Source organism: Muscardinus avellanarius (genome assembly GCF_963383645.1).
Source record: "Muscardinus avellanarius genome assembly, chromosome: 1".
In the NCBI taxonomy this organism is placed as follows: Eukaryota; Metazoa; Chordata; class Mammalia; order Rodentia; family Gliridae; genus Muscardinus; species Muscardinus avellanarius.
The window spans coordinates 81,720,758-81,864,936 of record NC_137786.1 but is presented as its reverse complement, the minus strand read 5'-3'; the positions used below and the strand labels follow the sequence as shown (position 1 = coordinate 81,864,936).

At 41.8% G+C, this 144,179-nt stretch overlaps 2 protein-coding genes across 2 annotated transcripts; one reads left to right on the top strand and one right to left on the bottom strand.

Annotated features, from left to right (window-relative positions):
• Positions 1-10,411: 10,411 nt before the first annotated feature.
• GLRX (glutaredoxin) lies at positions 10,412-18,231 on the top strand (the record flags this gene model as incomplete). Its single annotated transcript, XM_080703994.1, has 2 exons — positions 10,412-10,618; positions 18,118-18,231. The coding sequence occupies 2 exons, from the start codon at positions 10,412-10,414 to the stop codon at positions 18,229-18,231; spliced, it is 321 nt and encodes a 106-aa protein (XP_080560120.1).
• A 39,178-nt stretch (positions 18,232-57,409) lies between these two features.
• On the bottom strand, positions 57,410-127,177 carry RHOBTB3 (Rho related BTB domain containing 3; the record flags this gene model as incomplete). The annotated part of the gene is made up of 12 exons (XM_080707445.1): positions 57,410-57,525; positions 64,432-64,528; positions 75,081-75,247; positions 78,375-78,548; positions 87,555-87,675; positions 91,515-91,627; positions 101,960-102,325; positions 103,768-103,879; positions 107,524-107,678; positions 119,832-120,018; positions 126,809-127,034; positions 127,164-127,177. The coding sequence occupies 12 exons, from the start codon at positions 127,175-127,177 to the stop codon at positions 57,410-57,412; spliced, it is 1,848 nt and encodes a 615-aa protein (XP_080563571.1).
• Between the last annotated feature and the right edge of the window lie 17,002 nt (positions 127,178-144,179).

Genomic DNA, 144,179 nt, shown 5'->3' with positions numbered 1-144,179 from the left:
TTCACATATATGCAAATATATTTAAGTTATATATATTTATAATATGTGTGATATTTGTAAACTTTATATAGTGGCTTCTGTTGCTTAGCCACCTGAACCACACAGCTGTGATTAGTGTAGAAAAGCCTGAGGGCAGCTCAGGGCATGGGCATTTCTCCACCTGCTGAGCTGACCCTCTGCACCACCTCAAGCCTCCTGGGAGCCAGCACTGGCCCCAGGCTGAGCTCAGAGGGGACCCTCTAAGGTTTACATGCCCCAAAGTTTTCATCCCTCCTTACAGCCCTGGTGTGTGTAATCCAACTTCATTTAGCAACTAATTGTGTTAATTGGGAGATGTGACAGTCATTAGTAGGTCAAGCATTTAACTGAAAATTTATCCAGGCTCACTCACCCCCCACCGTGTGTGTGTGTGTGTGTGTGTGTGTGTGTGTGTGTGTGTGTGTGTGTGTGTGTGTGTTTTACTACAGGCTGAATCTAAAGGCATTCTATTTGAGCTACACTCTCAGCCCTTTTTATTATTTTGTTGTTGTTTTGAAACAGGATCTTGCTAGGTTGCTGAGAGTCTTGCTACATTATTGAGAATGGCCTCAACCCTGTGCTCCTCCTGTCTCAGCCTCCCAAGCACCAGAATTGCAGGTGTGTGCCACCATGCCTGGCTTCTTCAGGGTTTAAATATGCCTATTAACGCTGGGCGTGGTGGCGCACGCTTCTCATCCACGCGCTTGGGAGGTGGAGACAGGAGGATAGTGCAGGTTCGAAGCCAGCCGTGCTGGCTTAAGAGATCCTGTTTCCAAATTTAAAAAAAGTATAAAATAGGTCTGGGAGTGTAGCCCAAAAGTAGAAGGGTTTCCAGGAACCCCAGTACCACCAAAATAAATAAATATGCCTATTAGAGCTGATTAACCAATACAGCAAAATAGCGAGGCACAAAATCAACTTAAAAAAATTAGTAGTGTTTCTATTTGCCAACCATGAACCCATAGAGAAAGAAATACAGAAAATAATCCCATTCACAATAACTCAAAACCAATAAAATACCTAGGAATAAACCTCATCAAAGAGGTAAAAGACCTCTATAATGAAAATTATAAAACATTAAAGAAAGACATTGAAGATCTTGGAAGATGGAAAGATCTCTCTTTCTCTTGAATAGGCAGAATAAATATCATCAAAATGGCCATTCTACCAAAAGTGATCTACAGAATCCCTATCACTGCAATCCCTATCAAAATCTCAATGTCATTCTTCATAGATCTGGAAAAATCAGTCATACACTTCATATGGAGAAACAAAAGACCCAGAATAGCCAAAGCAATTTTCAGTAACAAGAACCGTGCAAGAGACATCACAATTTCTGACTTCAAATTATACTACAGAGTTATAGTAATTAAAACAACATGGTATTGGTACAAAAACAGGCACACAGACCACTGGAACATATTAATATATAGAGAAACTAGCCCATACACTTATAGTCAACTGATCTTTGAAAAAGGGGCCAAATACATACGCTGGAGAAAAGACAGCCTTTTCAATAAATGATGCTGGAAAAACTGGCTATCCACTGATAGAAAAATAGAAATAAATCCTTACCTCTCAGCCTGCATAGATTTAAAGACCTGGAAATTAGATCAGAGTCTGTGAAGCTGTTAGAGGAGGACATAGGTTCAACACTCCAACATATAGGCACAGGTAGAAACTTTCTCAACAAGACCTCCAAAGCTCAGAAAATTAAAACAAGAATTAATAAGTGGGGTGGCATCAAACTAAAAAGTTTCTGCTCATCAAAGGAAATCATCAAGCATCTAAAGAGAAAGCCTACAGATGGGAGAGAGATCTTTACCAGCCTTCCCTCTGACAAAGTTCTAATATCTAGAATATACAAAAACTTAAAAAAAACTTTATGCTAGAAAAACAAATAGCCGAATCAAGAAATGGGCAACTGAATTGAATAGACATTTCACAAAAAAGGAGATACAAATGGCCGATACATGAAAAAACGTTCAACATCATTAGCCATCAGGGAGATGCAAATCAAAACCACACTGATATTCCATCTAACCCAATCAGAATGGCAATCATAAAGAAGTTAAATAACAATAAATGTTGGTGAGGCTGTGGGGAAATAGGCACTCTTCTACATTGCTGGTGAAATTGCAAACTAGTCCAGCCACTATGGAGATCAGTGTGGAGAGTCCTCAGAAAACTGAGAATGGATCCACCATATAATTCAGCCAATCCACTACTGGGTATCTTTCAAAAGGGTGTGAAACCAGAAAACTATAGTAATAAATGCATACCCATGTTCATAGCAGCACAATTCACAATAGCCAAATTATGAAAAACTAAATGTCTGCCAGGCATGGTGGCGCACGCTTGTAATCCCAGCATTCGGGAGGCTGAGACAGGAGGATCACAGTTCACGGACAGCCACAGCTACTTAGTGAGGCCCTCTGCAACTCAGTGAGACCCTGTTTCAAAATAAAGAATAAAAAATAGGGCTAAGGGTGTTGCTCAGAGGTAGACTGCCCCTGGGTTCCATCCCCAGAACTGAAAAGAGAGAGAGAGAGAGAGAGAGAGAGAGAGAGAGAGAGAAAGAAAGAAAGAAAGAAAGAAAGAAAGAAAGAAAAGAAAAACTAGGTGTCCATTAACAGATGAATGGATTACAAAATTATGGAAAATACACACAATGGAATTCTACTCAGCTATAAAGAAAAATGAAATTATATCATTTACAAGAAAATGACAGGACCTGGAGAACATTATGTTAAATGAGATTAGCCAACACAGAGAGTGAGGGGTCATATGTTTTCTTTAATATGTACAGGATAGGGAGTAATAGGGGTTATAAGAGAAACTTCAGATAATGAGGAGAAGCTTCAGGGAAACCAGAGAGAAGATATAAGGATAGGGGTGGAGAAAGACATAGGTTCATTAATGGAAATACGCCATAGACTATGCGTATCCATGTGAATATATACCAGTGTCAATCTGGGTGCTCTGTATTGGGAGGGAGGGAAATGGGAGGGGGAACAAGAGTGTGTGCGTGTATGTCATCATCAACATGATTAACATGATGATGTGAGACTATAATGCACCAATAAAAGCACACAAAAAATAAAAAATAAAATAATGTGAACAAAATATAAATAGATAAATGTCTATTATTACTCAAAATTTAATCACTCTCTCCTTTGTTACAGGCTCTTTCCCTCACCCCTGCAGGTAGATTCACTACTTCCTTTTCTGCCCATACATATATATGTCCATTACACTACCCAGAATACTTGGCAACACTTGTGCCCATTTTCTAGGTCAGTATCCACTATACTATACATTCCTAAGGACTGGAACTATATATGAGGATTATGTGTCTAGCCTAGAGCACTTGATTCATAAATGTTTCTTAGAGCCAGATGTGTTGGTGAACACTAGTAACCCTAACACTTGGGAGACTGAGGCAGGAAGATCACAGGTTCAAGGTTGTGGTAGCTTTGGGAGATCCTGTTTCAAAATAAAAAATAAAATAAAATAGGACTGGAGTTTAGCTCAGAGGTAGAATGCCCCTGGTTCCATCCCCAATAAAACGCGCGCACACACACACACACACACACACAGATTTTAAGTTTCTTAGGTAAGGATCAGTGTGTATCTGCTCATCAGGCTCTGCTAACACAGGGATGAAAGCTTTCTTCCTATCCTCAATGAATTTACTACAGAAGACAGAAAATTAATGAAAAGAGTGATGACATTTGCTGAGTCAGAACATGGTGTGTTACACTAAAGCCGGGTGTGGTAGTACATGCCTATAATGTCAGTATTTGAGAAGCTAAGACAAGGAAGTTCAAGGTCAGCTTCAGCAACTTAGTGAGACTCTTCAACAATGTAGCAAGACCCTGTTTCAACATAAAAACAATTTTAAAAGGGCTGGGGCCAGGTGTGGTGGTGCTTGTTTGTAATCCCAGCATTAGGGAGGCTGAGACCTGAGGTTCCTGGACAGCCTCAGCTCCTTAGTGAGGCCCTCCGCAACTCAATGAGACCCTGTTTCAAAAAAAAGAATAAAAAATTGGGTAGGGGGTGTAGCTCGAAGGTCAAATGCCCCTGGGTTCCATCCCCAGATCAAAAAAAGGGGGGGGGGGCTGGGAAAGTGTCTGAATAAAAAATCAATCTTAAAAAATCAAAAGCTTTCTGTATGCCAACCATAAATCCACTGAAAAAGAAATCTAGAAAACACTTCCACTCAGGATATCCTACCAAAAAATATACTTAGGAATATACCTAACCAAGGAGGTAAAAGGCCTATACAAAGAAAATTATGAAACACTGAGAAAAAAAAAATCAAAGAAGACCTTAGGGGATGGAAAGATCGTCATGTTCTTAGATAAACAGAATAAATATTATCAAAATGTCCATTCTTCCAAAAGTGATCTACTGATTCAATGCAATACCCATTAAATTACCAAGGTCATTCCTCACAGACATAGAAAAATCAGAATCCTTAAATTCATTTGGAACAACGAAAAACCCAGAATAGCCAAAGTAGTTCTCAGCAACAAAAAACATGCAGAAGGCATCACAGCACCTCACTTTAAACTATACAACAGAGCCATAGTCATAAAAACAGCATGGCACTGGCACAAAAATATAGACTAATGGGGCAGAACAGAAGATTCAGAAACAAATCCACACACTTACAGTTAATTAATTTTTGACAAAGGGCTAAAAACATACAGTGGGAAAAAGATAGCCTCTTCAACAAATGATGTTAGCAAAACTGATTAACCATATGCAGAAAAATGGAAATAAATCCCCATTTCTCACCCTGCACAAGTGTCAATTCAAGATGGACCAAAGACTTGGAAATCAGACCAGAGACCTTGTAGCCCCTTGAAGAGGGTGTAGGTCCAACACCACAACACATAGGCACAGATAAAAGCTTTCTCCACAAGACCCCAAAGGCACAACAAACTAAAAGGCAAATCAATACGTGGGATTGCATGAAACTGAGGAGCTTCTGTTCAGCAAAGGAAACTATCAAGAACCTCAACTAAAAGCCAACAGAATGGGAGGAAATTTTTGCCAACTATTCCTCTGATAGAAGACTAATATCTAGAATATACAGAGAACTCAAGAAACTCAGCACTAAGAAAACAAATAACCCAATTAAAAAAAATTGGCAAGTGAACTAAACAGACACTTCACAAAAGAAGAATTTTCTTCTTCTCCTTTTTTTTTTTTTCCTTGTGGGTCTGGGGGTAGAACCCAGGGGCATTTAACCTCCGAGCTACACCCCCTGCCCTACTTTTATTCTTTAGTTTTTGAAACAGGGTCTCACTGAGTTGCGGAGGGCCTCACTAATTAGCTGAGGCTGTCCACGAACCACAATCCTCTGGTCTCAGCCTCCCAAACGCTGGGATTGCAAGTGTATGCCACCACGCCCAGCTACAAAAGAAGAAATTTAAATGGCCAATAAATGTATAAAAGAAGTTCAAGATCATTAGCAATCAGAGAGCTGCAAATCAACTACCCTGAGATTTCATCTAATTCCAATTAGAATGGCAATCACTAAAACCAAACAACAACAACAAATGCTGCTGAGGATGTGGAGAATTGGGAACTCTAATACATTGTTGCTGGGATTGCAAAATAGTGCAACCACTTTAATGTTGTTGTTGTTGTTGTTGTTGTTGTTGTTGTTGTTTGGTACTAGGGGTGGAACCCAGGGACCTTCTACCTCCAAGCTATACCCCAGACCTATTTTATATTTTATTTGGAAACAGGGTCTCACTAAGTTGCTGAGAGCCTCACTAAGCTGCTGAGGCTGGCTATGAACCTCCGTGATCCTCCTGTCTCAGCCTCCCAAGTACTGGGATTACAAGCATGCGCCACCAGCTAGTGCAACCACTTAAAAAAAAAAAAAAAAACAGTATGGAGGATCCTCCAAAGAATGAGAATGAACCTACCATATGATCCAGCAATACAACTTCTGGTAATACCCAATACTGATACCCAATATACAAAAGAATGGAAACCAAATTATCAGACTAAAGTATGTGTATCTATGTTCATAACTGTGCAATTCACAATTGCCAAATTATGGATCCAGCCAAGATGTCCATTGACAGATAAATGGATTACAAACTATAGGATATGTACACAATGAAATTTTACTCAGCCATAAAAAAGGACAAAATTACATCGTTTTCAGGGAAATAGACAGAACTGGAGAACATTATGCTAAGTGAGATTAGTCAGTCACAAAAAGTAAAAAATTGAACATTTTTCCTAATATGTGGAAGCTTGGGAGAAAATAGGTCATAGGAGAAACTCTAGACAAAGAAATAGAAACCACAGATGAATAAATAAGGCAACATAATTGAGGGGGATGGGAAGGGAGAAGAGGGAAATTCCCCAATGTACATGATGTACATTCACAAACATATCAATGTCAATCACTAAGCCAAACATGAGTAGGAGGGAGGGGGAGGGAATGGGGTGGGAATTGGGAAGGGCTAAATGAGTCATGTGTGTATTTATGCCTCTACTATCATGTATCCCATTAAGATGTATGACTATAGTGCACCAATATAAAAATATAAAAAATAAAATGGGATACAAAAGAAAAATAATAATAAAATAAAAAGGGCTGAGGTTCTAGCTTGGAGGTAGAATGCCCAAGTTGAACCCATCAACTCCCAGTATCAAAGGGAAAAAAGAAAATGTGAGCATCGAGTGTGGTGGGGCACGCTTGTAATCCCCGCACTTGGGAGACCGAGACAGGATAGCGCAGATTCGGAGCCAGCCTTGCTGGCTTAAGAGACCCTGTTTCCAAATAAAAAATATATAAAATAGGTCTGGGAGTGTAGCCCGGAGGTAGAAGGGCTTCCAGGAACCCCAATACTACGAAGGAGAAGGAGGAGGAGGAGGAGGAGGAGGAGGAGGAGGAGGAGGAGGAGGAGGAGGAGGAGGAGAGACGGAGACGGAGACGGAGGCGAAGAAAATGTGAGCTCAGCTGGGGGACATGGGATTGAGTGGGGAAAGAGGTGCGGGCTCCAGAGGGGCTGACCCACAACCCATATGTGGGTTCCATTGTCAGCAGAGTTCCTCCATCGAATGGAAGGGAAGGGCACAGGGACAGCAGATCCCTCCCAGCCAAGGTGTGGGTGGCTGAAAAATGGCCACGCTCAGAGTCCACACAGCTCTGGGAAAGGAGAAATGTCTAGGACAAACTTGGAAGTCTCTTAAGGAGAAGCGAGAACAGGAGAGCATTTGCATTTTGAAAGATCACCCAGCTGGGGCTCAGGCTTGGAAGAACCAGAGGGCAGCCAGGACCAGGCAGGCCTTCAGACAGGGAGAGACGGACTAGGGAGGCAAACCTGCCAGCACCTGGCCACTTCACAAAGGAGGAGAAACCCCAGTGGAGGTGGAGGGGGTCAGGGGAGGTAGGGGAGAGGGAAAATGAATGGAGGAAACACTTCCATTCATGTCATGTACATATGTGAAATTACCAGTGCCAATCTCAAGATCCTGTATGGGGAAGAGGAGGGAGTAGGAAGGGAGCTGGGGGAAGCTCACCAAGTGCTGTGTGCATGTATCACTAGCACTTTAAACTACAATATAATAAGAGACTACAGTGTACCAATAAGAGTATATATATATTTTTTAAAAGCCTCCAGGATTCTACCCTGGCCAATGGGTCAATGATGGCACTTGTGGTATCAGAAGTATGAGCAGGTGTGGGAGACTGGAGGAGGGTAGCTTCATTTTGGTCCCTGTGAGCTGAGGGGCCCGGGGAAACTCCAAGTGGGGGTTCTCAGCAAGCCATGCATTCCGAGGCTTGGGAGAGAGGTCCAGACAAGAAAAGTGAATATGATATCATCAGAAAAATGGAGACAGATAGCTGGAACCACATGTGGAGGTAGGATCTTTCAAGGTGGGTACATATACTATGAGAAAAGAGCAAATCCAGGGTGGGCCAAGTGTAACTGACAACCTTGGAAAGAGGCTGGGACAGAATAACCAGATAGACAGGAAGAATAAAAGATCCTGCTGCTACTGGCATTGGGAAAGAGGGGCTTCCAGAAGGGGACATTGATAGAGTCAAATTCTGCAAAGTAACCAAGTAAAGAAAAAGCTTGCAGCCTTCATCAGCCTGTGGGTAAAAATGAGATCATGTTAGTAGTAATAGCACATTATTCCCATAGACCACTAATTTGCTGCCAAACATCTGCACAGCAAACTGCCTCTCCTATAAAAACTGCCCTCATTTTCCACTAAGTGTTTCTGGAAGGGCCTGAGGGTGTCTCGGATGAGCCTCCAAGGAAGACCACAAAGCTCCTCCATACGGCCTGTCTTTTTGCCCACAGCTCCTGAGGATGGGCCTCCCTGAAGCCCCCACTGTGATCCCCACAGATGCCCTTGAGATTTCTGCAGACATCCTGTGCACCAAAGCCACAAGCCATCATGCCAGTACCACAAGGGATTCTGTGCTCCAGTTTTTCACCAAACTGAAGTCACAGTATTTTCTGAGACATGGAAAGGACACCCTGTCTTTGCCATTTCATCTGCTGTCTACTGTCTCATAAAGTATCTCAAGAAAAACACTTTCTTCAGCTTGTGTCTAAAGTCACCTGCCCTACTGCTTCAGACACCTGTCCCTGGGGCTGAGCTGTGGGACAAGGGATAAAGTCCCTCTGTGTCCAGCTTCCCCCTGGGACCCCAGCCCCCAGCTGTCTCTGTGCAGACAAGTCCTTCAGGAGGTCACTCCACCAGGTCCCAGAAAGCTCCACGCCCAGACTTCTGGGTTAGGCTCCGTCAGGATATCTTGCCACAAGGTGATTTAGCAACACTGAGTGGTTTCGACAGATAAGCCAGGTCAAACCGTAATGAAATGAGGAAAGAGGAGGAGGTACTCTGAGTAGGTTTAGAGGGCAAATGTTATGTTATGTTCCATGAAAGGGCAGAGGCAGGAAGTGGAAGGTGTTGGTGGTGGTTTCTATCAAGGGAGAGACCTGAACATCTAACATTCGGAGGAGTAAGACCCATGACAGACACTGAAGGAGAAAGGCAGAATGACGAGCCAGCGGCACTGTGAACGCGAGGCAGCCCTGGGGCCTCCAAAAAGCTAGGCAGGGCGGGGGACTGGCTGCCCGTGTATCTGCGAAAAAGCAAAAGAAGAGGTGAGATGCAGCCCTGTGGCTGAGTTCATTGCAGGGGGAGGTGAATATGGTCTCTGGAAGTCTTGGCCCTACTACCTATTGTAGACACTTTTAGCTCCCTCACTGTGGCCCGGAATCTCATTTTGCCATTAAAATTTTAGTAACAATTAGAGCCCCAGTAGAACGCTACTCCAGGGAGTCAATTTTCTTCCCTTCTTTCTGAGGCAGTGTGCTTGGTAGTTCATCAACAGGGAAATGATGGCTTCCAGCTCCTGCCCTGGCCTCCTTAAAGATCCACTGCTTTCCTCCTAAAACTTTCTGTAGGAAAAAAGTGATTCCATTTTAAAGGAGATGGTTCTGTTTGATTTGTTTATCTAACCTACCCCGTGCTGGAGAGGGTCTGAACAAGATCTGAAAACAGAGGACTTTATTCTGCCTGGTGGGTAGGAAGAAGGGGCGTCCAGAGAAACAATGAATGATTTTCCAGTCCTGCAGCCCCTTAACTTACCACACTTGAGGGGGATGTGATAGCTCAGTTCTGGCACCACCTCCACTCACAGACGGTGATAACAGAGGGTCACAGAGCAAGACAGAAAAAGATCCTCATGCAACCTGGAGTTTGAGGTCAGGGGTTGTAAGGGAATCTGCTTCCTTGCTGAACTGTAGTTCAGGGCTCACACCGGAGCCTAGTAGATTATGTGGAATCACCAGGTTTTTAAATTCAGAGAACTGAATCCTTAATTACAACAACAAACACCCAAGGTTCAGACCAAGCAAAACACCTGGGAGCAACACGCACACAGAGCAGTGTGTACCATCCCATTTCCTAAAAGATCCTGGAATTTGCATTTTAAAAGCCACTGCCTCTCCGCTGGAGCAAACAAAGAATTATCTCTGAGAGGTCGCTGAGTCCCCCTGCCACCTTGCTGAGGCTGGTCTGTGCTTTTTATACTCCTCATGGAGGATGACTTAACTCTAACCCCTGCCAAAAGGCAGGCACTCCAAGACACCCTGGCCACAGATACGAGTGATTAAGCCACAAGCGTGCATTCATGAGCTCTCGAACTAGTGAATCACACCCAACTGCGTGACTCTGAGGCTGTCCCTTTAAAACTCGAGCTCACTAGCCAGCAAACTCCTCCTCCAGGGAGGTTCCTTATTAAATGGGAGGCATCTGGCTGGGCCGCCGGCGCTAACACCCCTAGTAATACCTGAATTGAGGATTCCTCCCGGGGACACTGCAACCTGTCATCATGGCTCAACAGTTTGTGAACAGCAAGATCTGTCCTGGGAAGGTGGTCGTGTTCATCAAGCCCACCTGCCCCTACTGCAGAAAGACCCAGGAGATCCTCAGACAACTGCCCTTCAAGGAGGGGCTTCTGGAATTCGTCGACATCACAGCCTGCGGTAACACAGATGAGATTCAAGATTACTTGCAGCAGCTCACGGGCGCCAGGACGGTGAGCGCGGGTGTACTTGTTAACGGCTAGGAAAGGCCCTTGGGTTGCTCTTTCTTGGCTGAGCCGTCCCTTTTCTAGGACCCCATCCGTGAGGGCTCCGTCCTTCAAGACATCCGGAGGACATAGGAGAGGGAGTCCCTGGGAAGACACCACCAGTCACTTGCAGGGGAAGCCGAGGTTCCTCTCAGAACACAAAAGGCGCCCAGCCCAGTGTGCTCTCGGTCCACGGGCTAGCAGCTGGGCCGGAGTCGCCCAGGACTTGGCGAGAGGCTTTGTTTTAAGGGCTGTGGTTGGCTGTCAGCTTTCTGCCGGTGGCTGGGCTGGAGGTGGGGGGAGAGGTGGTGTGGTCTGTGTAAGCAGAGGTGATGTGATGTCTCTTATCCAGCTTAGATTTGGGGCTTGCTTCTTTCTGTTTCCACGTGGCAAGTGAGGTTTGCCATCCTTCAATCTTCTCCCTAGGCTGCCTTTAACCCTACTCACCTCATTTGTTCTTTCTTCCTTATCTAACTCCTCCCCTAGAAGAATCAAGTGTTCCATTATTTGCCCCTGGATCTAAGGTAGTTCTGGGATATTTCTAGGCCGGGCTCTCACAATGCCTTGCTTTGTGGCCCTTGGCAAGTCACCACTTCTGAGGTCCTGAAGGACCCTTGCTGCAAGACTGGATGGGGGACTTCCAAATCCCCTTTGCTGCAAATATACCATGGAGCCTCAGAGAATTGCCCACCCCCATCTTAAAGGCTTCTCCTCTCTCCCTCCCTCCGCTCTCTGGGCGTGGCCAGGTTTGGGGCTGGAAGGGGTGAAAAGTCCCATGGGCTAGCTGAGCACCCTCTGGGAGGCACTGGCCGGAACAGTGTTGTTGCAGAAACTCAGATCCTATTTTCAGTTTTAGTTTGACTTACAGGGTTTGCTCTGGGTTCTGAGTATAAAGTGCTGAAGGTTGTCTCTCCCCCTTATCCAATCAGAATCGAGCTCTGTAGCACAGAAAAAGGCTAAATGTGTTAATTTCCTGCTCTGAGCTGAGATCTGGGAGCAGAGACACCATGACAGACAGTGGCTTGTGGCTTAGCTGCACGGGGCCCGGCCCTGAGAAGGAGGCAGTGCAAACCAGCCATGGACCCCTGCCCTGCTCAGCCCCGGGTTCCAGAACTAACCGTGCTGGCCAAAAGAGTCACCTGGGAAGACTTGAAAACAATCCTTTATGCCCAACTCAAACCCCAGAGTTTCTACAGCACATTGCTGGAGGTGGGAGCAGGCATCAGTAGAGGTCTTTTTGTTTGTTTGTTTGTTTGTTTGTTAGTTTGTTTGGGTTTTTGTTATTTTTAGTACTGGAGGTTAAACCCAGGGGTATCCTACAAACTATACCTCCAGCTCGTTTTTATTTTTATTTTTATTTTTATTTTTTGCAGTACAGGGGCATTGTACCTCTGAGATACTCTCAGCCCTATTTTTTTTTTAGTTTTTAATTTTGAAACAGGGTCTTATTGAGTTGCGAAGGGCCTCGCTAAGTAGCTGAGTCTGTCTGCAAACCTTGATCCTCTGGTCTCAGCCTCCTGAATGCTGGGATTACAAGGTGCGCCATCACGCCTGGCTCCAGCCCTTTTTAGAAAAAAAAAAAACTATTATTATTATTAGTAGTAGTAGTAGTAGTAGCAGTAATATTTGTGTGGGTGTGTAGTACTAGGAATTTAACCCAGGGGCATTCTACCTCAAAGCTACACTCTCAGTCCTTTTTATTATTTTTGTTTTGTTTTGAAACAGAATCTCCGTAGGTTGCTGAAAGTCTTGCTACATTGCTGAGGCTATCCTCAAACCTATGATCCTCCTGTCTCAGCCTCCCTACTACTGAAATTATAGGAGTGTACCACCATGCATACCTTTTTTTTTTTTTTTTAAATAAGATCTTGCTAAATTGCCAAGGGGCTCTTGCTAACTTGCTGGGGCTGGCCTCAAACTTCTGACCCTCCTGTCTCAACCCCCTAATTACTGGGATTACAGGTGTGCGCCAGTGTGCCAGGCAAAGCATCAGCAGTTAAAAGATCCTTAGGTGATTCCAATTTTGAAAAGTTTGGAATCTACTGTTCTTAGTCTGGCAGCACTTTTCTAGCAAAAAGAGCAAATTTCTTCATGTATTCATTTAGCAATTATTAAATTTCCTTGTAAGGCAATAATTATTTAGTAATCATGTTTTGAGTTTAATTTTTTAAATTTTCCACGGGTTCTTCAGTCTTGAATGCATTTATTTATTTAGTGTACTGAGGGTTGAACTTGGGGCATTCTACCTCTGAGCTACACCCCAGCCCTATTTTATTTTTATTTTGAACAGGGTCTCATTAGGCTGATGAGAATCTTAATACTTGCTGAAGCTGTCCTCAAACTTGTGATCCTCCCGTCTTAGCCTTCCAAGTACTGGGATTACAGGAGTGCACCACCACAACCAGCTAGCTAGAGAATATTCCATTAAGGAGAAAAACAAGTCCTTCAAAGTCTGGTTCCCAGTAGTGAATTGTTTCTGTTCTGGGACCTTGAGAACTTGAGTGTAGTTGCTGTCTTCCTCATCCTACAATGGCCTCCGCTTTTGTGTGTATAGGAGTATAGGAGGAGTTCGGCAGGACTTGACTGGTTGCAGAAGCTTATACTCACCCAGGCTGGGTCCTTGGAGAAGCCTGTTGTGGTCTCAGCATGGCCACGCTACTGGATTCGTGCCTGGTCCATTCCTTCTTTGGCGTTCCTCCTTTCTTCACAAGAACTGAGTTTCTGGTCCATATAATTTCCCTTCTCCCCAAAGAACTTCTTGAGTACTTTTTTCCAGGCTGGTCTACGGGCAACAAATTCCCTCAGTTTTTTTGTCTGAGAAAGCTTATTTTTTCATTTACGTTTGAAGGATGAGAGAGCACTGGGTGTTGAACCCAGGGGCATTCTACATCTAAACTACACCTCTAACCCTATTTATGCTTTGAAACATGGTCTCACTGGGCTGCGGAGGGTCTTGCTAAGTTGCTGATATTGGTCTTGAACCTGTAGTCCTCCTGTCTCAGCCTCCAAAGTTCAAGGATGATAGAATGAATCTACTATGTATCAGGTACTTTTCTGGACATTAAAAATACAGCCCTGGGAAACAAAACAGAAACGTCTTTTTGAACTTGCATTCCAGGAGGGCAATAAAAAACACAATAAAGTAGTCTGTTGGGAGTTAAGTGACAGGGCTCTGAAGATAAATGAAGTAGGAAGAGGTCGGTGGTGGGCAGCATGGTAGTTTTAAGTACAGCCATCAGGATCTCACTAGGACAAGAACATTGGAGTCGATCTAAACAGAATGTGAAGAGAAAGGTATCCGGGAACTTAGGGGTAGAGCTGGCCAGGCTAAGTGGGAACAGCAAGTGCAAAGGCCCTTGGTGGAAGAGCGCCTGGCAGGTTCATGGAATGACAAGATCACTATGAGTTAAAGGATGATATGACATTGTGGCAGATGGTTAAGAAGGCCTTTCAAGCTGTGCCATACAAACTGGCCTGGACTAGCTTGAGCTGAGAGGCTCCTGCTGAGGGGCCACTCCCCTCTCAGGGGCTGCTCACACTTGTGGGTAGGAGAGTCTGAAGGAGGGCTAGGGTGGGGCTGGAAACTGGGCGCTATTCATAGGCTGCAGCAGTAATTCAGTGGGAAATGTCAGACGCTTGTGTCAGGGAAGTGCGGTAGAGCTATGCCAGCAGAGGAGGCACTGCATGTGTGCTTTCAGTGCAACAGTTTCTTTCCTCCCCTGGTCAGGAACAGACTCAGGTTCCTCCGAGCCAAGCCAGGGGGTTAGCCAGAGAGGAGGCAGCAGGAATATTCGTCTTCTTTCCTGGTAGAGTCAACAAACCTCTGTTTCCTGTTTCACCAAGCTGGGCCCCCATGCTGTCTGGTGTAGTCAGGGGTTCCTCGCCCCATAGGAGTACTGTTAGTGGTGTTGATTGAAGCTGGTGTTGCTGTTGTCCAGGCCAGGATGGTGGCACGAGGGGCCCTTCTGCCTTCTAGCCAACCAGATGGTGTGCACAGGACTCTGCTGGGACAGCCTGGCTGCATTTCAGGGCCTGTCTGGGTGTTTAGAGGCAGCGACTGCAGAGCTGTGGATTTTCAAAGCCTGTTACCCTGGGAATAAATGGCTACTCAGTGTAAACCAAAGACTCCCAAATGTAACCCTGGAGTAGCAGCAGCTGCTGCAGCATCATCAGGATGTTTGTTAGAAATGCATGTTCTTGCCGGGCATGGTGGCGCATGCTTGTAATCTCCGCGCTTGGAAGGCTGAGACAGGAGGATCACAAAGGTTTGAAGCCAGTCTCAGCTACTTAGTGAGGCTCTCAGCAACTTACTGAGACTCTGTTTCCAAATAAAATATTAAAAAATAGGTCTGAGAGTATAGCCCGGAGGTTGAAAGCCTCTGGGTTCCACCACCAGTACCACCAAAAAAAAAAAAAAAGCATGTTCTTAGCCAGGCGTGGTGGTGCATGCTTGTAATCCTAGCATTCAGGAGCCTGAGACAGGAGGACCGTGGTTAGCAGACAGCCTCAGCTACGTAGTGAGGCCTATGCAACGTAGTGAGATCTTGTTTCAAAATAAAGAATAAAAAATAGAAATATAGGGTAGGGGGGTGTAGCTCAAAGGTTGAATGCCCCTGGGTTACACCCCAGACCCGCAAAAAAAAAAAAAAAAAAAAAAAAAAGTAAGAAATGCATGTTCTTTGGGTCCCAGCATAGATTCTCTGACTCAGAAATGGGGTTGGGGTGAGAATAGAAATCTCCATTTTAACAAGCCTTTTTAGGTTGGTGCTGCGGGATCTAGTAGGAGAGCCAGTGCCAGCCAAAGGCCTTTCCCCGTCTGCCTTCACTTCAACCCAGGCCTACACCTGGTCAAAGGTGGCCCTGTGCAAGCCGCGGGAGTGGTGTAGGGATTGCTCAATTCCTTTTGAAACTACAGAAGTTCAGGAATGAATAAAGGCTTCCTTGTTTAAAGCACAGATGATTTTTATTTAAATCAGAAGAAGGAGCTATGCAGTAGAATTATATGATGGTTATATTAAGATTCTGTTATGTTTATTGGTCCAATTGACCACAGCCAAATGTTTCTGGGAAGATAGAAGCTGAAAAGGCCCCGAAAAAATGTGAGCAGGGGAGCTTTGATTTCTCCAAGAAAGTGGCCCGAATTTAAGGGGAATTCTAGGTTTCTCACCTCACCTTTCTGCAACTCTTCTGCTTTCAGTTAATGGTGACAGTGCTGTGTCAGCCCCTTGCCATGGCGCACACCTGGAATTTCAGTACTCCTGAGACAGGAAGAGTACAGGTTCGAGGCCGGGCCTCAGCAACTTAGCAAGACCCTGTTTCAAAATAAAAAATTTTAAAAATTTAAAAATTTTTATAGTTCAGAATTAGAATGCCAGTGAAAAATAGAAAGAGCAGGAAGAATAAAAATAAGAAAGAGAAGCCAGGTGTGGTGACGCACGCTTGTAATCCCAGCATTCCAGAGGCTGAGACCAGAGGATCACGGTTTGCAGACAGCCTCAGCTACTTATCCAGGCCCTTTGCAACTCAGTGAGATCCTGTTTCAAAAAATAAAAAAGTCTAAAAAAAATAGGGCTGAGAGTGTAGCTTGGAGGTACAATGCCCCTGGGTTTCACCCCTAGTACCACACACACACACACAAAAAAAAAAAAAGAATAAGAAAGAGAGAGAAAGAAAAGGGAAGAAAGGAAAAGAAAGGAAGAAATAAAAAGAAAGAAAAGGAAGGAAGGAAAGTAGGAAGGAAGGAAGGAAGGAAGGAAGGAAGGAAGGAAGGAAGGAAGGAAGGAAGTTGTGTTGCCAGTGCTTCCCATTTGTGATGTCTCCCCGCAGGGATCTGCTGAGACTGGTGGACATGACTGACAGCCACAGGAGTCCTGCTAGGTCTTCTCACTCTCAGGGCACACAAAGTAGCTGTGGAGGGTGGTATAGAATGACACACACTGTAATCCTAGTACTTGGAAAGCTAACTCCGGAGGATCGTACATTTGAGGCCAGCCTCAGCAATTTACTGAGACCCTACTTCAAAATTAAAATAAAATAGGCATGGGGGTATATCAGAAGTAGAATGCCCTGGGCTGGATTCAATTCCCAGTACCAATTATTTTTAGTTTTTAGCCTTTAATTTTAAGGCCTACTTCCATCCATCCTTAATAAAAATACAAGAGCTTATCCACAATAATTCAGCCCTTTTTCTCATCTTCCTCGATTTTTTTTTTTTCTTTTGCTATCCTGGGGGATGGAACCTAGAGGCATTCTACCTCTAAACTACACCCCTAGCCCTATTTTTTATTCTTTCTTTAGAAACAGGGTCTCACTGCAAAGGGCCTCACAAAGTAGATGAGGCTGTCCGAGAACCGAAATCCTCCTGTCTCAGCCTCCCAAATGCTGGGATTACAAGCGTGCACCGCCATGCCCAGCCTATCCTCCTTGATTTTTAAGACAATCACGTGAACTATGCTGAGGAAGATGGAAGCTTTGGGAGCATCCTCTGCTCTCGGCCTTACCCCTCCTATCTTTCTGGCAGGCCCCTCTTATTCCAGGGAGGGCCTGCTTCTCTCAGCACTTGGTACTGGTGCTTGGTTCTCCCACCCCTCTTGCTCCAGGGAGGGCCCGCCTTCTCCCAGCACTTGGGCAGCCTGTGAGGTGCTGGTGCTTGCTTCTTCCCCAGCAGCAACAGTCAGCCTTTGTGTGACACTCTTGACAGGGCATGGCCTGGTGCAGTGAGGGGACTTTCTCACTTCTCAGGATCTTAAAAGCTGCCTGGAGTGGTACCTCACAGCTAGGACGGAGTGTGTTGTGACTACACAGGAAAGAGGTCAGCAAGCACAATGTCTAGCTCTCCTTGGGCCATCACCCACACAAAGTGTGAAGCCAAGGCTGATGAATGTCCAGTCCCAGAGCTGCAGTGCTGAACATCTCAGGATGGGCCAGGGATTAAAGAAAGAGGCTCAGACCATTACACAGTGCCCTGGTTGAGGACAGAACTCATCTGTCCTGATGACTATAGAGTTATGTAATAAACTGTGGACCTAAGACTCAGAGACAGAGACCAAATGCAAATACTTTCCAGCTGTGTTTAGAAACCAAGACCTTCTACCCAGCCAAAGGTTCCAGGTGTGGTCCAGGAAGCAGGGAACCAAAATGCAGTCAGGGTGGTCCAGCTGCAGCCCGTTGAAACTCTTTCCCTGAAACTTGTTTCTGCGGTGAAAACTTTAAATCCCTTTCACAGGCTGGATGATCACGCACATAGCACACTCAGCTTGAAAATTATTCTGGCTCAAAAACGTTAAGGAACAATTTTATTCTTATAATAGTGAGAACATTCTGCCCTAAAAGAAGATTCAGGAGGGGGCTGTAAGGTAATTTGAAAAGTGTTGGATCGTGGGAAGTATTTGGAAGAAGGATGAAATAGAATTTTCTCTAATTAGTAATTAAGTTCCTTAATTGCCTTGGATCGTTTGCTTTTCCAGGTACCTCGGGTCTTTATTGGTAAAGAGTGTATTGGTGGATGCAGTGATTTAATAGCTTTGCAAGAGAAGGGGGAGCTGCAGTCCCGGCTCAAGCAGATCGGAGCCCTGCAGTAATTACAGGTAAGATGCTGGGCCAGGCACCGTAGGAGATTAGACGGTTACTGCCATGCTTTATTGTGTGATAGGAGGGCATGCTGGCCAGGGAAGATGATTTGAGGAGCTGCGACATCATTTATTTCATGAAGGAATGACTTGTATCAATGGGAGAAATCATTTCACTCAAACCACTTAACATTTGGAGGAGGGTATACTTGGGATTGAACCCAAGATAATTCTACATCCAAACTACACTCCCAGTCCTTTTTATTTTTTGTTTGGGAACAGGGTCTCACTGTTTCCATGGCTGGGCCTTGAACCTGCCACCCTCCTGTCTCAGCCTCCCAAATCCTGGGATTATAGGCATGTGACGCCACGCCCAGCTCTTTAACATTTAGTGAGTTCTTGCCACTTGCTAGACACCACTAAATTCAGATACACGAAAAAATAATATGGAACTTGTAAGTCAATCATTTCTGAAACAAAGAAGATAGTATGACAGGACAGGAGAGCAGGGGAGCAAACTGAGCTCTTCTCAGGAGGGCGGGCCCACAGGAAGCAGACCGCCCTGGAGAAGCCAAGTGGTCCAGGAGGGGAAGCGCCCAGGCTCTGAGCAGGAAACAGTGAGGGTGAAAGGGAAGCAGCTGGGCGGCTGAGAAGAGGGTGGTGAGGGGAGGCCCAGAGCCAGAGCGAGCAGGCGCACAGGCGTGGACGTGCTTTGGACCCGCTCTCAGCGCAGCGTGGAGTGAAGAGGGAAGGTAATCTCTGCTTTACCTCTGTTCCCATTGGCTTCTCAAGCAGCAGAACAAGACTTTCTAAAATCAGTAGCCTAGAGGAGATCTTTGGCTCAGTAGGAAACTATGGGGTAATAAGCTGTTTAGGAAGAGCCAAGGCTGCTGCTGAGGTCTGGGGGACAGCTCCCTCCCCAGCGCTCCAGCAGGGCAAGTGGTAGAACTACAGGGCCAGGTTCCCAATCATACACATGAAGACTCAGCGGTTTCCCACATCATAGGAGAAATGAGTGGTTCTTTAACCAAAATGTTCTTTGAGGGGGTCTATTGCCTACCAATTAGTAACATTGCTCTGGCAATGAATTTAAATAATGTGTGACCGTTGTACAAAATTACAACAGAAGTACATAAAAAGTCTGAAAAAATACAACTGAATAAAATAGTCAATATAATAAGCCTTTAAATCACAATCTACACTTTTTTTGGGGGGTGGAGCCCAGGGGCTTTCAACCTTAGGGTTATACCCCCCAGCCCTATTTTATTTTTATTTGGAAAGAGTGTCTTGTTAAATTGTTGTTGCTGATGCTGACTTCCAACCTGTGATCCTCCTGCTCAGCCTCCCAAGTACTGGGATTACAGGCATGCGCCACTGCATCCAGCTCCAATCTATACAATTTGAATGCTGTGTTTGTTTGGTTTGGCTCTCTAATCTCATACCAGGTTCTAAAGCACTAAGAATCCAATTAGTAGTTTCAAATGTTTCCTATTCGGGAACATGTTTAGCAGTTAAGGCTTAGAATAAGAATGGGAGAAGAACAGAAATACCATTTCCCCAACCCTCTCTTATGGTATGGGCATTGAAAACCTTCGCATACGGAAAGTCTCTTTCTTGGTAATATCATTTGTCAGCATCCTATGCTGTCTTTGTTTTCCATCCCAAGACCATTTATAATAGTGTGCTTAGCTGGGCGTGGTGGCGCATGCTTGTAATCCCAGCATTTGGGAGGCTGAGACGGAAGGATCGCGGTTCATGGACAGCCTCAGCTACTTAGGCCATCTGCAACTCAGTGAGGCCTTGTTTCAAAATAAAGAATGAAAAATAGGGCAGAGGCTATATAACTCAGAGGTCAAATGCCCCTGGGTTCCATCCCCAGACCCACAAAAAAAAAAAAAAAAAAAAAAATAGTGTGCTTAGCTGGGTACAGTGGTGCATATCTGTAATCTCAGTACTTGGGAGATTGGAGACAGGAGGATTGTAGGTTTGTGGCCAGCCTCAGCAACTTAGCAAGGCCTTCAGCAATTTAGTGAGACCCTGTTTCAAAATAAAAAAAAAATTAAAATAGGGCTGGGGGGTTAGCTCAGAGGTAGAACACCCCTAAGTTCAATCCCCAGTAACACAAAAATAAATAAATAAATAAAAATAAAATAAAAAAGGCTAAGGGTATAGTTTGGAGCTAGAAAGCCCCTGTGTTCAATCTCCAGTGCTCCCCCAAATAAAGAATAAATAAAAATTTAAAAATGCAACAGTATGTTTAAATGGCAAGAGTAAGTAAGTATTCTGATGTTGAGAGGGGAAAATGAGGTAATTTACCTTCCAAGAAGATCTAATTCTTCGTATCGTTTTTAGGGAAAGAGACCCTATGCTGATGTCCCCTTGAAAGCTGGATGGCCGCACAAGAGATGACATTTCCTGGTGGATGGGATTTTGAGCAAAAATGGCTTCCTTCTTTTGCCTCAGTATTAAAAAGTAGACCAACTTGCCCCTAACCTCGGGGCCAAGAAGGTTGATGGACCATCTTGGTATTCTTCTGGATTGGCCCTTTGGGTTCCAGAAAACCATGTGAAGTTCTGATTTAGTATTCGCTCACTGATCAAAAAGGTGTCCTTTCTGTTTATCATGTGCCAGCATGCCACTACCTCTAAGCCAGTGTTTCTCAATCATGTTTATTCAGACACCCAGGGATGAATCTGCTCTTGGTTTTCTGCTACTGTCCATCAGCGGAAGTTATTTTGTTGAGCATGGCTTTGTACAGTTTGTTTTAGGAAAGTGGTGGATACTTAAAATGTGTTTTTCAAACTGCATACATGCATCGCCCTACCCTACCCCAAACAAATTTGTGAAGGGTGCAAGGACTCAGTTTGAGAACATGGAAGCAAAAGGGCCACTGGGCAGAGAGGAAAGCATGCAGCCAGAGAGTCCTGAACGCTGTGTAGCAATTTGATAACTATCACCAGCAAAATTAAAACGTGACATGTAAAACATTATCATAGAAAACTGCATCCCAAGCTTATCCCAAGAAATCCCAAGAGTATGTCTATGAAAGGAGCCACATTTAAGAAACACTGTCCTAAATAATCCCTCCCCAAACACACATACTTGGAAATTTTAAGAATCCTTTACTGTCGCCAGGCATGGTGGCGCACGCTTGTGATCCCTGCTCTTGGGAGGCTGAGACAGGAGGATCACACAGGTTCGAAGCCAGCCTCAGCTACTTAGTGAGGCTCTCAGCTACTTAGTGAGACCCTGTTTCCAAATAAAATATAAAATGGATCTGGGAGTATAGCCCGGAGGTAGAAAGCCTCTGGGTTCCACCTCCAGTACCACCAAAAAATCCTTTACTGTCAAGTTTAATTCTCTGTTAAAGAATCGCAAGATTAATTTCTCTTTCTGGTATCTCGTGAGAATGATTTGTTTCTTTTCTAATAAAGAAGTACCTGTAGCTGACCCATGATTTATATCTGGTTCTGCTCCATGTTCTCAGGGTTTTAAGGGATTTTTCATATTAATGTGAAATAGTCCGTTTTTTAGTCATGTTCCACCCTGCCACCATAAAGACGTGTGTTGCTGTCACTCAGTAAGTACAAATGGTTGCTCTGATTTATAAATGTCATATTGAAGTGACAAATAATTTAAATATAATGCCACCACTAGCCTACTAAAATAGTTTGGGGTTCAATAATCTCTTTAATGTCATATGACATTTCCCCATTTCCCACCCAATACTCTTCCTGGGCTTTTGTTTTTCCCGTATGAGCCCTAGTCACTCCCTTCAGCCAGGATTGCCATGGATGACTGTGCAGGTTCCACACTGCACAACCCTGACTGCCGCCCCGCCGAGGTGAGCCAAACCTCTCCTGGACGGCCGCCTGGGCTTTCCCTCAAACCCGTGTCCTCGCTCCTTGTGTTTCCTTGTCTGAGGTCCCTTTTCTTCTTCTTTGTTCTATATACCCATTCAAGGCCTGAATTACAGACTCTCCCCTCAACCCTAACCCCTCATCTCCTTTCCCTACCTTCTGATTTAAAACAGCCATTGCTTCCTCTTCTGTAACCTAGAAACACCAGCAGTTAGGTACTTTACAGCTCTTATCAGGCTAGATGGCAGTTAATCATCTGTGTTGGTCTCTTGCCAGGTTCAAAAATACCTGAAGGCCAGAAGCTGGACTTAGCCACGGTTGTAAAATCAGTTTAGTTTTTAGCATGAAGTTCTGTTTTATCACGACGATGATACATGCTCGTGGTTTAAAAAGCTAAATGGCAGCCGGGCGTGGTGGGGCATGCCTGTAATCCTCGCGCTTGGGAGGCAGAGACAGGAGGATCGCGCAGGTTCGAAGCCAGCCGTGTGCGCTGGCTTAGGAGACCCTGTTTCCAAATAAAAATATAAAAAATAGATCTTGAGTGCAGCCCAGAGATAGAAGGGTTTCCAGGAACCCCAGTACCACAAAAAAAAAAAAAAAAAAAAAAAAAAGCTAAATGGCACAAAAATCTTTCCTGGCATAATTCTTGGGAACCTCAGTCCTAGTCATATGTTTTTCAATTTAAAGCTATTTTTAAATATTGTAAAATGAGCCAGGTGCGATGGTGCATTCCTATACTCCCAGTGACTTAAACTGGAGGATCACAAGTTCAAGGCCAGCCTGGGCAACTTACTGAGATTCTGTCTCAAAATAAAAAATAAAAATGGCTAGGGATGTACTTTAGAGGCAAAATGCTTATGGGTTCAATTCCTAATACCAAAATAAATAAAATATAAAAGACATATGGAAGAGTGAATAGAATGTACCGTTCTATTTAGTGCCTATATATCTACTTCCTAGGTTAAGAAATGCACCTATGAGCCGGGCTCATGCTTGTAATCCCAGAATTTGGGAGGCTGAGACAGGAGGATCGTGGTTCAAGGACAGCCTCAGCTACTTAGGCCCTTTGCAACTCAGTGAGACTGTCAAAATAAAGAAGAAAAAATAGGGCTGGGGGTGTAGCTCAGAAGTAGAATACCCCCAGGTTCCATCTCCAGTACCACAAAAAAAAGAAGAAGAAAAGAAAAAGAAAGAAAGAAATGTACCTATGTAGGGAGTGTTTCTAAGGCCCTGATAAAAGTACCTTTGAGGCCACGTGTCCCTCTCAGAGTACCCCTCCCTCACTCTACAGAAGAAACCACTGGTTTATTTTTGCGGCAATTATTCTGCTTGTCTTTATAAAACTATAATATCCCTAAGCAATACAGTTTTACTTTTGTAAAATATCAGCAGCCCCACCCTGCGATGTAAAAAAAGGCGCACTCTTACCCAACCTCAATGAACAATCCCAAGAGAAGATAATCATGCACTGCCAAGCCTTGCTGGGAGCTCACCAGGACTGACAGAGGGAAGCCAGAGAGGCCCTGAGCAAGTTCTTGGACACAGGGCACCCGTGGTCAGCAGGCTATTGTGTGAGCTGGGTACCGGGCATCTGAGGAAGCTGGTCGATGGGAGTGTGGTGCGCTGCACTTTCTGCCTTTAAGCTCAGCAAGGCCCACCTCTGGTACTCAGAAGCAAGTCAAAGCACCACCACATCGCACTGGCTGGGTCAGGGAATGGGGAACAGAAATGCCTTCAATACAAGGCCTGGCGGCACACACCTATAATCCCAGTACCTGGGAGGCTGAGACAGGAAGATCGAAGGTTTGAGGCCAGCCTCAGCAACTTAGTGAGAACTTGTTTCAAAATAAGAAATAAAATAAGGTTGGGAATGTAGCTGGGAGGTAGAATGCTCCTGGGATGATCTATCCCTAGTACTAAAAATAGTCATATATACAAATTTAATAAATATATATATATATATATATATATATATATATATATTTTGTTTTTTGTTTTTTGTTTTTTTTTTAGTAGAGTCCCCCACATGGAGAATCACACTGCTCCAACTTGGTCAGGTTGTTTTCCATGCCTGGGTCCATCACCCTTCACTGTCACCTGCTGGAGCCAGCCAGCAAAAGTAAGGGTTCTGAAGAGAGGAGTGAGGATGAGAGAAATTCTAAGAATTTGATTCAAAGAATTTTAATTTACTTTTCTTGAAGCACAGGAGGGTCACCAATCTCTATTGGGCTGACCCCGGGTTTATTTCTCTTGAAGTATTTATACAGCTTCAGGTCAATCAATATCCTCGTGCTATCACCACCTGATCTTTTCTCAAACCTTTTACTTTGCACTTTCCATGACCCCAAACCTTGTTGACTCTGGGCAAAGGACAATCAGCTGAGTCAGAAATATTCCTTTAAGAGAAAACCTTAATGGCTCCCCACAGTCACCCCTTGTGTCTCTCCTGTGTTGGGCCTCCTGCTTCCTATGACCCACATATATTAGTTAAGGTATAGGTGAAGCTGCTATAACAAACACCTATAACAAAAACATGATAGAAGCTTGTTTTTCCCAGGACCATCCAGAGGCAGGCAAGTAGCATTTGCTCCATGAGGTCATCAGGGACTGAGGAATTGAAAGCACCACCTCTGCTCCTGTCTCATTGCCCAGAACTGTCTGGTGGCCACACTCAGCTGCGAGAGAGGCTGGGCAGAAGTGTCCTTGACTGAGAAGCCCCTTTCCTCTAAAGCTCAGGGAGATCCACACCAAAAGAAAGAAGAGCTAGTGGGTGTGGAAAAAGAACTAGCATATTGGGTTTTCTCTCTTTTTTTTTTTAATCTATTTTCTGTTTTTGTTTTATACCTGAAAGCCTACTTAAAATGTCTGGGGATCTGGCTACCATAAATATTTAGGAATGAGGTACTAAGCCCAGTGAGGAGGTAGATGACTATAGCCCCAGCTACTGGGGAAGCTGTAGCAAGAGGATCACTTGAGCCCCAGAGTTCACAGCCAGCCTTGACAATATAGCAAGACATCATCTCAGAAAATAAAAAGGGAAGGGACACTAAAAAACTGGTTGGGACATTTGCGTACCTGGTTGGGCTTGTCAACGAATGTGGTCTACCATACGTAGTCTTTGTTCAAGTGTCACCTTCTTAGCCAGGGTGGCCATATCATCCCATCCAACATGGAGCCAAACCTTTGTCGAAGATGTGTGTCTGTTGTATTCGTTGCCTGGAGAAGACTGCCTGGCAGACCAAAGGCACTTGATAAAGATCTGCTGAGTGTGTGAACAAATGAAGAATGAGTGGCCAGGCATGAATCTGTGCGATCACTCAACTCTTAATGCCTGGATTTTTTTTTCTTATCTTTTAGCTACTCAGTTTCTCCGGCATCACAGTTGGGGGTTAGACCTCCTTGCCAAGGTTCTGTCTGCCAAGCCGGGGAAAGGAACTTGGCAGCTCCCTAGGCAGTGTGTGGACTCTCATGCCTTGCCCTGCTTTCTGCTGACTGAGTCTGTGAAATCCCCAAAGAGAGCAAGGACTGTCATCCAACGCACAAAGGAAAGCTGGTGCAAGGGCAGGCAGAGGCAAGGTGACAAGAATGGCCAAGGAAAGCAATGCCAAAGCTCTCTTCTTTTTGTTTACTAAAGAAAGCAAGTGATTCCATTTCCCACGAGCTCTCATTCCAACAGCCGCTTTCGGCCGCCTCCGCCTGGCTCCTGGCGTTGGACTCCTGACAGCCACTCTCCCCAGTCCAAGGCTGGCCGAAAATAGCCATCGTGGAAAAAAAAAGCTGAGAGTGATAGATGGGTCTGTGTGGCCCAGACCACGCTCTTTAATTCTCCCGCGAGTATTATTAGGCCATTATCTTGACATTTGATTGCGAAAGAAAGCTACGCTTCCTTATTTAATTCTCCCAAATAATTACCAGTCCTGGGAAGTATTTTCAACTAGACTCCTAAGCTATTTTTACTTAAAATTTCCTATTTTAGCTTAATTTCAGTTTTATTAGGTACACGGAACTTTTGAAGGAGCAGAATGTAATTCTGGCCTGCTTCCTTTAAGCCCAGGTGATATTTAAACGTGGGCCTATATTGATGATCTGTTATACATTTCCTGTTTCTGTTTTTTTTTTTTTTTTTTTTTTTGGTGGTGGTGGTGGTGGTACTGGAGTTCCTGGAAGCCCTTCTACCTCCGGGCTACACTCCCAGACCTATTTTTTTATTTTTGGAAACAGGGTCTCTTAAGCCAGTGCAGCTGGCTTTGAACCTGCGCGATCCTCCTGTCTCTGCCTCCCAAGGGCGGGGATTACAAGCGTGCGCCACCACGCCCGCTCCGGCTTTTTTTTTTTTTTTTTTTTTTGGTGAGCTGTGCAGAGGTGAAGTAGTGGGGAAGAAAGGGGAGCGCTCATGAAATACAGCTCTCAGACCTTCCCTCACTCCTCCCCTCTGGTCGGCTGGGAAGAGGCCTCTGGGCAGCTCAGCTGAGCCTTCTCAGACGAGCAGAGCAACTGCTTTCTGACTCCTCTCCCGTGCACCTGTAGGACTTGGAATGCTTCCTACTTAAACTTCCAAGCTGAGTCTAAGGCAGGGACTTTGCGCCGCCTCTTGCTATTACTCGTCCAAGTCACCCTAGAGAACTGGTAGCAGTGGTTTTTAATGCCATTTGTCTCAAGTTCTAGCCAGAGGTGTCAAATGAGGACCAAATGATCCACTCCAAGGATGGAGGACCAGCAACTCCCAGCAGTTCAGCTGGAAGCCATGGCCACAGGGGCTGTGCCCTGTCTAGAATGGCTCTATGTGGCAAGAGCAGGTGTGCAAAGCTGACTCCGGGATCCTGGCCTGGTTCCTGCATGGAAGAGCTCAGCTAGCCTCACAAGGCCATCACTGTGTGACGTGTCTGGAAATTGCCAAGAGAAGAGTGGGCCACAGACTCCAGAAAGGGGAGACCCTGGGAACGCCCAGACAGGTCAGGAAAGCAAAGGAGCCTGGTTCTCCTCCCCACCCAGGCAGCTCTTGTCCTGGCAGGGTGTAGATACTGGCTGAAAAGAATTTCCAAGACAAAGCTACAGACAGGTTTATTTAGATATTTAGAGAAAGAAGCAACACACTTTCAAGGGGGGAGTATGGACCATATCCAGAGATTGGCTCATCTGGGGGATGGGAGGACACTGCTGCTCTTTTTTTTCTTTAGTTTTGTAGTATCAGGGATTGAACCCAAAGGCATTCTATTTCTGAACTACACCATGAGCCCTATTTTATTTTTTTGTTTTGGAACAGGGTCTTGCCGGGTTGCTGAGAGTCTTACTATGTTGCTGAGGCTGGTCTTGAACCTGTGATGCTCCTGTCTCAGTCTCCCAAGTAATAGGATTACAAGTGCACGGCACCATGCCCAGCTATTGCTCTTCTTTTCTAGAGAACACTGTGCATGATGCACAAGTGCGCTGAGTGAGCTTGAATCCTTTGGCCACAGAGCACGGAGCCGGCTACAGTAGTCTGGTTTCTCTCAGAATCCTTAGGCTGACATTACCGAGTTGATGGATAGCACTTAGAACCTTCAGGGTGACATTATCTAATTGATGGGTCAGTCTACACGTGCATTTGGTACACTAAGAGTATATATACACCAATTAACTGGATTGACTGTGTTCCAAGATTTACTGCACCTTTTAAGAAGTCAGGCTTGGAGAAAAACAGGCCTTTTGATGGAAAGGGAGTGGAGGTAAGGGTGTTCACGGAGTGTTTGGATTTAAAGCTATAACCTCTCTTTCCTTTTTTTTTTTTTTTTTTTTGGTGGTACTGAGGTTCCTGGAAACCTTTCTACTTCCAGGCTATACTCCCAGATCTATTTTTATACTTTTTTTTTTTTTTAATTTGGAAACAGGGTCTCTTCTGTGTGATCCTCCTGTCTCTGCCTCCCAAATGCGGGGATTACAAGCGTGCGCCACCACACCTGGCTCTCTTTCCTTTTTTTCGGTCTCCTTTCTACTCATTTCTTCTATCCTACCTTACCCCCTCCATTTTGATACTTGGCATACAGTACCCCTTTTCTCCACCTAGGCAAGGCACCACAGCTCTTAGCAGACAGCTCCAGATGAAACAGACCCCCTTTCAAATTAAAAGCACCAACATTTTTCTTTTCTTTCTCTCTCTCTCTTTTTTTTTTTTTTTTTTTTTTTGGTAGTACTGAGAATTGAACCTAGAGGCACTCTACCTCTTAGATATCACCACCCCAGACCTATTTTATTTTATTTTTTAAATTTTAAAACAGTATCTCACTAAGGTGCTGAAGCTGTCCTCAAACTTGTGACCCTCCTGTCTCAGCCTTTTGTCAAGTACTGGGATCACAGGCATGCACCACTGCTCTGACTCACCAACTTGTCTTAACTTCTAAGCTTCCTCATAGTGAGAATAAAAATGTTCCTGCTGAGGATGCACACCACAGAAGCAGACTGACAGGACCTCTGGTGACTAATCCAGCATCTGTGTCTCCTCTTCTACAGAAGCTTTCCTCACCCCTGAGCCCCTGCAGATGGGGACTAGACAGAAAGGTCTCTATCTTCTGCAAAGTTGGCTTTGAATAAACCTATTTTCCCCACCAACCCCATTCTCAGATTTTTGTGGAGCAACACGATTGGTATAAAGTCTTTCCTCTTGCCCTGCGGTAACACAGGGAGGAGATGGGGTAGCTTTATGCCACCTGGAGGCTGTGTGCCCCACCTCTTGTGTTAAGGTGTGAGCCAATAACAGAATCTCCCTCCTCTGCCTTCTCCAAATGAGGAAAGAAGTGAAGGATATAGTGGCTTCGAACCTGTGCAATCCTCCTGTTTCACCTCCCAAGTGCAGGGATTACAAGCGTGCGCCACCACGCCTGGCAGCTCTTTTTTATTTTGAAACAGGATCAAAATTCCTATTTGCCAAGGCTGTCCTTGAACTTGCAACCTTCCTGTGTCAGTATAATCTTCAATAGGAAGATTTTTTTTCTTCCCATTATTCTTTTTTTCTTTTTCTTTTTCTTTTTTTTTCTTTCTTTCTTTCTTTCTTTTTTTTTTTTTTTTTTTTTTTTTTTTTGGTGCTACTGAGGTTCCTGGCTACACTCCCAGACCTATTTTATATTTTTATTTGGAAACAGGGTCTCTTGTACTTTTTTTTTTTTTTTTTTTTTGAAACAGGGTCTTTTAAGGCAGCGTGGCTGGCTTCAAACCTACGCGATCCTCCTGTCTCCACCTCCCAAGCGTGGGGATTACAAGGTGCGCCACCACGCCCGGCTTCTTCCCATTATTCTTTGACTATGGGAGATTGAAGCCCTGTGAGCTGCAGAACCCTGGTGCAGGGGCTACTGAGAGGGTCAGAGAACATACATATATATTCCTATTTTTCACAATTACCTATAAATAGGTGCCATTCTGTATTACTTTATTTTGTGTGTGGTACTGGGGGTGGAACCCAGAGACTTTCTACCTCCGGGCTATACTCCCAGACCTATTTTTGGAAACAGGGTCTCACTAAGTTACTGAGAGCCTCACTAAGTAGCTGAGGCTGGCTTCGAACCTGTGCCATCCTCCTGTCTCAGCCTCCCAAGTGCGGGGATTACAAGCGTGCGCCACCACGCCCGGCTTCTGTATTACTTTTGACTGAATATATTTTCCACTATTTTAATAAAAGCGAGCAATTGATTTAGGCAACTAGAAGTTCTTCTTGGATAATTTTTTATATGAGCAGCAGCAAGGAATAAAATACAAACTCATTTAAGAAATCACTGCCACATCCATATAATTACCTATCTATAATATTTTCTTCTCTTTCTCTTTTCTTGGTACTAGGGACTTGAAACCAGGAGTGTTCTACCTCTAAGCGACACCCTCAGCCATTTAAAATTTTTATTTTGAAACAGCGTCTCACTAAGTTGAAAACAGTCTCGCTAAGTTGAAGGTTGGCTTGAGTCTGCAGTCCCCCTGTCTCAGCCTCTCGAGTACCAGGATTATAGCATGCACTGCCACACCCAGCAAATATTATTCACTTTTTTAAAAGGCCTTCACTGGAGGTGGGTGTGGTGGGGCACACTTGTAATCCAGTACTTGGGAGGCTGAGACAGGAGGATCGCGCAGGTTCCAAGCCAGCCTCAGCTATTTTAGTGAGGCTCTCAGCAACTTAGTGAGACCCTGTTTCCAAATAAAATATACTTTAAAAAATAGGTCTGGGAGTGTAGCCCAGAGGTAGAAACACCCTGGGTTCCATCTCTGACTATTAGAAATAAATTTTAGGGAAACCAAAACAAAAACAAAAAAGAAAGAAAAAGAAAAGAACCTCATGAAACCCAAAGTAACCCAGCAAGGCAATTTACTTCCGCGTAGAAGGGTACATGCACGCTGGGCAGCCAGTCGTCGTTCAGCCTTTTGTCTTTTAACAAGAATGCCATACATTGTTCCCCAATGGCTGGAATACAGCTTTACAATCAAATCTGGTTGGCTAGTTTTTACTGGGCAGATTTTTACAAAAGGAGAAACATGAAACCAGTACGCAGGGAGAGGACATAGAGACATATGTACAAAAGTTACAGAATGCAAACCTAAGCTGCAGTTATGAAAGGGAAGCCTGCCGGTTTCTATGTGATCTTGTAACTTCCATAGAAAAGATTGTTTCTTTATTTATTTGGTTTTGCATAATTGACCACTGCTATTTCCTCAGCACAGCAGTGCTAAATAGCTAAAGTACAGCCCTTATACAAAGAGAGGTGTGCTCCACCCCGTGTGTGTGTGTGTGTGTGTGTGTGTGTGTGTGTGTGTGTGTGTGTAGTACTAGGGATTGAACCCAGGGGCATTCTACCACCAAGCTACATCCCCAGCCCCATTTTTCCTATTCTTTATTTTGAAACAGGGGGTCACTAAGTTTCAGACTGCCTCACTACGTAGCTGAGGCTGGCCACGAACCTACCATCCTCCTGTCTCAGCCTCTCCAGTACTGGGATTACAAGTGTGCGACACCACGCCCGGCTTTCACCCCAACTTAATGCTGGAAACTACTCCAGTGAACCAAAGAGCTTGCTAAAGATACAGGTTCTCAGATTTCCTTCTTATGCAGATCAGATTCCAGCAAACAACAAGCCGGGGGCATAGTGGCGCAAGTTTGTAATCCCAGCATTTGGGAGGCTGAGACTGGAGGATCCTGGTTCGCAGACAGCCTCAGCTATTTAGTGAGGCCCTTTGCAACTCAGTGAGACCCGGTTTCAAAATAAAGAATAAAAAATAGGGCAGGGGGTATAGCTCAGAAGTCAAATGCCCCTGGGTTCCATCCCCAGACCCGAAAAAAAAAAAAAAGAATCCAGCAAACAAGACTCGAGTGAGGTAGTTTCAAAGAATAATTTACTCTTACCAAAGTCAAAGTCAATGAGTTTTCCAAAGCCTTTTAAGGGGACTATTTAATTTCCCCACCGATTGAAATTCAACAAATGTCCATGTGTGTTAGTGTTGGTGAACACTTAGACCCAGCTGTCCAAGCACTGGGTGCCAAGCACATTCTTAGTTTTATACATGTTTTCATGCGATTTCAGAGCAGTGCTACAAGCCAAGTACTGCTATCATTTCCACTTTACAAATGGGGACACTGAGACACTGAGAAGCTAAATAAGTTGCCCAAAGTCTCTCTGCAGAGCCTAGATTTGAGCCCAGGAGGCTTCCAGGAGCATGGACTCCTCACACTCCGCCTTTCACTCAGCCGCTCACTCTCACGGGTGTGTGTTTCTGGCCCAGTGGGGCAGTTGACAGGCCCGTAGGCCCCTGGGCACTGACCCGCACCTCTAAATGATCCATTAGACATTCCTCGCGAGCACACTGACTCTTGGCTCAGTGTTTCTTACAGTAGTGAAACAGATTGTCTTCTCTTACTGTGTTCTTGGTTTCCTGAAGATGAATGAATAAAGTTGGGCATGGTGGCGCTGGGTGTGGTGGCCCACACTTGTAATCCCTGCACTTGGGAGGCGGAGGCAGGAGGATCGCGCAGGTTTGAAGCCAGCCTTGCTGCCTTAAGAGACCCTGTTTCCAAACAAAAATATAAAAATAGGTGTCTGGGAGTGTAGCCTGGAGATAGAAGGGTTTCCAGGAACCCCAGTACCAACAACAACAACAACAAAAAGTTGGGCACGGTGGCATACACCTATAATCCCAGTACTTGGGAGGCTGAGAGGGGAGGATCACAGGTTCATGACCAGCCTCAGCAATTTAGCAAGACCTTCAGCAACCTAGCAAGACTGTTTCAAAATAAAAGTTAAAAATAAAAAAGGGGTGTGGTTTGGAGGTAGAATGCCCCTGGGTTCAACCCCTAGTACCCTCCCCCAAAAAAGAGAGAGTAAACAATAAAGTTCACACACAAAAGCAGGAGGGAAATAGAGCTATGAAAGTTTATTTTAAAGTAAGGAAAATAGGAGAGAGGCAAAAAAGTTCCATGATGTAAGCAGGATGGGCCCCCGAAAGAGAGTTAATTATTAAAGTTCTCAAGAGAGGAGCTTTTATCCAACCTTGTGACTCCCCAACTTGTTCCCTTATGATTGGTCTGATTTGGATCTTGAGACCCAGTGTCCCTGGTGCAGTTTCAGAACCTAATTTGAATCTATTTAGCAGGTTGGTGGGCGCATCTAGTTTCCTGGCTCTTGTCATGTCTGCTCCCTCTCACTTCTCCCTCTTGGGATTTCTGTACACTGGCTGTCCTCTATATCTGATTAACCTTCCCTGTTTCTGTTCTTTTTACAGCTAGTTCCCTTTAACCCTTTCTATTTTTAGGTCCTCTGCCCTAGGACCCGATTGTTCCTGTTCCTCAATGGGTTCCGTGAATACTGGTTTCATGGCACATTAAAATGTTAGATGGAGCCGGGCATGGTGGCGCACGCTTGTAATCCCCGCACTTGGGAGGCGGAGACAGGAGGATCCCGTAGGTTCGAAGCCAGCCTCTCTGGCTTAAGAGACCCTGTTTCCAAATAAAATATAAAAATAGGTCTGGGAGTGTAGCCTGGAGGTAGAAGGGTTCCATCCCCAGTACCACAAAAAAATGCTTTTCCTAAAAGCACTGACTCTTCATTTGGGTCTGCAGATGCCCAAGGAGTAATTAAAAGCAAGATAAAGATTGGCATCTCTGCCTTCAGATTCCTGCTAAGCTCTGGTATGCAGGCATGTTAATCATTTACGGAATGCTCATCTAAAAACTGGTAATACAAGGTTATCTCTAAATATACCTACCTCGGTCTCTCTTCAAAACCGAGGACACCAAAATAAGAATAAGTTGTTTTCAAGAATTGCGAGAGCTGGGCGAGGTAGCGCACGCTTGTAATCTCTGTGCTTGGGAGGCTGAGACAGGAGGATCACGCAGGTTCGAAGCCAGCCACAGCTACTTAGTGAGGTCTCAGCAACTTAGTGAGACCCTGTTTCCAAACAAAATATAAAAATAGGTCTGGGAATATAGCCCGGAGGTAGAAAGCCTCTAGATTCCATCCCCAGTACCACACACACACACACACACACACACACACACACACACGAATTCCGGGGATATTTCAACATCCTGTCCTAGACCCTTGGAATGACCCTGGGAGTCCTCAGTCATTGACATCACCTCCCAGGAACAGAGGAGCCTTGCAGGCAGATAGATCATGGACTCCCCCCGCCCCTGCCTAGCAGAAGTAATCATCTCATGGAACCCAATTGCTGCTTTCTATTAAGACCACAGGTCTAATAGAAAAACATCCACAGAAGCAAATGGAGATCTGTCCCCAAGTGATAAGAACTTCTCTGGGGCCAGCCTGCAGAACCAGAACTGAGATAATGATAAGCCAGCCCCCATTTGACCCAGACTGTTCAGTTATGCATACCACCCCTTCCTCTGCTCCAGTTCTTCCTCTCTTTAAACCTATGGCTCCTGTTGGTGCCCCAGAGACAGGGCTGGGCCACTTGACCTTGCTTTGCCTGCCCAATATGGCCATATAGACTAAGATTCCTTTCCTGCTTGACCACTACTTTCTCAGTTTGGTTTTTGGGGTGAGTGGCCAGACCTGATCTGTTGAGACACTCCTCAGAGTTGGGCCCCTGGCCAAGGGCTCCAGTAACAACAACTCATTCTAGCATCAGCTGAAAGATCGCAAGTTCAAAGTCTCATCTAAATTAGATAAGGGTGAGAGTCAAGGCATGATTCATCCTGAGGCAAGTTACCTCCAACTAGGAGCCTGTGAAATCCAAATGACTTATCTACCCCCAAAATATAATAGAGGGGTGACTAGAGGATAGAGATTCTTTTCCAGAAGGGTAATTGATCTCATATAAACCCCAAATCCAACAGGGAAAACATGAAATCTTAAATCACCAGAAGAGTCTTCCTTGTCTCACCAAGTCCTACATATTAGGAACACTGGGTTGGGGTTGGGCTCCCAAGGCCTCAGGAAGCCCCACCCATGGCCTTCCTGGCACAGGCCATCCCACAAATGCCATGCACCAGAGTCCTGTGCCTGAAACCCTGCCAGGCTGCAGTTGCATGCTGTTATTATTTTATTATATATAAAATATTTTTATTATATATGTTAAAATTTTTCTTTTGTGTATATATATACATATATATATATATATATATATATATATATATAATTTTTTGATACTGGGGATTGAACTCAGAGGCATTCTACTTCGAAGCCATATCCTCAGCCCTTTATTTTTTATATACTGAAACAGGGTCTCACCAAGTTACTGAGTGTCTCACTAAATTGCTGAGGTTGACTTCAAACCTGCAGTCCTCCTGTCTCAGCCTCCTAAGTACTAGGATGACAGGCATGCGCCACCATGCCCGCCCAGTTGCATGTGTTTAGGCTGCAGTTCTGTGGATCGGCCTCGGTCCCATTGTTCTGTTGGACATTGCACGAGTGGGCCTCTCTGTGGTGGCTCCAACCCAATGTGGGACAAGTCTCTTCCTGGGCCCCCAGGCTGCCCAGTACATCCTCTGAAGTCTGGGTGGATCCACGATGACCCCCAGCTTGTGCATGCTTCGTGGAGGCAGAGTTAGCACCAAGTGGGCACCACCAGGGCTCACCACTTGAATTCCCTGGAGCAATGGCCAAAGCCACATCTGGGCTCACCTGAGCCCAGGAAAGTTAGTTGATGGACACTGTGCCAGAATGTGGGGAGCAGAGATTGGGATGGTGAGGGCAGTAGATGCTGAGGTCCTAGCTTATCTCCAGGATCTCTGAAATGCCATGAGGTCATTCTCCCATTGTCTTGATGAACAGAGCCTGGCTTTTTTCTGTCATATTAATCAATTTAGCAAAGGTCACCTGACTACATCTCCGGAAGCCTTTTCCGGACATGCTTTATTTTTTACATAGCCAGGCTAATATATTTCCAGATCTTTCAGTTATGCTTCCCTTTAATTATAAATACCACCTTTACATCATTCCTCTCTTCTCTGGCTTCACTATGAGCTACCAAAAAAAAAAAAAAGCCATACAGCTCTTAAACACTTTGCTGCTTTGATATTTCTTCTGCCGCATAGCCCCATTCATTGCTCTTTTTTAAAATTTTTTATTGGTGCACTGTATTTATACATCATGATGAAGCAAAAAAACTTGTATAGACATAAATGCACACATCACCCAGCCAGCCCCCACCCAGTCCCCACCCCACTCCCTCCCTCTCACGTTTGGCTTAGTGGTTGACTATGATATGAATTAGTACATTGTGCACTTTAAAGAGTTTACTTCTCCTCCCCTCACATCCCCATAGTTATATTGTCGTATTTGCTCCTCTATAGGATCTTCTTTTTCACCTGGAGTTCCTCCTATGATCCCTTTCACCTTAGCTTTCACATATTAGAGAAAGCATCTGATTCTTTACTTTCTGTAACTGACTAATCTCACTTAGCACAATGTCCTCCAGTTCCATCCATTTCCCTGTAAATGCTGCAATTGTGTGTTTTTTTAGTGGCTGAGTAAAATTCCATTGTGTACATATCCCACAGTTTTGTAATCCATTCATCTGTTGATGGACATCTTGGCTGGTTCCATAGTTTGGCTATGGTGAATTGTGCAGCTATGAACATAGATACACATGCATTAGTCTGGTAGTTTGTTTCCTTCCTTTTGGATAGATACCCAGAAGTGGTATTGCTGGATCGAATGGTAGATTTGTTCTCATTCTTCTGCGGATTCTCCATACTGTTTTTCAAAGTAGTTGCACTAATTTTCAATCCCACCAACAATGTTTCAGAATTCCCACTTCTCCACATCCTCGCCAGCAATTTGTTGTTGTTTGTGTGCCAGAGCCAGCTGACAAAAGTACGGGTTCTGAAGAGAGGCATGAGGATGAAGAATTCAACTCTAAGATTTTGATTCAAAGAATTTTTTTAAAATTCTAACATCGAGGGGGCGCCAGCCTACTATCTCTACTGGCTGACCCCTGCTCTTGGCTCAATATCTCTACTGGTCGACCCCTACTCCTGGGTCAGTATTCTCTATTGGGCTGACAATGGGTTTATTTCTCTAGAGGTATTTATACAGTTTCAGGTCAATTAACATCCCCATGCTATCACCATCGGAATACAATAGAGACCAATCCAAAGCACATACATTACAGGTAGGTTAATCAGTACCCTCATGCCATCACCACCTGATCTTCTCTCAGACCTTTTACTTTGAACTTTCCATTACCCCAAACCTGGTTGACTCTGGGTGAAGGACAGTCAGCTGAGTCAGAAATATTATTTTAGGGGAAAACCTTAATGGCTTTCCACAATTCCCCCTTTCTTATTATATTCAAAGAAGACTGTGCCTGTCTTAGGTTGTTTCCTTTAGGTATCAAGGATTACCCCTCTTTGGATAATACAGAGCTAAGCTGTATATCCTGTCTTAGGTTTCCTTGTTCCAAGGAAATCTTACCCGTCATTGACTACCAGCCTCTTAAATGGGAGTACCCTTCAAACATAAATTGTGCACTTCTGCTGAAAAAATGTTCTTAAGACCACACTTTGTCCCAAGTCTCTAATAAACAAAGTATTGGGAATATTATGTAAAACAGGTATTTCAGTAAGACATTTCATCCAATTAACACTATGATTTTTATATGTTGCATCAGTTTTACAGAGTAAACAAGTTATTAGTGGGCTAACATTTTTATCTTCTTTACCTGTATAATCAGGGCCCCACAAGACCAAACCTTTAATAGCACAGTTACTACTTGTCTGTAATAATACCACGAGTGTCAACTGCAGACATCCCATCTTCTTCACATCCCTAGAAAAACATAAGAGTGTACCAGTTCTTTGTCCAAAATAACCAAAAGTACCAATTCTTTGTCCAAAATACAGTTACTATCAGTCTTTATACTATCAATTCTCCATCCAAAATAATCTTGACATTTTTACCAGTTTTTTGTCCAGTCCCATCTTTTTGACATTTTTACCAGTTCTTTGTCCAGTATAACCAAAAGTTTCCGCAATGGGTGTAAAATTCAAAGCAAGAAGTCCCAGCAATCGTGAATTGTTACTGAAGATAGTGATCTCCCATTTCTCCCAAACAGCTGGATGAAGTATGGGATGATCTGGAATGTAAGCCCGTGTTTCAGTCATCAGCATCAATCTGAGAGTCTTCTATCTTTCAGTCGTCAGCATTAATCCAAGAGTCTTCTATTTTTCTTTGATCCATATGTTGCACCAGCCACTCAGGTATCTACCATGCATTATCTTCATCCTGTGAAAAAACACAAACATGCCCTCTTCCCCCTATTAGTACAGGGTCGGGACCTTTCCAAATTCCTGTGCACAGATCTTTCCATTTTACTAGAGCAAAATTGTTTTTGGAGGATGGATGCCAATATCTATCTGCTGCTGTGCGACCAGTTTTGTCAGCATTCAAGAAATTAAGAATAAAAAGAGCATGATTTAAAGAGTTCTGTGGTGAATGGGGATATAACTCCCCCTTTTTATTTATTTTCAAAAGGGTTGTCTTCAGAGAATTATGGGCTCATTCTACAATGCCCTGTCCTTGAGGATTATAGGGTATACCTGTAATATGTTGAGTACTATATGAATTGCAAAATCATTTAAAAGCCATACTAGTATATCCTGAACCATTATCAGTTTTAATGCAGGCAGGAAGACCTGAGAAAGAAAAACATTTCAAACAATGGGAAATCACATCATGTTTAGCAGCCTCCCCAGTTTGGGCTGTAGCCATAATAAAACCTGAAAAAGTGTTAATAGACACATGAACATACTTTTGCTTACCAAAAGCATAAATGTGTGTAACATCCATTTGCCATAGATTTTTGGGAACCAATCCCCGTGGATTTCCACCTAAATGAGGAAGAGGTAAATACTCTGGACTTATAGGACATTGTTTAACAATTTGTTGTGTTGCTTCTCGAATAATTTGAAACTGTTTACGCAGACCAGCACTATTTTGATGATGTAAAGAATGTGATTGTTGAGCTTGTTCCAACTGAGAGGGGTGGACAAATTTTGTAGCATCATCAGCAATTTGATTACCTTTTGCCAAAAGACCAGGTAAAGCAGAATGTGCTCTTATGTGCCCAATAAAGCAAGGATGTTGGCGTGATAAGATCTGAGTTTGAATTTGAAAAAATACCTATCAATTTATTATGTGTATCAATATATGGTACAGTTTCCAATGCTTGAAGGGCATTAGCTATATATATAAACTATTAGTCTATAAATTAAAAGGCGTATCAGATAGATGTTGAAAAACAGCTGCTACTGCATGCAATTCTACAACTTGAGCAGACGTAAAAGATGTTTGAATTATAGTACTATGTGTATTAATTACATAAGATGCCTTACCATTTGAGGAGCCATCAGTAAATACCAAGACCGTCTGAGATATGGGAGTGGCATGAATTATTTTAGGAAATATAAGAGCATGTTTATTAACAAACTGTAATAGTCTATCATGAGGTAAATGATTGTCAATTTCTCCAATAAAGGACGCAAAAAGAATAGCCCATGAATCAGCATTTTGAAAAAGCCATTGTACTTGTTGTTTAGTAAAAGGAACACTAATAAGTGAAGGCTCTTTTCCAAAATATTTTATAGATTCTGATCTAACAGAACACATCAAGCAGGCAACTAATTCCCAGTACGGCATTAAAACTCTGCTTGGAGTAGTGGGTAAATGTATCCACATTAATGGTCGTCCATCCTGCCACAAAACAGCAGTGGGTGTATGTGCCGATGTTAATATATAAGCAGCCCATTCTTTAGTATAATCAATGTACTGTTTTCTTTGACATTCAATAGCCAATTCAACTTTTTAAGAGCAGCATGTCCTTCCTCTGTTAAGATCCGAGAGGAAGTTGGGTCTGAGTCACCTTTCAAGATATCAAATAAAGGTTTTAATTCTCCAGTAGTAATATTTAAAGATGGTCTTAGCCAATTAATATCTCCTAAAAGGTTTTGGAAATCATTTAAGGTTTTTAAATGATCTTTACGTAATTGAATTTTTTGTGGCTTAATAGTCTTGGGATAAAGAATGTTTCCCAAGTAAGTATATGGTGGTTCTCTTCATACTTTTTCTGGAGCTATAATCAAACCATTATTTTGTAATGCAGTTTGAAGGTAGCATAAGCTGATAACAAAATTCCTTCATCCATATGTGCTAATAAAATATCATCCATATAATGTATCATATATACAGATTTATAGGATCTTCTGATAGTAGTTATAGCCTTTGCAACAAATTTTTGACACAGAGTTGGGCTATTGGCCATTCCCTGAGGTAGCACTTTCCACTGATACCTTTGCATAGGAGCTCTATAATGTGTAGATGGAACACTAAAGGAAAATCTCTTACAATCTAGTTGTGCTAAAGGTATCATATGAAAGTTCTTTAAATCTAAAATTATTTTATAAGTGTCTTTGGGGATAGCTGATGGATTGGGTAGTCCAGGCTGTAAAGCTCCCATTAATCCCATAGTTTTATTAACTTGCCTTAAATCCTGTAACAGTTTCCACTTACCAGATTTTTTCTTAATGACAAACATGGGTGAATTCCAAGGGGAGTTAGAACTTTCTATATGGCCGTAGTCAAGCTGTTCCTGTACTAACTGCTCCGCGGCTTTTATTTTTTCTAAGGTTAGGGGCCAAACTGGTTCCTGGTTTTTCCGAGTAATAGGATCGGCATGGAGTACAGGCTGATCAACAGCCCCTTCTAAAAATACCCTAGACCTGCTCGAGGGGGTTGTAAATGAAGCTTTTAAGGTTCTATAATACCCTGATTATTTATCCCTAGACCTTCCTCCGGTAAAAGTCCTTGATCTAACATTTGCTGTGTCACTATATGGCTGGGGCTATAAAGATATACACCCATGTTCTGCATAACATCTCAGTCCCATAAGTTGACAGGAAGTCCTGGAACAATATAGGGCTGAAAAACTCCAGTATGGCTTTTCTCATCTCTCCAAGTAAGCCAATCACTGCTTTGTTTGGGGTTTTGCATCTGTTCTATGTCTTTAAGGTGAGTGAGGGAAGAATGCTTAGACCATTTGTTAGGCCATAGATCAGCTCTTATGACAGAAACATCTGCTCCTGTGTCTAATAACCCTGAAAATTATTTCCCATTAATAATAACAATTTTAATTCTGGTCTTTGCGTTCCAATCGCTTGGACCCAAAAAGCATCTGATGAGCCAAATCCTCTTTTACCTCCTTTAGGTCTCTGAGCACTATTATTAGTTTGCACCTGAGGTAGCAATACTAATTGTGCCAGTCGTTGACCTGCATTAATAACAGCTATACCTTGAGGAGAATGTATCATAATTTATATTTCTCCTTCATAGTCAGAATCAACTACTCCAGGGGCTACTATAATTCCCCTCATGGTGACACTACTTCATCCTAACAACAATCCTATCATCCCTTTAGGTAACAGACCATAAACACCAGTAGGGAGGCTTGCATTCCCATTTCGGGAGTTAATACTGTATAGATGGAGGCACAGAGGTCCAATCCTGTGCTGCCTGGGGTTGCTCTGAATAAGTCCTGAATAGATTGTTTTGTTGAGAGTTGTCCTGCTGTGGTACAGCTGTCTGAAGTGCCCCCATAACATTGCTGCTGTGGGGCCTGCGGTGGGCCCCTCCTCCCATTTCTCGACAGGAGCTGATTCCCTTGCGCATCAGTTCTTGACTTACATTCCTTAGCCCAATGCTTCCCTCTTCTATATGGAGGGCATAAGCCTTCCATAAGGTCTTCCATCGATGCCTTCCATAAGGCCCTAGGTCCTGGACACAATCTCACCAAGTCCTCTGCCACTTTAGAACAAGGATGGCCTTTGCTCCCTTTTCTGATGCCCTGTTCCTCATTTCCACTGAAACCTCTTCAGAATAGTCTATACTGTTTGTCTTCACCAACATTCTGGTCACAACCATTTAAGTCATCTCCGAGCACGTCAGACTACCCCTGAAGCTCTCTTCCTCTTCAAAGTCCTCAGCAGAATCACCCATAATACTCCCTTCTTGGCAACACAAGGTTTTTTGTTTGTTTGTTTGTTTGTTTTGTTTGTTTTTGTGGGTCTGGGGATGGAACCCAGGGGCATTTGACCTCCGAGCTATACCCCCTGCTTTATTTTTTTTATTCTTTATTTTGAAACCGGGTCTCACTGAGTTGCAGAGGGCCTCACTAAGTAGCTGAGGCTGTCGACAACCCACGATCCTCCGGTCTCAGCCTCCTGAATGCTGGGATTACATGCGTGTGCCACCATGCCAGGCTAGGCAACACTTTAAAATCATGTCAGGCTCTAGCCATTACCCAGTTTCAAAGCTTCCTCCACATTTTTATGTATTTGTTATAGCAACAACCCCATTTCTCTGACCAATTCATACTGGTATACAGTCAGCCCTCTGTACATCTACGAGGTCTGTAACCGTGAATTTGACCAACCACAGGTAAAAAATATTCCTCCCCAAATTACATCTGTACTGAGCAGGGCGCAGTGGCATACACCTATATTGGAAGGTTGAGACAGGAGCATTGCAGGTTCCAAGCCAGCATATGGTAACTTAGTGAGAACCTGTTTTAAAAAAAAGTAACATAAAAGCCAGGTGTGGTGGCACACACCTGTAATCTTAGTACTTGGGAGGCTGACATGGGAGGATTGCAGGTTTGAGTATAGCCTCAGCAAGTAGGGAGACTCTCATTAACTTAGCAAGTCCTTGTTTTCAAATAAGAAATAAAATCAGGCTGGGGTCGTAGCTCAAAGGTAGAATGCCACTGGATTCAATCCCAAGTGCCACAGATACACAAAAGAAGTAACACAGAGATGATTTAAAGTGCATGGAGGGTCGTGTAGCTATATGCAAACACTACATAAGGGGCTTGAGCGCCTGTGGATTTTGGTATCCTGGGAGTTGGCAGTCCTGGAACCAATCTCGGCATACAGAGACAACTATTTGCTATTTTTTCTCATTATCCATTTTTTAGTTACTTCAAATAGCCACATGTGTGGTGTGTTGACCAGTCATAACATTTGAAGAACGACCAGATTTTGGAATAGTTTGGGAGGCAGGTGAAATGCCAGTGGGGGAGGGGAATGACCTTGATGACTCTCTGACCTTGGAGTCAGCGTGAACTCAGAGTGTGCCTCCCAGTAACCTGCTCTGTCTCCATCTGCCGTCCTCGCACTGTGGGCAGAGAGCAGCGCACCACTGAAGGAGAGTGTTGAGCTCAGTATTAGCCGAGGGAGTGCACATTTTTCTTAGACTGCCATAGAGCTGTTTGCTAGTTGGCAAGGGATGTGGGCTTTGGAGTCAGGTCTGAGTTCTTCCCTCTCTGCAACTTATCACCTGTGTGGCTGTGTTAGTCGGCTTTCCTTCACTGTGACAGAATGCTTGGCGTGGACATCTTAAAAGGTGGAAAAATAGAAATTTGGCTCACAGTTTCAGAGGTGTCAGCTAGCTCCATTGCTTCAATTTTTAAAATTTTTAAAATTTTGGTGGTTGTTGTTGGTGGTGGTGGTTTTTTTTTTTTTTTTTTTTTTGGTACTGGGATTCCTGGAAACCCTTCTACCTCTGGGCTACACTCCCAGACCTATTTTTTATATTTTTTTATTTGGAAACAGGGTCTCCTAAGCCAGCATGGCTGGCTCTGAACCTGCACAATCCTCCTGTCTCCGCCTCCCAAGCGCGGGGATTACAAGCGTGCGCCACCACGCCCGGCTGCTCCATTGCTTTTAGATCTGAAGGCAGAGCCCTCATAGCATAAGGGAGAGGCAGAGGAAAGCTGTGTGGCCTATGGCAGCCAGGAAGCAGACAGAGCAGGGAGGGGACCGCTCCGGTGACCCACTTCCTCCAACTGGACTCTACCACCTAGAGTTCCCAGCACCTCCCACCAGTGCGCTCAGCTACAAAACCATCAATGGCCCCTGTGATCCAGCCACTCCCCAAGACCTCACCTCTCAATACTGGGGACCAAGCCTTCAACACCCTCGCCCTGGGGAAACATCCCAGACCCAGATGAGAACAGTGGCCTGAGGTGGCCACTCACCATTCTCATTTTAGAATGGTGATGCTGACAGTCTCTGGCCCAGGGTACTGCTGGGAAGATATAATAATAATAATGATAGTGACAGAACAATACAGAGACCCAAGGCTGCACAAGGCAGATTTAGCCCCTTTATATATATGCATGACTTTCCACTACAGTCCTCCCAATGACAGAACAAGTAAGGTATGCTTATTAGCCCCCTCACCGTGTTTGTGTGTGTGTGTGTGTGTGTGTGTGTTACTGGTGATTAAACCCAGAGGTATTCTACCTCTGAGCTACACTCCCAAGTTCTTTTTAGTTTTGCTTTGAAATAGGGGTCCCAAGAGGTTGCTGGGAGTCTTGCTAAGTTGCTGAGGCTATCTTGGAACCTACCATCCTCCTGTCTCACTCTCCCAAACAGTGGGATTACAGGCATGTGCCACCATGCCTGGCTTATTAGCCTCATTTCATGAACAAGCAAGGTCCAGAGATCGTTCACACAGGAAGAGAGACATCTGGCTTCATCACCACAGGATCAACCACCCACAGCCTACTTCCTGGAGCTACATATTTATATATATATATATATATATATATATATATATATATATATATATATATATATATATATTTATTTTTTTTTTTTTTAAAGCAGGGTCTCTTAAACCAGCGGGGCAGGCTTCGAACCTGTGCGATCCTCCTGTCTCCGCCTCCCAAGCGTGGGGATTATAAGTGTGCGCCACCACGCCCGTTTCTACATTTTCTCTTCTAAATAACAAAAAATGACATTTGTAAATTGTCTGACAGAGCACAACACAGGGTTAGGCTGAAATGATGACTAGTCCAAGCACATCCGCGGCCCATTCACCAGCCTATGGAGGTCATACAGATCCCTCCGCCTGCAGGACATTCTCCCTAAATGACTCCCGGCATGGCTCGTATGGCTCACCGGCCTCCCACACTTGCCCTTCATTGGAGGCCCTGCCTTGAACTCCCTTGAGGATGAGGCTTCCTCTTGCCATTGACGCTGGTGCTCTCCATGCCCGTACCCTGGCCCCAAGCCCCCTAGCACTATGAGTCAATGAGAGCTGGTAGAGAAGATTCGGGTTATTCAAGGGCCCGTGGTCTTAAGAAATGGAGGGGCTATCTCCTCAAAGCTCTTCACTGAGGGGCTCAGGGGCACAAAGGGCAGGAGAAGCGGGGCAGGAAGTTTACTGCTGGGCGGAGTCTTTGTCAAAGGACCTCCACCTCCTGGGTGAGCAACTGTATTCCTCTATATAGACAAATTACTTCTTTATGAGTTAAACCTCACTGCAGTTTATGGGTTTTATGTTGAAGTACAGTAGAACTAAGGCTTAACCATATCCAGGTTGGGCTTCTCTTTAGAATTCAGAACTCTGGGAAAGGGAGGGGACCACAAACCTTGCCAAAGGATTAGGGAAGGGCCGGAGGGCAAAGGGAGGGCGGCTTGGTGGACTCACCAAAGGAGCAGCCCTATTATACTTCGACTTATTTGAAAGATTATCTTTACTTTTGAATTCTTGCCAAGGAAACTGTCTTAACTCTCCATCTAGGTGGGAATTTGAACCTCATCAGGGATTTGCTAACACCTTCCTACCTTTGACCTGGGGTCTCAGCAGGTGGCTGTTCAGGGATTCCAGGTGTAGTTATGCTAGACCAACATGTCTATTGCTTCTGAGACGATTTACTCCTCAGAGGAAGGCACTGTAAATTTAGAAAGCCAATTTACTTCTCTTCTAACCAACAGGTCATAAGCCTCAAGAACAATGATATTTTTCAGTGGCTCAAGAAACAACGGGGAGAGAATTAAACAAGGGATTTCTAGGAAAATAAAAATGGTCCATATTTTAATTTTATGAAAATTGAAACCAATGACATTGTTTTCTACAGCTTTAAATTTATGAAGAGTAAGGTTTTAAGACAGCCTATATGAGGGACAGTGGTTCCTTAGTAATTCCCTGGCCCTTGTGGTAAAAATCTGGTTTAGCCAAACTTGGGCTTTTAAGGCCCTTTGTGTTAAAATGTAGTAGCACATGCCTGCAATCCCAGTACTTGGGAGACTGAGGCAGGTTCACAGCCAACCTCAGCAACTTTGTGAGACTTTTTTTCAAAATAAAAAATAAAATAGAGCTAGGGGTATAACCTAGAGGTAGAATGCCCTTGGGTTCAATCCCTAGTACCACAAAAAAAGAAAAGAAATGAAAAAAAGAGAATTTATTATTGAACACCAATATTTCTTCAAATTTCTAAAGGGTAGAATATTAAGAGAAGATGACAAAAAGGTAGATAACTCAGAAATACAAGGATATTCTATGTTAAAAAGTTTCTTCTTGAAATGAATATTATAGGGTGGGATCTCTCATCCAAGAGAAAAATTTCAAATGAAAAGCATAAATAGGGGAATATAAGAGGTTTATTCACAGCCGGGCGTGGTGGTGCACACTTGTAATCCCAGCATTTGGGAAGCTGAGACAGGAGGATCACAGTTACGGCCAGACTCAACTACTTGGGCCCTCCTCAACTCAGTGAGACGCTATTTCAAAACAAAGAATAAAAAATAGGGCTGGGGTTGTAGCCCAGAGCTAAAATGCCCCTGGATCCCTTCCCCAATACTGTAAAAAAAAAAAAAAAAAAAAAAAAAGGTTTATTCAGGGAAGTGGTGGTACAGTTTCAGAGAAGTCTGTGATAAGGAGTATGTTCCAGAGAAAGATGCATCTGGAACAGTCCATTTCCAGAAGTGGAAAACAGCGGCTTACTCTGGAAACTGCCCTCCTCATGCATTTGCATTTGGTGGAGGAAACATCTATTCTCAGTGTTTCTATCATGTTGCAAACTTTCCCTGGATCCCGGGGCAGGGAGGAGGCTCCATCTAAAATGGCCACTGCAGCCGGACCTGGAATCCCCTTGTCTCTTCTTTGAAGGGCCGGCTGGATCCTCTGACCCGTTCTTTTCCCTGCCCTGCTCATCTCTAACCTACTTACCTAGTATTCTGAGATAGTAGCAAATTCTATTATTGTAAATGCAAAATATTAAGGAACTCAACATTTCTTTTAAACTCCCTTGGAAAATGCATATAGGGACTATTTCTAAGACCTTTCAGAATTTAATTTTACACTAATGCCTAAAAAATTCACAGCCCTGCATCCCAACTGGGCAAAAAGGGTTGAGAACCAGCACTCAGCATAGGCTCAGGGATACCCTGAGCGCAAGAGGAGATTGGAAGTGTTGCCATCCAAACCCACCATGCGGGCCAGGAGGTGGCAGGCTCTGCCACTTGCAATTCTCCACAAATACTCAGTTGAATTGGCAGGAAAATAGGCTTTGTTCAAAGCCAGCTTTGACAGGAGATGGAGGAAAGTCTTACGTAGCAAATCATCATCTTTGGAGGGGTCAAACAGCTTTTCTAAGAGGCAGCACCCACGGACTAAGGCAGGAAATATACAGATGCAGAGACAGGTGGGCAGAGAACCTGATAGGCTCACTCAGCACCTGTCAAGAGGGGAGAGCCCTTCAGCCTTTGTTCTCAGTGTGACAGCTTTTGTTCTCAGAAAAGAAGTCAGAAGTTAAAATAATTAGGAGGCTGGGCATGGTGGCATAATGCTTCTAGTTCTAGCACTCGGGAGACTGAGACAGAAGGATTGTTGGTTTCAAGACCAGTCTCAGCAATTTAGCAAGACTCTCAACAACCTAGCAAGATTTTTTTTTTTTTCAAAGCAAAACCAGAAAGAAAAAAAAAAAAAAAGGCTGGGGCTGTAGCTCAGAGGTAGAATGCCTCTGGGTTCAATCCCCAACACCACAAGAAAAATAGAACAATACAAAACAACAGCAACAATAACAAAACAAAACAAAACTGGAGCTTAACTTTCAATCTGAGTCCTTAATTTCAGAGGGTCAACAGAAGGCTGTGCAGAGGTGGGCAGGAGGCTTAGACTGTGACCCTGAGAATGTCTGGGCCCAGCCCCCACCTTGCACCTGCCACCCAACAAAGAAAAACCCTCTGGAGCCTTTGCATGTTTGCTCCACCTACCTGGCTTCAGGGAAATGTCTGGTCTTTTGGTCAGTTGTTTGTGCAATTAGAATCAGATTTAGGGGTAGAATGACACAGCTAGAAACCTGGGGAGGAGACAGGAGATGGGGGAGGGGCTTGGGCTTAGAGGTCAAGGGTCAGCCCCCCGGGTGGGGGAGGGCAGGCCAGGAGGAGCCTGCTGCTACTAGCCCTTCAGACCCAGAACTGGAATCCGTCCACTTTGGCTTCTCAGTGTGGGGATCGTGGACCACCAACATCAGGACTCTGGGACTGAGCCCCAGGCTCCTGTGTTTAACTAGCATGACTGCTACAGCTGGAGAACAACTGGTTTAAGGAAATGCTGTTTAATATAGTGACACCTCACACGGCAGTTCATTAAACCCACTGCTTACCGGGCCGCTGGAGCAAATGACTTCACACTTAGTGGTTTTAAACAACACAGCTTTATTCTCTTACAGTTCCAGAGGCCACAAGTCAAATAGCAGCCTCACTGGGCTAAGGTCCAGGTGTCGGCTAGGCTGGTTCTCTGGAGGCTCTCGGGAGAGTCTGCTCCCTGGCTCTTTCCAGCTTCCAGAGGCTCCGAGTCCCCTGGGCTCATGACTCCTTCCCTTCTGTGTGTGTGTGTGTGTGTGTGTGTGTGTGTGTGTGTGTGTTTCCTGGGATTTAAGCTTAGGGCATTCTGCCTCCAAGCTATACCCCCAGCCCTACTTATTTTTTGTTTTTATTTGGAAACAGGTTCTCCCTAAGTTTCTGAGAACCTGACTAAGTTGCTGAGGCTGGCTCCAAACCTGGAATCCTCCTGCCTCAGCCTTCCAAGTAGTGGGATTACAGGCCTGCACTGCCATGTTGACTCCTTCCTCTAACTTTAAAGGTCAGCATCTTCAAATCCCTCACCGTCGCACTGGCTCCTTCCCCAACTCCTATTCTTTTGCTTTCTTCTTATTAGGGCCCCTATAAGTAATCTCAGAATATTTCCCATCTCAATATCTTTAACTTAATCACACCGGCAAAACCTCTTTTGCCATGAAAGCTAACATATTCACAGGTCCTGGGGATTAGGATGTGGGCATCGTTGGGAGGGTATTATTCCGTCTACTGTGGAGACAATAAAACAATATGTACTTTCATTGACTTGTATTCACATAACAGTGTTAAGGATGCAGGCGAAACATAAATGTGAGGAATACAGGGCATTTTTGGGGGGGAGGACAGGGATAGGAGAAAGGACTTTCTTCCCAAAGTCTATGTTTTATATTATTTTAAACTCTAAGCTCAACTTTTATGGACAAGTCAATGCTTTGTTTTTTGTTAGTTTGTATTTGAGTTCTCCCAATAAAGAGGAACTTGAGACTCCCATTCCTTTCTGCTTTTATAAATGAGTAGTAGATTGTGTCTACTAAAGTGCATGCCATTTTCTTAAGTGGGAGTAAATGAGAAACTTCTTTGTTCTAAACACATAAAAAAATGTCAAACACTTTCATAATAATGCTGATCATTAGTTCATTGTTGAACATTAAACCATAGCAGAATAGGGCAACTAAGATAGTGAAAACAGCCAGCTTTATAACAGGGAAATCAGTGTGCACAGTTAGAAGAACATTCATAAGCTATGTGTAGCACCAAAGACCCTCCCAACCTCCCAAGTTACACCCTACAAAGAGCTCTCCAGCTCTTCATCCTGTCTCACTGCTGGACCTCCAGTGGAGACCTCCATGCAGAGGCATCTCCAAGAACCATCGGCTCATGCTCTGATCCCCAATGGCCCGTGGCTACTGCTTTTCTATTCTCTATATTCAACACACTAGACAGCTGGTCACCCTGAACACCCAGGCCCCACATGCCAGCTGACTGGCTGTTCCTGGCATAGTGCAAACAAAGCTTCAAGTGTACGCATGCTCTCCATTTTCACTGCATGTATGTTTATTGTTTCAGCTGAGGTAATGGCCTTTTTCAGGGCCGCCTATTACTGTTATGCTGGGACTTTGCTTGAAGGACGGTTAGGGAGATAAATTAAGACATGGTCGCTGCCCTCAAGTAATAGTTGAGACTTCCAATGCTTAGAAATGCTCTCAGTGCCATAACAAAGGCATGGCTCAAGAGCTCAAGAAAGATGTATGTATGTAAGAGAAGCAATTCATGCTTCCTGGAGAGTCACAGATGGCATTAGAGAATGAGGGGTAAGTTGGGTTTTGTAAGATAGACAGGATTTTGCAAAGTAGACAAGGAATGGCAACGGAACCCAAGTCATGGGATGAGCACGAGGTGTTCAAGGACAGACAATCTGAACAGACAGCCTAGTGTGTCGATCTGGGGCCATCTCTTCCACATGAAAGAGGCGGACGCAGGCAGAAACAACAATGCAAACTCAGGGAAGGGCTTGCAGGCAGTAAGGCCTTTGGAAGTTATTTTACAGAAAAATAGGGATTTTCATGTGTGGCTAGATCAGATTTGTTAGGAACAAAACTTCATAGCAGTTGTGGGGCCCTTGTTGGATTTAGAAGACTTCATACCAATTTGGGAATCATCTGGAGAGGGTAATCCTGCCTGATCTCTCTTCTCCTATGTCCTAGGAAATTCATGTTACTGTGGATTGAACACAGGAACATTCTACTTCTAAGCTGTACTCCTAGTCCTTTTTACATTTTTTGTTTTGTTTTGAAACAGAGTCTCCTTAGGTTGCTGTGAGTCTAAGATTCTGAGGCTGGTCTTAAACCTGTAATTCTCCTGTCTTAGCCTCCCAAGCACTGGGATGACAGATGTACACCATACCTGTCCCTGAGAAATGTCAATGACTCTATTACACAGAATAGGTTCTCCAGTTCTCAATTTTGGGCCCAGCCAACATTTAAGCATAGAGTTCACTTCTTCTTTTTTTTTTTGGCAGGTCTCTGGGGATGGAACCCAGGGACATTGGACCTCTGAGCTACACCCTCTGCCCTATTTTTAGTCCTTATTTTGAAACAGAGTCTCACTAAGTTGCAGAGGGCCTCACTAAGTAGCTGAGGCTGTCTGAACCACCATCCTCCAGTCTCAGCCTCCCAAATGCTGGGATTATAAGTGTGCGCCACCACGCCCGGCTAGCATAGAGTTCACTTCTGTGTCAAATAACTATCAAAACATTTTTTTGAATAAAGGCAGCAATCTTGCTAAGAGAAGATTATTCTTTTACCAGTTGTTAAAATAATACAAATTATTCTCATCTTATCACATATGTATGTGAGTCATCTACAGTATCAACATTCTAAATATTTTCTATGTAATGGAAATTATTTTCAAAATATAATTATACCTGATAAACATATTATTCCTAAAATTATTTCAGCAATTCCATATCCAGAGTAAAATAACTACAAGACACTTTGTTAAGCTTGTTTTAAAAAAGATTTATTTGTTACAAAATGTTAAATACTAAAGCTAAAAACATATAAATTCAGGTCAGGCTATATTAAAATACACACATAACCTTCTTTGAAAAATTATTAAAGGTTGAATTAAACAGTTGCTATAAATAAAATAAAGTATCCTTTAAGGATATTTATGTCTAATTAACTATATCAGTATAGTGTGGTTTGTAAAATTACAGTTGAAAAATTCAGCTGTCTTGGAAACCATATTTATCCAATTCTTCAGTCTTCTGCTACTACCCAGTATGAAGCTACCATGCTGGTTTGGACAGGGGGAATTTCAGTTATGATACTGAAAATTCTCTATTACAAGCCTAGTTTCCTACAATATGAACATAGAGTAGCTAGAAGGTATACAAAGGTTACACAGGATGAAAACGTGGCCCGGAAAGAAAAGGCTTTTGTTCTACTATACATATATTCTCTAATTAAAATAAATGGTAAGTATGTTGAAGCAGAGAATACATGGAGCATACAATCCTCCAGAAATAACCTTTTAACTGAGGAAAAAAATCCCTCAAACCCAGCACTCATTTCTCCAAGACAGTATATATGTAGTAAAACACTTATTCTATTCTGCGTAGCTCTGGAGAATTGAAACATCTGACTGACTGAGTCACTCACACAAGTGGTAAGAAACTTTCATAAAGAAACTTACGTGCTCCATACCAAGGAGTGCCAGCTTCCAAACTCTACTCAGATGGGACAGGCTAAAAGAACTAGTTACAGTCTATTTAAATGTTAAGTAGTATTTTTGAGAACATACTTTATTTTGCAACTTATATTTTTCAATTTCCTAAAATTTTTAGAATTTCAAGTGCTGTAATTAATATAGGGGTGGGACTGTACTTATTAAGAACAAAAGGCTTATTTATCACTGTATTCTATAAGTTCATAAATACGAATAAATTTCCGGAAATCTGCTACAGTTTCTATTCTTTATAATGCTAAATTCTAGTCAAATGGAATTTGCCAAGAGTTGATCAACTCAAGTGATAAAAATACAAAACACATAAAATGCAATCCAGTATATTTCCTTGATATAGTCCAATTAAAATTGGGTTTCTTGGAATATCTAACAGAGAAATTTTATCGCTTTTCTCTGACAATGTCAGTACACATACTAGGGCTAACTGTAAGGAATCCTAATCTTATAGTATAAGACTGTTTAATCGAACCTTTCAAAAGTAGGAAAAATATGTATATTCTAAAGTCACCGGAAACTAAAATAAAGATATATTCTAATACTAAGTTACAGATGACAATAATGTTAACAATAAATAGTAATCTGATTTCCCACTTCCAGGCTTGTGAACATCTGATGTAATCGTTTCTATATACATGTGATAGGACAGACAACCAAGTTCTGTCCTCTGTCACAGAACCATTTTCTCTGCACAAAACAAGTCTTTGATTTATAGCCTTTCCTTTTAACTCACTGGGTAACCCTAAAGGACAAGATTCATGCTACTTCACATCAAATAACCTTGGGGTTTGTGGAAAGAATTCAAATAGTCTCCAGTCACTGATATCCACATCCTGATCTTAGCAAACACACTTACAAAAAAAGCTCTTCAGCCTTCATAGCAAATTCTCTAGGAAGACCTTTTCCTGATCTGTATAAATGTATATTAAAAATCAGGCAAGTTGGTCACTCTATGAAAAATCCTGATCCTACAAAATCATCATGAAAGCATATGTTCATCTGCGATGGAGCCAGAATTATGAGTGTTTTAAATCTAAGGAATATGGACTTCCGGGAAGATGGCGACCGAGAAAAGCGGGGCTTAAGAGCCCCGCTAACAACAAACCTCCATTACCACAAAATCAGCGCCTTTCATAGCCAGAAAACACCATCACCAGTGAAACAAAAAATCACCAGGCTCCAGAGAGAAAGCGGACTGAGAACAGAGCCACAGAGGAGATACACCGGCCTCGCGCCCGAGGACGCGGCAGACGCGGCAGCAGCGCCATACTGCTGGAGGAACCGGCGAATTCACAGGACGGCTACAGCAAGCCGAGGTGAGCCACTGCGGAACAGCTAGGCGGGATTTCTCCGCGCAGAGAGCATCTAAAGCTCCCAGTGGCCGAGCTCAGCACACGCTGCAGGGATTCAGAGTAGAAATCAAAATCAAGAAGAAAAACGCCAGCCCCATAGCCGAGGGCGTAGCAGCGGCGCCATATTGCTACCGGCGGCAGCAGAGGCGAATTCAGCGAGGCCAGTACAGCTACATCTGCGTACTCAAGAACAGTGAGTCAAATTGCGGGCCCCAGACGAGAAGTCCCAGTACTGTACTCCCTGGGACTTGACCCAGTGGGGGAGGGGCGGTGGCAGAGATATCACACCATAGGAGAACGTGCAACCTGGCACCCCCCACAGTCTAAAGCAGCCTCTATCGACTCTCTGGGTCGAAGACTCTGTGATAAAACCCAGTAAAGGAGTAGTGGGGTCCGAGATACTACTGACTCGAGATCCAGAACACCTTAAGGGAAGTCATAGTGACCCAAGGGAAGAACCCAGAGAAGGCACAAACTTCCAAAATCATGGGAAAGAGGAATAATACTGGAGCAATGAATGCCCACAACCCCACAACATCAGAACCCGATAAAACAGAAAATCAGAGATTTCTAGAAGATCAAATCAGGAAAATAACTGTAGAAATAATAGAGGTGCTTCGAAAAGAACTCAGAGAGAGCCAAAAAGAGATAAAGGATGCAATTAATGAAGTAAAGGCCTCAATTCAAAGCACAAACAACCGATTAGAACACATGGAGAACAGAATCTCACTCTTAGAAGATGAGCAATCCAAAAATGAACTCATAGTTTCTAATCTAGAAAAAAATATCCAACAGCAGGAATCTGATATTGAAGAAATATGGGCCCATTTTAAGAGAGCTAACCTAAGAATAATTGGAATAGAGGAGGGAAAAGAAAGTGAAACCAAAGGGATCAACAATCTCTTCAAAGAAGTAATAGCAGAAAATTTTCCAGACATAGAGCAAGAGGTTGATACAAAGGTCCAGGAAACTTATAGAACTCCCTTTAGACAGGATCGGAGAAGAGGATCTCCACGCCACATAATTGTCAAAATGACCAATGTGGAAGCCAAGCAGAGAATCTTAAAGGCAACAAAAACAAAGGGCCAAGTGACATTCAGAGGCAAACCAATTAGAATCAGTCCAGACTTCCCAAACCAAGTCATGAGAGCCAGAAGGGCTTGGAGTAACATATTCCCAATTTTGAAAGAAAACAACTTCCAGCCAAAAATTTCCTACCCAGCTAAACTTTCTATCAAATTAGATGGAAAAATAAGAAGCTTCCATGACAAACAGAAACTGAAGGAATTTATGTCTTCAAAACCAGCGCTACAGAAAATACTCAAAGAGATTAACTACAAAGAAGAAATAGGTAACACACACCAGAACCAGAGAAACAAGAGTTTCCATCCAACAGACAATTAAGATTGGTTATCTGTGGAGATTCATTATTTATGTTAGTCTGTTACCTATCTCTAAATGGTATTGTTTGCCTTTATTGTTGTTAATTTTTAGGATTTCTAGTTGGAATATTAATATACCTTCAGATATAGCAATTGGAAATATTTTATCCCATTCTATTAGTAACTGTTAACTCTGTTTACATTGTCTTTGGATATACAATTTTTTTTATTTTTTTATTTTTTAGGGAGTCTGTATACTCCTCTGTTGCCTGTGTCATTGAAATCATAACCAAGAAATCACTGTCAATTTCAATGTCGTGAGGTTTTATGACCCAGATTTTCTCCTAAAAGTTTATAGTCTTAAGATTTGTATTTAGGTCTATTATCTATTTTGAGTTAATATTTGTATATGGGATTAGGTAAGGGTCCAATTTTATTCTTTTCCATGTAATTATTATTTTAACAATATTTAGTTAAAAGATTATCATTTCCACCACCAAATGTTCGTGGAAACCTTGTCAAAAATAACTTGACAATATAGGGAAGAATTTAGCTCTAGGCTTTTATTTAACTCCAAGGGTTTATATATCTGCCTTTAGAATAGTACTACACTGTTTCAATTATTGTAGCTTTATATGGTTTGAAATCAGAAAATATATATCTTCTAGCTTTGTTCTTTTTCAAGATCATTTTGGGTACCTAGAGTCTATATTCCATATTAGGATAGATTTTTTTCTGAAAAATAAATATATAAATATATGATATTTTCACCTAAAAAATAGAAAAAAATATTCTCTGGTAAGAAAGAAAGCAAAAAGAAATATTGAAATGTTACATTGTCTTTGGATATACAATATTTTTTATTTTTTTAGGGAGTTTGTATACTCTTCTGTTGCCTGTGCCATTGAAATCATATCCAAGAAATCACTGCCAATTTCAATGTTGTGAGGTTTTATGACCCAGATTTTCTTCTAAAAGTGTATAGTCTTAACATTTATATTTAGGTCTTTTATCTATTTTGAGTTAATATTTGTATATGGGATTAGGTAAGGGTCCAATTTTATTCTTTTCCATGTAATTATTATTTTTCAACAATATTTAGTTAAAAGATTATTATTTCCACCACCAAATGTTCATGGAAACCTTGTCAAAAATAACTTGACAATATAGGGAAGAATTTAGCTCTAGGCTTTTATTTAACTCCAATGGTTTATATATCTGCCTTTAGAACAGTACTACACTGTTTCAATTATTGTAGCTTTATATGGTTTGAAATCAGAAAATATATATCTTCTAGCTTTGTTCTTTTTCAAGATCGTTTTGGGTATCTAGAGTCCATATTCCATATTAGGATAGATTTTTTTTCTGAAAATTAAATATATAAATATAGGATAGTTTCACCTAAAAAAAATAGAAAAGAAATATTCTCTGGTAAGAAAGAAAGCAAAAAGAAATATTGAAATGTTATCTTTAAGTCATCAAAAGCTTGGTATCAGACAAATGAAACTGTTATGTGAAATTATCATTTTTAATTTTGGATAAATTGCTATAATACTAGATGTCAACCACTAAGCCAAGCATGGGAAGGAGGGATGGGGAGGGAACGGGGTGGGGATCAGGTGGGGGCTGACTGGGCGATGTGTGCATGTATGTCTACAAAAATTTGTATCCCACTGTGATATATGAATACAGTGCACCAATAAAAATAAATAAATAAATTAAAAAAAAAATAAAAAAAAAAAAAAAAAAAAAAAAAAATAAATCTAAGACAACACAACACCTTCACCCTGGCCAGCGGAGGCTGCAGTGTGCCCCAAAGGTGAGAGCCCCCAAACCTTCCTTCCTCTACAAGGTGCCCTCTTTTCCCTTGATAGCAGAGCCTCTTTTCTTTCCAGAGAATGACGTTTGAGCAAGAAAATGAAGTGTTTCTCCCGTCAGAACATATCTATAATTTTTTTTCCCTTTTTGTGGGTCTGGGGATGGAACCCAGGGGCATTTGACCTCCGAGCTACACCCCCTGCCCTATTTTTTATTCTTTATTTTAAAACAGGGTCTCACTAAGTTACGGAGGGCCTCACTGAATAGCTGAGGCTGTCCGTGAACCATGATCCTCCTGTCTCAGCCTCCCAAATGCTGGGATTACGAGCGTGCGCCACCTCACCCGCGCTCGCATCTATCATTTCAAGGACACGGTGTAAAAGGAAAACAAAGAGACCCCCTTCAAGCATTATTAAGAATTTCACAACTGCAAGGGCAGAGAACTGAACCAAGTGCTAGGCCTTCCTTCTGAGTGTGAGACCCTGTGCTACTCCACGAAGCACCCTCACAAAGCCAGCCCTGTTCCAGTTTCCTGCCCAATCAGAATCCCAGGGAAAACACAACGTGATTCAGGTGAATTGTCCAGGTGAAAGACAGAACTTTCCCCATCATACTGATTCAAATGCTGTCACAACTTTGGAACCACGTGGCATTTCACTTTCAAAATCTCAGTCAGATTTTATCCCTAACATCTCAGGTTGGATGGATTAGTCGTCCCCTACATTTCTTACTATAGAAATAGTTACACTGGGTCTTTAAATGCCCCTTATTTCAACAGAGCAATTACTCAGACATGATGAAATTTCTATGGTAAGTCTATGTGTTTCTTTTTTTAATTCAACATTTCTTAACTAGAATTCTGAACATCACTAAAGCAATAGGGCATCTTAAAGGGAAAACACAGCTGTACAACAGCTTTATAATCTAGCATGAAGCTTCAGTTTTAGTCTGTGATTTATTCTGTTCCCTTTTAAGACAACAATAGTAGGTGTTGTTGTTTTTTCCAGAGAATAAATACATTAAACTCTATGGTGATTTTGTTGTAACACCCATACTGGTTTCAGTCATGAGAATTTCACTGGAACCTGGAGGTATCCCATTCTTCATAATAATAAAAAAGTGTATGTATATAAAAGCCCCAGCCTACATCACTAGGCAACGACATTTCCGGGAGTGGATGTACTTCCTGTATTCTGCAAGCTGCTTCAAGTACAGATTGGATGGCCATCTGTGCTTCTCAACAAAACTGCGTTCTTCCACTAAAATTTTAAGAAAAAAATGTTAATTAAATATAGTATTTTTTAATCAAGTTGCAATAATAATTACTGCTTTCGTATGTATTAGATGAGATCCAAACTCTGTAATTTACTCCTACCTTTTCCTCAAGCCTTCCAAAATAATTTAATACAATAATGGCTAAATCAGTCATCAGAATTTATTATGTGGTGTTCAATTATATACATCATGTTGTCCCACTGCTTCATCAAGTAATTTTTGGTTATTTTCCTTTTCTTTTTCAATAAACTTTTGTTTTTCCTGGAAGTAATAGGTTGATTTTTTTCCACTTAACTTTCTTTGTAGCTAATTTGACCTTCCCAACTCTGTAAAATTCTCCCGATTCCATTTCTCACCAGTTGCAGCCATCAGATGGCCTAGGTTTCCTGTGGTCACTGCTGCTCCCCCTGAGGCCCGCCTTCTCCCCACAGCCCTGCACCCTCTTGCTCTCTAGGCTAGCTCCATAGCTTTGTGCAAATCTCTTCCTGGTTCTTTATTTATTCCCTGACTTTGGTGAAGCATCACCTTTATTAGCTTCCTGAAAAGGGGGCATCTGAGAAATATATTTGAGATCTTGTTTGTGATGAAATGTCTCTAGTCTATCCTCACATGTGATTAATAACTTGGTTTGGTATAAAATTCTAGGTGGAAAGTGGAAGACAGTACTCCATTCCTCTCTAGTTTCCAAGGCTAGTAACTCCACTGTCATTCATTCAGATTCATAGTCCTTAGAAGTGAGCTTTTTTTTTTTTTTGGAGATACTGGGGATGAACTCTCAGGGGCATCCTACTTCTAAGCTACACACCCCTAGCTTTATTTTATTTTTTACTTTGAAACAGTCTTGCTTGGTTGATGAGAATCCTGCTAAGTGCTGAGGCTGGTTTCATAAATTTGAGATCCTCCTGTCTCAGCCTCCTCGATACTGGGATTACAGGTGTGTGCCACCACACTCAACTCTATTTGTGTTTTTGTTGTTGTTGTTTTGTTTTTCCTAGTACTAGGGATGGAACCCAGGGCATTCTACCTCTGAGCTACAGTCCCAGCCCTACTTTTTATTCTTTCTTTCTTCCTTTCTCTCTTTCTTTCTTTCTTTATTTATTTTTGCGGGTCTGGGGATAAAAACCAGGGGCATTCGACCTCCGAGCTACACCTCCTGCCCTGTTTTTTATTCTGAAATAGGGTCTCACTGAGTTGCAGAGGGCCTCACTAAGTAGCTGAAGCTGTCTGTGAACCGCGATCTTCCTGTCTTAGCCTCCCGAATGCTGGGATTACAAGCATGCGCCACCACGCCTGGCTTATTCTTTATTTTGAAACAGGGTCTCACTAAATTACAAAGAGCCTCACTAAGTAGCTGAGGCTAGCTGTGAACCTGTGATCCTCCTGTCTCAGTCTCCCAAGTGCTGGGATTACAAGTCTGTGCCACCACACTGGCTCTGTTTTTAAAGTCCTGGAAACTTAAACTTTTCTGTTTATATCTAGTATCCTTACATGTACAAATGATGTACCTTGTACATTCATTTAGCTGAGCACTAGCAAATCCTTTCAATTTGACTTGAGTCTTTCAGTACTGGGACAACCTCTTGTATTATTTCTTTGATAATTTCTTCCACATTTTTTTCTATGTGAACTTGTATTAGATAATGACCTTCTAGACTGAACTGCCAAAAAAAAAAAAAAAAAACCAAACTATTATCTGTTCCTTTATCTTTTTGTTCTACTTTATAAGAGATTTATTTTCATCCTTTAATTCTTTTATTTTAGCCAGGTGTGGTAGCACACCTTTGTAATCCCAGTATTTGGGAGGCTGAGACAGGAGGATCACGCAGGTTCAAAGCCAGCCTCAGCTACTTAGTGAAACTCTCAACAACTCAGTGAGCTCCTGTTTCCAAATAAAATATAAAATAGGTCTGGGAGTGCAGTCTGGAGGTAGAAAGCCCCTGAGTTCCATATCCAGTGCCACAAAAAAATAAAATAAAATAATTCTTTTATTTTTATATTTTTACTTTTTTGCTATCATTTTTAATTTCCAAGAACAACTTTTTGTGATTTTATTAATTGTGGTAAAATACACACAGCATAACATTTATAATCTTAACTAATGTTAAATGTACAGTTCAGTAATGTTAAGCACATTCACACTGTTATAGCATCCATCAATCTCCAGAACTTTTTTCAAAACTATAACTCTGTATCTATTAAATAACTCCTCTTTCCCCCTCTTCCACTCCTGGCAACCAACATACTACTTTCTGTATTTATAAATATTATTTATTTGTAAGTAATGTTCTTATCCTACTTTATAGATGCATATCTCTTATTCTTTGAGAAAACTGATTTTGGGGTTAAAATTTTATTTAGGTTTTACTTTGCTCCTGTGTTCATCTAAGCTCACTCTCTTCTATTTTTATTGTTTTGTTTTTGGTACCCACTGTTTTCTTTCTTGCTTGCTTGCTATCTTTCTTTCTAGTTCTACTTCTTATTTTTCCCTGTGTATGTATTTTAAAAATTTTTATTTATATGTGGAACATGTTGAAAATGGTACACATTTAGATTTAGACTCTGCTTGGTGGCCCCCCCACTCCCCACCGCAACAATGAGTGTCCAGGTTAACCATGATATACTCATACTTTTACACATATTCAGATGTAGCTCCTCCATTAATCAACCTCAGCCTTCTTCCTCTCTATCCTTCCATTCTAGCTTTGCTGAGGTTTCCCCTCCATTATCTGGAGTCCCTCTGGTGTATCCCCAGTGCTCCCTAGTTGGGGCATATTAGAGAAAACATATGTCTCTTCTCTTTCTGTGCTTGGCTGAACTCACTTAACATAATGTTCTCCAAGTCTTTTTATCTTCTTGCAAATGACATGATTTTGGTTTTTTTTTATAGCTGAGTAGAATTACATTGTGTGTCTTTCCCATAATTTTGTAATCCATTCCTGTTCATGGAGACCTAGGTTGGTTCCATATTATTACGAATTGTGCTGCTATGAACATGGGTATGCATATGTTGCTGTAGTTCTCTAATTTCAACTCCTTTGGAAAGATACCCAGTAGTATAACCGGATCATATGGTGGATCCATTCCCAGTTTTCAAAGGAATCTCCACACTGATCTCCATAGCGGCTGAACTAGTTTGCACTCCCACCAACAGTGTAAAAGAGTTCCTCTTCCCCCATATCCTCACCAGCATTTGTTCTGAGCTAGACTCTCAGCCCTTTTTATTTTGTTTTGAAACAGGGTCTTGCTATATTTCTTAGGCTGTCCTTGAACCTGTGATCCTCCTGGCTCAGCCTCCCAAGTACTGGGATTACAGGCATGTACCACCATGCCTGGCCAGGTAATTACTTTTTATGTCAGAGTTCCACGTATCTGTCAATCCTCAATGATTTTCTCATATTTAAGGGTGGGATATGGGGACGCTGTTTGAAAATCTTCAGGGTATGGGAAGGCTTGCTTACTGGTAGAAGACACCATCATACAACTGAGCAGATTACTCCTCCCAAGGGACCACACCTGTGCATCTTCTCCCTGAGGCTGGAGGATGCTTCCATTTCATGCACAGTAAAGGTGGGTCAGGGTGGCAAACACCTAACTGCCAGAACTCTAGAGCCCAGATAAGGATGGGGGCGGGAGCCTCACTATACAAGGGGCAACAAGTTCACAAACCCCACGCTTCAGTCCGCTCCTCACCACTGGGCTCAGCTGCACCCAGAGTTCATTATGCTGTAATTTCTTTGGTTTAATTTCTCCATCAGGGAACATCCTGTGTCCTGGGAAGGTGAGACAGCAGCTGCCTGATGGACGGGTGGGGCTTCAGCTCATTCCACTCTTCCCAAACCTCTTCTGGTTCTGAAACACCGGGTATGGCAACCATCCAAGGCTTTGAGGGTGCTGGTGGGTATCTATTCTATTTTCCCTTCTGTGTGCACTTAGGGTTTTTTTCTGCTAAGTCAGTTTCCACTTCTCTGTTTTATAATCTCATCTATTAGAATTTTTATAACATGGTCATACTCCAGGCTGTGGGGCTGTATAAAAAGAAAGGAGCTAGCTGGGTGTAGTGGCGCACACCTGTAACCCCAGTACTTGAAAAGCTGAGACTGAAGGATCACAGGTTCAAGGCCACTTAGTGAGACCCAAACCAATTTATCGAGGCCTTGGGAGAATCACTCAGAGGTAGAAGGCCCCTGGTTTCAATAACCAGTAACACACACACACACACACACACACACACACACACACACACGAGCTGGATGCTCAGGGAAAAGAATTCTTGGCAGCCAGTAAAAACAAGACAAATAGAAACTCCATCACATATAATATTTAACATAACACTCGTCTAAATTAAACTAACTATGAAAAAAATGAATCCATAGCCACCAAGGGTAACATATTTATTTGTAGCCATTGTTCTTTGTTGGCATATGAATACAGCAAATAACTAATGTTTAACGAGCCAATATTTAATTGAATTCTGAGGTATCCATGCCTGTCCTGACTTCAGATATTTTTCAAGTCTCTCTTCCTGATTTATAAACACCTCTAAACAACAACAAAAAAATTCCCAACCAAGAGAAATCAATTTGGAGGATTTCAATAATAATGTGAGTTGAGCATGGCAGTGCATGCCTGTATATTCCAGTAGTTGGGAGGCTGAGACAGTAGGATCATAGGTTTGAGGCCAGCCTCAGCAACTTGGTGAGCGCCTCAGCATTTTGGCGAGACTCCATTTCAAAACAAAAAATGAAAAGGACTATGGGTGTAGCTGGGAGGTGGAATTCCCCTGAGTTCAATCCCTAGTACCAAATGAATGAATGAATGAATGGTAAATAAATAAATAAATAAATGTGATAATTATTATAACTGACAACGGGCAATTCCACAAGGAAGCTATAATGAAATCATGACAAGACCCTTTTGAACGTCAAGTGACCGTGTGAAGAGGCCATCTACACTGACGGGGGTGCCTGTGGTCCCCTGAAGTGGAGAGGCCCCTTTCAGTGGGAAGCTGCTGCCCAGAAGTGCTACAGCCCTGTGGGAGGATGGGCCTCAAGTATCTACATCTTCTAACTTTACAAAACATGTCAGAAACTAGGAGTTTTAAAATCCCAACAACGACATCAGAATTTCTTTAAGTCTGGTCCAAATAAAATCCCTTGACACAGGACCCATAGATTGCCAGTTTGTAACTGCTGACTTAGACAACTGAATTTGCCCTTATTCAGAGGGGCTTCTGGCCTCTGCTGAAGAGGTCACACAGCACAGCAGGCTGCTGGACCCGCACCGGCACCGCGGGCTGAGGGCGCTCAGGTTGCCCTCCGGGTCCCAGGCACCCAGGACGGCGCTGCTGCAACCTGCTCCTCACCTGCTCAGACCGCACCCTGCAGCCAGCGGCTCACTGTGCCGGCTCGTTAACACATGCTTTATAGGCAATTGTGCAAGTAATAAAACAGAATGAAATTAATAACCTGAAGGATTATAGAGCATCTTTCTTCCCAGGCTGCAATAGCGCTCTACAATAGCACACCTCTGTGAGAAATATTAAATGGAAAATAATGTGATTATTCTTTTAAAAATGAAGGTGACCTAAGGTGGCGGTGGGGGGGGGCGCTATAAAACCAAATCGCGGTCCAATTAATGATTAGCTGAATTCTTAAAGAATAACTAGGTAAGAATGTGGCTAATGACAGCAGGCACAGGCACGTGCTGTCCTCATGAATGGACTGCTTCTCCCTCAGTGCACACAGTCAGCACGACCTGTTGTTTTGCTTTGATTTTACTTGTCAATCTACTGTCTCAAAGGCATGTATGCTGGTTACACACATGTGCCCCAGAGTGGCTGTGTGTTTCCTGGTTTGCATAACTACGTGTGCGTTGCTGAATGAAGCCAGGAGATTTTTTTTCACCTCTTTTACCAGCAGAATCTTTTTTGATAAGTAAAATTTTATGCAGAAGTCTAAAGTACAAAAGAGAGAAAGTGGAACTATTCTGCTTGAAGTAAGAAAGAAACAGTCGAAGAACTGGAGGTTTTAGCCTCTCCCTTTCCCTTATTCATTTCCTTTTCATTTCCTCACTAACGCCCTACTTTCTGCAGCCCACCTCGCGAGACCTTCACGTATCTCCACGGACATCTCTTTGTCCAAAGTCTGAAAGTACTTGACTAGGTATTCTTTCATCTCCTGTCTTTAGCTCAATTTTTTCTTGAGTCTATGCAAGGTAATAAACCACTATATCTAATTGATTAGTGTGATTGTCTACTCTGACAACTATTTTCTTTTTCTTCCCTCTTATGAAGTGCTAAGAATCTTACCTTTCAACTGCTTTTAATCTGTATAATTTAACTTAGAAATCAATTATGTATACTTTGATTAGCAAGTTTCATAACACTGATAAAAAATCATTATTTCAAGGTAATAAAAGGGCTCTTGGAGAGATATATTTAATATAGGTATCTATTACAATAAAATTATATATTCTAAAGATAATCAATAACTTCCTTTACAAAAAAATTTAGTGTCTATTGTTTAAAGTTTTACTTCTTACTTAGTAGTTAAAACTAACATCTCATTTATTGCAACCAAATACCACCTGAGGACACGTTTTATCACCTCTATTTCAGAAAAAAAAATATGCAAGCTATAAAATAACCATTAGAAAACTTCTTGTGTAACACAGGTCAACAGGTCAAGTTGCTTATGTAGCACAGGTGACTATAAAGTACTCTCCACTACCTCACTGCATAATTTAAAAGAAATGTATTATATTGGTACTCTTATTGTGTCAAACTATATATATGTATATATGTGTATATATTGTTTGTTTACAAATTATGTCTCAAATCTCAGAACAACGAATTGAAAGTTTTCTTTGCAAAGCATACATTGGTGCTCTACCTGAAAGATCCTGGAATTCAGGCTTTTGACTGAAGATGAGGTAGTTTGTGGCAATGAAATGAAGTAGCCAGGTAGAAAGGCAATCAGAGTGGTGGAACTGCAGGAAAAACAAAAGGGAAACAGCATTGTACACAGTGACCCCAATCACAACGGCGACCAGATGGAGACAGAGGTGGGGAGGAACTGTAGAGAGACCACAGCCATGGCCACCCGCCCACACATAACACAGCCTGCAGGCTAAGGCAACCACAAAAAAGCAAGGGGAATGTTAACAAATAAAAATAAAGTTACACCGTTCAGGGAGGAGGCCCATCGGCAGTGAGTGGCGGGCTACTGCTGCTTGACAGCGGCCAGTTGCCTTTAAGCAGAGGCATGGCTGCACCAGGGTGAGCAGAGACCACCTGAAGTTCTTTTGATTCTTTAGCCCAGGCCTCCCAGATGCTAGGCAAACCCTCCACCCGGAGCTACATTTCCCCTCCCCTCTTTTTTCATTTAAGCTTTTATTTTTAAATAAGGTCATGACTTTGGTTTAGTAGATTATGGTGGGAAATCTCCAAACAAGTTCATATGAAAAGCAAACCAAACAATCTAGGGGGAGAAAACATCATTAGCCCAACAGGTGTGGGCTTCCACGTGTAAATAGTTCTACGAGAAAGTGAAGTCCGGATGGTTGCTTTTGGTGGGTGTACGGTAACAAGGAACAGGATCCCTGCACACGCCTCCTCATTCTGAGTTCCATCAAGAGCAGACAGAGAGCCGGGCGTGGTGGCGCACGCTTGTAATCCCCGCACTTGGGAGGCAGAGACAGGAGGATCGCGCAGGTTCGAAGCTAGCTGCGCGCGCTGGCTTAGGAGACCCTGTTTCCAAATAAAAATGTAAAAATAGGTCTGGGAGTGTAGCCCGGAGATAGAAGGGCTTCCAGGAACCCCAGTACCACTAAAAAAAAAAAAAAAAAAAAAAAAGCAGACAGAGAAACTCAGAGCAATCTGGCAATTGACATCATCATCTTAGTGCCAACGCAGTCACACTCATGGACCACCCAACCACCACCTAGGACTACAGTACCTTGCCGATGGGCAACTTTGGTACAATAAGCATAAGATTTACCATTTTAAACATCTTTAAGCGTACTGTTTCAATGGAATTAAGGACATTCACATGGTTATGCAACTAGTACCACTATATATTTTCAGAAGTATCTCCCCAAACTAAAATTCTGTGCCCAATAGACAATAACCCCCCTTAAATTCCTACCCCCAGGCTCACTTTCTGTCACCATGAATTTCACTATTCTATGTACCACACATAAGTGAAATTGTACCATGTTTGACCTCTTGGGCCTGGCTTATTTCATTTAGCATAATGTTCTCCAAGATGCATCCACATATTGGCATATATCAAAATTTTTTCTCTTTCAGAAGGGAATTACGTTTTCTCTAATATGCTCAAACTAGGGAGCATTGGGGATACCAGAGGGACTCCAGACAATGGAGAAGAAACCTCACCAAAGCTAGAATGGAAGGATAGGAGAGGAAGAAGGCCGAAGTTGATTAATGAAGGAGTTACATCTGAATATGTGTAAAAATATAAATATACCATGGTTAAGCTGGTCACTCATTATTGGGAGGGAAGGAAGGGGAAAGTGGGGAGGGTGTCAAGCACAGTTTGAATGTATGCCATTTTCAGTATGTTCCACATTAAAAAATAATAAAAATAAAAAAATTTTAAATTATATTTACAACAAAAATAAAAATTTCTTCTCTTTAGAGATCAAATAATATTCCATTGTATGTATATATCATATTTTGTTTACTCATTTAACCTCAGATGGACATTGAGACTGTTCAGTTCTCACTTTTTTTTTTTTTTTGCAGGTCTGGGGATAGAACCCAGGGGCATTCGACCTCCTAGCTACACCTCCTGCCCTATTTTTTATTCTTTATTTTGAAACCGGGTCTCACTGAGTTGCAGAGGGCCTCACTAAGTAGCTAAGGCTGTCTGTGAACTGCGACCCTCTGGTCTCCGCCTCCTGAATGCTGGGATTACAAGCGTGCACCACCACGCCCAGCTCTCGCTTTTTAATTAAGTACAGCTCTCTTAAAAACACTAAAAATGTCCGGCGGGCGTGGTGGCGCATGCTTGTAATCCCCGGGCTTGGGAGGCGGAGGCAGGAGAATCGCCCTGGTTTGTAGTCAGCCTTGCTGGCTTAAGAGATCCTGTTTCCAAATAAAATATAAAATAGGTCTGGGAATGTAGCCCAGAGGTAGAAGGGCTTCCAGGAACCCCAATACCTCTAGCCATTTTTTATTTTGTAACAGGGTCTTGCTACACTGCTGAGACTATCCTAAAACCCGCAATCCTCCTGTCTTAGCCTCCCAAGTACTAGTATTATAAGCATTTGCATAAATGTCTGGCTGTAATCTCATATCTTAAGGAAGAAACTCAAGGATAAGATATTTTAAAAGTTGCCAAGCACAGTGGCACATGCCTCTAATCCCAGGCACTCTGAAGGTGGGGGCAGGAAAATCTCAAGTTTGGCTAGCCTGGACAACTAAGAGATTGTGTCTCAAAATAAAATTTTTTTAAAGGTCTAGGGATATAGCTCAGTATTCGAGTGGCCCTGAGCTTAATCCCCAGTATATATTCTCCCATACTATATAATATATATACATATGTATATATATATATATGTGTGTGTGTGTATGTTGTATTCTTATGTGTTTTATATATGTGTCTACATGATAAAATATTCCTATACTATTAGTATAGGAATGTGGTGGCACATGCTTATAATACTAATACTTACCCTAGGTTCAAACCCTGGTGCCAAAAAAAATCCCATGACATACACACAAAACCACACACACACACACACACACACACACACACACACACATTCAAATGTTCCTCCTATAATTTTAGCATATAAAACTAGATTTTTTTTTTTTTTGGATATTAGGGATTGAACTCAGGGGCACTCTACCTCTGAGCTATACCCCCAGTTCTATTTTATTTTTTTATTTTAAAACAGGGTCTTACTAAATTGCAGAGGCCTTCACTAAGTAGCTGAGGCTGACCATGAACCTGTGATCCTTCTGTCTCAGTCTCCCAAGTACTGGGATTAAGTGTGCACCACCACAACCAGCTGATTTTTTTTTTTTTTTTTTGCAGTATTAAGGGTTGAACCCAGGGACATTTTACCTCCAAGTTATACCCCTGCCCTATTTTATTTTTTATTTTGAAACAGGGTGTCATTAAGTTGTGGAGGACGTCACTAAGTAGCTGAGGCTGACCATGAACCTGTGATCCTCCTGTCTCAGCCTCCCAAGTACTGGAATTACAAGTGTGTGCCACCACACTCAGCTCCTGGCTGAACTTAAATTCTCTTAAATAGGAGAGTAAATATGACTTCATGGGAATCACCAAAGGATGGATAGACTGGGCTTAAGTGCAAACAGAGAGCAGGAATTTGTACCTCGGTCTGAAGAAACTGATATGACTAAGGGAAACAACCATCTCTTGCATGTAAGAGACTGAACATAAACCAGAGTACCCCGATGGAGACGCAGGAATCTCAAGGTAGAATCTTGGCAGAGAGCTGAGAGGGTGGGGGCGTGTGGGGGCTGAAGTGAGAGAATGCCAGAACTGCTCAGCTATAAAAGAAGGCACGCATGATGCTTTCCTGAAACGAAGTTTCCTGAATCCCAGGAAACTGGCAGAGATGATAACAGATTGACTTGCAAGTTTTGATTATTCAGAGAGCTACTGCAGAGTCTAATTCTGCTCAAAGACGGAAGCCAGAGAAATGATGAAGAAAAAATCCATAAAATTCTGGCCAACAGGATGAACTGGTGGGTGAAGTGGAACATTAAACTCAAAATGTCAAAGAAAACCTTGTGTGTTAGTCAGCTTTCCATCGCTTTAACAAATACCTATTATATTCAACTTATGAAGAAAAAAGGTTTTGGTTTGCAGTTTAGAGCTTTAGTCCATGACCAGTTGGCCCTGCTGTTTTGGGCCTATGGCAGCAGATCATGGCAGGACTGCTTGGTAGAGCAAAACCACTAACCTTATGTCTGGGAAAGGAGAGAGGAGGAGGAAGGGACCAAAACTCCCACAATCAACCTTTAAGGGTGATGCCTCCCAAACCCAAAGACCTCCTGTTAGGCCCCACCTCTTAAAGTTTCCAGCATCTCCCAACAACACCAAGCTAGGGAGCAAGCTTCTAACACATAGGTTTCCAAGGGGACTTTGGGATCCAAACCATAGCACCTAGCAAGAAAATTTTCCTATTACCTGGGACTCATAACTGATAAATTCCAAACAAGAACAGGATAAAGGAAAACTGCTAAGTTTAGGCCTAATTTATGCAAATAAAAACTCTTTAGGAGCAATAAAATTCAAAGAGTTGGCATATTAGGCTTTTTAAATTTGGGAGAAAAATAAGGAGAATCACATAGTTAGAAACTACTGAATCGGGAAAACGGGTCAGGAAGAATCCGAAAAACAATGGGTCAGGAAGAATTTCCTGATGAGAAATCAAGTGCCTGTGAGGTGAGAGGACGCACCTATAGAAACCAATGTGAGCACTCAGGAACCTCTCTAACACAGAACTATTTAAAGATAATGGAAAAGAAATGTGTGGCCATTTTTTTTACAAGCATGACAGGCTTGTAGGAAAATACAAAATTGCAAAATTTTTTATAAGTATGACAAATTTGTTAGTACAGTATAACATTGATTCATCAAAACTAAATTGAGGGCTGGGTGTGGTGGTGTATGCCTGTAATCACAGTACCTGGGAGGCGGAGACAGGAGGATCACAGGTGTGTGGCCAGCCTCTGCAAACTAGTGAGACATAAAGACACTGTAGGGCTGGGTTGTAGCTCAGAGGTAGGATCCTCAGTACCACAAAATAAATAAAAAAAAAAAATAAATAAATAAATAATAAAATCTTAAGAAAAAGCTGAATTGAGGGCTGGTGTGGTGGCACATGCCTGTAATTTCGGTACTTGGGAGGCTAAGACAGGAGGATTGCTAGTTTGGGGTCAGCCTCAGCAATTTGGTAAGATCCTCAACAACCTAGAAAGTCCCTGTTTCAAAATAAAAAAATAAGAAAACCCAGAGGTAAAGCTTGGAGGTAGATTTCCCAAGTTCAATCCCTAGCACCAAAAATATAAAATAAAATAAAATAAAAACAATAAGCAAAAAGAACCGAGGTTGTAAAAATACTAGGGGGAAAAAAGAAAAAAAATTAACTAAATATGGAGCAGGACTTTTTAAATTTATCTCAAGCTCAATGTAAATATATTACAAAGAAACCGGGCGTGGTGGCACATGCTTGTAGTCCCAGCATTCGCGAGGCCGAGACCGGAGGACGGTGGTTCGCAGACAGCCTCAGCTACTTAGTGAGGCCCTCTGCAACTCAGTGAGACCCGGTTTCAAAATAAAGAATAAAAAATAGGGCGGGGGGGTATAGCTTGGAGGTCAAATGCCCCTGGGTTCCATCTTCAGACCCACAAAAAAAGATAATATATATTATATATATGTATATATAATACATATTACAAAGCGATGAGGGTTACTCAATTTTTTAATGTTTTTATCCCTAGTATTAAATACATGTGATGATAAGACTTGAGTATGAGAAAATAAAGTATAAAATAGCTGGATAGTAAAAAAAAATAAAAGACTCAGGTGCTTTAAATTAACTCCCTTCTATGCCCAGAAACATATAGGTTGATTAATGAATTCGTCTTAGCACATGGGCGAGCTTTTGGCTGCCCAAGATCTGTCCTTTGACCCATCATGTGGCTCCCAGGAATGAAAACGAGTAAGATGGGGAGATGTGACCACATTGCAGGCTGGGAAGTTGATTTCAACGCAGCAATCCTAGTTTATTTATAGACCCTAGTGCAGTTTTTTTGTCAGGCTCATATTTTAGGGTCTTTGTAACTACAGTTACTCACAGTTTAATTATGTAAACTCCATCTGTTCCCTAGAACTAGTCATAATATAAACCTCAAAAATAAGTCCCAGCCTGGCATGGTGATGCATGCCTCTAATCCCAGTACTTGGAAGACGGAGACTGGAGGACCACAGGTTCAAAGCCAAACTCAGCAATTTAGTGAAACCCTCAGCAACTCAGCAAGACTCTGTTTAAAAAAAGGTTGGGGACTTCCGGGAAGATGGCGACCGAGAAAAGCGGGGCTTAAGAGCCCCGCTAACAATAAATCTCCATTACCACAAAATCAGCGCCTTTCATAGCCAGAAAACACCATCACTAGTGAAACAAAAAATTACCAGGCTCCAGAGAGAAAGCGGACTGAGAACAGAGCCATAGAGGAGATACACCGGCCTCGCGCCCGAGGATGCGGCAAACGCGGCAGCAGCGCCATACTGCCGGAGGCACCGGTGAATTCACGGGACGGCTACAGCAAGCCGAGGTGAGCCACTGCGGAACAGCCAGGCGAGATTTCTCCACGCAGAGAGCATCTAGAGCTCCCAGTGGCCGAGCTCAGCACACGCTGCAGGGATTCAGAGTAGAAATCAAAATCAAGAAGAAAAACGCCAGCCCCATAGCCAAGGGCGTAGCAGCGGCGCCATATTGCCACCGGCGGCAGCAACAACGAATTCAGTGAGGCCAGTACAGCCACATCTGCGTACTCAAGAACAATGAGTCAAATTGCGGGCCACAGAGGAGAAATCCCAGTACTGTACTCCCTGGGACTTGACCCAGTGGGGGAGGGGCGGTGGCAGAGATATCACACCATAGGAGAACGTGCAACCTGACACCCCCCACAGTCTAAAGCAGCCTCTATCGACTCTCTGGGTCAGAGACTCTGTGATAAAACCCAGTAAAGGAGTAGTGGGGTCCGAGATACTACTGACTCGAGATCCAGAACACCTTAAGGGAAGTCATAGTGACCCAAGGGAAGAACCCAGAGAAGGCACAAACATCGGAAATCATGGGAAAGAGGAATAATACTGGAGCAATGAATGCCCACAACCCCACAACATCAGAACCCGATGAAACAGAAAATCAGAGATTTCTAGAAGATCAAATCAGGAAAATAACTGTAGAAATAATAGAGGTGCTTCAAAAAGAACTCAGAGAGAGCCAAAAAGAGATAAAGGATGCAATTAATGAAGTAAAGGCCTCAATTCAAAGCACAAACAACCGATTAGAACACATGGAGAACAGAATCTCGCTCTTAGAAGATGAGCAATCCAAAAATGAACTCATAGTTTCTAATCTAGAAAAAAATATCCGACAGCAGGAATCTGATATTGAAGAAATATTGGCCCATTTTAAGAGAGCTAACCTAAGAATAATTGGAATAGAGGAGGGAAAAGAAAGTGAAACCAAAGGGATCAACAATCTCTTCAAGGAAGTAATAGCAGAAAATTTTCCAAACATAGAGCAAGAGGTTGATACAAAGGTCCAGGAAACTTATAGAACTCCCTTTAGACAGGATCGGAGAAGAGGATCCCCACGCCACATAATTGTCAAAATGACCAATGTGGAAGCCAAGCAGAGAATCTTAAAGGCAACAAAAGCAAAGGGCCAAGTGACATTCAGAGGCAAACCAATTAGAATCACTCCAGACTTCCCAAACCAAGTTATGAGAGCCAGAAGGGCTTGGAGTAACATATTCCAAACTCTGAAAGAAAACAACTTCCAGCCAAAAATTTCCTACCCAGCAAAACTTTCTATCAAATTAGATGGAGAAATAAGAAGCTTCCATGACAAACAGAAACTGAAGGAATTTATATCTTCAAAACCAGCACTAGAGAAAATACTCAAAGAGATTAACTACAAAGAAGAAATAGGTAACACACACCAGAACCAGAGAAACAAGATTTTCCATCCAACAGACAATTAAGATTGGTTATCTGTGGAGATTCATTATTTATGTTAGTCTTTCACCTATCTCTAAATGGTATTGTTTGCCTTTATTGTTGTTAATTTTTAGGATTTCTAGTTGGAATATTAATATACCTTCAGATATAGCAATTGGAAATATTTTATCCCATTCTATTAGTAACTGTTAACTCTGTTTACATTGTCTTTGGATATACAATTTTTTTATTTTTTTATTTTTTAGGGAGTCTGTATACTCCTCTGTTGCCTGTGTCATTGAAATCATAACCAAGAAATCACTGCCAATTTCAATGTTGTGAGGTTTTATGACCCAGATTTTCTCCTAAAAGTTTATAGTCTTAAGATTTGTATTTAGGTCTATTATCTATTTTGAGTTAATATTTGTATATGGGATTAGGTAAGGGTCCAATTTTATTCTTTTCCATGTAATTATTATTTTTTAACAATATTTAGTTAAAAGATTATCATTTCCACCACCAAATGTTCGTGGAAACCTTGTCAAAAATAACTTGACAATATAGGGAAGAATTTAGCTCTAGGCTTTTATTTAACTCCAATGGTTTATATATCTGCCTTTAGAATAGTACTACACTGTTTCAATTATTGTAGCTTTATATGGTTTGAAATCAGAAAATATATATCTTCTAGCTTTGTTCTTTTTCAAGATCGTTTTGGGTACCTAGACTCCATATTCCATATTAGGATAGATTTTTTTCTGAAAAATAAATATATAAATATATGATAGTTTCACCTAAAAAATAGAAAAAAAATATTCTCTGGTAAGAAAGAAAGCAAAAAGAAATATTGAAATGTTTTCTTTAAGTCATCAAAAGCTTGGTATCAGACAAATGAAACTGTTATGTGAGATTATCATTTTTAATTTTAGATAAATTGCCATAATACTAGATGTCAACTACTAAGCCAAGCATGGGAGGGAGGGATAGGGAGAGAATGGGGTGGGGATTGGGTGGGGGCTGACTGGGAAAAGTGTGCATGTATGTCTACAAAAGTTTGTATCCTACTATGATGTATGAATACAGTGCACCAATAAAAAAAAAAAAAGGTTGGGGATGCAGCTCAGGGCAGAATGCCCCTAGGCTCAATGCTCAATACCAAAAACAAAGCAAAACAACAACAAAAACAAACAAAATAAAGAAGTCCCAAGTCTAGAACAGGACCCCAATAAACAGAGCATCCTGCAGTGATTTTTAATCTCAAGTTTTTCTTTCTTTCTTTTTTTTTCTTTTACTATAACTCTAATACAGTGAGATATGTATTACAAAAGGCTTTTGTAAGGATTGATGAAGTACGCCAATACTTCCTACATACAACTGGAACTTCCAAACATCCTCCTGAGATGAAGAAAGAAGTGAGTTTAGTCTAACCATGTCTATCAGTCATATAGACCAGCTCTATGATTTTACTTTCAGGAAATCTGTGATGTGATCCCTTTGGGAAATTCAGTGTAAATTCTATTTTCTATTAAAGGACACCAATAAAAAGGAATTCCAGCAAGGCTTGGTGATGCCTACCTGTAATATCAGCAGCTTGGGAGACTGAGGAAAAGAGGATAGCAAGTTTGAAGCTAGCCTGGGCAAATTTTTAGACTCTGACTCAAAATAAAAGATGAAAGTCAGGCATGGTAGCACACGTCCATAATCCAGTACTTGGGAAGCTAAGACAGGAAGATTGTAGGTTTGAGTCCGCCTCCGCAACTTAGTGAGACCCTCATCAACTTAATGAGACCCCGTTTCAAAGTTTAAAAATAGTTAAATAAAAAGAGACAGGATGTAACTTGAAGGGAGACCATCCTTGGGTTCAATTCTTAGTACCAAAGAGAGAGGGAGGGAGGGAGAGAGAGGGAGAGTGCGTGTGTGTGTGTGTGTGTGTAAGTGCATGCATGCAAGTGTGGTAATGCAGTAAGGGTAATAATAATAAAAGACAAAAAGGGCTAGGGATATACCTCAGTGGCAGAATGCCTCTGGGTTCAATACCCAGTACCAAAAGCAACCAACCAAACAGACAAAAATCAGAAGGAAGGAAGAAAGGAGGAAGGAAGGAAGGAAGGAAGGAAGGCAGGCTGATTCTATAACCGTAAATTCTACTACCTTAAAAAAGAAATAAATAAAAACTCTAAAGTTACTTAGCTACACACTGATGTGAAGACACTGCAGCCTCATTTAATCACTTCCCAAAACTAGTATCCATGTATCTTTGTGTGTGTGTGCTATGGGGTATGGAACCAGGAGTATTCTACCTCCGAGCTCACCCCCGGGCCTATTATTTTTATTCTTTATTTTGAAACAAGGCCTCACTGAGTTGCAAAGGGCCTCACTAATTAACTGAGGCTGTCCTTGAACCAGGGTCCTCCTGTCTCAGCCTTCCAAATGCTGGGATTACAAGTGTGCACCACCACACCCAGTTCTAATACTTCTTTTATTTTTATTTATTTATTTATTTATTTATTTATTTTTGCGGGTCTGGGGATGGAACCCAGGGGCATTTGACCTCCAAGCTACACCCCCTGCCCCATTTTTTATTCTTTATTTTGAAACCGGGTCTCACTGAGTTGCAGAGGGCCTCACTAAGTAGCTGAGGCTGTCCGCGAACTGGGATTCTGCAGTCTCAGCCTCCCGAATGCTGGGATTACAAGCATGCGCCACCACGCCCAGCCTAATACTTCTTTAAAAAACAGAAAGTTAAAAAACAATGTTTTATAACTCAATAAAAAAATCAAAAGCAGCGGCGGTGCGGGGCGAGTCACCTTGGCCTTCTTGAGCAGGTCGACGATGTCGAGGTTCATGGCGGCCAGCTCCCTACTCGGCATGCTCTGTAGCTGTGTGATGATGAACAGCTCGCAGATGTGCTGCAGCCTGGAGACCTGGTACATCTCAGCACAGATCAGGAGACACATGGCCTGGAAAATGCCAGCTGAGGAGAAAAGGGAAATAAAATCAGGTGATAAACCCAATGCTTCCACGACCTCAAACATAGACACCCAAAAAAACATGCTGGTGGTGTCACCGAGTGAGGGTGGAGCGTCCAGGAAAGGCCTCGAGGGCGTCTGCGTTCTGCACTGTCCTCCATTCTGTAGAGTCCACTGAGGCTGTTGCACTCAAAGGGAATCCAGAGATGGTGATTCACAGCTGCCCTTAACAAACCACCCAGAGCTATCAGACAACCTATTATTATTATTATTATTATTATTATTATTATTATTATTACTGGGGATTGAACCCAGGGACAATCTACATCCAAGCAACACCTCTAGCCCTATTTTTTTTTTTTTTTTTTTTGCAGGTCTGGGGATGGAACCCAGGGGCATTTGACCTCCGAACTACACCCCTGCCCTGCTTTTTATTCTTTATTTTGAAACAGGGTCTCACTAAGTAGATGAGGCTGTCCACGAATCGCGATCCTCCGGTCTCAGCCTCCCAAATGCTGGGATTACAAGCGTGTACCACCATGACCGGCTCCCAGCCCTATTTTTTATTCTTTATTTTGAAACCAGATCTCATAAGTTGCAGAAGGCCTCGCTGAGTAGGCTGGCCATGAACCTGCGATCCTCCTGCTTCAGCCTCCCAAGCACTGGGATTACAAGCATGCACCACCACGCCCGGCTCAGGCAACTCTTTCTTCTAGTGATTTTTTTTCTGTCTTGTTCTAGTCCCCAGTCTTGTTTGTTTTGTTTTTATTGTGGTTAAAAAAAAAACATAAAATTTACCATATCATTGTTTTTGAGTGTCCAGTTCAGTGGCATGAAGTGCCTTCACCTTGTTGTACACCCATGGCCACTACCCGTACCCAGAACTCCTTCTTTTATTTTTAAACATCTTTCCAAACTGAAGTTCTCTACCCACTAAACAATAACTTCTCATTCTCTCCTTCCCTCCAGCCTCTGGTAACCACCTAGGTTTTTTTTTTTCCCCCTATTAACACTTGTCCATGAGTCTGATTTTTCATGTACTTCTCTTTCCTCTCCCTCCTTACATTCTTTTGTAACTGTGGAATCAAGCACACTGTGCATGGTAAATATCTAACATAATGAACAGACTAACTCTGACATTTTCCCAATGCATATATTCTAGTATTGGGCTTAACTTTTTGCTCATTTTGATTAATTTTCACACACATACATTTCACCACTTTCTTTTTTTTTTTTTTTTTTTTGGTGGTACTGGGGTTCCTGGAAACACTTCTACCTCTGGGGTACACTCCCAGATCTATTTTTATATTATTTTTATTTGGAAACAGGGTCTCCTAAGCCAGCAAGGCTGGCTTCGAACCAGTGCGATCCTCCTGTCTCCGCCTCCCAAGCTCGAGGATGAAAAGAGCATGCACCACCACGCCCGGCCTACCACTTTCTTTCTTTATTTTGGTGGTACGGAGGATTGAATCCAGGGGTGATCTACTACTGAGCAACATTCCCAACCCCTTTTATTTTTATTTTGAAACAGGGTCGGTCATAGTTCCCCAGGCTGGCCTCCAACCTGTGACCCTCCTGTCTCAGCTCTCCAAATACTGGGACTACAGGCATGCATCCCCAAGCCAGCCTAATTTTATCACTTCTTAAAGTGCTCTGTCCTTTAGTTATCATTCTTCTCCTGGATACTTTTTCCTAATTAGCATGATAAAACCTAAAATGAGCAGTACCAATTGCAGATGACAACTAAGATACCAAATTTTCCTATTATTTCAAATTTGGTCATAGTTTTAATATATAAAATTGCCAACAATAAACTAACAAACGAATCTTTCTTTCCAATAAAAAAAAAAATGATAAGGCAATTTTAGGCACTGAGAGTAACTAGCTCCAGAATACTCTTTTTTTTTTTTTTTTTTTTTTTTGTACTGAGAAGAACCTTATATTAGCATTATACCTCAAAGCTATACTTCCGGCCCTATTTTTAAATCTTATGTTTTGAAACAGGACCTCATTAAGTTGCTGAGGCTGGCCTCAAACCTGCAATCCTCCTGTCTCAACCTCCCAAGCTCTGGGATTAGAGGTATATGCCATCACAAAGGGTTCAGAATACTCTTGGTTAACTGCAAGAACAACATTAATTCAATTAAAAAAATTTATTTTCTTGGAACTTCTAAAGCCTTTCACTAGAGGACTAATGACTTATTTAAAACTTACCTCAATAACAAATACAGGAAATTTTCCTAGTCTAAAACTTAAAGCAGTGAACCTCAAGAAGGATACGGTCTGCAATGTATGTTTGCACTTTCTATTCACTAGGGTGCCTGGCAGTGTTTACAATCAATGCTTCAGCCTTGTGGGCATGGGGCAACAGGTTTTTTTTGTTGTGTTTTTGTTTTTTTTTCTAGCTACATTTGTGCTGGGAGCCATCTGGTGGTAAAAGGATGAAGGATATAACCAAAGACCTTCTGTGCCTTCATCACAAGGCTCTAGGATCATTGAAAGGGTTTGATCTTCCTCAGAGATACATCTCACTAGGGAAAACTTGCCAGATCTGTTCCAAACTGTAGCTGCCGCAGATAGTTGGTTCTTAGTCAAAGGTGGTCCTTGGTTGGTAAATTTGGAAATAAATCCTACAATGTACTGATTATCCCAAACACCTTAGGACATGTTTTTAGACAAGTCAGTTTCGATTTCAGAAGTAAGAAGGAGTCTTTCAAAACTCTCACATCCTCTGGGGTTTCAGAATGTCAAAACACATTAAAAAATGCCTCAACCAGATGCCAGAACCATAAAAACAGCCACCTAACCTTCTCTGGAAGAGATAATGCTCCAAGGAGCTCTCTGCCCCAATCTCTAGACTGAGAGCAGCCACTGGGTGCCCCATATACCTTCACTTCCAAGTGTCTACAATGCCCACCATGCTGCTGTACCAGCAGGCACATATGAATTTATGCCAGAGTCATAGAGCCCAGAAAAGGCGTTCAATCATTGCTATTCCACTTGAACTACCTGGAAATTCACTGTTGCATCAACACTCTCTCCAACAGACCTTAAATGAAAATACATTTTACAGAATGCAATTTATTGAGAAAAAAGAATTATGAGATGTTATTTAACATGTGTACGGCTCACCTGGGCAACAGGAATCTGTGTATAGGTATTCTAAAAATGACAAGAAAGTCTCTTTGGAAACTCCATAAACTGGAATCAGGACACTCTTTGCTTCCATATAATTACCATTAAACATGGCTGCCATCACTTCACAGCGGGCTACCAGGATGGCCCTGTGGGCGGGCACCGTCGTACCTGAAAGTTGCAAAAGGGAGTCAAAGTCAAGCAAGATAAACTCCCTGAGTTACTACACTAGATGTTTCTAATTAGAGGGAATGCCATCAGCTAGGCTGATATGCAGAGACCAAACCACCATCACTCCAGAGACTTCTTAGCTTTAAATTGATTGACACAGATTTCAAAAGTTGACTTTGAAAGTGACAATTTTCAAATCAGGCAACCATTTGTTCTTAAGTTTCTAATTTCCTGTACACAGAAACACTGAAATAACATATTTTGCTTTGTGTTTTTATAGTGAAATACTTCTGCTTTCTTGACTGGTTTAAAATAAAGCATCCTCTGCCCAGGTTCTTCCACAGAAAATGACCCCATTACCCTTCTTGGCAAAACTCAAAGAAGGGACTTGGCCAGCCTTCTCCCATACCAGAAAAGGGACACTGAAAACAATCTCTCGCAGAGCCAAGGAGAGCAGTTCCGATGTTAAAGAGCCTGGAAGAGGAAGCCCTTGGTCCCTGCTCTCTCTCTCCAGGGAACTACTCTTATCCACATACAAAATGCCTTCCTGTGGGAGAGCAAGGCCTTTGGATTCTAAAGGCCTGTCAGCCCACACCCCACCCTGAAGATTACTAAACTACACCGACTCTCTAGGGAAACTGAACTGACTTCAGGGAGCACTCACTAGACTCCCCAGCTACGCCGAGCTGCACAGGCACACTGCCAGCGGGACACAGGTGGCCAGGGAATCCTAGGGTGGTTCTCACCCATCCCACTACCCAAGGAGGCCACCAGTCCACACCGCCAACATTCTGCTCAGCCTACTCCAGTTCCAAGGACCAGTACCAAACAAGTACCATGTGCCAATCATAGTTTGGAATTGAATTGTTTTGCAGCAGGAGTTTTAGTGGAGGACAGCACAGTGAGGTGCCAGAGCTGTTCCTTCCAGGAGGTAACTACAAGCCAATGTATCCTGCTCTACTCAGGAACTTACCTCCATGCCCCTAAAATCTCACACTTTATCAGGGGTGTATATTCTTTCTGAAAATATTTAGAATTATTGGGTTTTCCTTTATAGTCGAGCAAAACCTCTCCTGGCTCAAGGAAGAGGAAAAGAGTTTCATCTAAGCCCACCAGCAGGCGTTCTCCCTTCTCCATGGGTCAGTATCCAGCCTCCATGTATCAGTGTCCTTCTACTAAGGGGACACCAGTCCATCATTAACACATGCTGGATATGTATGTAGGCAGCAATTAACATGGGAGTCAAATGGGTAATGCAATCTGACTTGTAATTTTAGAGTTTAAAAATGTTCAAGATAGCCGGGCGTGGTGGCACATGCTTGTAATCCCCACGCTTGGGAGGCTGAGACAGGAGGACCGCGCAGGTTCGAAGCCAGCCTCAGCTACTTAGTGAGGCTCTCAGCAACTTAGTGAGACCCTGTTTCCAAATAAAATATAAAAAATAGGTCTGGGAGTATAGCCCGGAGGTAGAAAGCCTCTGGGTTCCACCCCCAGAACCACCAAAATAAAATTTAAAAAATTTTAAAAAAATGTTCAAGATAAATAGGGCATCATTAAAAAAAAGGCAAAGGAAGAAAAATTAGAACATAGCTTAAACTAGATGACCCCTTATTTGAGTTAAGCAGAGGGATTTAAGATTGACTAAAAATATCAAGTGGATAATAGATAGGGGTGGAATTTGATGAGTAAGGCTGGAAATTTCTGTGGAGGCTGGGAGCAGCGGTACCTGCCTGTCGTCCCAGCAACTGGGCAAGCTGAGGCAGGAATATTGAAAGTTCAAGGCCAGCCTTGGCAATTTAGGGAGAATCTGTCTCAAAATAAAAAATAAAGAGGGTCTGGAATGAAGTAGAGCAATCCTAGGTCCAATCCCCAGTGTGCAAAAATAAATACACACAAACATACAAATAAATAAAGCTGAGGATAATGCTACAACCATGGTGGCGTATGCCTGTAATTCCAGGACTTGGGAGGCTGGAAGAGGAGAATCAAGGACAGCCTTAGCAACTTAGTGAGACCCTGTTTAAAATATATATATATATATATATATATATATATATATATATATATATATATATAATAGGGCTGCAGGTGTAGTTCAGAGGTCAAATGCCCCTGTGTTTTATTCCCACTATCACCACCAAAAATTTAAAAAAAGAAAGAAAAAGAAACTACATAAGTAGCCAGGGAAGAATATAATTTCATAAAAAACTTTCATGTGACACAGATTCAGATGTCAAAAGGAAACCCTGGCTTTCTATATCATGTCTAAATATTTACCAACACTCATTTTAGAACCGCTATAGTAATTTCTGTTTTTAAACAACAAATTACAGGTGGCAGTAAAAATAGGTATCTGCTGACCACCTATTATAGGGACAGTTTCCCATGTCAGAGTTTCCCATCCCACATCACCCTCAGCCTGGAACATTTCTTAAAAAAGGACTGACTGTGGCACCTGGGCTCAACAGGAAAAAGTACATGACCCACGGTCCTGCTGCCACCGAGGGGAGGGAGTGGAGTCTACATGAGGCCTCCGCTGCCCAAGATGAAAATTAGAACCCCCCCCCCATCTTACAGAAGAGAAAATAAAGGGGCTGAACATTATACATGGAAATTTTCTGTTAAAATTCCAGGGTTACTAAGCCAGGCGTGGTGGTGCACACTTGTAATCCCACTATTCGAGAGGCTGAGACAGGAGGATCGCAGGTTGAAGCCAGCCTCAGCAGCTTAGTAAGGCCCTCTGCAACTTACTAAGTGAGACTCTGTTTCCAAATAAGTAAAAGTGGCCTGAGGGTATAAATTGGAGTTTAATCCCTAGTTCCCCCCCCCCAAAAAAAATTAAGGTTATTAATCTATTTCCACCGGCATCTACTATCCACTTCGTAGGTTTGCTCAATCTTAAAGGATCAGAAATGGAAAGCAACACAACCAAGTCCCTATAGTAAGTATGCATCCAAGCAAACATCCCAGCGAGGTCTTTCGGCCCATGTCATTTCCACCTCACCAAGCTGTGTCACTGTCAGTGCTGGGCTAAGTTGTTCCCTACATTGTATTCTCATTAGGTTTCCGTGAGCCTCTCATGGAGTTGACTGATATTCAGGCTCAAAACTGGACTGAAGGAGCCAAAGAGTTATTTACATGTAACTTCAGATTTACTAGGATTGCCCCAAAACACTACATTTAAATGAATAATTATTTAATTTTAAAATTATCTCTTCATTGTGTCATTAAATTTATTTTAAGGATAGTAAAGTTATACCAAAATGCAAATTATTTCCAAATATAAATCTTTCAGGATATGTATTTTGCATTATAAATATTTTAGGTAAAATGTATTAAGAAAAACTGCAAATTTACCTAAGACTTCATTATAACTTTAAGGATTTTTTTTTGGTAATTAAGATTTGAGATGAGCAGGGTGTGATGGAACCTCCCAGTACCTGGGAAGCTGAAACAGGAGGATTGCAGGTTTAAGAACAGCCTTAGCAACTTAGTGAAATTCTCAGCAACCTAGTGAGACCTTATTTCAAAACAAAAATAAAAAGGGCTGAAGGTGTTACTCGGAGGTATAATGTCTCATCACATACAAAAAAGATTTGAGATTGATCAATCTCTAACCATTACTCTGAGGGTCTGTCTGAAGTTCAATATAAGTCCATTTAAAATATAACAAAATTTTTCTCCCCATTTTTGGTGTAAAACTCTTAAAATTAGATTTTCTGAATGACATTAAAATTTGACTAGCCTGTTAATAATTTCAGTACAGCCGGGTGTGGTGGCACACGCTTGTAATCCCCACACTTGGGAGGCTGAGAGAGGAGGATCGCACAGGTTCAAAGCCAGGCTCAGCTACTTAGTGAGGCTCTCAGCAACTTAGTGAGACCCTGTTTCCAAATAAAATATAAAATGGGTCTGGGAGTGTAGCCGGGAAGTAGAAAGCCTCTGGGTTCCACCCCCAGTACCACCAAAAAATAAATAAATAAATAAAAATAATAAAAATAATAATTTCAGTACAACTAAAAACTATAGGCTCAAATATTGTCACACTGAGAGGCATTAGTGTAACCTAAAAGGCAAATTTTCAACATCTGGTGTACATTTCTTGAAAATGGCAAGAATATAAACGGGATTCATGTGAGAATTCACCGTGATTTTTTCAACAGAGCAACAGCTATGACTAAACTATTCTGAAATCCATCTAATTTTCCTGGTTGCACTAACCAGATGTTTTAAGCACACTGGTCATTTAAAGTTAGAGAGGTAAAACTCTCTGCTACACCATCACTAGGCAACTGGGGCTGTGAAATAACAATACCAAAAACACCGGGCAACTGCTGGGGTCAAAATACAGCAGGTCTCAAGACTTGACATGTGATATCTAGTAAACTGGTGCCAGAATGTGTGCCACTATTATATTATGCATGTTATGTCAATAATAATTCATCTATAAATGTCTTAACACCTAAAGTATCAATGGAACAGAACAGATTTGGCTTTTGATTTGCACAAGCTGGGTTCCTTGACTTTAGATTGAAATATTAAACAAAAACACATGGCCACAACAAATCTGTATGAAAAATTAAGATTACTTATATCTATACTGACAAAGATATACTAAAGTATTATCATATACTGCTAATGAGAATGTAAGTTGGTATAGTATCTCTGGATACATATAATAGCAAATATTGAGTTTTACAGATGTTTATATCCTTTAAGAAGTTAACCAATAGTCTTAATTTCAGAATGAGATATTAGTACCAAATCTTTGAATGTAGCTATTTTTTCTACTATTGAAAAAGTAGAATATACCTAAATTTATACCTATAGCAAAAAAATTAAATAAAAAAGGTTATAATCATATAATGACATTTAAAATGTTGAGGTTTTTTAGTACCAGGTAAAATATTTTTGATGTAATGTTTAAAATAAAATATGAAACTGGAAAAAATACTACTTATTACTTCACCCTTTAAGCCGGGGAAAATGATAAATATAGCCAAATCAAACACCAGTTGTCTTTGGGGAACAGGATTCTAAGTAACTTTTCATCTTTATGTATTACCTGGCTATCCTACAATGAGTACCTCGTGACATTTTTCTAATCACACCATCCTCATCACACTTTTTTTTTGGGGGGGATGCTTGGGATTGAACCCAAGGGGATTCTATCTCCAAGCTACACCCCCAGCCCGATCTTTTATTCTTCACTTTGAAACAGAGTCTCACTAAGTTGCAGAGGGCCTCACTAAGTAGCTGAGGCTGTCCGCGGACTTCTCAGCCTCCTGTCTCAGCCTCCCGAGTACTGGGATTACAAGTGCGCACCACCATGCCCGGCATCATCACATTTTCTAAAGGTAATCATGGCTCACTAAATATGTTGTATGTCCTTATAACCATTTTTATACACTTATGAACAAAATAAACATATTTGCTATAAATGAGATCATTCTCACACACTGATCTATAGCAATCGTATAAGACTTTCATAAATAGAAAAGAATAACAAAGTCTCTTCATGAATGTATATCCTATTTTTTAAATACATGTGAGGATGTGAATTACACCGGCGATTCTCTAAGTCCTCTGCTGTTTTCTTCATTTGGAATGTGTCTGGTTTTTCTATTTTTCTCCTATATGTTTTGGAGGGATTCCAGAAGTCCATCAGAGTACTGTGTCTAGTCATTTAAGCCTGCTGCCAGCGTGACCACACTGAAGTGGAGCCAGACAGGCTCCATTCCATCCAGAGGGAAGACAGACACGTATCCTAACCTCTGGAAGGAACGAGAACTTACTAAACTTCCTCCAATTCAAAAAATGTTTTGCTTGTATTCTCACTGCTACCATCCAACTGCCAACACTGGGAAGAACCTTTTTGACTGTATGTGTTTTGCCCTCTTCACTTCACCTTGCCAGATTGGTGGCCAGCCCAAGGACGCCCACTGGCCGGGACGCAGAGCCAGCGAGGGAGTGGGGGCTCCAGCCCCGCTCAGTCCTCTGTCAGCACCTCTGTTTCAAAGCTCCCCTGGAGCCGACAGCAGAGAAGCTGCTGCTCACCCTGCTTCCAACTACTCCCCACTCCTCTCTCTCCCAATGCCCATGGACACTTGGGTTTTTGAGCTGGGGAGGCTATAAAAAGCCCCACAGTGGCTGCTGTCGTGACCTGCACAGGCAACCAACTGGTCCTCACTCACCCAGTCCCTGCGTCGGTGGTGGTGGTGGGGGTGTGAACAGGTGCTGGCAAAAAGGGTCAGTAGGTAAAATAATGGAAGAAAAGAAAGAGATTACAAGGAGAAAGGATTCTCTATTTTCTCTTACTGCAACGTATATTTTCATATGTTGCATATTCCCTTTGAAAATCTTGTCAATAGGTTACACTGATAAGATGTTTGGTAACGATGCCTCCTATGCTAATTATAGGCAGGTGCCAATGTCTGCTATGCAAACATGGTAGTGAAACTCTAGTACAGCCAGAAAGAGAACATAGGGTAGGAGATAATTCCTAACTCATTAATCTATGATAAGGCCACAAATCCATATTCAATTTAGTAAGGAAGCTCCTTTCAAACTGGGCTACATAATTAACATCCCCGGCAGAGAGAAGACCCTCTCTCCTCCTAAGGGCTCATTACTATGCAACAAAGTCTTCCCAAAGAATATTTACACTTCAGATGTCGCTTCCCAACTAGAGGACCATTATTCTCATTACAAGCAGCCATTTGTTAAAGGGCCAGTCACTGCTCCAAGCACTATAGGGGACATAGTGGCTTAATATAACAACAAAGGTCCTTCCTGAGTGGTAACTGTTCAGTTTCCTCCAAAACCAGAAGCATGATCTCCCTCTCACCATTAGATTTCTAACACACACACACACACACACACACACACACACACAGAATGAGACCACACATTTGGAAATGAGTCCAAGAGAGATGATAGCTGAGGAGTGTGGGAACCTAGAAAATTTCCAACCTAGGGAAAAAAAGACACAGAGGACTAGGACCAGATCATGGCTTAGTAAGTGAATACCTCACTAGCTACACTGAACCTCCCTCATCTCAAATACTACTTGAGTGGTAAGAGAATGGGTGGCCCTGGCTATAGGCCCAGCAACAGAGCATCAGCTACTAATGTCAAAAGCACTGTGTCCACTTAACACACTATCTTCTACCATAGTGTGGGAGACAGTTTTAAAGACTTACCAAGGCTCACCTAAAACAGCCCTAGTAACTACTCTTGTACGTCCACATTACTTTCAGGTTATTACTTCTTTTCTCCCTTAAGAAAAACATGCCAGTGCATGTATGTGGCCAATCAAGCCTAAGCCAGGTGTGGCTGGAGGTAGAGCACAGGGACCTGGAGCAGAGCACTCAGCCATCTCCGGCGGCAATGGCCACTTTTTTTCAGAATATAGAAACCATTACCTTTCTTCCCCAAAAGGACTTTTGATGATTAGAAATACTTTTCTATCTACAAGTCAGATTTCTCCTCAACAATGGATGGCCTTTTCTATTGATATGTGAAACTTCTTAGGTGATTTGTACAAATTACCTGTTCCTATGTTTCAATTCACCAAGCATTTTGAGGAACACTTTCATCAACAGAGATTTTTCTCCTAGAAGCTAATGGGGGATTCTGTAATCCACAGGGGCTTTATTTTTAACAAGGCTTGCTCTACATATAATGAATAATATATGAGAGCTGGCTTTAGATATATACTCTGGATTTTTATTTTAGCAACTAATAAATCAAGATGTCATAATATTAGAGGCTTAGAGTCAGTTTTAGGTTTTTCTAAAATGAGGAAAGGGCAATTACACAAAGTCTAAGTATACACAAAGTCTATAGTCACACATTTTTTTCATGGTGCTAGAGACTGAGCACAGGGGCATTCTACCTCTAAGCTGCAGCCCCAGCCCTATTTTATTTTTTGTTTCAAAACAGGGTCTTGCTAGGTTGCTGAGGGTCTCACTAATTTGCTGAGCGCTTTGAACCCACTATCCTCCGGGCTCTACCTCCCAAGTACTGGTATTACAGGTGTGCACCTCTACAACCATCCCCTCCTCCCCTTTTCTGACTCAAGGTCACTTTTATCGTCCCATTTTCAGTGTCCCAGGCTCGCAGTGCATACCGTGCTGACAGGAGCTTTGGAAGGTACTCTGGAAAGCTTCCAGTTCTCTGTGTCTTGGCAAGAGAACAAAGTTAAAAGTAAAATGAATCTTTCTGGGGAAAGATTTTTAAAGTAAATGACTGCGTTAGCTGCCACATACTTCTATCATAAAATTAGAACTAGATCTTCTTCTTTCTAATGGCCCATATAAATTTCTACTGAATTCATTTGAAAACAACTTCTCTATCCTTCTTGCATAATTGATGGTGTCTGAGAATTCATTTTTAAGATTATGCTTTTAACCTACTAACGTGACAAAATCATCTATGCATATAATCAACCACGGGCACAGAAACCGCTCATTTTTATTAAAATTAGCATTACTTTCCCACAGAGATAAGAAGCAGCTTTCAGTTGCTCTGGTGATAACAATTCTCAGAGGCTGTAGGGAACAAATGTAGCAATATCTGTGGGAGCCTGATGTAGGCCAGGCATGACCCTCAGCCCACAGTTAGCTCCTTTTGCTCAAACAAAAAGAGCTAAATACAATAAGCAAGAAGTAATATAATTTTAACAGATCTGGTTTCAGATGAATAAAAAACTAGGATCTTAAAGAAATATGCACAAATATATAACAACATATTACAGATCACCCTGTTCCTTGCTGGTCCCTAAAAGTTAACAAAGTATATAGTAACGGGGGAAGTACAAATTACTTTTCTCGTTTTTATAATGTACTTCATTTCACTGGAACCTTCTGTTGAAATTCAGGTGGTATTTGTCTATATCCTGCAATAGAGAACAGACATTCACCACCTGAAGCTGAAACAGAAAGTGGGGGGAACAGACAAGAAGTAAAAACACATATAATGAACTTGTGGAAAGTTGAGTCATACCTTGTATTTCGAAGACCACATCAGCAAGCATTGGTTTATTAAGGAAAAACTTGAGGGAAGTGTTATAAAACCACAAAGGTTTTCTGGCTTGGTAGGTTTTGCAATTCCTCAGGCAATTAATCTATAAGAAAAAACATAAAAACAGGGGAAAGGTTGTTTGATATGCTTTGATAATACATGTGGGCTGGCTTAAGAATTTGGAAAACTGCTCAAACTGAAGAAATAATGATTATCTACTCTCTGGCACCTCCAGCGACAGTGTTGAAGGGTACTTACCCTCAAGCGTCACCTCTGCAGCCCATCCGTGAGCAACGGCCCAGTGCTCACCGGGCACAGGAGTCTGGGCACTGGCTGAAGGGGAGCTCAGCTCTACAGCCCAGAAGCTGTAGGATTCTGAATGCCCACACGTCTTTGTTGAGAAATGGTGATCCAAATTTACGTGAATGCCTAATAAAACTATCCAATTTGTTTGATGAGAAAGTATTCAAACAAAAATTCAATTTGTAACTAAGAAAAATAAATTTTCCCTTACCACACCATGTCTTTTACTGACTACTAGCTACTAGCTCAACATATTCTCCTAAAACAATGAACATTCAAGAAATACCTGAAAATGATAAAGTGGTTCATTTCCATCTTAACTGCTAATCTTTTTGTGTGTGTGGTACTGGGGATTAAACCCAGGGATGTGTTACCTCGGAGCCAGTCCCAACCCTATTTTATTTTTTACTTTGAAACAGGGTCTCACTAAATTGCTGAAGGCCTTGCTACGTTGCTGAGGCTGATCTTAAACCTGCAATCTTCCTGTCTCAGCCTCCCAAGTACTGGGATTAACAGGAATGTGCCACTGCACCCAGAATAACTGCCAATCTTACAACCTCTCCCACATACAGCACAGATTACTGGAACCTAGAGAAAGTTGCCTGGGTCTCTCTCTGTAACTCCAGATACTCTTCCCTTGACAGTATCACTGCCTGTCCTCCTCGCACCAGCTTGCTGCAGCTGGGGGCCTCCAGGGACAACACCTCTCTCCCACGAAGACTTTGGCACTTTGTTTATCCTTGCTGTCGTCTTTTCAGACGTCATTCCAACTCTTGAAGTCAAGGGACAGCCTCCCCTTCTTCCCCCTCTGTCCATTTCTTTTTTCTTCAGTATAATTCATTTATGCTGGATAAATAAGACTGAACAACATGTTCAGGTGGAGTTATCCAACAGATGAAGAAATAATAAGTCATTTTAAATACCAGGATTCATGAGGACTGCAATTTTTATTTTTTGTGGTACGCAGGGATGGGTGGAACCCAGGGGCTTTCTATCTCCAGGCTACACCCCCAGCCCTATTTTATAATTTATTTGAAAACAGGGCCTCACTCAGTTGCTGAGAGCCTCACTAAGTAGCTGAGGCTAGCTTTGAACCTGTGCCATCCTCCTGTCTCAGTCCCTCAAGGGCTGGGATTACAAGCGTGCGCCACTACACCCGGCTAGGACTGGATTTTACATTGTGTTACTGTAATCCCTCACTTGGACTGATTTAATTATGATCTTTATTGAAATGTCATATTTTCTTTATTCCTAATAGCGCCATCCAGTTTCCTGGCTAAATTAGAACTTCAGCCCTGGTCAAAACTCTGATCTTCTGTTTGGCCACCTAGAGAAATCAGACAGTTCTATCCCCAAGAAATAACCACACATGTAATCTTAAGAGAACAAATGACACCTACTTCCCACTCTGATTAAGCTACTGTGGCAGAAGTTTTACTTCTTTGTGGGGCGGAGGGCTGGTATTATCCTTTCTCACAAAGAAGAAAACACACTCGGAAATGGTATCACTTAACAACACAGAGAGGCCAGACAGGCCCACACGCATCCTGGTCCTATAAAGTCCATTCTCAGAACCTGTACACAGCATGGTTCAACACACGTGGAGGGAACTGGGGGAATCAGGTGCAAGTGACTACCCTTCATAAAGAAGAATCACAGCAAAATGCCCCAGAGAAGTAGCGAACTTACTGGGGTTTGAAAAGTCAGCTGCTTTATCTCCTACTCCAGAGACAGCCCTGATTTGCTTCAAGCCAGAGACTATTCGTGGCAAGAGCATAATTTAAATCCACACTTGCCAAGTCCTAATTCTGTCTTATATTTCTGTGTGCTCAGTGAATGGGAGAGACCTTTACCCCAGGAAAGCAAAGAAGCATGGAAGAATGCTTCCTCCTGTGCAGAGGAGGGAATTTAGTTCAGTATTAAAATTCACTTAGAATTAAAATTTCCAGTACTCAAAGGAATGTATGAGGAATGTATGCAGAATGAGACCCATGAAAAAGGTGCAGGGTCAGAACAAGAGCAACACTTCCACCCCAAGCACGCATGTAAATGTTGTGCGTTTGCACACTCTGAATGCTACACAATGTGTACTAGGCATGAGTGTATAGGTGCCACTTCAGGTTCCAATGTGAAAGAAAAAAAGGGAGAGGATGGAAGTTCAGTGAGAACACAGGCATGTGTGATGTGCATTTTCACTCATCCATCAATAAGTTAACTAAATTAACTGCTTTGAAAGACAGAACGTAGGCATAAGTACATGTCTATAAAAGGATTCACTAATTGAATTAGATTGCAAGATACTTATTAAACTGGACAGGTTCTATATACCAGCGTGTGTGTGTGTGTGTGTGTGTGTGTGTTTTACTGAGGACTGAACCCAGGGGAATTCTAGCTTTGAGCTACACCCCCAGCCCTTATTATCTGTTGTTTGGAAACAAGGTCTTGTTAGGTTGCTGAGTCTTACTATGTTGCTGAGGATGTCTTTGAACCTGTGATCCTCCTGTCTCAGCCTCCCAAGTTTTAGAATTAAGTTTTTTTTTTTTCTTTTTCTTTTTTTTTTTTAGTAGTACTGGGGATGAAACCCAGGGGCTTTCTACCTCCAGGCTACAATCCCAGACCTATTTTATACTTTATTTGAAAACAGGGTCTCACTAAGTTGCTGAGAGCCTCACTAAGTAGTTGCGACTGGCTTCGAACCTATGAATCCTCCTGTTTCAGCCTCCCAAGTGCTGGGATTAAAGGTGTGCACCACCACGCCCAGCCTTAAGTTTTTCTTTTTAATTACAGTGAGGAATCTTCATTAAAACCTAGTGAAGTTTACATTTTTAAACTATTACCTTTAAAATGTGAGTAATTTAGGCTATAGAAGTGGCAAAGTACCAAAGGCCTGTACAAAAAAATTAAAGAAATAATCTTTTTCCTTTTTCCATTTAATGTAAACCTATATTCTCACAGGCGCTGCAAAATACTTACGTTTTTATTTATTGTAACAATTTGCTTATCCAAGAATATGAAATAAGAGTACACTGGCTAAATTGTGTCATGTAATTGTCTAAAAGTTTAACAAATCTACTTTTAAAGCTCTTATAAACTCTACAATCTAACTTACTGAAGTTTTAATGTAAGCACATTTATGGCCACATACAAAGTCTATATTTTTATAACCTTAAACCTAGCTTATAATTTTGAGCCTACACTAGAAATAATACTTAACCGTTCACCTTGTTAAACAGATTTTTCAGAGCTCTTTTAAAAAGGTACAAGCAGGAAATGCCCGGCTCCCTAAAACTATTTACACTTTAATTGTGAAGTGTGAGGAAATATCCCTGCCGAGTAGCTGAACTGCAGCTGGACAAGTTAAACAGCCCTTCGTTCCTGAGGCGGATCGTGTAGTACCAGTGAAATGTTCCAGAAGACGGAATTCACAAATGAGCATTTTAAAGACATGACTCACACATATCTTAATTCTTACATAAATTAAATCTAAGTGAGAAATAACATGTGTTTCTGTTTAAAATATTTAAATGTAAAAAATATACTTAGGGAAAACATTTATATTTATATATCATTTCATTCTACTGACTCAATACTATATCCATCATAGTATATCAGCTGTAATTGAAAGTCAAATTAATTTACCTTTCCTGGCGTTTTTAAAATGCATTTAACTTTCTCAATTACATTAGAAACGTCCCCAGAATCTTTTAACTTCTTCCTGATATCTTCTTCTAATTCTTCCCACTGAAAAGCACCTGTAACAAAGTAGGCCATAATTAGATTTTTCTGTTACACAATAAAAGAAAGATTAATTTCAAACTAGCTATCAATGATCACTTTTTTTTTTTTTTTTTTTTTTTTTTTTTTGGTGGTACTGGGGTTCCTGGAAGCCCTTCTATCTCCGGGCTACACTTCCAGACCTATTTTTACATTTTTATTTGGAAACAGGGTCTCCTAAACCAGCGCGATCCTCCTGTCTCTGCCTCCCAAGCGCGGGGATTACAAGCGTGCGCCACCACGCCCGGCTCAATGATCACTTTAAAAAGTATTTTCTTTCTTCTTCTTTTTTTTTTTTTAATACCAAAGACATGTCCTTATAACCAAAAGATACACTTACCAGCACCCAAACTTACAACAAATCAGATTGGCTTCCCTTGTTCTTTTTCCACCCCTGACATCATCCTCCCTGCACAGCTGCCGCCTCTCTGTTATAGGTGGCCACCAAGTGAATACAGCATCAGCCAGAATATGAGCTTCTAGGACAAGTGGTCCAACACCCAAATTACTTACTTGCTCTGGGGAATAAAGTAGATGAGGTCTCTCCTAACGTTAAGTTAAATTACCCCAACCTTGGGCAGTAATTGTATCGGTTCCCAAAGTGGGCGATACCGCCCCCCCCCAGGGTGTGCTGGAATTAAATACAGATTCATAAAAGAATGCAAATGTGCCACTGCATCTTTCTGTTTATTTGCTTAAAGAAGATAGATTTTTGGGAGGGACACTGAGTAATTGTATTTTTTTTTTTTTTGGTAAAGGAAGTTTTAAAGTTAAATATTCATGGAACCTCTGATAGAGGAACATGCAGCAGAAACAGAACGTGTTCAGAAAGCCTCCTGCGTTGTTAGGGTCAGAATAGGATTATCTTTCCAGAAAAATCCCTCATGCACACTCAGACAATAGAGCATATGTAAAAATGTCAGGAGTAAAAGACCTCCCTAGAAGTCAATGGATCCAAGATCAAGAAAACTTACTTTATGCCAATGGTTTGCAATCTTTGCTGTGCATTATATTTTACCTGGAGATAGATCTCTTACAAAACGCCATCAGAGAAGTCTCATCCCAGTTAACTAGAATTTCTGCACCTGGGCTCCTGACACTAGTACCTTTTAAAAGCCATCTAGGTGACTCTAATGAGTGCTGCTAATGACCAATGTTATTCCTTTAAAAATCTCATCCATTGTCAGGCGTGGTGGCTCACGCTTGTAATCCCCGCGCTTGGGAGGCTGAGACAGGAGGATCGAAGCCAGCCTGAGCTACTTAGTGAGGCTCTCGGCAACTTAGCGAGACCCTGTTTCCAAATAAAATATAAAATAGGTCTGGGAGTGTAGCCCAGAGGTAGAAGGCCTCTGGGTCCCATCCCCAGGACCACCAAAAAAAAAAAAAAAAAAAAAAAAAAAAAAAAAATCTCATCCATTAACAGAACCCCAGGGCAAGTGGTACACAGCAAGTGGCAGGTAGGTATTTTTGATTGTCTTCACTCAAACAAGCTAAAGGAGAACACAGACACTAAATCTGCATTCACCTTTCACACTGCAATTAAAGTTATATTGATATAAATAAAATTATATTAACTAAAGAACTTTGACATAGTATCTCTGTTCAGAAAATCATCTGAGCCGGGCGTGGTGGCGCACGCTTGTAATCCCCGTGCTTGGGAGGCTGAGACAGGAGGATCGCGCAGGTTCAAAGCCAGCCTCAGCTACTTAGTGCAGTTCTCAGCAATTTAGTGAGACCCTGTTTCCAAATAAAGTATAAAATAGGTCTGGAAGTATAGCCCAGAGGTAGAAAAGCCCCTGGGTTCCATCCCCAGTACCACCAAAAAAAAAAAAGAAAATCATCTGAAAGCAAGCATGCCTCAAATAACCTAAATATATGGGATTAACAGCAGCTAACCCCGATGGGCCACAATCTGCAAAAAGAGACTCATGAGGAACCAATAACTCAGAATGAAAGGAAGGCTAATTCTGAAGAGCACACTAATGAGCAGGCTGTTTTAATAACCAGAAATGCTAGTCAAATCATCTTTGACACCTTTAGGTCCTAAAAAAAACAATACTCCTTAGGAGAGGCCTTTCTTGAGAGTAAAAACATTTAACATGAGATCGACCCTCCTAAATGTTTAACAGCTAGTACAGCACTGTTAACAATAGGTGTATCTCATATAGCATGATCTCTAGAACTTTTTCATTCATAGGGTTCTTAGGATAACTTCTTGAAGTACCTAGTTTACTCAGTCCCTTGGAGAGCATGGTATATACTCATGTACACACCAGACTGGTTTTCTGCAGTACAGAAAAAAGGAGGCCACAGAATACTTCTAAGAATAGGAGTTATTAAGAATTCTAAGGAAAAAAAATTAAAGACAAAAGCTCATTTCCACATATTCATCTACTCTGACTGCATTTCAGTAAGTGATGTGAAATTCTAAGGCCCATCTGCAACAGGAAGAGCACCAAGCTACATTCTTGAGACTCTTAGAAATATTTCAATTCCTAACCATCTGAGATCCTGTGAGTCAGGAGGTTCCAAACGTGCCTGTATCAAGTATTGAAGAATGTTACAGTGGCGAGCCATTTAAGGATTATGCCCTCAAGACCAGGAACCTGCAAGTTTCACTTTGCCACCTTGTTCCTTTAAGCATTACTCATTAAATACTTACATATTATGCAGTTTCTTTTGTTATCCAATAGAAAACTAAGGTATGCAAAACAGATGTTCCTGGACTGTATCTATTTATTAAAATTTTTGATTAGGAAAATAAACTGAAGCCTTATATTTAGGTGTAACAATGTTAACCAGACTATTTAAACAGGACCTTCCTAAAAATAAGATTAAATACCCATGGTAACACAATATATACAAAATTTCAAATTCCTAAGGTTAAAAAAAAAAAGGATGCTATTTAAAAACAACTACTGAGCTGAACTTAGTGTTGCATGCTCATAACACCAGCATTTGGGAGGCTGAGACAGGAGGATCATGGTTCTCAGACAGCCTCAGCTACTACTAAGTGAGGTCAGCTGCAACTCAGTGAGACCATTTTAAAATAAAGAATTAAAAAATAGAGCCAGGTATGGTGACACATGCTTTTAATCATACTTGGGAGACTGAGACAGGAGGATCACAGGATCAAGGACAGCCTCAGCAAGTAGGGAGACTCATCAATTTAGTGAAACTTCGTTTCAAAAGAAAAATAATATAGGGCTGAGAGTTTAGCTCAGAAGTAGAATGTCCCTGGGTTCAATCCCCAGTACCACAAAAAAAGCAAAAGTAAAAAAATAGGAGATAGGTTTCTTTTGTTTTTGTTTTATTGTTGTTGTTGTTTTGGGGTTTTTTGTTTTGTTTTTTTATTTGGTTTTTTTTTTTTTAATTAGCTCCTGTTTGCTCAGGGCAAATACCCCCAAACATGCCATGCCTTAGAGTTCTACCTCTGCACGACCAGCTCAACTGCTGTGAATACTGACCCTTGGTTCCTGTCTGTTGCCGCTCTAACAGTACCCATAGGCTGGCTACTGCGCTTCTTCGAGGAAACCATTGCATAACTGTCTTAAAACATGTGTTCTGTTCAAAGGTTTTTAAAGTGTTCAAAACAAAACAAAACAAGCCTGACCCTCTTGTATTCAAGATTCTAAGAAAAACATTAGATTTAACATTTTTTGTTTGATTTGGCAAAAATATTTTTTAAAAGTATTAACCTATCTACAAACAAGGACTAAAGAATAAAAACATTAATAACACTCAGGCATTTTCTTTTGATAGTGGAATCTGTGTAATGTTTTTGTTTCCCTTAACACAGTTCCTGCATTTTTCAAATTTTTCTCTCATGTGCAAATAAATATACCTTGTATTTGGGGAGGGAGGATGGGTATTTGGTATTGAACCCAGGTGTATTCTACTTGCAGAGCTATATACCCCAGCCCTATTATTTATTTATTTATTTTTATGTTGAGGGCCTTGCAAAATTGCTGAGGCTAGCCTCAAACCTGTGAGCCTCCCAAGTATTGGGATTACAGACCTGAGCCACCATGCCCAGCAAGCTTTTAAGGGATGGATATTCATGTTTATTCTTTTTTTGTGTGTGTGACACGGAGGATTGAAATTAGGGGCGCTCTACTACTGAGATACACCCTTCATCTTTTTTTTTTTTTTGCGGGTCTGGGGATGTAATCCAGTGGCATTCGACCTCTGAGCTACATCCCCTGCCCTATTTTTTATTCTTTATTTTGAAACAGGGTCTCACTAAGTTGAAGAGGGCCTCACTAAGTAGCTGAGGCTGTCCGCAAACCCTGACGATCCTCCAGTCTCAGCCTCCTGAACGCTGGGATTACAAGCATGCACCACCACACCCATCTTATACCCTTCATCTTTTATTTTGAGACTTGGTCTTGCTACACTGTCCAGGCTGACCTGGAACTTGTGACCTTTCTGCCTCGGTCTTCCAAATAGCTAGAATTATAGGACTCCAGCAACAGCTTTAATATCTTTTAAAAAGACATAACTTTTAGCCGGGCGTGGTGGCACACGCTGTAATCCCCGCACTTGGGAGGCTGAGAGAGGAGGATCGAAGCCAGCCTGAGCTACTTAGTGAGGCTCTCAGCAACTTAGTGAGACCCTGTTTCCAAATAAAATATAAAATAGGTCTGGGAGTATAGCCCAGAGGTAGAAAGCCTCTGGGTTCCACCCCCAGTACCACACACACACACACACACACACACACACACACACACACACAAGACATAACTTTTGCTGGAGTCAGAAATTACGTTCTGTAAGTAATTAAAAATAATCAATAAATTAAAGAATGAAACAATAACTAATTGCAGAACCAGTTATTTTCCCTTCTCTACAACCTGCATCAGAGTCCCCTTGCACTGGCGCCGTTAATGGCTTATGCCCCTGCTCATACCTGACACCATCTCTTGCCTCACTGGAGAGGTAGCAGGAGAGATCAAAGACACAGGGCAGTGCAGCATCAGGTTAGGGTGTGGAGCTGAACGGGCTGAGGTAGCTCAGGATGCTCTCCACAGTCTCTGCTCTCCAGGCCTCCCCACCCTCTAGTCTGTTTCCTGACTCACACTCAGTTTCCACCCAGTGGCTTAAGATCCACTTTCTTCCACTTCAGGCAGAGGACACTGAGAATCCCAGCTCCAAACAGCTCACCATATCTTACTATGTAATTTAAGCTGGTAATGAGGTTCTTCCTCCTGGCCTCTGAAATAAATTCAAAGCTCCAATTCATGGAATGTTGCTGGTACCCAGTTCTTCCAAGAGCATCAAGAATCACCTGAGAGAATGTTGGAAGTGCAGGATCTCATGCCCCAAACCAGGCCTCTGAGAGAATCTGAATCTCCAAACTAGTGAGATTCTCAGAGGATGTGTATGCACCTGAAGATGTGAACGCAGTTGTCTAGATGGCAAAGGACCAAGGGCAATACCACCGCTGTCCAAATGATGACCTTGCTCAGGTTGAGGGCAGGGTGAGGGGGCATCCTAACTGGGTTCCTGTCTCACCTGCTCTATTCCAACCTCCCACCACCACCAGCGATGAGCTTTCTAAAGCCCCGTCTGATCATGCTTAAAACTCTCCAGGCACAGCTTCTAGGAGTGGCAGAAAGTCCCCACAGGCTTGCCTGACTCATCTCCAACCAGGCTTTACCTCCCTCTCTATGCTCCAGCCACAAGGAACCCTCTACAGCCCCTGAATACCTCAGATAACAAGGGCTACACTATACTAAAGCAAATTTAACCAGTATGTTAATGTCTTCTAAAAGTATCAAGAGAATACAAAGAAAAAAAATCACGTTGGAACAGGAAAACTTTTTCTCTTCTTTCCACTTTTTTGTTTAAACAACCGCTTAATTATTTTCCATCTACATGTACTAATTTTTCAGTCAAAAAAAGAAATCACTCTCTAGGGGAAACCCAGGCAGGTTCAATCACTGAAGGTATATGTAGCTGTTTTACAGTTACCATATTGAAGAATATATAACTGGCTTTAAGTTTGTGTGCCTGGGAAAGAAGTGAATAGATATTATGGGAAACCTGCTGAATAATTCATGGAATTTCAATAGAAAAAGCACTGAAAAGTCAAACATACGCTTTACAGTTTCTTAAAGAGGTCATTAAAAACACTTCTCTCTTAACATGCAAACATTTTAGTGTTTCAAAATCAGTCTTAAATTCTGAACTGTGAAATTCTAAATTTACACATTAAAATCTGCCATACTAAGTGAAGTCCTTAAATAGTCCTTAACTATTCACATGATAGTTCCCAGCTACTAGAACCTACAGTGCGTAGGGTGTATGCCACGTGGGTGCTTCTCTGTCTTTTCCAAGTGAACAATCACTGACCTACTACCACATTCAACTCCAATGTGCACATGTGCCCATGCATACACACACACACACACACACACACACACACACACACACACACAGAATAAGTGAGAGTGTCCTAAGGATTGCTTCCTGGGCATTCTACTTCTGAGCTACATTTGCACCCCTTATTTTACTTATTTGGAAATAGGATCTCACTGTGTTGCTGAGGGCCCTGCTAACTTGCTGAGGCTGGCTTTGAACCTGAGATACTCCTATCTCAACCATCTAAGTACTGGGATCCAGGCATGAACCACCATACCCAGCCCCAATATGTATATATTTCTCTCTCTCTCTTTCTTTCTTTCTTCCTTTCTTTTTTTATTTTGTGGGTCTGGGGATGGAAACCAGGGGCATTCGACCTCAGAGCTATACCCCCTGCCCTATTTTTTATTCTTTTTTTTTCTTGAAACAGGGTCCCACTAAGTTACGGAGGGCCTCACTAAGTAGCTGAGGCTGTCCGTGAACCACGATCCTCCAGTCTCAGCCTTCTGAAGGCTGGGATTACAAGTGTGCGCCACCACACTTGGCTCTAATATGTATATATTTCTACCTACATAAATTGTACATGCTGCAGCAGTACTTTTTAAAACTGTATCATAAAATTACATAGCCACAACTCAAATGAAAAGAATATTCACATCAACCATCTAAAAGACTATCCAAGTACATGATTCCAAGTGGAAAGGGAAAATAATTAAGAAGAACCCTCAAAAAATTCTATTTAGATGCTTCTTTAAGAATCATTTTACACAAACAACAACAGATGCTGGCGAGGATGTGGAGAAGAGAGAACTCTAAGACATTGCTGGTGGGACTGCAAATTAGTACAACCACTTTGGAAAACAGTATGGGGAATCCTCAGAAGAATGGGAACAAATCTACCATTTGATCCAGCAATACCACTTCTGGGTATCTACCCAAAAGATAGGAAACCAAACTATCAAACTAATGCATGTGTATCTATGTTCATAGCTGCACAATTCACCATAGCCAAACTATGGAACCAGCCAAGATGTCCATCAACAGCTGAATGGATTACAAAACTGTGGGATATGTACACAATGGAATTTTACTCAGCCATCAAAAAAAAAAAAAAACTCAATTACATCATTTTCAGGGAAATGGATGGAACTGGAGGACATTATGCTAAGTGAGATTAGTCAGTCACAAAAAATAAGAAATCAGATGCTTCCCTAATATGTGAGAGTTAGGGAGAAATGGGTCATAGGAGGTACTCTAGATGAAAAAGGAAATCCTATGGAGGAGCAAACAAGACAACCTAAAGGAGGAAAAATGAGGGGGGAAGAGGAAAATCTCTAAAACACACAATGTACTTAAACATATCGAAGTCAACCACTAAGCCAAGCAAGGGAAGGAAGGACGGGGAGGGAATGGGGTGGGAATTGGGTAGGGGTTAAATCAGCGATGTGTACATGTTTGTACACACAAGTTTTTTACCCCAATATGATGTCTGAATATAATGCACCAATAAAAAAATTAAAAATAAATAAAATAAAAAAATAAAATATCATTTTGGTATAGAAGTTTGCAGAACACAAAATTAGACAACATCAATATGCTATAAGAATGCATGACTATATATCCCCCCTTCACACATACACATATATGCATACACACACTGAAAATAGAGAAACAAAGAAAGACACAAACAGAAAACTGTGTTACTATGATTTGGGTTTAATGATAATTATACCCCTTTCAGAATCATATCAGGCACAAAGGTCTGGAATAGCTGAGAATAATGCTCTTAATAGGAATTTATTTTGCTTTGAAATAATACATTAAGAAATATTTCCCACTATCAGTTAGAAAACAAATTCTTAGTGTTTATATGTGAGCCCAAAGACACTAATATATAATTAAATAAAAATTAAATAAAAGTCAAGGTCACTAATTCACACTTTATTAACCCTGTTTTTGGAGATTACGCAGGTCCTTTGCTTTATGCACTTATTTTTCCTTCTCCAAGAAAGAGGCTCATATCACATACATCTATGTATTCCGTTTCACCTAACGCTAAGGATGTAAAATAAAATACCATGAACTTATTTACATACTATGTGTAAAAGATAATAAAGATGTTTCAAACTGACCAAAAAAAAAAAAAAAAGAATCATTTTAGAAAGCTGGGCATGGTGGCACACAATGTAATCTCAGTACTTGGGAGGCTGAGACAGGAGGATTGCAGGTTCAAAGCCAGCCTCAGTACTTATTAAGGTCCTCCGCAACTTAGTGAGTCCCTGTTTCAAAATAAAGAATAGAAAATTGGGCTGGGGTGTAACTTGAAGGTAGAATGCCTGTGGGTTCAATCCCCAGTACCGCAAAATAAATAAATAAATAAATAAATAAATAAATAAATAAATAAATAAATAAATGCAATTTACACCTACTCTTTCCATCCATACATAAAACACTTAGGTGTGAGATCACTAATTCATATGTTAAAATGACTCAGAAAAATTTTCTATAATTTAGAATATAGCTGTGACTAAGTTTTTAAAGGACAAGAAGAAAAATAAGTGATAAGTTGAATCTTATAAAGATGAGAACACAGTAAGGGAAAGAAAAGAGTGAAATCTAAAGTAGTGATAGCCAAAGATCTCAACCAATTTTATATACCGATTCCCATTTCCTACACCAAATACAACATCTCTCCTCAATTCCTTTCAAAATCTAAGAGTCAAACCGAAGACTGAGTAGCTGAGTTCTACAGTGTAAATGCTTGATTTCACACAGCCTTTTAACTTTAAAGAAATAAAAGTTTTCAAGGCTAAGTGATATTAAAATCTTATACTTCATATTTAGAATTTTAAAAAATTAATATACCTGCCAAGTAAAAGACTGTAATTTTTACAAGTAGGTTTAAAATAAAGCCAGGACAATAAGCATAAGAAAAGATGCTTAACATCACTAATCAACAGAGGAATTGCAAATCAAAACTACAGTGAGACACCCTTATAGCCCACTAAGATGGCCACTATAAAAAAACAACAACAACGAAAAATCATGAGTGTTGTTCAGAATGCAGGAAAACTGGAACCCCTGGGCACTATTAGTAGGAATATAAAATGGTATATCTATTGTAGAAAACAGTACAGTAGTTCCTTAAAAAATTAAAAACAGAGTTGCCATATGATCTAGCAATTCTGCTCTTTACTGTATACTAAAAAGAACTGAAAGCAGGGTCTCAAAAAATATATCTGTACAATGCCCTAGGAGGCACTGTTCACAACAGCTAAAGCAATACAAGGAATCCAGTGTCCATCAACAGATGAATGGACAAACAAGATGCGATATTACAACTGAATACTACTCAGCCTTAAAAAGAAAATGAAATCCAACAGATGTTACAGCTTGAACAACCTTAAGACATTATGTCTAGTGAAATAAGCCAGTCCACAAAAGAAGAGGAAAAGAAAAGACACAAATCAAATACTGTTACATTTATATGAGTCATTTAGGGTAGCCAAAGTCAGAGGCAGAAAGTGGCTGCTGGGGCTTAAGGAGGGGTGAATAGGAAGTTCTTGTCCAATGGGCACCAAGTTCAGTTTTACAAGATAAAAACAGCTAAAGGGATGGCTTGTGGCAGTTGCAAAACATTATGAATGTATTTAAAACCACTATGCTCTACACTTAAAAATTGCTCAAATGGAAAATTTTATGTTATGTGGCTTTGCCACAATTTTTAAAAACTGGTGATTAAAAAAAAAAAAGGCAAGGAAATTTTGTTAGAAAGACACATTGGGCTAATTCCTATATGTAAAGCAAATAGTGTGTCATGTATAAACTTCACCTCGGATGGCAGGAAGAAAATAAATATAAAACTAGCCAATCCTCCCAAGGACCACAGCCTACTGCATCTCAAAGCTGCAAAGAGCAACAGTAACCAGAACCTTTCTACGAGGTACCTGAATAAATGAAGCGTAGAATATCTGACAAACAGGAACAGAAGATGGCGTCTTTGACAATGACTCGTAACGGTGGGTTGCCCGAAGATTCCTGGCTAGCACCTGAGAATGTGGCCTCTCTGTTTATGGCAAAGAGATCCTGGGTAGTTCGGATGATGCTGGCATCCTGGATGTCAGTGGGGCTCTTGACGTTGAAGAGCAGCATGAAAACATGGCTGACAGCACAGAGCACAATCTTGTGGGCCTCCACGGACTCCTTCACGTCCGGGTGGTAGAACACCACGTCCACACACTGGCAGCAGCACAGCAGGTTATTTAAGTCAGAGTTATAATGCGATGCTTCAGCCTTCAACACAGGCATCTTTTCTGTTTCCAAAAAAGAAAATCAAAATAATAAATTACATTCAAGGACTACAGACTCAGTAATTTTAAGTTTACTTTAAATGTAATACAATATTTTGTGTAGCTTACCCTGAGCATAGGTAAACAAACTTTTTAGGAATTATAGAACTGTATAACACGGACATACAATTAGTATGTTTACACATTATAGTGCAAATGAAACACCTACTAATGGCACAACAAACAAAAACATTGCTCATTATTTGTGTTCTAAAATAAAATATTCCAGCTGGGCATAGTGGTAGACTCCTATAATCCCAGTACTTGCAATGCTGAGATAGGACTGCAGATTCAGAGCCAGCCTCAGCAACTTAAGCCTTTAGCAACTTAGTGAGACTATTTCCAAATGAAAAATAAAATAGGGCTGGGGATGTAGCTCAGAGGCAGAATTACCCTGGTTTCAACCCCCAGCACCATACATACTACATACATACATACATACATACATACATACAATATTCCCCCCAATCCTGAACTTTGGTATTTAGTAGTCACTATTTTTTACTTTAACCTGACAAAAAAATTCAAAATACTGAATAAGTTTTAAGAACCCAATCACACATCTGAAGTCCTTTCCATCCAAGGACCAGAACTGAAGGTCAAGGACCGACCAAGTTGTTAAAATTCTATAACTTCAACCAGGTGTGTTGGAGCATGTGTGCAATCCCAGTACTTGGAAGACTAAAACAGAAGGATCATCACAATTTCAAGAAGAGCCTCAGTAACTTAGTGAGACTGCTTCAAAATAAATAAATAAAATTGGGCTGTAGTTCAGGAAGAATGCCCCAACATTCAATCCCTAGTACCATCATCACCAAAAAAAAAAAAAAGAAAAGAAAAGAAAAAAAGACCTGCAACTTCTCAAATCTCAGAGTCTTGAGAGCCTTAGACTCTACTGTGTTGGAACCACCTTGACCACTTTAGTTTGATTCTAGTCTTTTTTCATTCACCTCCCAAGAATAAGAACATACTTAATCACAATACCATTACCATAGATATGAGAATTAACAATAGTTCTACCAACTCATCTAATTTCCAAACCATTTAAAAATTTCACCCAAATGTTCCATGAACATCTTGGAGGTGTTTGTATTGAATCATTTTCTAATCAAGGTTCATGTATGGCATTTGGTAGTTCTTTTGCATTCATCTTCAATCTAGAATAGCTCCCCTCCACCACATGTTATTTTTAAGAATCTATAGGCTAAAGTTTCAAGACATTTCTCAAAATGTGACTAAAGTACCACCAGCTTCAGTGTCACCTAATAAGTTACTGGCCCAGGCCCTGTCCCAGGTTCACTGAATTAGAGTGTCAGGTGGGCCCTGAGCAGGCTCAAATTTGAGGACGACTTCTCTAAAACCTCAGAGGAATGATCTATGATAAATGTCTACCAATGTCCACACACCTGGTTGTTCCAGTTGAGGAGGCCTAATTCCATGAAACGAGCTGCTCATTTTCCTTTTCTTCATTTTTTCACTTGTCTTCTGATTCAAGGCTTGAATCATAAAATATTCCAACTAAAACATGAATGAAATCTGAATTAAAGATTGAACAAAATTATATATCTGATATGATTAATTTCATCCCAAACCACATTTGCCAAATGGGGTTTGTGTGTGTGGAACCCAGGGGCATTCGACCTTTGAGCTAGAATCTCGCCCATTATTTTATTTTTTATTTGGAAACAGGGTCTCACAAAGTTGCTGAGAGCCTTGCTAAGTCACCAAGACTGATCTTGAATCTGCGATTTGCCTGCCTCAGCCTCCCAAGTACTGAGATTATAGGCAAGCATCACCATGCCTGGCTTGCCAAATGGTTTTTTTTTTAACATCAATATCATGAATTACAAACACTTAAATACAATTTTTTATCTTCAAATTTTATTTAAGGAAACAGATTGTGCCTTGTTGAAACATTAAAGAAGAAATTATTTTCTTGAATAATCAAGGAGCCGTATACTACAACTGTGTGGCTGTCAACAGGTTTCTTAGTAGGCAACCATAGCAATTAAGACTAGTGAAATTCAAGGGAGGAACAGATCTGATTCTATGTCTGCAGATGTTCCTATGAGTTAGAAAACTTCACTTTTTTCCCTTGTGGAGCAATTTCTTTAAAATCCATCTTTTATTTATTTTACAAATTAAAAATCCCATCCCCACATCCTTACATTGCTCCAGGCCTGTGATACAAGCACAAAAAGATGTCTACCCATGTAGCAAAATACTAAAGTGTTTAAATAAAGAAAAACAACTGTTAGGTAAAAGATATTCTATACTAATCCTGTTTTAACAAACTATAAAGGCCTAGACAGCCAGATAAGATATTTAAATCTCAGATTCCTTAGCTGTTCATGTAATACAAGGAAAGATAGCCCCTACTTCCGGGGCCCTAAGACCCTCCCTACCCATCCCAGCTCTGTTTCACACCTTGAGGAGCTTTGTACACACATATAAACATCCAAACTCTATCCACTCTCTTCTCCCTTCTTTTCCTCCCCCCAAAATAGTCACTTCTCAACCACCTCTCAGGCCTAGAGGTACACACACTAGCAACGCAGTCCACCTCCAGAAGGACAGACCCAGGACCGGGGTTTGCATAGGCCAGTAGCCAGAGAATTCTGGGAAACTGAGTTTGGGTTGACAGTCATAGCACTGTCCAAAAGAACTATCTGTGTTGATGGAAATGTTCTATAATACCCACACCATCCAATATAGTAACTACTATCTATGTGTAGTTATCGAACACCTGAAATTTGAGTAGAGTGCTTAAGGTATGGAATGTTATTTTCTTTCAATTGATTTAAATGTAAACAGCCACATGTCATTGGATGATGCAGGTCTAGAAGGGGATGCTACCAGCTCCCAGTGGACTCATCTCCTTTGTTTGCAATATAACTGCACAGGACCATCAGGTGCTCTCCCTGCCCAGTCCTGAGGAGAGTACCACAAAGCTCTTTATCCCTGACTCTTAAACACAAGATTGTCAATGCCCCTTTCTCTCTATCATCTTCATCCATATTCTTACAAATGCCATTATTTCTTCCACTCATGGTCTCAGGTGCACCCAACTATTCAAGAATCTAAGAACAGATCATTCTGATCATATCAAGACTTGAGTTGGACAGAAACCACCATGTCTTTCTACCGACCCTAACCAATCCCCAGTCTTTACAATGCCTCTAACGCTAACTACAATTTTAAGTGACAGGAGAAGAGAAACAAGAAGAAAGAACAGAAAGTGAGTGATGGAAGTTGGGAAGACTGATCCTGAGTAGTTCAGGCTCAGAATCCTGGAATGAGGAGCCAAGAGGCCTGATGCTCTCAAAGAGAACCAGCCTCCTTTCCAAATGGAACCACACATCCAACCAATGAAACTGAACCATTTTTTCTCCTCTGGTTCCCTAGGTATTGCACAAATATGCACAAGTCTTGGCCAAATTAAGATTTTTGCAAGCTATTACAATATTATTACTGGGTGAATAACAGCCACTTCTATTTGATAAAAATCAGTATATTAAGTTTCTTCTTTTAGCCAGATTAGTTAGATGCAGAATGAAATTTCTAGAGTCATCTGTGGAGACAACATTTCAATATGAACATACATAGTGAATATTCTGGTACAATGGGAACAGTAATCAATAATTATCTAGGAGACTGATGAAAAATTTCAAAGTGCTCACATTTAATGTGCAGTTTTAATTTTAATCTCTCATGATCAGATTTGTCTGTTAAAAGAAGTCAGTGTTTGAAGGGTTGGAAAGATGATTCAAAGTCAGTGAATTCTTAAATGATACAGCTCCACAGTATTCTCCAGGTACCTTACAGTTGCAATATTATAGAATAGGTGCTATGTGTTAAGTGAGCCTCAAAGTGACCACAAGAGGCCAGATGTGGTGTCACACTCCTGTAATCCCAGTGTTTGGGAGGCTGAGTTAGGAGGATAGCAGGTCCAAGGCCAGTGTTGGCAACCTAGTGAAACTCTGTTTTAAAATAAAGAATAGGCTGGGCGTGGTGGCGCACGCTTGTAATCCCCGCGCTTGGGAGGCGGAGACAGGAGGATCGCGCAGGTTCGAAGCCAGCCGCGCTGGCGTAAGAGACCCTGTTTCAGAAATATAAAATAGGTCTGGGAGTGTAGCCCGGAGGTAGCAGGAACCCCAGTACCACCAAAAAAAAAAAAAAAAAGAATAAAAAGGGCTGAAGGTATAGCTCAGAGGTAGAACCTCCCCTGGGCTCAACCCCCAGTACCAGAAAGAAAATGACCATAAGACCCCCCAAACTGCCAATGCAATTGAGCAGGCTAACCCTAGCTCCCCACATATCCAACAGGAAGCTAAATAATTCCTCTGAATACATTTGAACTACAACAAGCTTAGGGTATGAAATCTTACTGAAGCACTCAAAGAGAAAGAAAAGCCATTCTTTTCAACTAGAATATGGAAATAAAAGATAACTCTGGGGCCCCCAATTCAGGTCGCCAGGTTCATTCAGCTATAAGAGAGATCACTATTAACTTGGAACATCACAGGTATAAGAAAACATACTTTTGATATGAATGAGAATAAAATGCCACCACATGAAAAGTTCCAAAATATTAGACAATAAAAGAAGTTTCATTTGAAGCCGGGTGTGGTGGCTCACGCTTGTAATCCCAGCATTCAGGGGGCTGAGACCTGAGGATCAGGGTTCACAGAGAGCCTCAGCTACTTAGTGAGGCCCTCTACAACTCAGTAAAAATAGTGCAGGGGGTGTAGCTCAGAGGTCGAATGCTCCTGGGTTCCAAAAGTTTCATTTGAAAAGAAAAGTGTATTAAGTTTACTCTGATAAAACCTTTGTTGCTTATTCTCATTTTATTCCTCAAGATTAAGACTAATCAGGCCTGCAAGAACTAAAGCTCTAACTGACGCTTCAGAATATATCCAAAGAGGCAGCCTCGCTGGGTGTAGTGGGACACACCTATAATCTCAGTACTTGGGAGGATAATACAGGAGGATTGCAAGCTTGAGGCCAGTGCACAGTAATTTAGAGAGACCCTATTTCAAAATAAATAAAATAGGGTTGGGGTGTACCTCAGTGATAAAGCACCCCTGGATTCAATCCCAAGTACTAAAGGGGGGATCCAGCCTGACAAATGACTTTATATGCAACAAGAATTTTTCACTTACCACTCCTCCAAAATACTTTCCTATGTAGAAGTCATCAAGGCTGTGTAGCTCAAGATACGTGGCTCCTAGTTCCTTAGCAAGTTGGATTCCTTCAGTTGTACTAACACAACTCCCTCTGTCTGAGGTACACAATGGGCATGTACAAGGTAATTCTTCTGGAAAAAAAAAATTGAGTTTCAAAACAAAGAACTTTGTAAGTAAACAGGAAAAAAAGAAGGAAGGAAAGAAGGAAGGAAGGAAAGGGAGTGCAGAGACAATGAGGACATCAAACAACAAATTAAGAGCTCATACCAGGCCACTGTCCACTCGGCTCTAAATAAGAGGTGTCAGTGATAGTGGAAAGAGCCCTAAGGAAACAAGCACTGACTACAAGGAGAATAAATAGCGTTTCACGAAACAGAAGCACCTAAAAATAGACAAATGAATGTTACCAAAGCTTGCACAGTAACTAGACCAAGCCAGGCGTGGTGGCGCACGCTCGTAAACCCAGCATTTGGGAGGCTGAGACTGGAGGATCGTGGTTCACAGACAGCCTCAGCTACATAGTGAGAACCTCTGCAACTCAGTGAGACCCTGTTTCAAAATAACGAATAAAAATTAGGGCAGGGGATGTAGCTCAGAGGTCGAATGCCACTGGGTTCCATCCCCATACCTGCACAAAAAACAAACAAACAAACAGGCAAAACAACTTGAACATTGATATTTTTAGGCCAGTAGAAATAATCCAAATTTAACAACTAGATTGTCTATAAAACAATGGGTTGAGCCGTGCGTGGTGGCACACCCTTGTGATCCCAGCATTCACGAGGCTGAGACCAGAGGATCGCGGTTTGCGGACATCCTCAGCTACTTAGCAAGACCCTTCACAACTCAGTGAGACCCTGTTTCAAAATTAGAAAGACTAAAAAAAAAAAAAAACAGGGGTGGGGTTGTAGCTGGGAGGTAGAATGCCCTTGGTTCCATCCTCAGTACCTAAAAACAAACAAAAAAAACAAACAAACAAAAAAAAACAATGGGTTGGATAGTTTTTGTAATAAACATAAAATATATAAATATAATCACCAAGTTTGAATAAACCTTAAACTTTTAAAGAAACTCTCAATTTGACCTGATTTTCAAAGCTGTAAACTTCCACTCTTTGTAAATTTCATATGAATACATTCTTATTAATTCAGATATTTCAATCACTGGACTCGAAAGCTTTCAACCTTAGAGGCCAAATTAAATCACCTTTTATCATTTAAGATTAAAAAAAAAGTAAAACTGAAGGAATAAGTCTTTACTAACAAAAAGTGAACAGTCTCAAGATCCGCAGTGACACCACATGAAGATTTATGGCTGGCAAGGTGTGGCACTCTATAAAAAACACGCTCTACTTATGCTAAAAATATATGTCCAACTCCATTTTTATCCTCACTTCGTTCCACAACCACACAAGATATGTCACTGTTTAAAAGGCAGTCAAGTCAAAGGGAGGTAAACTCGTTTCTAGAAATGCACGTTGTTGCAGGCTGGCTTCTCTGGGAAGCCGACTCAGAGGGGGAGAGCGGTGTGGAGAGGCTCACTGGGGAGTTGACCTTGGGAACAACCCTTCTCAGGAGTGAAAGCTGTGGGAGTGAGTAGAGGAAACACTCGAATGCCAACGTTGTCTCACAGCAGAGACCGTAGCTCATCGCAGGGGGCTTCTGGAGCTTAGCAGGCCTTTTAGAGCTGCTCCACCTTTGGGTAAAGGCAGCTGGGCCTTTGCCTTCTGCCCATAAATGAGCCAGTAACGGGACTATATCCATGGAGGGGTACAAGTTGGGCAAGGGATCTGGCATCAGTAGAGAAAAATACCTGGAAAGGGACTCAGCCTGTGCCATCAGCCAACAAGCCTGGTAACTGAAGGAGTGAGCACCGTGGCCTGAAAGAGATGTGAGCAACTCCCCCAGCCACACAGCAAACTCCCTCTCTATGTACTGCATGCAGATGGAGCACATCTACCTATGGGTGGGCTGTATACGCATGATACTTAGTGCACATGCGCACCATGCATGTACCCATGGAGTGTGCGCTTATGCACACACATCCACACATAGACACACAAGAGTAAGATCATTTTAGTGTTGCTGAAAGCATTCTGGAGCTCTAAACCACCTCCTGTTCCTATTCATTCTCTCCCTTTCCCTCTCCTCTCCTCTCCTCTCCTGTTCCTATTCATTCTCTCCCTCTCCCTCTCCCTCTCCCTCTCCCTTTCCCTCTCTCTCTTTTGTGTACTGGGGGTGGAACCCAAAGGCTTTCTACCTCTGGGCTATACTCCCAGACCTATTTTTATACTTTATTTGAAAACAGGGTCTCACTAAGTTGCTGAGAGCCTCACTAAGTAGCTGAGGCTGGCTTCGAACCTGTGCGATCCTCCTGTCTCAGCCTCCCAAGCGCGGGGATTACAAGCGTGCACCACCACACCCGGCCTGTTCCTATCCCCATTCTACAAGGAAGGAAACTGTGGCTCCGAGAGGTTCTATAACTTGTTCACATCTCCTTGTGAGTCAGAGATGGAGAAACAATAAAACTGTTACATGTTCCACCTGATAAATAAAAGAGACAACAAAAAATAGGAAAAGAATTTAGTTGGAGTAAAAAAATGACTGATCCCAAAGATGATGTAATTTAAAAATTAAGCCTTGGCTCTTTCATTAATCTGGGTTTTTCTTTTTGCTTTTACTAAAATCATCTTAGATTTAAAGTTTTCAAGAATTCTGTCTACCTAAAACACACACACACACACACTGGTATTTCACATTCTGTACAATGCCCTTATAAATAGCACTTTTGACTTTCTGAAGACAGTGGCTTTCTTATGTCTACTTTCTTATGTCTACAAAGGTCTCCTTATGTTGATGGAATGGGTGGATTGGCAGATCTTTGTTTTTTTCTTTCCTTTTTTTTTTTTTTTGCAGTACCGGGGATGGAACCCATCCCCGTTACTTCAAAAAAAATACCAAAATTTGGTATTTTTACCAAAATTGGCTGGGAGTTGGCTGATGGTACCGCAAAAAAAAAAAAAAAAAAAAAAAAAAAAAAAAAAAAAAAAAAAAAAAAACCCAGAGGTATTCTACCTCTGAGCTACACCCCCAGCCCTATTTTTTTTTATTCTTTATTGTGAAACAGGGTCTCATTGAGTTGCAAAGGGCCTAAGTAGCTGAGGCCGCAAATTGGGATCCTCCAGTCTCAGCCTCCCGAATGCTGGGATTACAAAACAAAGTGAACTTAATTCAAAATAACAAAAAACAATTTGAGGAGAAAATATGACTAATTTTAGGTTTAAGCCAGCTGCATGGGGTTTTCCATTGTATGTAGCTGTCTTAAGTATCTCATTGAGAACACATCCTGAGAAAGCTCTTCCTTATAGTTAACCCTTCTTTCTTCCCTATGACACTTAAGACTATGTGTGAGTGTGTGTGTGTGTGTGTGTGTGTGTGTGTGTGTGTGTGCGCACGCACGTGCGTGTGTGACTGGGGATTGAATCTCGGGGCATTGTACCTGTAAGCTACACCTTTAGCCCTATTTTACTTTTATTTTGAAATAGGGTCTCACTAGGTTGATGAGAGTCTCACCATTTGCTGAGGATGTCCTCAAACCTGCAATCTTCCTGTCTCAGCCTCCTGAGTACTGAGATTAAATGTGTGCACCACCATGCCTTGCTAAAACATTTTTAAATTAATTTACCTAGTCATTATATACCATATTATGCTGTATCCATTGCTACTTAGCCACCTTCCTTTTACCTGGAGTTTAAAATATTATTCTTGCTTTTTGGTTTGTTTTTGCAGTGCTAAGGTTTGAATCCAGGGCCTCACACATGCTAGGCAAGCACTTTTCTACTACCTCTATTCTGGGCCCTAAAATATTATTTCTTAAAACCTTCCTCATAGGCTTTTGTTCCTAATTATTTTGTGATTCTCTTCTGAGTTACTCCTATATTCCTCCATATTAATCAGCCATATAATCTAAGATTCTAAGTAAAAGTTTGACTTGAGTTGTTTAGAGCAGGTAAATCAACACAAATAAGTCGGATTAAATAAGTTTACTTTAAGCATTTTATCAGGAATAATCAGAGGACTCAAAATAATTTTTAAATTGTAGTGTCTCAGAGTGGCTCTGAGAACCAGAGTGATATTCTTTTAGCAAATGGCATGCTTTTTTTCTTACATGTTATCTTTTACGATTTTATCACAAAACGTTTACTTTTTAAAGCAAACACAATATAACTCTAGCATTCAAATGAATGGCATCTCTTTCTAATAGTGTAGCTTTGGGAACTCGCAGGGTGATTCTTACAATGTTGCTACTGCTTGAAACTTTCAGAAATTCTTTATCAAAAATTCAAAGCTGTGGGGGGGGGGGTGCACACTTGTAATCCCAACATTTGGGAGGCTGAGACCGGAGGATCATGGTTCAAGGACAGCCTTGGCTACTTAGTGATGCCCTTTGCAACTCAGTGAGACCTGGTTTCAAAATAAAGAATAAAAAATAGGGCTGGGAGTAAGCTCAGAGCTCAGAGGTAGAATGTCCCTGGATTCCATCCCCAGTACCGAAAAAAAAAAAAAAAAAAAAAAATTAGGCCCAGAAAAGTACCAGGCTCTAGCAGAGCTTCAAAAATAATTGAAAGACAGGATGCCCACATTCGGGAGCTTGAGGCTATAAATACATCCTAGGCACATTATAGAAAAAAAAATCTCTTTTAAAGATAGATTTAATATTTAGTAAAAGCCAAAATTTTACTCAGAGCTAAGGATAAAAAAGACATCCACATAGTTAAGCTTGTCAGAAACATACATACAAAAAAAAGAGAGAGAGAAATAAGAATGATTATATTTGCTGAACAAGTTCTAAAGACAATTTTAAGAGAATCACCAGGAGAATACCCAGCAGTTTCAGGGGGAGCGGGGCGATAAAGGTCCTTGAGTTGAATAGCCAGATTTAGCCCTGTAATTGCTTTGTAATCACATTTTATATGGTAAATTAGTTTCATCTTGTTAGTGACATTGATTTTTTTCACTTAGACTATTCATACAGCCACTCATTCACTCATTGAACAAGTGTTTATTGCACACCTACCACACATTAAGCACTAGGGATATAAAGATAGAAAGATAAAGGAAACCCAGTCATCTGGGCCAAGATAGACATGACTGCAAACAATTGCAGCATAATATAGAAAATACTAACATAAAAGTGTACAAAGTTACCATGGGAATAGAAGAAAGGGCACTGACTCTGCCTGGGGGGGATAAGGGAAGGAGTCACAGAAAAGGCAATGATTTAAAGGATAAGTATAAAATTGCTAGGCAGCATGGCCGGGCATGGTGGTGGTGGGGCTCTGGGGGGCATATGTAGAGGTCTGGGTGTGAGGACAAGAGAGGAGACATTCAATTCCAGTTTCATGATGGCAAGCTAAGCCCACACCAATCTTCCTTCCTTGCCAAACTACAGAAATGATTAAATGAAAGGCTGGAGGAGGAAAAGAAAGGAAGGAAAGGAGGGAGGAAAAGAAGAAGGAAGGACAGGATATATAACAATACTAAAAAATTAAAGAGAAGATCTCCTCAGCCCCCAAACTAGGAGTTCCTGACAGAGAAAGGCAGATAGCACAGGGCTAAAGGAACACAGAGCACGGACCCCACAGCGCTGCCGCAGCATAACAGGCACACCCACCCGCCGCCACACACACAAGCGAAGCAAGAAGCAGGAGGTACCCAAGGCCACAAGGGGGCAATGAACTGGAGCACACCAGCAGGAGCAGATAGGCCAACGATTCTACCTGCACTCCACCTCTGCCCCAGCCCCCAGACAGCAGGTGGGCAGAGAAAGGCATCAATCCAGTGGGAAAAATAAACTGAAAAACTAGGAAAATTAAGAATTACCCAACATTGGAGAAGCATCCATACCGTGTAACAAAATCTCACCAAATGCAAAGGCTTAGAATAGAACCAGACACTATTTCAATCAAAACACAGTTATTAAGTACAGCTAGTTATACTGAGTCTTCAAAATAAATGGCGCATCCTTAAGACAGGAACAAAAAGTATGAAAATCCAATTAAAGATCTTGAAAATGAAAAGCTGTTGAAATAAAAAATAATAATGAAGCAGAACAGACCCAGAAAAATTATTGTTTGTACTGGGAGAGGGAAAAAAGGCCAAAGAGAAATGCAAGACAAAGAAACAGAGGATGGGGACAAAAGAGAGACATATGAACACGGCAGAGACAGAAGCATAGGCATCAGCCTAATCAGAATCCTGAAAATAAACTGAATAGAAAAAAATAGAGGAATGGTGAAATCTGAAGAGGTCAGAAAGGCGAGACTCTCCCAGACCTAACGAGAAGCATTACATTCTTCATGCAGTTAAGCGTGACTAGTGCATAAGACACAATTGCACTCTGCAAGACTCTAGAAGTAGACGGAAGGCAGATCATGAAAGATCTTGTATTCCAGTTAAGGATTTTTACAATACAAAGTTATTAAGGTAAGACACAAAGGCTAGATTGGAATGAGGGTATCACTGGGAACCTATGATTTTAAAAAATATATAGAATCCCTGGCTCTAGCCATTGAAAAGATCTGGAAACAATGATGCCTACAGCAAGGAAACCCTTAGATATAGCTTCTAAATATTATTCAGCCAAGCAGAGTGGCACATGCCTGCAGTCCCAGTACTTGGGAGGCTGAGACAGGAGGATCACAGGTTCAAGGCTAGCCTCAGCAACCTAGCATGGCCCTCCGCAACTTAGTGAGACCCTGTTTCCAAATAAAAAGTAAAATAAGGCTGAGGGTACAGCTCAGAAGTAGAACATCCATGGGGTCAACCCCAATACCACAATAAAAATAAATAAATAAATAAATAAATATCATTATTCACTAAAAGGAACCAGAGCTCCCTGGGAAACAGCTCAATTCCAGGGCTGAAACTGCAAAGTCTAAACTAAGGTGAGCCTTAAATGTCTTATGCCAGAAAACAAGAAAGAGCTTCAAAACTGATGGGAACTAGCCTTAAAAAGGCTCCCAGCCAGCATGGGGTAATGTGAACATCAGAAAGAATCATCAAAAGAGATTATAAAAATGTTGTATTGGAAAACCAAATTCATGAATCATAATCATTCTTTTAAAAAAAAGGCATGGGACAGAGAGAAGGGAATGGCTTTATTTACAGAAGAATTTCAACTAGTCATTGTAGAAGAAATGATAGAAAATCACTCTTTTGTAAGCACACTTATGACAACTGAAAGAACTAGGCAAAATAATGAGCCCCGATTTTTTTAAATGTCAATGTCATGAAAGACACTCTCTCTTCCACCCTCCCTCCAAAAAAGCTCACGCTGGGGAAGAGTTCTGGAAATAAAGAGACTAGAGCGTCAAGACAGATAAATGCAAAGTACAATTTGTATCCCAGATTGGAAAAACACAGCTATAAAGCACAGGACTGGAACTGGGAAAATGTAAATATGAATTATATTTTAAATAATATAATATCTAAGAATGGTGCTCCAGGACTGTAATCCTAGTTTTGGGGAGGCTGAAACAGAAGAATCACAGGTTCAAGGACAGCCTCAACAATATAGTGAGACCTCAGCAATCTAGAGATTCTATTTCCAAACAAAAATTTTTAAAAGGGCCAGGGGTAGAGTTCAGAGGTAAAATGCCTCTGAGTTCAGTCTCCAGTACAATAATAATATGTTCATTTTTTAAAGGGGTTCTTTTTTTTTTTTTTTTTTTTTCTTTTTGGAACTGGGGACCTAACCCAAAGCACCACACCTGCAAAGCAGGCACTTTGCCACTGAGCTACATCCCGGCCCCATGTTAATTTTTCTGAGAGATGATTTTATTATGGTAACAGGAGACTGGCCTTTTTCTTAGATGACACATTCTGAATTAGGAGTGAAGAAATCTGTGACGTTTACAATTTAGTTTCAAATGGTTCAGACAAAAATAAGTGTGTGTGTATGTGTGCATGTGCATGCATGCATGTGTGCGTGTGTGTGTATGTGCATGCACATGTATATTTACAAATTCTGGGGTTCAATGTCCTATTTCTGTCAACTAACCTTCTTATGTTTGAAACTCTGCATAATGAGAGTTAGCAAAGAAGGAAGTTCCTAAAGAATCTGAAGCCTTGAGTTTCTGATTTGACTTGTATTCTAGCATGATTATTCTGAAAGAATTTATTTCAGAAAAAGCTAAACCAAGAACAGAAGGTCAGGGGCCAGTTTACCATGAAGCTAACAAAGCTTACACTTCAAGGACTTCTTTTGGTGGTTCCTTTCCAAAGCCCTCGGAGGAACATGAACAATATGTTCTTTCGTATGACCATATGCTTTTATAAACATTTGCAAAATAAGATACTTTAACTATATTTGGTTAAGACTACTGCCTCTTTTCACTCTAATGCAATGGACCTTGTTGTGAGGCAACTCTGGAGTAATTGTGGGCATCCTGGGAATGCTCCTAAGGGGAAATGTGACTTCAGGTTTAGTGAGTTATTAATTGTGGTTTGTAGATAGAGTTTTCTTGTTTTGTTTTGTTTGCAGAAATGAGGACTAAGCCCAAGGGGCTCTACCACTGAGCTACATCCCCAATGCTTTTTTTTTTTTTTTTTGAGAAAAGCTCTCATTAAGTTGCCAGGCCAGTCTCAAAGTTGCAACGCACCTGCCTCTGCCTCTCACATTGCTGGGATGACGGCCACGCTCCACCGTGCCCAGCTGCAGACTCTGACAGTTATGTGATAACTGTCCTAGTGTAGGGATGACTTTCAGGAGTGCTTCTGCCACCCACAGAGCAGACTAATTTGGCATCAGATACTAGAATGCTGAGCTGAAATATGAACGCAACAGAAACTCTGGTGCCTGGGCCAGAAAGATGGGGAGAATGAAGGAACATGCTGGAAGAAAAACTGAGTATCATTCTCTTTTCTCTAGCAAATAACCACAAAGGGATTCAAATGAACAAGCATGTACCATCACACCCAGCTATTATATTATTACTTAAAATACAACCCATATAACAGCTACCTAAAACTCCTGTCCCATGCCCACATCATTATGTGGATAATCTATCCTTCCTCCTGGACAGACCTTTAGGTTGTCCTCCAAAAAAAGCTTTCTAGTGCTCAATGTCAGCAAAAGAACACAATGACTGACCTCTTTCATGATGGTGAAAGAGCTGTTTGTTTGTTTGTTTGTTGTGGTGCTAGGTATCAAACCCAAGGCCTGTGCAAACTAGGCAAAGCTTCACAGCGTCCAAAATATCAAAAAAAATTAAAGATGTGTTAGGCCATTAAATAGAAACATACTTTTAAATGCCTGTGGTATTTGACAGTTCTTTTAGTTTTTTAATTTTTTATTCTTTCTTTTCTCACCCTAAATAAATATTTTCTTCTGTGTATGTGTGTGTGTGTATGAACCTGTAATTGTGGTGCTTTCTTTTCCTCCTGATAAAGGACCTTGAAAATTGTGTAAGTCTGAGGTTCTATAATTTCAATTGTCTTTTAAGGAGGAAAAAAAAAGCCACTACAAAAGATAAATAAATTACAAGGATTTAAAATCTGGGGGAGCCGGGCGTGGTAGCGCACACTTGTAATCCCTGCGCTTGGGAGGCAGAGACAGGAAGATCCCACAGGCTCGAAGCCAGCCGCGCTGGCTTAAGAGACCCTGTTTCCAAAAATAAAAAAGTACAAAATAGGTCTGGGAGTGTAGCCCAGAGGTAGAAGGGCTTCCAGGAACCCCAGTACCACCAAATTAATCAATTAATTCATTCATTCATTTTAAAAAATCCAGGGGAGACAAAAGAGAAAGCAATGAGGTCTTCGTAAAACATAAAATCAAGAGTATGGATGGAGAGGTGAATGGAGATTTTACATCATTCACCAAAACAGGGATCCAGTAGGAGGAGGAGGAGATCTGTGGACATATAGGTCAGGAGACTGGAGCCACAGAATGGACAACCTCATGTGTATCCAGGTACACAGGGGAAGCCAGGACAACCAATTAGCAGGCTTGTGGTCTGGGTAAAAGGCAAGAATAGATGAAGACAAAGGCTGGAGCCCTGGCAAACGGCTTTATGATGTGCTGGTGCTGCTGGGAAGGTGCAGGGGAGCGTGAGGGGACCAGCGAAGAAGACAGAGAAATAGAAGAACCAGGAAAGAAAGAGTAGCTTTGTTAAGCAGAGGGAGAGAGATAGTTGAATGATTTCAAAGACAGAACTGTTACTAGAGTGTATTAAATTTGGCAATCAGAGTCGGGTGTGGTGGCACATGCTTGTATTCTCCGCATTTGAGAGGCTGAGACGGGGAACTGGACAGCCTCAGCTCCTTAGTGAGGCCCTCTGCAACTCAGTGAGACCCGGTTTCAAAATAAAGAATAAAAACTAGGGCAGGGGGTGTAGCTTGGAGGTCGAATGCCCCTGGGTTCCACCCCCAGACCCGCAAAAAATAAAATAAATTTAGCAATCAGGATGTTAAGTGACAGCTTTGAGTGGGAACCTGGTGTAACAGTCAAAGTGAGCCTTGGAACGCTTAAGAATGAACAGGAAGTGGACTCAGGAAGTGTGGATTCTCTTTCAAAAGTCATAAGCAGAAAAGAGAAAGAGAGCAAGAGAGAGTAGAGAGGATGTGGGGTCAAGGGCAGGTCAAGCTTGCTTTATTTGTGTTTACCAATGCTAAACATGTAGCTACCCTATGACCCAGCAATCCCACCCCTAGGGAACAACCTAAGTATCATATAAAGGAGAATGGCTACATAAATTATGGCATATTCATACAGTAGCATAGGATAAAGCAATAAAAAGAGCAATCTACAGATAAGCACAACATACTGTATAATTTCATTTGTATAAAGTCCAAGAATAGATGAAACTAATCTACATAGTTAGAAGGCAGAATAGCAGTTACCTCTGAAGAGAGCTGTTATTACCCAGGAAAGAGGCCTGAGGGAGCCTGCTGGAGTGCTGCAAACCTTGATCTATGTAATGGATGTACAGAGGTACACACGGGAAAATGCATTAAGCTGCAATCTAAGATCAGCAAACTTTAGGTTCTTTCTTTGCTATACCTCACTAAAAAAGTAAAAAAAAAAAAAAAAAAAAAAAATCAATGAAAAAAAAGTAAAAATTAGAGATAGGGTCACTGAGTAAACACCACTAAAGAGACCTGTAAAAGGCCACCAATCTTCAGTTAGCTCTAAGATACTCGGTGATAACATGCTTGGAAGCAGTGGCTGGAACTTCCTGAACCAAACAAGTCGATTGGAGTACAGAAGCCTTTCCTCCAGGAGCTCACTAATTGTAACCTACCTAGAAAGACTGCCCCACATCCCCTCTCCCGCATGGAGGCTTTTTTTTTTTGGGGGGGGGGTACATATGTTTTACATTCCCAGGAAAAGAATACCAGGATTTTCTCTCCTGTATGTTTTTACTTGCTTCTTCATGGTCCATGATGCCAGCTAAGGTTATCAATACAGTGAGACCAACTTGATAGGATGGAAGCAGATTATTTTGCCATTTTTCTAGGTCTTTGAGCTGCATATCAAATCTGGGCTGATCACACCACGCTTGTTCAATCTGCCTGTGAAGTTCACAATTTTCCCAGCTCTTGCCAGCAGTGATTTCAAATTTGTCAATGTAACGGTGCTTTATCATCGCAGTTAGGAACTGGATGATGACTTTGGAACACTTTGGAACAAAGGCATTTGCCTCTGTTCTTGGTATTGTTGATGCTCTTTGGAGCAGCAGCCAGGATATTCGTACGCTCCATTAAGGTGGCAAGGAAAGATGGCGGAGAGAGCTGCCCCATGCCTTTATGTGGATAATCTATCCTTCCTCATGAGCAGACATTCAGGTTGTCAAAAAGAACTTTCTAGCCTCAATGTCAGCCTAGGACCTTTCATATGTCAAAAGTACACAGTTACTGGCTTCTTTCCTTCCTGTGGGAAAGCAGTTTACTTACCTATTGTGGCGCTGTGGATTGAACCCATGGCCTTGTGCATGCTAGCCAAGCACTCTAACACTGAGCTACATGCTCAGGCACCAAAGTGTTTTGTTTATTGTGGAAGAGCTGTTTAAAAGACATAATTGCACCCATCAAAATCACAGCATAAATTTTCTAGCTTCTCTTTTGATGTCATATTACCAAGTCAAGTGATGAAGAGATAGCAGCTGACATTTGAACCCACAGTAATTTAGGTTTTCAAAAAGAACTATTAATCAGTAAACTTAGCTTTAGTTAAGCTTAGAAAGCACCTGCAGGCTCATATAAAAAAGAAAATTAAATACTTACCATTTTGTCTGGTACCAACAGCAGCAATGATTACTGGAACTGAGTTTAATGCTCTTTTTATTACTGGAATATAATTATCCTTTACTTCATGGAACGAAAATTTGTCATTTACGTTGTATTTGATCACAATGATGTCAGCGCCCCCGATTAGATTTCGAGAAGTATACCAATCGCTGTCAAAAATGTCCTAAAGCAAAACATAAACAGCCAACCTTCAGTGTACACATTCTCAAATAAACAATGAAATAAACTGTAACAAAAAAGTTTATATTTTTGCTACACTATTTTTTTAATTCATAGAATTTTTTTTTCTTTTGGTACTGAGGGTGGAACCCAGGGGCTTTTCTACCTCTGGGCTACACTCCCAGCCCTATTTTATTCTTTATTTGGAAAGAGTCTCACTAAGTTGCTGAGAGCCTCACTAAGTAGCTGGGGCTGGCTTTGAACCTGTGTGATCCTCCTGTTTCAGCCTCCCAGTGCTGGGATTACAAGTGTGCATCGCCTCCCGCAGCTAGAAACTTATTTTTAAAAAGGTAACAACATAAAATTTGAAATGCTTGATGCCTGCCAAATGTATTTTTAATTTCATATTGATGGATTGATTGATTGTGGTACTGGGGATTGAATCCAGGGGTATTTTACCTCTGAGCTACACCCCCTTTTATTTTTTGTTTTTGAAACAAGGTGTCACTAAATTGCTGACAGTCTTGCTAAGTTGCTGAGGCTCAGCCTCTCAAGTACAGGCATCTGCCACCACTCCCAGCACAACTTTATTATTATTTGTTTAGCCTAAATAAGTATTACTGGCTAAACAAAGAATTCTTGAGAATTTGATGAAATAAGCAACTTCTTTCAATATCTGTACTTAAGAATAAGCATTTTTTTTGGGGGGTGGTACTGGGGTTCCTCGAAACCCTTCTACCTCTGGGCTACACTTCCAGACCTATTTTATACTTTTTTTTAAATTTGGAAACAAGGTCTCTAAAGCCAGCGCGGGATCCTCCTGTCTCCGCCTCCCAAGTGCGGGGATTACAAGCGTGCGCCACCATGCCCTGCAAGAATAAGCACTTTTAAAAATTATTTTGTTTTTAGTCAGGCGTGGTGGCGCACGCTTGTAATCCCATTACTTGGGAGGCTGAGACAGAAGGATTATAGGTGCACGCTAGCATCAGGTATGTAGTGAGGCCCTCCACAATTTAGTGAGACCCTGTTTCAAAATAAAGAATAAAAATAATGGGGCTGGGGATGTGGCTTGGTGGTAGAATGTCCCTGGGTTCAATCCCTAGTACCACACACAAGAAATAAAAAAATAATAATTTTGTTTTTAATAACCCAATAATTCCAAAAATGTATGAATAATGAAACTTCAAGGAATTTCTTGTGACCCAGTTAGACACTAAAAAAATTTCCATGTTTCAATTCATAATACACTGAATTTATGTTGTTCCATATATTTTATTTCTATGTGAAAAATTTGCATATATTTTTAACTTCATACTCATATTCATATATAGTATATACTATATATACTATATATATATACTATATACACTATATATACTATATATACATACTTCATATTCATATATAGTATAAATATGGAAGTGGGAAAAGTATACCTCCAAAAAAACATACTGCATATTACAATGCATTAACATAGTATATTTTTAATTCATTAATTAGCTCATTTATGTTAGAAATTCAGAATAAATCTTTCTAGTTATGCACTACTTAATATTTGCATTTAGAATTGAGGCCTTAATGCCAGGCGTGGTGGCGCACGCTTGTAATCCCCGTGCTTGGGAGGTTGAAACAGGAGGATCACACAGGTTCAAAGCCAGCCTCAGCTACTTAACGGAGGCTCTCAGCAACTTAGTGAGACCCTGTTTCCAAATAAAATAGGTCTGGGAGTATAGCCCAGAGGTAGAAAGTCCCTGGGTTCCACCCTCAGTACCACCAAAAAAAAAAAAAAAAAATTGCGGCCATAAGAAATTCTGGGCCCTACTCCTTAAAAACTTAGTGCTTTGGTATTTTAAAAATATATTTTTTAATATTTTTAATTCTACCCTTGGGGAACTGAACTCATTTTTTAAATCTGAATTTCTATAATGAAACCACAATTTTATTCTACTTGATTATAGTGCTGGAAATAATACAAGAAAAATATCTTTAGGGAATCTTAATCTGATTGCCAAATATATAAATATTCTTCTCATATCCTAGTTAACCATTAATCATTATTTGTCCTTTCATTTGGCCTTTGGGATGTGTTTCTGGGATGTAATAAAGCTAAGTTAAGAAAATAAGACAGAGAGATATGGTTAACAGGTCCAAAAACCACTGGGCTGTGTACGTTTGCACTTTGAAATATGAGTCCAAAACAGGGTTAATAGTGTTTGAATCAATTAAGATTTATGTGATGAGCTTTCATACTATGATAAGAATTCGAGAGTATTATGCCCTTTTGCAAAAAGCTTCAAAAGTGCCCCCATTTCTACACCCTCCCAACTCACCCATCTCTCATAAGCACACTCATATAACAGGAATTCCAGAATTTTTTGACCGGAATATCCTATTGAAAGTGGAATGGATAGGGCACTTTTAAGGAAGTTAAAACTAACAAAGAAATCAAACTGGACTATCAATACCAAAAGCAAAGCAACGAGTTGTGTTGTTCACCAGTGTACGGGCTGGTGGGTGGGCAGCAACCCAGACACAGCCCAAGAAAATACAAGCACTTCCCAGCAGACTGCTATATTAATTTCCAAATCCCAAACCACAAAACCCATACAGCTCCAACTAGATGTATTGCAATATTCATGCTCAAAGTATCTATCAGTATATATAAGAATAACAAAAAAGAGGCCAAATTCAGAGAACTAGGATCCAAAACTAAACGTAAGTGGGACCAATATTAAGCAACCATTCAACTTAAGAGAATAAATCAAAAGTAATTGCTTTTCACATTCCAAGTAGTTTAAAATCCAGAGTTACTGGAGCGCTATATAGGAAGAAGAGACATTTAAGAAAAAGTGTCATGGAAAAAAAAAATGGTTTGGGGCATCAGGGGCATCATTAACTCTGTGGTATTACAGATATAAGGAATGTAAGTACTCTCATTTGTTGATACATACCAGACCTTCAGACCCTATATCAAAAGACTATGAAGGTCCTATCTCACCACTTTTTATTTTTTAAAAAAAAAAAAGTGGTGCATTTTTGTATAGTACTAGGGATGAACTCAGGGGCATTCTACCTCCGAGATAAACCCCCAGCCCAATTTTATTTTTTACTTGGAAATGGGGCCTTGCTAGTCTACTGAGGCTGTCCTCAAACCTGCAACCCTCCTGTCTCAGCCGCTCAAGTCCTAGGATTACAAGTACATACCACCACGTCTAGCTTTAGAAAATATTTTTGGTAAACAGGAAAAGATCTAGAAATGTGAAATGAAATAATAACAAAAAAGGGGTTGGGTGAGAGATACTAAATAATGCTATATAATTTGAAGCACATTTATTTAAAAAGTGCCAAGTATACACAGCAAGAAGACAAAGAAAGGCTAAGGACCTTCAAAAATTAAGCGGGGAGAAGCAGCACAACATCTCATCCCAATCTTATCCACCGTAGCAACAACACATTTCTTCTCAAGCTATGTCAGAGAGAAAATGCTCCACTGGTTTCTAGATTATGAAGGAAGTAAGATTCTCCCACCTCCTGTAAATCAGTTCCAGGATTTCCTCTGGGGGGTTATGCAACACAAGGCTTGGAGCCACCCTTGGAGAACTGAACTCATTTTTTTTTTAAATCTGAATTTCTACAATGAAACAACAATTTTATTCTACTTGATTGTAGTGCTGCAAATAGAGCCATCTACGAGATGCTAACACTGCTGTCCCAATGAACTAGATTACGATTATCTTGAATGACATAGGGAAACTTTACCTTTGCTTAGTATAAGTAATATATAACATATTAAAGTTAAAATAAACATTTTATTATGTAGACATCAATTATATAGCACCTACTACATGCCCGGCTACTTAGAACTTTATATGTACTATCTCATTTACTTTTCAGTGTAGCTATAGAAAGCAGAGATTTTTATTAGTCTCTAGATGGGTAAATAAGGTTAAGAAAAGGTACATGATTTATGAAAGACACAGAGGCAGAAAGTGGCATTGTGGGATCTGAAACTAGGTTCTTTTTTTTTTTTTTTTTTTTTGGTACTGGGCTTTCTGGAAAACTTTCTACCTCCGGGCTACACTCCCAGACCTATTTTATACTTTTTTTTTATTTGGAAACAGGGTCTCTTATGCCAGCACGGCTGGCTTCGAACCAGCGCGATCCTCCTGTCTCTGCCTCCCAAGCGCGGGGATTACAAGTATGCGCCACCACGCCCGGCTGAAACTAGGTTCTTTTGATATCACAGCCAGTGCTCTATCTACTCTGCTTTATTTAATGTTCTGGTTTGGTACATGTTAATAACACCTGATTAACACAATCAACATCTCTGATGGGCTTTACGTACTGCCAAGAAAAGAAAAGCGCCTCAAAATAAGTAACTTTACAAATATAATCGACTTTGTGGGCAGACCCATTATAAAAAAATGCTGGAATGGTGCCAGCAGAGTCTAACCAAACAAAAAGTTATCAGCATAATAAACAAGAACAATCAGCACGTAGCAAAAACCCAGACTACAGAGGCTTATTCGATGCATTTGGAAGATTTCATTCTATTACACAGAAGGCACAGGATCACAAGCATTTGTTGACTACTAAATTAACAACAGAAGCAGGAAAGGGTTAACAGCCCAACTCAAAAACAGGAAAAGCAACCCTAACATCCTGATTCAGCTTATTTTATTTTCCCTACATTTTTTTTCTCTATTCACCAAATATCTGTTCAACTAACTGCATGTTGATCCAAGAAGTCTTAAAAGACTAAGATCTTTCACAATGCAAGGTTCCAAAGTAGAAGAAATGCTTCATTGCTTGCACAGACTCTAGCTAGTAAGTTCTCCACTGGTGCATCTAATGAAACAGCACCATCCCTGTCATAGCTCAGGGTTGAACAGCATCCCTTACATTGAAATCTGTTTTAAATTTATTTTAGAACATCCACATAACTTTCCTTTAACTGAATATTTATATAGGCAAGTAATCTCTTTCCATACAGTAGAAATTTGCATAAGAATGTTTCCTGAATACATTTTTTTTTTTTTTTTGGTGGTATGGGGGTTCCTGGAAACCCTTCTACCTGTGGGCTATGCTCCCAGACCTATTTTATATATATTTTTTGGAAACAGGGTCTCTTAAGCCACCACGCCGGGCTCCTGAATACATTTTATACACTTGCTTAGGAAGATATGCTAGTTCCCTGAAAGCAGACTTTAAAAAATTCTGTTTAAATGTAAACTCTCACACAATGATACATCTGTATTTTCTTTTTAGACACTAAAGTTTCTTGTTATAAAATGTTATCTTTAGCTGAAAAAGACTTATCTACGGTGTTGGTAAAGAATCAGACATTTTCAAATAAGATTAAATGAAAACATTCAAAATACATTGTTTTGTACTAAAATACTTTTGTGTCAAAGATCAGGGCCTTGGGTTACTCTTTTGGAGACCCCTCCCCCTTATGTGAGGGGAACTTTTCTATCTTATATCTTCCCTTGGCTTAAACTTTCATACTTCTACACTCCCCCCCCCAAAAAAAAATGGGATTCTTTGGATGTTTATTAAAAACAAAAGAATCAGGCTAAAACGTATCATTTCACTACAGTTTCATTCAATTACTACAAATCGTAAAGATTTTTTAAAATTGCAAGCAACATTAGTGATATCGTTTCTGATTTATGAGTCGCTAAAAAGGAATAGCTGATACACGCAAAGTACCTGCATTATTAAATTGAAAATACTTATTAAAAATTTCCCGAGGCAGGCGCGGTGGCGCACGTTTGTAATCCCAGCATTCGGGAAGCTGAGACCAGAGGATCACGGTTCGCAGACAGCCTCAGCTACTTAGCGAGGCACTTCGGAACTCAGTGAGACTCTGTTTCAAAAAATAAAAAGACTAAAAAAATAGGGCTGGCGGGGGGAGGGGTGTAGCTTGGAGGTAGAAGGCCTCTGGGTTCCATCCCAAGTACCGAAAAAAAAAAAAAAAATTCCGAGGCTAAAGGTGCTATAAATGAGTCACTTAAAATTAATTCTCATTCCCTGTCCCCCCCACCCCTTTCCCATCCTATTTCTGAACTGTCCCAGTGAAAAGTATTTTTGCCTGTGTTGAACTATGTGAAGCTTGTATTTATAGCACACTAATATTACCCTCTTCCCCCACGGGGTCGGCATGAAAACATTGCTCTTTGCTAGCGGAACTTGGTGACGGAGTCCCTTGGGGCTGGCACACTGAACTGTCAGCTGTCTACCAAGAGACAACCCACAGTCGCGAAGTGAACCCGAGTGTGCAGCTAAGCGCTCCACATTCCCACGGGGGTTTTTTGGTGTGTGTGTGTGTGTGTGTGTGTGTGTGTGTGTGTGTGTGTGTGTGTTTTAACCTTGCAGGAGTGTTCTGTAATCGGGCTGCCCCCCAGCTCAAAGAGAACCAAAGATTCCCCCAACACGTTAAAAAGAAACAAAAAAAAAAAACTTCACCCAGGCACACACACCACTTTCCGGGAAGTGAGAAAAGGGGGAAAGGAGGGAAGAAAGAAAGAGAGAAGGGAGAGGGAGGGGAGGGAGGGAGAGAGAGAAAGACAGAGACAGAGACTGGGGGGGGGGGGGGCAGAACAGAGAAAAGAAAGGAAGGGAAGGAAGGAAGGAAGAAAGGAAGGAGAGACAGAAAAGCTACTCCAGCCTGGGCGAAAGATAGAAATAAATAGAAAAAAAAGAATGAAAAGAAAAGAAAAAAGAAAGAAAGGAAGAAAGAAGGAGGGAGGGAGTGGGAGGGAGGCAGGAGAGCTGCCGCCGGGCCTCCTCACCCAGACGGGGCAGTCGTGGACCACGAGCTTGACGTTGCCGAACGCGCTGGCCTGGTACTCGGTGAACACGGGCCGCGCCACGGCGCCCGCCGCGTTCAGCAACAAGCTGCTCTCGTCCCCCGAGACCAGCGGGCTCCTGCCCAGGTAGGTGCGGATGAGCCCCGACGGCCGGCTGTCCTGGTGGAACGCGTCGCCCTCGTTCCCCAGCGCCACGATGTGGATGGACCTGCGGGCAGAGGGCGCGGTGAGCGCGGCGGGCGGCGCGCAGACAATGGCAGCCCCGCAGCCCTACCTACATGGTCTCGGATCCCAGCGCGGGCGGCCGCGCGCGGAACCGGCTCCTCGCCGCCTCTACCGCAGTCGGCTCATGCCCGGCGGCCGGGGCGGGCGCCCCCGCGGCTCCGCAGCCCCCGCAGCGCGCCCGCCGCCGCCGCCTCCCCGGGCGCAGAGGGTGCTCCCGGTGCTCCCGCAGCTCCCGGTGCTCCCGCCCCCCCCGCCCGGGCGCACCCCGCCGCCCCCAGAGCCGCGGACCCCGGGACCCCGCGCAAGCCGAGGCCCCCGAGCCCGGCGGCGGCGGCCCGATACAAAGGAGCGGCCGCCGGGCGAGTATAAATTAATCAACCCGGCGCCCGAGCGAGCGCGGAGCGGCCGCCGCCAATCCGCCCGCAGCAAGTTTGCTCAACTAGAGGCTGAAACCCGAGCCGGGAAGGGGCGGGGCGAGAGGCCGCGGCCGGGATGGGGGGGGGGACCCGGCGGCCCGGAGGGCTCGGGCCCGCGGCGCCCGCAGCCCGGTCTCCCGCCCCGCCCCCACCCCCCACACACACGCTCGGCCTGGAGGGAAAGTGTTTTACTGCCGCCTGGTCTTCAGTCAACACGCGCGACAGCTGTTTTCTGAAATCTTACTTGGGAGAAGAAAATAAATAAATAAAGGCAAGATTCATGCTGCTGCAAAACGGTTCTTTGTTCGCACACCCGATTTATTTATTTGCAAGTGTCGCCGGGGGTGGGGGTTATTTACGATCTCAAGCTATGTTTGATTTTTTTTTTTTTTTTACAAAAAAATAGGAAGATTTTAAGTTCTGGGATTTTCTTTTTTAAGTATGATCTTTTAAAAAGGAAGTTACCCTGGTTTACTTGGAGATTTTTCAGTACACATGATGGCTATGTATTTAATAATAACTCACAAACCAACTGAAAAAAAAAAATAAGGCTCGTGCTAATGCAAGGATGCTTTAGATTCTTTTTGCATGACACACTGAAGTAAGGATTGTGCGTGTCCCTAGCGGGCCTCCAACTACTTCCATACCAATGAATGCCAAGACTGCTCATACCAAGGGGCCAGGGCTCGCTCTGGGCTGCTACATAAACATTAAATGCTCACAAGCACTCTGTGTTAGAAGACTTCTAGTTGATCCTTTTATTTATTTCTTTTTCTCTACTTGAGAACTGGGCTGTTTCTTTTCCCCACAGACCTATTTTGAGCGTGTGAAACAGGAGATACTGAGGCAGGGAGTGAAAAGGCAAGGGAGAGGTCTCTGGAAGGCCCACCACTTTGCATTATGGGCTCTTAGTGCTCAGTTGAAGACAGTTTAATTGCTTCTCCTGCTAGATAGGTTAGGAGTCATTCTCTGTGTGACCATTAATTTTTTAAAAAGTTATCTCCCTTTGTACCTAAGTATAATTTCTTATAGTCTCTAGAACCTTCACCATTCTGAAAAATTCGTGCATGCGACACCACTTTCTCTCTCTAGTCAATAGAAAATATAGCTTTTCCTCGGTCCCCTCCAGTAACCTACAAGTCAAACACAAACACAAAGACACTAGAATGGATGAATATGGATGAGGAAAATGTGATATTTAGATAACTTTTTTTAGACAGGTTCTAACTGTGTTGCCTAGTCTGGTCTAAAACTTCTGGGTTCATTTTATTTCCAACATCAAGCTTTCAGAGGATCTGGAGCGACAGGCACTGCCCACCAAGCCCAGCTCCGAGAACCATTAGCCTTTAAAAATAAATGATATGCTATAATATTCTACGAAGTAAATGGACCTTGAGCCCAGCATGCTAAGTGAAGTAAGCCAATCACAAAAGGACAAATACTGCACCATTCCACTCACATGACATATTTAGAAGAGTCAAGCTCTTAAAAACAGAAGCACAGCAGTGTTTTCCAGGGCCTGGAGAGGGAGAAAAGAGGTATCTGATGGGTATAGCTTTTCAGTTTTGCAAGATGAAAATGTTATAGAGATCTGGTGCACAACCAAGTGCATAACACTAACTACATACCAAATTGATACAAAAGCGTGGTTACGAGGATAAATTTTATACAAGAACAAATGAAAAGACACCAGATACATAACTGGGAAGTGGCAGGAAGGGTAAAAACATTCTCCCCGGACCCCCTCCCCAGTTATTGAGGTTTTGAGCCAGGCCTGTGCTGAGTAGGAATAGAAGACACTAGATGTGTAAGACTTAGTCCTTGCCCTCAAGAAACTCCTTCGATTACTAGATTGTGACTGTTAGCACACACAATCCTTTGGAAATTATGCTGGCTTCTTAACAATTATGATGCAGACTAATACATTCAGTAATAGAGGTATATAGTAAGTATGAAGATAAAGTTCAGTTAACGCCTAGAAATCTGTGTTATATGTCTCATCAGAAAGACAGGCATACAAGTTAAGTAAAGTATATCTTCAGTCTTAAAAGATGAGAGTTTGCTAGATTTGGAGGAAGAGGAAGTTGGGAGGGAAAGTATTTAAAAGAGCTGGTGAGTATGTCGTGCAGGCATGTAATCTCAGCTACTTGGAAAGCTAAAGCAGGAAGATCTCAAGTTTGAGACTAGTTTTGGCAACTTGGTAAGTGACCCTGTCTCAAAATGGAATTAAAAAGGGGGCTGAGGGTATGGCTCAGTGGTAGAGCCCTTGCCTAGCATGTGTGAGGTCCTGGGTTCAACTCTCATCACCCTCCAAAATAAGATCCAGACACATTTCAGGCAAATCACATGCACAGATGTGAGGTCATATAGGATCATAGCTTGTTCAAAGAATAGCAAGAGGTGAAGTTAGTGCTGGTAGGTAGATTTCTATATTAAGGCAGCAGAAAGAAGAGTGGTTGATACTCCCCAAGATATTTCCAAAGTTAGACCTGGGAATACACAAATTATAGATTAAGAATCTCTGGTCGACATCCCTACCTAACCCCCATTCATGACAAAGCATGGCTCGATGCTCACTAAACCCATTTTCTCTTTCAAGATAGCTAGAGTACATTTTCTAAATTTTATGATTAGTTCTTGTCAATAGAATGGGATCCCACTGAGCAATTAAGAGAGATATGCCTTCTCCACTTACTTTTATCCTTCATCTACCAAGCAGATGGAGCTAGTTCAACCTTGAAGCCATGTGCTAGAAGACATTGGCACTGCAGGGTGCAGCCGGTCCCTGAGTGGCTGGCTGGTGATAGCAGAGCCTCCTCCCAGCATGCATTGTCCGTTGACATGAGTGAGAAATCCATCTCTACTGAGTTAAGCAAGACATTTTGATGTCAATTATTACAGCAGCTTGTGTTAGTTATCTTAGCTAATAGAATATCACAGGTGGTCCGTTTCCTGACATCTTAAAAATACCTTTCATAATTATCTTAGGATCCCTTTAGGTAGTGATTTCTCTTTCCTTTTACATTTTTATTTGATTTATATATTTGTAGTTTCTCTTACTAGGAGCATTTAAAAAATATTAACTTTTCTACAATAAGTTGTAATAACGTGAGTTATTATATATCCTCAACGTCAAGGTCACTGGGAAACACACAGAAAGGCTTCCAGCTCACATAATATTTTCTCCTATTTTAGTGGCTGAAATGCCACCATTTCATAGTCATTCTGTTAAGTGTTTTTATCCCAGAATAAGATGTAGTGCATGGTACACAAGAGGTAACTCAGTGTGTGTGTGTGTGTGGGGGGGTCTCTGAATAAGAATGTACCAGCTTCTGGAAAGCAGAGAAAGCAGGTACTAGTGAGGGCAAACCTAGACAGACAAGCTTGGCACAAAACCTTCTAGTTGTGTTTCAAAGAAATTAGGTTTTCACAGGGGAACCTTCAAGTCTTAACCGAGGAGATGTCTTAACCGAGGAGATGGCAGAGAAAGATGCCAAGTAAACAGAGGTGTGAGCTCTGGCACCCCTTGTATTAAAGCTGATCAGAGCACTCTCGTTGTCATATTTTCCTTTACACATTAGAGTTTTGTGTTCGTTTTTATTAAAAAGAAGGGCTTCCAAGGTTTTTAAAAATGTAAAGACTACTTACCTGAGCAAGTGTCTCCAAAGTAGAGTGCGGAAGATGCCTGCTTAAATTCCAAAATAAAATCTTTAAACTTCTATTTACAAATAAATACAAAATTTCTTACTAAAAAGAAAAAAAACAAATTAGCTTTACTAATACTCAGTGCGGGGCTTGGGGCTGCACCCCAGCTTGCCCAAGGGCTGACGGTGCAGCAGGGCCAGTGCAGCAGGGCCAGGTGCCCTCCTGTGCACTGTCAGCATGGCCATGTGCTGCGGCTTCTGCATCCAGCTGAGGGGACTAAGGGTGCCCTGTACCTAAACTGCATGTCATAGCGTGCACCATGGAAATAGTGCTAAAAATGCGAGAAAAAACTCAACCACCCCAGTGACATTTCTGACACTTTGGGAACCACAGTAAAACAAAACAAAAAAAAAAAAAAAAAAAAAAAAACCACAAAAGGCTAATCAAACCTGAAAAGAAACTGGTCCTAATAATTGATATTAAGGAACACTGTTTTAAGTATGAATTTTGAATTCAGATCCACTTTTGCAAACATTGACTCTGCTAAGTGCATATTATAATTAACAGATAATGATATTCTGAATGGATCATAATTAGCTAGACATTTATTTTTATTTATTTATTTTTTTTATTGGTGCACTGTATTCATACATCATAGTAGGATACATACTTTTGTAGACATACATGCACACTTTTCCAGTCAGCTCCCACCCAATCCCCACCCCATTCTCTCCCTATCCCTCCCTCCCATGCATGGCTTAGTAGTTGACATCTAGTATTATGGCAATTTATCTAAAATTAAAAATGATAATCTCACATAACAGTTTCATTTGTCTGATACCAAGCTTTTGATGACTTAAAGATAACATTTCAATATTTCTTTTTGCTTTCTTTCTTACCAGAGAATATTTTTTTTCTATTTTTTAGGTGAAACTATCATATATTTATATATTTATTTTTCAGAAAAAAATCTATCCTAATATGGAATATGGAGTCTAGGTACCCAAAACGATCTTGAAAAAGAACAAAGCTAGAAGATATATATTTTCTGATTTCAAACCATATAAAGCTACAATAATTGAAACAGTGTAGTACTATTCTAAAGGCAGATATATAAACCATTGGAGTTAAATAAAAGCCTAGAGCTAAATTCTTCCCTATATTGTCAAGTTATTTTTGACAAGGTTTCCATGAACATTTGGTGGTGGAAATGATAATCTTTTAACTAAATATTGTTAAAAAATAATAATTACATGGAAAAGAATAAAATTGGACCCTTACCTAATCCCATATACAAATATTAACTCAAAATAAATAATAGACCTAAATATAAATCTTAAGACTATAAACTTTTAGGAGAAAATCTGGGTCATAAAACCTCACAACATTGAAATTGGCAGTGATTTCTTGGTTATGATTTCAATGGCACAGGCAACAGAGGAGTATACAGACTCCCTAAAAAATAAAAAAAAAATTGTATATCCAAAGACAATGTAAACAGAGTTAACAGTTACTAATAGAATGGGATAAAATATTTCCAATTGCTATATCTGAAGGTATATTAATATTCCAACTAGAAATCCTAAAAATTAACAACAATAAAGGCAAACAATACCATTTAGAGATAGGTAAAAGACTAACATAAATAATGAATCTTCACAGATAACCAATCTTAATTGTCTGTTGGATGGAAACTCTTGTTTCTCTGGTTCTGGTGTGTGTTACCTATTTCTTCTTTGTAGTTAATCTCTTTGAGTATTTTCTCTAGTGCTGGTTTTGAAGACATAAATTCCTTCAGTTTCTGTTTGTCATGGAAGCTTCTTATTTTTCCATCTAATTTGATAGAAAGTTTTGCTGGGTAGGAAATTTTTGGCTGGAAGTTGTTTTCTTTCAGAGTTTGGAATATGTTACTCCAAGCCCTTCTGGCTCTCATGACTTGGTTTGGGAAGTCTGGAGTGATTCTAATTGGTTTGCCTCTGAATGTCACTTGGCCCTTTGTTTTTGTTGCCTTTAAGATTCTCTGCTTGGCTTCCACATTGGTCATTTTGACAATTATGTGGCGTGGGGATCCTCTTCTCCGATCCTGTCTAAAGGGAGTTCTGTAAGTTTCCTGGACCTGTGTATCGACCTCTTGCTCTATGTTTGGAAAATTTTCTGCTATTACTTCTTTGAAGAGATTGTTGATCCCTTTGGTTTCACTTTCTTTTCCCTCCTCTATTCCAATTATTCTTAGGTTAGCTCTCTTAAAATGGGCCCATATTTCTTCAATATCAGATTCCTGTTGTCAGATATTTTTTTCTAGATTAGAAACTATGAGTTCATTTTTGGATTGCTCATCTTCTAAGAGCGAGATTCTGTTCTCCATGTGTTCTAATTGGTTGTTTGTGCTTTGAATTGAGGCCTTTACTTCATTAATTGCATCCTTTATCTCTTTTTGGCTCTCTCTGAGTTCTTTTCGAAGCACCTCTATTATTTCTATAGTTATTTTCCTGATTTGATCTTCTAGAAATCTCTGATTTTCTGTTTTATCGGGTTCTGATGTTGTGGGGTTGTGGGCATTCATTGCTCCAGTATTATTCCTCTTTCCCATGATTTCCGATGTTTGTGCCTTCTCTGGGTTCTTCCCTTGGGTCACTATGACTTCCCTTAAGGTGCTCTGGATCTCTAGTCAGTAGTATCTCGGACCCCACTACTCCTTTACTGGGTTGTATCACAGAGTCTCCGACCCAGAGAGTCGATAGAGGCTGCTTTAGACTGTGGGGGGTGCCAGGTTGCACGTTCTCCTATATTGTGATATCTCTGCCATCGCCCCTCCCCCACTGGGTCAAGTCCCAGGGAGTACAGTACTGGGATTTCTCCTCTGTGGCCCGCAATTTGACTCACTGTTCTTGAGTACGCAGATGTAGCTGTACTGGCCTCGCTGAATTCGCTGCTGCTGCCGCTGGTGGCAATATGGTGCCGCTGCTATGCCCTCGGCTATGGGGCTGGCGTTTTTCTTCTTGATTTTGATTTCTACTCTGAATCCCTGCAGCGTGTGCTGAGCTCGGCCACTGGGAGCTTTAGATGCTCTCTGCGCGGAGAAATCCCGCCTAGCTGTTCCGCAGTGGCTCACCTCGGCTTGCTGTAGCCGTCCCGTGAATTCGCCGGTGCCTCCGGCAGTATGGCGCTGCTGCCTCGTCTATCGCGGCCTCGGGCGCGAGGCCGGTGTATCTCCTCTGTGGCTCTGTTCTCAGTCCGCTTTCTCTCTGGAGCCTGGTGATTTTTTGTTTCACTGGTGATGGTGTTTTCTGGCTATGAAAGGTGCTGATTTTGTGGTAATGGAGATTTGTTGTTTGCGGGGCTCTTAAGCCCCGCTTTTCTCGGTCGCCATCTTCCCGGAAGTCTATTTATTTATTTTTATTTATTTATTTTTTTGGTGGTACTGGGGGTGGAACCCATGGGTTTTCTACCTCCGAGCTACACTCTCAGTCTTATTTTATACTTTATTTGGAAAGAGGGTCTCACTAAGTTGCTGAGAGCCTCATTGAGTAGCCGAGGTTGGCTTTGAACCTGTGCGATGCTCCTGTCTCAGCCTCCCAAAGGGCAGAGATTACAAGCGTGCGCCACCACGCCTGGCTTAGCTAGACATTTAAAAACTGAACATCTGATCCATGAAAGAAATGAAATGATTAAGGGCTTAAATGTGCCTAATCCAACATTACATCAGATTTCTTACTCTTTTATCACTCACTAACAAGATTAAAGTGTTAATTCTCATCCTGCTCCTGAGTAGGAAAAAAAAACAAAACCAAAAAAACTAAACATTCAAACATGAAGGCAAAATCAAGGTTTTTGAGCTGGGTATGGTGGTGCATGCCTGTAATCCCATTACTTGGGAGGCTGAGACAGGAGGATCACAGGATCAAGGCCAGCCTCAGCAACTTAACAAGACCTTGTTTCAAAATAAAAAATAAAAAGGACGAGGCCCAGTAAGACGCTGGGTTCTGGGCGGTGGTCGCGGGCGGGGCACGCCAGATGGGGCCCGGGTGGCGGGACTCTGGGCCCCGGCCGAACTGCGCGTAGCACGCCAGACCCCTGGAGAAACCGGACCCAGTAAGACGCTGGGTTCTGGGCGGGGGTCCCGGGCTGGGCACGGCAGATGGGATCCGGGTGGCGGGACTCTGGGCCCCAGGCCGAACTGCGAGTAGCACGCCAGACCCCTGGAGAAACCAGGCCCAGTAAGCCGCTGGGTTCTGGGCGGGGGTCGCGGGCTGGGCACACCGAATGGGGTCCGGGTCGCGGGACTCTGGGCCCCGGGCCGAACTGCGAGTAGCACGCCAGACCCCTGGAGAAACCGGGCCCAGAACAGAAAAAGATAAAGAAAAATATCGGAGAGGTGGTAAGAAAGCCGTTATGGATGCCAGGACACTGGAGATGCAGACAAAACTTATCTAAATGCACTGGAACTTATGGAAAAATTCGCCGTGAAAGAGGACTGCTATTTCTCTATATTGTTAAGAATCTCAGACATCACATATAAGGAGAGAGTTTAGCGGAGACCAAGGAGAAATGCGGTGTTGAAAGAGTTCTCCGCGATGGTGGTGGAGACTTGTATTCAGGAGAAGCAGAAACCGGATCTTACCAACTTTATTTTTTTGGAGAAATTACACCAAATGTCGAATGCTACCATCACGCATGCTTAGGAACACTGGACAACATTCAGAGTGGAAAAAGAGCCTGGGAAGGATTTGAAATGGTGGAGGCAGTGGCAATGCCAGTGGCCAATATTCGGGGGAGGCAGAGATCGGATACATTACAACTGGAACCTTTGAAATAATAACCACAGAGACAGTGATCGGAACCTGCGGAGGGGTTAGGCGGGCACCGGGGCCAGTGGCCGACATCGGAGCTTGCTGTGAGGCAAGGCCACTACTGAGGCCTCCGTGGCCGGGATTGGAACCTGCAGAGGGGTTAGACCGATGCTGGGGCCAGCGAGTCCGGCATTGGAGCCTGCCATGATGCAAGGCTTGTGCTAGGGCCTCCGAGGTCGGGTCCGGAACTTGCTGAGGGGTTAGGCCGGTGCTGGGGCCAGCGAGGCCGGCATCGGAGCCTGCCGTGAGGCAAGGCCGGTACTGGGGTCTCCGAGGCCAGGATAAGAGCCTGCCGAGGGGTTAGGCCAGTGCTGGGGCCAGCGAGTCCGGCATCGGAGCCTGTCTTGAGGCATGACCAGTGCTGGGGCCTCCGAGGCCGGGATCGGAGCCTGCCGAGGGGTTAGGCCGGTGCTGGGGCCAGCGAGGCCGGCATCGGAGCCTGCCTTGAGGCAAGGCCGGTACTGGGGCCTCCGAGGCCAGGATAAGAGCCTGCTGAGGGGTTAGGCCGGTGCTGGGGCCAGCGAGGCCGTCATCGGAGCCTACCGTGAGGCATGACCAGTGCTGGGGCCTCCGAGGCCGGGATCGGAGCCTGCCGAGGGGTTAGGCTGGTGCTGGGGCCAGTGAGGCCGGCATCGGAGCCTGCCTTGAAGCAAGGCCGGTACTGGGGCCTCGAGGCCAGGATAAGAGCCTGCCGAGGGGTTAGGCTGGTGCTGGGGCCAGCAAGGCCGTCATCGGAGCCTGCCTTGAGGCATGACCAGTTCTGGGGCCTCCGAGGCCTGGATCGGAGCCTGCCGAGGGGTTAGGCCGGTGCTGGGGCCAGTGAGGCCGGCATCGGAGCCTGCCTTGAGGCAAGGCCGGTACTGGGGCCTCTGAGGCCGGGATCGGAGCCTGCCGAGGGGTTAGGCCGGTGCTGGGGCCAGCGAGGCCGGCATCGGAGCCTGCCGTGAGGCAAGGCCAGTACTGGGGCCTCCGAGGCCTGGATCGGAGCCTGCCAAGGAGTTAGGCCGGTGCTGGGGCCAGTGAGGCCGGCATCGGAGCCTGCCTTGAGGCAAGGCCGGTACTGGGGCCTCCGAGGCCAGGATAAGAGCCTGCCGGGGGGTTAGGCCGGTGCTGGGGCCAGCGAGGCCAGCATCGGAGCCTGCCGTGAGGCAAGGCTGGTACTGGGGCCTCTGAGGCCAGGATAAGAGCCTGCCGAGGGGTTAGGCCGGTGCTGGGGCCAGCGAGGCCCGCATCGGAGCCTGCCTTGAGGCACGACCAGTGCTGGGGCCTCTGAGGCCGGGATCGGAGCCTGCCGAGGGGTTAGGCTGGTGCTGGGGCCAACGAGGCCGGCATTGGAGCCTGCCATGAGGCTAGGCCGGTGCTGGGGCCTCCGAGGCCGGGATTGGAATCCTGCCAAGGGGTTAGGCCGGTGCAGGGGCCAATGGCCAGCATCGGAGCCTGGCGTGAGGCAAGTTCACTCCTGCGGCCTCCAAGGCCGGGACCAAAGCCAGCTTAGGGGTAGACCGGTGCAGGGGCCAGCGAGACCAGAACTGGGACCTCCCATGAGGCAAGGCTGCTGCTTGAGCCAGCGAGGTCTGGATCAGTCCACTGAGTAGCCAGGCCACTACTGGGACCATCAAGAGTGGGATCGGTACTTGCAACGCAGCATGCACAGAGAAATATCGCAGAAAATATAAATCAGACGCTTCTCTTAATCAGCAATAACTAGGAGGAAAAGGGCAACAGGAAGAGGTTGAGCTATAGAAAGGGCCCTATAGTGAAGCAACTAATGTGACCAATCAGAGGGTATGTAATACTGGAGGACGGAGCCTCTTTAAAACGCAGGAGGTACATAAACAAATGTATCAAAGTAAATCACCAAAGAAGCATGGGATGGAGGAAGGGGGAGGGAATGGGATGGGGTCTGGATGAGGGCTAATTGGATGATGTATGCTTGTATATCCTCTCAAGTCTTGTACTCCAATGTGATTGATATATGACTACAATGCACCAATTTAAAAAATAAATTAATTTAAAAAATTAAAATAAAATAAAAAAATAAAAAGGACTGGGGATGTAGCTCGGATATAGAATGTCCCTGAATTCAATATCCAGTACCAAAGTGGGGAAGGGAGGTATTATGTTTCCAGCAGGAACTATTGTATTAGTTGAGCCAGTACTTAAGAAATAATACTAGAAAACCTCTTCTGAGCTTTCTTAAAAATGAAAGCCAAAAAGCAACACGCCTGTGGAAAAATACTGTTCTTTGTTGCCACGATAAAAATATCTGAAATAATACATGGTACACAAATGGAAAAAACTGTGTTTCTTTGTCAGCAAACACCCTGAGACTATGGCGATAAAGCTTTGCTACACACTCAAAGATAAAAGTATTAGAAAAAGCTGCACAGTGTGGGAATTTTACTGTATGGTTAAGTTGAAAGCACAGATTTTTAAAAAATATATTCCCCTTTATGGTATTTGATAGATTCTGTTTCGGTGTGGTATTTAGATTGTGTTTCAATAACAAAATATAGTTTTAGACTGACTCTTTTTGTGTGCCACTAAAGAAAAGCTTTAGTAAAGATGTACATTCTCTTCTGCATCTTTCAACAATAATATAAATAATAATTGACCTTTTTTTTTGGTGATACTGGGGTTCCTGGAAGCCCTTCTACCTCCGGGCTACACTCCCAGACCTATTTTTACATTTTTATATTTGGAAACAGGGTCTCCTAAGCCAGCGCGCGCGGCTGGCTTCGAACCTGCGCGATCCTCCTTTCTCTGCCTCCGAAGCGCAGGGATTACAAGCGTGCGCCACCACGCCCGGCCAATAATTGACTTTTTAAAAATAAAAACTGTGTTTTATGAAAAACCAGTAGCAGTCTAACTACCAATGGATGTAGTTGTTTTAACTACCAAAAAAGTGTTTTTGGAAGTGAGCAACGTTACAGTGAAGGCAATGACATGAAATTAATTCACAGCACATCCCACAGGCAGTTATTCTAACAACCTGGAACCAGAACACACAACACTATAGGGTATTATCGATGTGGTTAATTCTATGAAAACAAAAATTTTGCAGCAGTTTTTAAACTTGTTCTTGTGAAACATAATACATATACAGAAGACCTATACCTTAATTTAAGAAGTAATTTAAACCATTCCTAAAATCTTTCAGGTTAAAAAAATAATAGAGCAAGCCGGGCGTGGTGGCACACGCTTGTAATCCCAGCATTCGGGAGGCTGAGACTGGAGGATCGCGGTTCACGGACAGCCTCAGCTACTTAGTGAGGCCCTCTGCAACTCAGTGAGACCTGGTTTCAAAATAAAGAATAAAAAATAGGGCAGGAGATGTAGCTTGGAGGTCAAATGCCCCTGGGTTCCATCCCCAGACCTGCAAAAAAAAAAAAAAAAAAAAATAGAGCATTATCAATGTCCATGCAAAGGTGTGTGTATACACATGCACACACACGCACTTGATGCCTCTCCTTAGTTACAGCCCTCTTCTTTCGTCAGAGAGAATAGCAAACCTGACTTTTATGATGATTTGTTTATTTTTCCTTATAGGTTCACTACCTACATAGGTATTCCTAAACAAATATTTTGGTTTTACTTCCTTTTGAATTTTTTAGAAGGGCTATCACAGTGTGTACACTCTTTTGTGCCTTGATTCTTTTGCTCATTATCATTTGTAAGATTCAACCATGTTCATGTCGCTGTGGTTAGTTTTTTTCATTCCATTTCATTACCAACTGGAGGCCAATGGAAGATGTATGATCCTTTGTGTATCTACTTCATTGTGGCTACACATGTGGGTTATTTTTAGTTTTTGCCTATTATAAACAAAGCTGCTAGGATCACTCTTATTTTAAATATATTTGGAGCCAGGCATGGTAGCGCATGCCCGTAATCTCAGTACTTAGGAGGCTGAGACAGGAGGATCGCGCAGGTTCAAAGACAGCCTTAGCTATTTTAGTGAGGCTCTCAGCAACTTAGTGAGACCCTGTTTCTAAATAAAATATAAAATAGGTTTGGGAGTAGAACCCAGAGGTAGAAAAGCACCTGGGTTTCATCCCTAGTACCGCAAAAATAAATAAATAAATTAATTAATTAATTAAATATATTTGTAGCTGGGCATGTGACTCATGCCTATAATCCTGGGAGGCTGAGACAGCAGGATTGCAGGTTCAAAGCCAGCCTCAGCAACTTAGCAAGGCCCTCTGCAATGTAATAAGACTGTTTAAAAATAAAAAATTAAAATAGGGCTGCGGTGTAGCTCAGAGGTAGAATGGCTCTGGGTTCCAGTAGCACAAAAAAGTAAACTAAAATTATATTCGTGAGCTTGCAAGAACACAAAGCATGTGTATGTCCTACCTGGGTAGGTAATACCCAATGGATTTTAACATGTCTTTACCCAATATTCTTCTAACAGCAGGGCCTGAGAATTCTCCCCATAATCCTTTATATATTTAAATATACTTACTTTATGCCAGGCATTATACTAAGCACTTTACAAATATTGACTTATGTAGGCTCACAGCGACCCCATGAATTAGGTTCTGTTACCATCCTACTTTATAGGAGAGTACGTTGAGGTACAGAAAGGTAAGCAGAGCAGTTGAGATTCCAACTCAGGCAACTGACCGCCAGTTCTATGCCTGGCCCACTGTGGTGTGGAGATATATAAAAACACTTCTCTCGTTATATAAATTTTTGTAATTAAAAATAGTGCATGTAACCCATAAAAACTCATGTGATAGAATTTGTTTTTGAAGTTGTGTGAAACTTTTGATGAGGCACCACTCTATCACAACTGAAGCGTTAATCCTGCAGCTTTGTCCAAATTAACTGGTTCATTTTCATGCTGCTGCTGAGGAATCTGCTCTTTGTAAAGAGGTTCCAGGGAAAGGCTTTTTGAGAAGTTTGCAAGTTTCTTCTATGTTCACAAAAGCTATATTCACTCTGTTAAACTTTCTCATCATTCACAGTGTTTATCTTGGTAAGATAAGTAGTAACCAGTTTTTCTTTGGTTTTAGCCTTAAAGGTTTTTTTTTTGGGGGGGGGGGCTAGCTATGAAATACATTTATAGCCTTCTGCCACTTAATTTGTTCTTGACCATTATCTCTCTCCAGACCTCTGATACTGATGTGCAGGAACACAAGCTTCAGATGACCTCTTATAGAATTTTCTACCTTCCTTACATGTTTTTCAAATACAATTTCAATGGATTTTGAAACCATGTATTAAAATTGTTAAAATGTACCCCATCTTCTGATTAGTTGAACAATATTAGGCAAGATGGAAATATATTCATCAGATCTCAAGCAAAACCTTTGCATAATGGATGATAAGAAAGAAAAATAAGAATCATGATTCACTCCAGTGAATGAAGCAGTTCTTCTATTTAAATCCTCCAACCCACCCCCCTTTTTTGCAGTGCTGGGGACTGAACCCACTCACAAATGCTCAATCACTGAACTACATTCCCAGCCCCTAGGGAGGCCCACATATTTTGGGGGGCTCTTTTCAGAGTGCCTTTAAATAAATTGAATATAAAATTGGACTTCTGTGTTGCTGTATTACAGTATGTAAACCAAAATTTAAAAAACAATCAGGTAGCCGGCCATGGTGGCTCACGCTTGTAATCCCCGAGCTCACTTGGGAGGGGAGACAGGAGGATCTCGCAGGCTCGAAGCCAGCCGCACTGACTTAAGAGACCCTGTTTCCAAATAAAAATGTAAAATAGGTCTGGAGGTGTAGCCTGGAAGGGTTTCCAGGAACCTCAGTATCACCAAGCAAAACAAAACAAAACAAAAACAAAAACAAAAACAAAATTAGGTAGTCACCGGGTGCAGTGGCACATAAGTGTAATCTCAGTACTTGGAAGGCTGAGACAAGAGGATTACAGGTTGTCAGCCAGCCTCAGCAAACTTGTGAGGCCCTCTGCAGCCTAGTGAGACGCTGTTTCCCAATAAAATATAAAATAGGGCTGGGGGTGTATCAGAGGTAGAATGCCTCTGGGTTCAATCCCCAATACCACAAAAAATATTTTTAAATGAGGTATATTTATTTTTTCCAAAAAAATCTTTATTAATAATTACATTTTAGAGAAAGTGTTTTTGTATTACTAATATATTTTGAATTACTTAAAATAGTATTTACTTGATAATTAACTATTTAAATTTTTATTTCTATGTTGTATTCATAATGTATTAACAGATATATATATATACATATATATATATACATACATACATATATATGTAATTTATAAAGTTCTTGGAAGCATGCTTAAAATTCTTGCCTGATTTGATGCTGTATACCTGTAATTCTAGGATTAGGGAGGCTCAGACAGGAGGACTGCAGGTTCAAGACCAGCCTTAGTAACTTAGTGAGGCTCTCAGCAACCTAGCAAGACTCTGTTTCCAAAACAAAATATACAAAGGGCTGAGGGTGTAGCTCAGAGGTAGAATGACCCTGTGTTCAACCCCCAGTCCCTCCTCCAAAAAAAAATCTTTGTAATGGCGTGTTCTGTTACAAGTTGAGCCAGCTGGGCATGGTGGCGCATGCTTGTAATCATAGCATTCGGGAGGCTGAGAGAGGAGGATCACGGTTTGAGGAGAATCTCAGTTACTACTTAGTGAGGCTCTTTGCAACTCAGTGAGACCCTGTTTCAAAATAAAGAATAAAAAATGGGGCTGAGGGTGTAGCTTGGAAGTAGAATTCCCCAGGGTTCCATCCCCAGTACAGCAAAAAAAAAAAAAAAAAAAAAAAAAAAAAGTTCTGAGCCTACCAGCTAGTGCCCTAAACTATGCTCTGGAGAGTATGAAGCCCAGGCTGCCAGTAAGCAGAAGAGGCCCTGAAGCTGCTGCCAAGTAAGGGAGGCTGCCGGACAGGGAGTAAGGAGGAGAGAGGAGAAGGAGACGCAGATCAACTCTAGACCTACTGGCCTAGTCGCCATCCAGTGGAGAAAATGTATTTGTATTGTTTTAATTATAGAACAAGAGATAAAGTTTGCAAATGAAATGTACACAAAAACCATGCAATTCAAAATAAGCATCCACCCCCCTACTTTCAACAAGAGCTCGTGTGCACTTCATGGAGAGTAACCTAAGCCAAGTCATTTACCAGGGTCAGTAACCATTCAGTCAGTAATAAGGAAAGTTGACTTTATTCATTTTATTATCTGGGTGATTCTTCCTAGCAAAGTAGTCTACAGTTTCTTCCTAATTTGTGGGTTTCTTCCAAATTGCAAAGCTTCGATATCCATTGTGTTTGAAGAAGCCAGAGAGAAAACCCAAAATGTTTTGTACATGCTAAATGCAGATGCCCCAGGCTCTTTCAGCAAAGGTCCAGAATGTCTGTTTCTTTGGTTGTTTGAACTTCTATTTTCCACCCATGTCTAGCACTGTGGCCAGTGTGTTTTTCAAACAAGTGTTCTGTTTTTCAGTTAAAAATACTACATACAAGTGCCAGAACATATGTTCCTTTGAATCAGGACTGCTAGCACTTTTCAAAATGTTAAACTTCAAAGACATCTGGTTGTTTGGCCTTTAATATGCTGCTCTGTTACTTAGCACTTGAAAAGCTGTAAGATTATTTTATTTTGAATTATAAAATACAACTCCTGGGAATGTATATAAATAAATACATGGCATTACTAAGCACCATTGATTGTGCGTTATTTATGCATAATCTTTTTATTTAGTTTTTTTTTTAGTTCCTTATTATTATTATTATTTTTTGGGGGGGCAGGTCTAGGGATGGAACTCAGGGACATTCGACCTCCAAGCTACTCCCCCTGCCCTATTTTTTATTCTTTATTTTGAAACAGGGTCTCACTAAGTTGCAGAGGGCCTAAGTAGCTGAGGCTGTCCGCAAACCGTGATCCTCCAGTCTCAGCCTCCCGAATGCAGGGATTACAAGCATGTGCCACCACACCCAGCTCTTTATTATTTCTTTTATTGCTGCATTGTAGTCATACATCTTAATGGGGTACAAGAAGGTAGAAGCACACATGCACACATCACTCATTTAGCCCTTCCCCAATTTCCTCCCCATTCCCTTCCCCTCCCTCCTTCTCATGTTTGGCTTAGTGATTGACTTTGATATGTTTGTGAATGTACATCATGTACATTAGGGAATTTCCTTCTTCCCTCCTCCAATCCCCCTTAGTTAGGTCGCCTTATTTGCTCATCTATGGTTTCTCATTCTTCATCTAGAGTCAGTCACAAA